The 142,999-nt window shown below is 43.6% G+C and overlaps 4 protein-coding genes across 9 annotated transcripts; 2 read left to right on the top strand and 2 right to left on the bottom strand.

The window, feature by feature from the left end:
• Window positions 1–19,152: 19,152 nt before the first annotated feature.
• On the bottom strand, window positions 19,153–49,250 carry SLC30A4 (solute carrier family 30 member 4). Of its 5 annotated transcripts, none has more exons than XM_079953409.1 (8): window positions 49,135–49,246; window positions 46,948–47,496; window positions 40,665–40,811; window positions 35,734–35,887; window positions 30,588–30,798; window positions 27,818–27,923; window positions 22,471–22,605; window positions 19,153–21,992 (listed from the first exon to the last, which is right to left on the bottom strand). In XM_079953409.1, exons 2-8 carry the CDS (start codon window positions 47,327–47,329, stop codon window positions 21,838–21,840), a joined length of 1,290 nt encoding a protein of 429 aa, XP_079809535.1. In that variant the 5' UTR covers window positions 47,330–47,496; window positions 49,135–49,246; the 3' UTR covers window positions 19,153–21,837. The 5 variants fall into 5 exon arrangements, with proteins under 5 accessions (XP_079809535.1, XP_079809538.1, XP_079809537.1 ...); XM_079953412.1 differs by lacking the exon at window positions 49,135–49,246 and adding an exon at window positions 48,964–49,081; XM_079953411.1 differs by lacking the exon at window positions 49,135–49,246 and adding an exon at window positions 48,508–48,905.
• Window positions 49,251–49,908: 658 nt separating this feature from the next.
• BLOC1S6 (biogenesis of lysosomal organelles complex 1 subunit 6) lies at window positions 49,909–60,274 on the top strand. The gene is made up of 6 exons (XM_079953484.1): window positions 49,909–49,968; window positions 53,426–53,636; window positions 55,465–55,609; window positions 55,809–55,896; window positions 57,370–57,456; window positions 59,552–60,274. The coding sequence occupies exons 1-6, from the start codon at window positions 49,921–49,923 to the stop codon at window positions 59,669–59,671; spliced, it is 699 nt and encodes a 232-aa protein (XP_079809610.1). The 5' UTR covers window positions 49,909–49,920; the 3' UTR covers window positions 59,672–60,274.
• A 3,571-nt stretch (window positions 60,275–63,845) lies between these two features.
• SQOR (sulfide quinone oxidoreductase) lies at window positions 63,846–94,747 on the top strand. Of its 2 annotated transcripts, none has more exons than XM_079953398.1 (10): window positions 63,846–64,006; window positions 74,456–74,707; window positions 77,643–77,813; window positions 78,902–78,955; window positions 82,550–82,744; window positions 84,346–84,555; window positions 86,634–86,817; window positions 89,028–89,095; window positions 92,236–92,414; window positions 94,570–94,747. In XM_079953398.1, exons 2-10 carry the CDS (start codon window positions 74,474–74,476, stop codon window positions 94,625–94,627), a joined length of 1,353 nt encoding a protein of 450 aa, XP_079809524.1. In that variant the 5' UTR covers window positions 63,846–64,006; window positions 74,456–74,473; the 3' UTR covers window positions 94,628–94,747. The 2 variants fall into 2 exon arrangements, with proteins under 2 accessions (XP_079809524.1, XP_079809525.1); XM_079953399.1 differs by lacking the exon at window positions 63,846–64,006 and adding an exon at window positions 64,399–64,459.
• Window positions 94,748–97,073: 2,326 nt separating this feature from the next.
• On the bottom strand, window positions 97,074–108,522 carry LOC307202997 (nicotinamide riboside kinase 2-like). The gene is made up of 8 exons (XM_079953518.1): window positions 108,268–108,522; window positions 104,667–104,757; window positions 102,288–102,333; window positions 101,949–102,129; window positions 99,819–99,890; window positions 99,529–99,635; window positions 97,586–97,668; window positions 97,074–97,281 (listed from the first exon to the last, which is right to left on the bottom strand). Exons 1-8 carry the CDS (start codon window positions 108,291–108,293, stop codon window positions 97,276–97,278), a joined length of 612 nt encoding a protein of 203 aa, XP_079809644.1. The 5' UTR covers window positions 108,294–108,522; the 3' UTR covers window positions 97,074–97,275.
• Window positions 108,523–142,999: the final 34,477 nt, after the last annotated feature.

Raw genomic sequence — 142,999 nt, forward strand, 5'->3', positions numbered from 1 at the left:
TTGGCACGCTTGACAGGCGGACACCCAGGCAGTGATGGCATCGTCCATATTAGGCCACCAGACGTAACACCGAGCCAACGCCTTCATTTTGACAATTCCCGGGTGGTCAACATGCAGAGCCTCCAGGACGCGCTGACGGAGTCCCTGGGGAATCACGACGCGGTCTCCCCACAGCAGACAGCTGCGATGAGCCGAGAGTTCATGTTGTCTGGTTGCGAAGGGCTGGAACTCCGATGCAAAAGGCCCTTGTGGCCACCCCCTCCACACCCAGTTGAGCACCCAGCTGATGGTGAGATCCTGGGCAGACGCGGAGGCCACAGTGGCAGCCGATACAGGCGCTGCCGGAAGATCCTCAATCAGGAGGAGCGATGAAGCTGGAGCTGGGTCTTCCACAAATGCTGGAAGAGGGCAACGGCTGAGGGCGTCGGCATGGCCCATCGATTTCCCCGGGCGATGGACGAGCCGGTAGTGGTAGGCAGCCAGGAAAACAGTCCATCACAGCATGCGTGGTGAGAGGACCGGTGGAGTTGGACGATCACCGGCGAGGAGGCCCAGGAGTGGCTTGTGGTCAGTGATGAGGTCAAAAGTCCTGCCATAGAGGTATTCATGGAACCTCTTCACTCCAGCCACAAGTGCCAGCGCCTCCTTGTCGAGCTGGCTGTAATTCCATTCCGTCGGAGATAGCGTCCTGGAAAAGTAGATGAGCGGTGCTTCTCTTCCGTCTGGAAAACGGTGACTAAGGACAGCGCCGATGCCAAAAGGTGAGGCATCGCAGGCAAGGACCAGCGGCCTGGATTCACTGTACTGTACCAGCACACGGTCCGATGAAAGGAGAGCCTTGACCGCGTTGAAGGCCGCCGTCTCCCGATGACCCCAGGCCCAAGGCGTCTTTGTGCTAAGGAGTCGGTGAAGAGGCTCAGCCACTGTGGCTTTGTGGGGCAGGAATATGTTATAAAAGTTCAGCAGCCCCAGGAACGCCTGCAACTCCGTCTTGTTCTTTGGGATGGGGGCCTGCTGGATAGCGCAGATCTTGGATGTGGTCGGGTGAAGGCCGGGTGAAGGCCGGAGGCGTCGATAAGATAGCCCAGGAACTCTACCTGTGGAACGCCGATCTGGCCTGGCCTCTTGGAACCTGGTCAGCACGGCACGGAGGCGCTCGAACAGCTGCTGGTGTGAGTCTGCAGACACCAAGACGTCATCAAAATATGGTACCACGCCCGGAAGCCCTTGCAGGAGACGCTCCATAAGGCTTTGGAAGATGCCAGGAGCCACACTCACCCCGAACTGCAACCGGCGGCAACGGAATGCCCCTCGGTGGGTGACGATCGTCTGGGCTTCAGCAGTGGCATCATCGACGGGCAGTTGTTGATAGGCTTGGGCAAGGTCCAGCTTAGTGAAAACCTTACCCTCACCCAGGGAATGCAGCAGGTGTTGGACAACAGGAATCGGATAAGCGTGCTGCTGAAGTGCCTTGTTGATCGTGCACTTGTAGTCAGCGCAAATTCTCACCGACCCGTCTGGCTTGGCGTGGTCAACCGGCTCCAAAACTCCTTGGGTGATCAGTTTGTCCAGTTGTTCGTCCACCTTAGCCTTGAGAGCAAAGGGAACCCGGCGTGGCTTTAGCTTGATGGGGGCGACTTGTGGATCAAGGCTAAAGGAGATGGGCGTACCTGTATATTGTCCCAAGGTGCCGTCAAAAACCTCGGCAAAGTCTTTGACCAGACCCTCAGTCTCTGCATTAGAGATGCAGTTGATGCCGGTGACTTCCAGGCCGAGGGCATCAAACCAGTCTACCCCTAGGAGGCTTGGCCGCTGACCTTCGACCACCACCAACCGGAGCAGGCCCGAAAAATCCTTGAAGGCGATCTGGAACCGGCCAACGCCTACCACGGGAATGTCGTTTCCCTGGTAGTCTCTCAGGTGTACGCGGTGAGAGTCGAGTTGCCTTTTGGACACTCTGGGTACCAGTCTTTTGATGGTGCTCCAAGACACGATGGACAGGGCAGACCCGGTGTCGATCTCCATGTCACATGGAGCTCCTTCAATGAGCACCGTGACGTTCAGCTTGCGTCGCGTAGGCGAGTCGGTTTGGCCAATCGTGGTTCCAGACGGGCAGCGGCAGTTGGTGAGAGCGAAACAACTTTCCTTGGCAGACTGGAGTGAAGACTTGGACTTGCGAGTCGATGAAGGGGGGTGTCAGACGGAGCCGATCGTCAGACCTTAGCGATGTGGCCCCTTCTGGAACACTTCCTACAGATAGCGTCTCTGAATCGACACTTGGCACGGGAATGGTTGCCTCCACAGCCGATGTTACCAAAAAGGAGCAATGCAGCAGCGAGCAGCAGCTTCGTCAGCTGCAGGTGGCTGGAAAGCCAAACAGGATGTTGACGTTTGTGACTGTTACCATGGGAAGAAAGGGGCAGTCCATTCACCGTACTGAGCACCAGATGTTAGCTCAGTGTGTCATCTGACCTGTACTGGGAGTACATGGGAGGAGTTTTATTCTCTCTGCTGTTGATGTAAAGAGAGTGCAGACACGTTTCTCTGTACTGCAGCAAAGGACAGAAATAAAAGCATGTAAATACATTCTGTCTGTCTCTTTCCCCTCCCTGGGGATAGCAGGGAGGAGAGTGAAGGAGTGGTGTGTTCTTCTCACGTCTGGGAAGGATCGCCGATTACAGACCTCGCCTGTTTTCCTGCCGGGAGTCGCAGGGGGAGGTCAACAAGGAATTCAGCCGGTGCCTGGAGAGTGGCACATTCCTCTGACCGAGGCAGGATTCCAACAGCCGGCACATCCCGGTTGGCCCTTGGACTTCTGTTGGAACTTCCTGCGCTCCCGCTTTGTCTGGTGCACGTCATCGTCTTCACTGGAGGATGCCTCATCACTGCTGGCCTCTTCGTGATGCACTGGAACTGGCTTCCTAGCAAGACGCGGGCTGCTGGACTTGCGGATCTCCTGGGCGGAGCGTTCAGCAGCTTCTGAGGCCACAGCCTCCTCAATGGCTTTCTGTAGCGTGAGGTCTGGCTTGGCGAGGAGACACCGTTGCAGATGGATGTCCCGGACCCCGCAGACGATTCGATCCATCAGGGCATCGTCTAAGTCTCGGAACTCGCAGTGCATTGCAGCCTGTCGCAGGGCAGTGGTGTAGTTGTTGATTGACTCCCCCTCTGCCTGGTTCCGGTGGTAAAACGCATGGCGGGCAGCAATCTTGGATGGCTTTGGCGCATAGTGGTTGCAGAGCTTCTCTTGGATCGTGTCCCATGGTGTTGCCTGGACTGCTTCAGGCGCAACCAATGCTCGGGCCGTCTCAAACACCTCAGGCCCACAGAGGCTGAGGAATAGGCCCCGCTTCCGTTCCTCTGATACTGCTGTCAGCTCGTTGGCTTGGAGGTAGCAGTCGAACCGAGCGAGGTAGGAGTCCCATGATTCAGAGGCTGGCGCAAACGGCAGTAGAGGCACAAGTGAAGCCATGATTCCGATGCCGGCGTGAAGGGCGATGGATGGAACACAGTGCTCTAGCCAGAACAGTCAGCTCTGAATTGGTTCTGTCCAGTGATTTCGCTCAGTGATTTCGCTCTGTAATTCAGCTCAGTGATTCAGCTCAGTTCAGAGGCTGGCCGCAACTGGCTGTGCTCTGATGTCCATCCATCCCACCTTCGTCACCAGTGTTAAGTTGTGGGTTGACATAGCAGACGACACAGCGATTTCTCCAAAGCAGCTCTTTATTTTGTAAGCTGGGATAGACCTGAGCCAAACAGCTCGGCCGGCCTGCTTTTATAGGCAGCCGGCTGTCAACATTGTAGCAACAACAACCCAGAGTTTCCCGCCTAAAATAACTGACGTGGACCTGAGTGAAAACTATCTACAGACCTGAGTGAAAACTATATACAGTATCCCCCTGCTGGCCCAGGGTGAAACTTCACTACATAACAGAAACTATGAATATAAAACAGATAGACAATGGTAAAAGATGCAGAAAAAGAATATATTTTATTCAAAAATGGAACCCATAGGAGGAGGGGGGGAGGTCCGAAGGTTTGATAGAACCTTTTTATTTTAATGTTTTGAAATGATTAAAGTTAAAATGTATAAAATTATGTAAAACCAATAAAAAATTATTGAAAAAATAGAACAGTAATACTAGCTTCAGATGCAGAAAGTCATTTTCAGACAGATCTATTACACTCTCTCAGCATTATAGTCCAGTCTCTGCTTTTTCTGCTACTTTGCTCCCCACCCTGTGGCGTTATCTGTACTTTAAAAAACAAATTAGAAAAAGATGAGTATTACGGCCAATTCTCAGAGCATATGGCTCTGAAAATATTGCATTATTTGCCTGATAAAAACAGACTCACAACAGCAAAAGAAGCCTGGGGAAAATTACAGACACAGTGAATTGGCAATTTTTGAATACACCTCATTTTTACAACTCAGCAATATTTAAATGATGAGCTATTAGACTATTGTGATAGGAATTTTGAGGTCTTAGATATATGGTAATGTTCATAACCGCACGTACATAGATCAGCACAGGAAGGCCAACCTGGAACCATTTTGATTCCTAAACCAGTGTGGGTTGTCAGCACCCGGGGCAAGGCAAGTAATTTGCGCCCCCTAACCCGTGGATTTGTGCCCCCTAACCCTAACCCCCAGATGTTGCGCCCGGTGCGGCCGGCCCCCCCTGCACCCCCCACGCTACGCCACTGTCCTAAACTGACCAAATCTTTTCTCTGCAAGGTCAAAATGGAAAAGCCTCCCCATTGTCTTTTCCTTCACAAATCGTGTCTTAAGGATATGTCTGTTTGAATAGGGTGTGAGCCTGTGACCTGGCCCAGGAACTAAGTATTTATCATTACAAAAGACTGGCCAGGCTACTCAGGAAATCCAATCAAGTAACCTGTCAGACAGGAGATAAACAAGGACAAGAGAAAAACAACATTTAAATTTCTGTGATGTATGTATGATGTTTCTGGGGGTGGTCTTGATCTACAGGGTGGCAATTTCAAAAGTCTTTATAAGGCATTGCACACCATTTTTCTGGGTCCTCCTCCTTTCCTGCGTGTGAGGGGAGCACCCTGTTGCAACAGATCAATAAAGATCAAGCTTACTAGCTGCTTTGCTTCTCAATATTCTCTGGTTGGCCTCTGTTATTTTCTCCTACCAATAGGAACCTATGTAAGGACTCTATATGGGCTCTTGGATACCCCATAAGGGAAAAGGGCAGTTTTTATTTACAACACTATAATAATAGTTACTGAAATGGAGAAATTTAGTTCAGTACACACTTGAAGCCAAATCTGTTAACTTTGCCCTTTCCGAAACACTATGTGAACCAAAACACAGCTTTCCTTTGAAATCCACTTTTCCAGATTTTGCAACACATCTCTCCAAACAATGTTCACAAAAATGCATATATTAGGGGGGGAGTGTGCATTAAAAAATGTAGATATTAGTGAAAATAACCTACAAGCAAAGAACAGGAAGGGTTTAGGGCAGAGAAGGAGTGCTGTTGTTCCAGTTCAATTCATGAAACAATGCAGGTTTGCCTTCTGCTTTCTAGTGGCATCTAGATTTTGACAAGAGAGTTTCTGGAAGCCTTGCAACATAGGTGGATCTGAAATTTGAGATGCCAAGATCTGCTACTGCTTGCAAACAAATAATAATAATAATCAAATTCTGAAGGCTATTATAATGTCAAATGTGGAAGAAGCCATATTTAACATGTCAAACCTACTCAAGTCGTTTAAGACTGAATGATATTTACTCCACACCCTGATCACAAGGAAAAGAAAACCACAACCCAAGTTTCACATGGTCAAGCCCAGTGCACAAATTGTGCAATTCGATTCTTGTGTGCAAGGTGTGTTTTTCCTGTAACTGCCTTGGATTTTTGCAGCGGGGTGAAATCCAGGGTTGCTCAACTTCTTGAACTTGAAACGAGGAAATGAGACAGAGGAAGGAAGCTACAGTTTTAGAGGTTCCTAGTCTGGTATTCAGATGCTGTTTCTGAACATGCTTTTCTGAACATCATATTTCTCTACACTTTTAAGAATTGGCAGTTCAGAACATAACATTAAAAGCACCTATGCCCGTCATACTATTGGTTTTCTGCAAAATCTTGGTGTTTTATTGACAAACCCTTAAGAACAGCCATATCAAGCGTAACTTTTAAAAGATCCAAAGGATTGACATGAAATACAAGGTTTAAAAAATAAAAAAATAAAAGCATAGATTAGAAATATCCAACCAGGGAAACACAGTCTCCTGGGTTTAAAAACCAAACCAGCCCTGCAGTGTGGGATAAAGCAGGAGCAAGGTTTCAGCCAGTGAAAAAAATAATCAATGTTTCAGCAGCTAAAATCAATCCTTTTCAGCCGACACACTTTCTGCAGCAAGCAAAGCTTTTCTTGTCCGGCATTCACTGTTATGTTGAGTGGTCTTTTCATGACAGACGTAGAGAAAACGTTTGTCAAACTCTTCCAAAAATACAACAACAAAAAACACAGTTGCTGGGTTTGTTTGCTTTTTGTTTAAAGGTGCTTATAGCTAAAACCAGGGCTTTTTTCTAAAAAAAATATATATTTAGACGTACTCATTTTCCTACTCATTTTGAAATACTGCCCCTCAATGAGGCCAAAGTTAGATTCGCAAAATGTTTGGGAGTAGGCGTCCTCCCCAGAAAAAAAGCACTGGCTAAAACATAGGGAAAGCCACATCATTTTTTTGGCTTCTCTGGCAATGGCCATCGGAAAAACAGGATGTGGGGCTCTGGCTCGTGGAACATGTAGTGAACCCAGCCCTGGCTCTCCTGGACACCCAGGTTCTGTCACTCTGACTCAGACATGAGGTGGATCTTCAGGACCAACTTGGCAGTGTCCTTGGGAAGCATCCTTTCCTTCCAAGGAGGCCAAGACGGAGCCATCCGACTATTGGTTGATCTAACCCAGTATTGACTATACCAGCTGGTTGTGGTTCTCCAAGGTTGTGGAGAAGGTTGATGTGAGCAATTGAACCTGGGACCTTACTGGGACCTGTAGGAATGTAATGGATAATAAAGGTAAAGGTACCCCTGACCATCAGGTCCAATCGCGGACGACTCTGGAGTTGTGCGCTCATCTCGCTCTATAGGCCGAGGGAGCCAGCATATTTGTCTGCAGACAGCTTCTGTGTCATGTGGCCAGCATGACAAAGCCGCTTCTGGCGAACCAGAGCAGCGCACGGAAACGCCATTTACCTTCCCGCTGGAGCAGTACTTATTTATCTACTTGCACTTTGATGTGCTTTCGAACTGCTAGGTTGGCAGGAGCAGGGACAGATCAATGGGAGCTCACCCCGGCGCAGGGATTCAAACCGCCGACCTTCTGATCGGCAAGCCCTAGACTCAGTGGTTTAGACCACAACGCCACCTGTGTCCCCTAATGGATAGTAGGGATGGATGGATATATTGAATAAGTATTATCTTTTCTTCACTCACACTAGTGAGTGATGTAGCAGAGCAGAGTCCCCTCAATATAGAAGGAAGCTAGTTTGCAGATTCGTTTGAATCTCTTTAGTTAAGTAATCCGATCTGGCTTGCCCATAGGGATTGTTCCTGGTGTCCCCTTTGATCCCCCTTAAAAGAATAGACACAAGAGTCTTTCCTTAAAAAGTAACAAGTAGTTTACCCACATTTCAGTTCACAATTTGATCCCTGAAAGGCAGGTTTACTTAGTAGTTACATAACAAACTGTGAGTTCATCTCACATGAAGATTGAGATCATGTGCAAAATTACATGGAGAGACCAAAATGGCTGCAGGAGAGCAGCATGGCAGCAAGAGAGCTACAAGCAAGAGATTAGCCAGAGAGAGATCAAGAGAGAGAAAATGGCTGTGTGACTCAGCTCTTTTATGGAGACAGCCAGGGCCATGCCCAGCTCCCAGGTGACATGCAGGGGGAGGAAGCTCCAGACCAGTGGAACAGGAAGTTACCCTGATTGGCTGTCCCCCTGCCTATGACCACTCTAGAAAAATAAGGAATGTTGCACTTGACTGCTCCAAGGGATTACATCCCACAATTCCTACTACTATGACTATTAATTTTTCATCCCACTTTTCCTCCAAAGATTTCAAGGTAGCATGTGTCGTTCTTTTCCCCCATTTTCTCCACACAACAACCCTGTGAGGTAGGTTAGGCTGTGAGATTGTGACCGGCCCCAAGTCACCCACTCATGGCTGAGTGGGGATTTGAATCTTGGTCTTCCATGTTCTAGCCCAGCACTCTGTTTTTATTTACTTTTTAGTTTTTTATTTATATCTTTCAAATTTATACAATTAGTTTTACAATCAATTTAACATTTCCAAATTTTGACTTCCTTCCCCCTCTTTCTGCTATTCCTTAAATTTATTTGTAATATCTTCTGCATATCCAAATTAACTTAAGTTGCTTATTTATTCATCTACTTTAAATACTCTTATAAAGCTGCAGGTTATTACAATAATCCTGCTAATGTGTTTATCTTTTTACAATTTATCTGTAAATATTCAATAAGCCATTTCCATTCTTTTATAAAAAGTTTATCTTGATTTCTTATTCTTCCGGTAACTTTCGCCATTTCCGGTAAGTTTGGCATGGGTCAGGCCACCAAGACCTCACATTTTGGCCTACCTGGAAATGCGGCATTTGCACCTCCCAACATTGTAGGGGGAAATTTGCAGGTGATTGGCGCCATTTTCAAGTGAATCGGACAATGTCATTATTTTGGCAACAATTGTGACCCATAGGTAAAGGCGCTGATGGCTCCTTTTTTGGTCTACCTGGAAACATGGGGTTTACACCTCCAAACATTCAGTGGCGTAGCGTGGGTTGTCAGCACCCGGGGCAAGGCAAGTAATTTGCGCCCCCTAACCCGTGGATTTGCGCCCCCTAACCCTAATCCCCAGATGTTGCGCCCGGTGCGGCCGGACCCCCCTGCACCCCCCACGCTACGCCACTGCAAACATTGCAGGGGGCAATTTGCCCTTACAACTTCTCACTCCACTTTCACAGTCTTGGAGAATCCTAGCAATCCGATGTTCCAAGCGGTCGATTGGGATCGATAGATCGATCCCTGGGTGACAGCAGTCGATCGCGGGCTCATTTACGTTCCGTGTTGATGATGTAGAAGGGATTTATCCGCCCCCGCCCCCTAGTGGTGCTTTTCATTTTTGCATGATCGCTAAAACAGAAGATGGAGCTTTAGCTGCCTTTTTTGTGTTCTGATGAGCGGTTTGCCCTACAGTCAACAACTTTGACTTGCCCCCCTGAAAAAAGGTTAACATTGACTCCCCCCCCCCCAAAATGGTAGCTCACTGGCAGTATTTTTTTCTGTAAGTAGATTGCAGTCCCTTGGGAGTTGGACGTCCCTGTTTGTGTTCAGGGTGAGAGAACAACACACAGCCATTGTCAGCAGAGCCGCCTCCTTGCAGGAGTAAGGAAGCCAAGGAGAAGCAGATGCCCTACAAGAGCATCTTGGATGAGATGGCTTTCAAAGAGGGTGAGACAATTGCATGGAGGAGAGGCCTATCCAAGACAACTATCCATGATCGCTGTGCTCAGCCTCCACAGATAAAACTGCGGTGCTCGAGCGCCAGCTATCCTGAGGGAAACTTCGGAGGGAACCAGCTACTAGATGGTTCGAACCTCTAATCATTCGCTTTACCAGATAAAACTGGGTGATAAGAAAAACCCTGCCAATTATAGACCCATTAGTTTGTTAGATGTAGCCTCTAAACTATATGCCAGGCTCCTTCTTGGGAGACTGGAAGAATGGGCAGATACAAATAAGGTGATATCTGAAGTCGAGGCAGGTTTCCAAAGAGGGAAATCCACATTGGACCAGTGCTTTGTGATGAACTTTCTGCTATGTAAATACATCCATAATTTGAAGCAAAAATTATATGTCGCTTTTATCGATCTAAAGTCAGCTTTCGATACGGTCCCAAGACAGGCATTGTGGCAAAAATTGGAAAAGACAAATATAGATCTCTGTCTGTTATTTCTCATCAAAACATTATATACTGACACATCAATACAAGTAAAGGTGGATCTGGCTGGCCATCTCACCACTAGAATTAAGACCATTACTGGAGTCAAACAGGAATGCCTTTTGGCACCATTCCTGTTTAATTTTTATATTAATGACATGGTTAAAGAACTGGAGGGCCTACAGTTTGCCCCTGTCACAATTCTCGACCAAAAACTCTCAGTATTAATGTATGCTGATGACCTAGTACTTTTATCTAGAACCCAGGTGGGCCTGAGATGGCTGCTTGCAAAATTAAGTTCAGCCTCCACAGTTGGAGGGAGCAATACTTCTGAAAAGCACTTCCTGGAAGTGTTGCAGGAATTTATGTATAGGTTGGGGAGGGGTTGCCCCTCCAGCAGATATCATGCACATGCAGCCCACTACCAAAATCAGCACAATCACTTTTGCGACTTTTGTGATTTGTCCCCACAAAACACTTCATCACAGTTTCTTCCTATCTATTCAAAGGGCCTTTGCTGCACGATACCAAATGTAACAATTCACTGGCTCACAGGGAAAACTTCAGAAATTCATATAGACATGTGAGCTCAGCTACTCAGCAGCCCCTCTGCCTGAGTGATAATTCCTGGCATCTTGATACCTGAGTGCCATACAGGTAGCCATTCCAGAAATAACAAACCCAGATGGGAAACAGATGATTTGTTACACTTGATGGGTGTTTGGTGGAGGGCAAGGAGAACCATGGGGCAGGGTCCAGGATGCTCAGATTTCTGCCACCGGACCTCCCCTTTCATGATGTAACCATGATGTATTAGTGATGTAGCTTGGGGGGGTGTAACATGGGGATTAGCAGCTAATAAAAGGTTTGGGGGCTCTTTTGTTCGGGGCTTCCATCTTGTTCCACCTTGTGGCAGGTGTGAGTCCTGTTGCAACAGTCTTCAATAAAGACAAAGCCTACTGCCTGCTGTTTTGCTCTGGTATTCCTGGCTGGTGCCCTTGTTTTTTTGTCCAAGGGAGCCCTCAGATTTCTCCGTTAACAGTAGCCACAGTCTGTGTCCATGAAATATGCCGTAGACCCCAAATCTATCATCTTCTTCTTTGGTGATCACTTGTAGCCGAGTAAGATTGTCTTCCATGAACACGGTCATAACAGTGAGCCCATAAGTGACTGTGGAGGCTAATTCTAGATCCACACGTCCTTCCACAGCAGGGACATAAATTTCCGGGTGGGAGTTGATCACGGTGAGGGTTTGCCAAGCATGCCTTTCTCTGAGCTTGTTTCTCCCTTTCGTCCTGAGTTCGAGCGTCTTCAAAGTCCATGACACCTTTGGTAAAGGCTGTTCCCCAACTGGATCCTATGCTGAATAGCTGCTCAGCCCAGCTTCAGGTCCCCCACCAAGTGCCCCCCACTCCAGAACCCACCGCTCTCAACCGACTCTCAACTGCCTCCCCTCTAGCATTCAAACTCCCTTTCCAAGCCTCCTCCAACCTTCTCTCACCACTAGAATCCCACTAAGAAACAATGCAAGGCCCCTGAGAGACTAAGTGGAAATGCAAGAGAACTCCCTTGCTTAGAGGTGTGAACAGAGATGGGAGATTTGCAAGGGGGCAGGATAACGGGGTGTGAGGCGACAGGAAAAGAGAGGCTTTGAGTAAGGGGTGCTGGGGAAGAGGAGGAGGAGAGTCTGGAATCCAACGTGGGAAGGCTAGCTGCCCTGCTTTAGGCTTGCAAGTCCCTCTTGCGATGTCCCTCTTGCAACGATTCTGTTGTAAGATCTGGACTCCCTCCATGCAAACTGAAGATGAAAACATGTGAATAAACCGTATTTCTTAAAGCTATGACAGTCTCTGCCACGTCTCAATTCTCTACATAGCTGTCAAGCGTCCCTTATTTGGCGGGACAGTCCCTTATCCCAGCGCCATGTCCCGCTGCTGTCCCTTATTGATGATGTCCCTTAAATAAGCTACTGAAGGTAATGGGGGCCCTTTCTATGTCCAGCACTGCTTTGTCAACAACAAATTGTTGCTTTTTTGTGTTGAATATATGCTATATGGTAATTTATGGACCTAATAGGTATCTAAAGCCATTTGCACGCAACAAAATATGTATTTTATCAAAGTAATTGTTGATCCCTTATTTTCGAGGCTGCTGGTCCCTTATTTTCAAATCTGTAAGTTGACAGCTATGATTCTCTAAAGGTGAGAGCCTGAAACCCCATGGGCTCGTGCCACCGCTCAGTAGAGAAAGGAGAGGCACCCAACTTTTGGAACAATATTTTATACACCCTGCTGCCTGAACTCATCCTGTTAGAAGCACTTGAGCTTTGCGTTTCTGGTTCCTAGGAAATCGGGGAAAGCAAGGTGCAGGTTCCTCATCCCTGTTGTAAAAAGCAGGTGTCTTCCCTCAAACGATCCTGGGAATTGTGGTTTGTTAGGAGATCTGGGAATTGTAGGTCTGTGTGAGGGAAGCACTTTAAATCATAGGATGGTAGAATTGCACAGTTGGGAGGGACCCCAAGGCGGTGGAGGAGGAAACCTCTCAGGCACCTGGGGTGGTGTGCCCAGGGGCAGGGCACGATGTGCCACGCGGCACGGCGCGGCGCCCATAGAGACTAGGGTTGGGGTATGTCAGAGCGCACCACAGCAATAGGGACGGGCAGAGGCGGAGCTAGCGGCAGCGCACATCCCAGGGGGGTGCGCCGGTGGTGGGGAGTGTCCCGGGGGGGCACCACCCGCAGCGATGTCACTCCCCCTCAGGGATGACACCTGGTGCGGACCGCCCCCACCTTGCTCTGCCTCTGCAACCAAGGGTCATCTGGTCCAACCCCTGCAATGCAGGAATCTCAGCTAAAGCATCCATGGCAGATGGCCATCCAACCTCTGCTGAAAAACCTCCAAAGAAGGAGAGTCTACCGCCTTCCGAGGGATTTCTTCCCACTGTCAAACAAATCTTACTGTCAGAAAGTTCTTCCTGGAGTTGCGTTGGAATCTCCTTTCTTGTAACTTGAAGCCATGGCTTCCGGTCCCAGCCGCTGGAGCTGGAGAAAACAAGCTTCCTCCCTCCTTCCCTGTGACGGCCCTTGAGATATTTACAGGGCTGCATGGTGTGGCTCTAATATCCATGTTCTGAGAGAGACAGCAAAACGTTTCTCTGTCCCCTTTCTTCACCCCATTCGGTACTGCAAGGGGTTGGTGCATCTGGTTCATGGGTAGGCAAATTAGGCCCAGGGGCCAAATGCGGCCCAATTGCCTTCTCAATCCGGCCTCAGTCCGGGAATCGTGTTTTTATATGAGTGTCCTTTTATTTAAAATGCATCTCTGGGTTATTTGCGGGGCATAGGAATTGGTTCAGGTTGTGTGTTTTTTCAAAATATAGTCCGGCCCCCCACAAGGTCTGAGGGAGTGTGGACCAGCCCATGGCTGAAAAAGTTTGCTGACCCCCTGATCTGGTTGGTAAGAAGATGGTCAGAGTTTGGAGCCCAGCCAGGGATGGCTGTGGGCAAGATCCTGGCATTGCCAGGGGTTGGACTACATGACCCTTGGGATCCCTTCCAACTCTACCATGCTATGATTCTATCAAGCAGCTAAAGGAAAGGGCCGGGGAGCAAGATGCAGAACAAGGAGAGACACAACCATATACCCCAACAGCACACTCTGGCCTGACCCACGGTGGCCTCATCCCAGCACACTTTGACTCCCCCCGATTTTATTTTTCTTAATTCAGCTGCCTGACAACCCAACAGCCTGGCCCCAGTTTGCCAGCTGATGTCACAAAGTGCAAGCAAGCCCTATATTGCCGTTATGTACTGAGTTGAATAGGATCCAAACTGCAGCAGTCTGATTGGTCCTAGAACAATAGGATCCAAATTGCAGCAGTCTGATTGGTCCTAGAACAATAGGATTCAGAATGCAGCAGTCTGATTGGTCCTAGAACAATGCAGCAGTATGATTGGTTGGCAGGAACCACCCAATCATGCTCCAGATATAAGTGAATCCACAACCTGATTGGCTTACAGTAGAATTCCAGAATTAGCCAATCATGTGCAGCCCATTGTGTAAATAATGTATATAAAGCAGATACTTTGAGGGGACTTTCATTCATTCCTCCTCACCACTATGAGCTGAATAAAGAGCATGAAAACACTTTGCGACTCTGAGTATATTTCAATTGCCCTGCAAGAATGATGCCTGTCAGATGATGATGAGAGACTTACTGAGACAAATCATGATGAGAAAGAACTGTGAAGGTAGAAGGAGCTCCGATGCCCAGAGGAGTGGCATATTATTATTATTATTATTATTATTATTATTATTATTATCACCTGTAAGTGGTGCATGTGGCTTGGGCTCCCTAGCTTGACTTGTCCGCAGCTGTTGCGAAACTTGGCAGGTCCTCAGCTGTGGTCCCCAGATGATATTTTCTGTTGTCAATACCTGGTTGGTGACAAGGTTGAACCGTATGGCCTTTCCATGCCTCTATTCTCTTAACTCTTAGGCTGTGTAGACATCACACCTTGAAGTCACGAGTTGTTCCATTCAATGTCAAACTACTTTCCTAAACATGTTCTAGATCATTTTCAAGAGAATTTCCCAAAGTTTCACGATCTTGCCACTGTGTGGGATGGGTTTGAACGGGAAGGAGAGTATACGTTAATTGAAATGTATCCCTCCAAATTCCCACAATTGTGAGCTGAACAGGGTTTTAAAAAGCCCTCCTTGACAGCAAAACTAAAAGCTTAGGGATTAGGCTGTGAAACCTTGTTTTGAGCAAGTCCAGCTATGAAGTCAGCTGCCTTCTGTGATGGAAAGGATTGTTGAGTCACCAAGTGTTTTTTTATCCCCTGCCAGCAAACAGTTACCTAGCAACAGCTTCTGATTGGCCAGAGTTCCAAGGGAGGCAGTTGGAGTGGAGTGAGAAACTGTGTGAGAGATTCATTTGGTCTGTGAGGGGGATTCTGTCAGGAGAGTTCGTTCCGACTAGAGATGGGAAGGCCTGGGGGAAAACTGGGAAAATGGGGGACGACTGTTCCCCCCCCAAAAAAAATTTTTCTGGGTTTTTTCCAGGCCTTCCCATCTCTAGTCGGACATACTCTAAGGTTCTGAATCGCAGAACACTGTTAAAATAGACAAGACACAGTCCCACACGTATTTTACACGAAAAAGGGTCCACAGAGGGAATACTCTGATAGGAAAGGGCAGTAGTGATTCCAAGGCCAAGGAGGATTTGGGGATCTGTAAGAAAACAGTCCAGTTGAAATCCTAAGTTCCTGAAGTGTGTGTGGAGAAGTCTGATCTATGAAAGAAAGTAACCTTAAGCCTGAACAGCATACAGCATACAGTACAGTGGTACCTCGGGTTGCATACGCTTCAGGTTACATACGCTTCAGGTTACAGACTCTGCTAACCCAGAAATTAGCAGTGGTACCTCGGGTTAAGAACTTTGCTTCAGAAATTAGCAGTGGTACCTCGGGTTAAGAACTTTGCTTCAGGATGAGAACAGAAATTGTGCTCCGGCGGTGCGGCGGCAGCAGGAGGCCCCATTAGCTAAAGTGGTGCTTCAGGTTAAGAACAGTTTCAGGTTAAGAACAGACCTCCAGAACGAATTAAATACTTTACTCGAGGTACCACTGTATCTGTTAATAATAAGCAACAGCAGTGTTTGTTACATTTCTGTGGAAGAAGAAGAACCAAAAACTCCTGGTTTTGTTGTTGTCATTTAGTCGTGTCCGACTCTTTGTGACCCCATGGACTCATGTCTTCCACTGCTTCCTGCAGTTTGGTCAATTAAAGTTTGCTTGCAAAACTTTTCGCAAAAGAAAAACCCACTGTGGCTCGTGATTCATTCTCCATTGAAAGATTTCACCTGAGGGAAAGGGAAACAGATAGAAGTTGTGGTATGTTAATTCCACGGGGAACCCATTCCCCACATGTGCCAGGAGGTTGTGGTGCCAACCTGAGCGAAACAGGGCTGGGCTGGAGTGGGGGAGCAGGTCCGTCTAGCCCCAGCCCCTTGACCCCCTCCTTCCGTGCCAGGGGTCAGGCCGTCGTGTGCCCAGGCAGGAGCAGCGAGCATTGGCAGCTAGTGGCGACGTGGGCATGGGCTGCATGGCAGGGGTGCTTGTTCTGCCCCCCTCTTTCCCTTGGCCAGCTGGCCAAGCACTCTCAGCAGTACTCAGGCTGTCCCCACAGTAGTCACGGTTTTTGTCAAAATTCTGACATCCTTCCATTCACTCTAAAACTGTGCCAAACACCTGCAAATTGCCCCCTGCAATGTTTGGTGGTGCAAACGCTGTGTTTCCAGGTAGGCAAAAAAATGACCCCTCAGCAACCTTACCCACGGGTCACGGTTATCACTAAAATTCAGGCGTCTTCCGATTCACTAGAAAACAGTGCCAAACACCTGCAAATTGCCCCCTACAACGTTTCGCGGTGCAAATGCTGTGTTTCCAAGGTAGACCAAAAAATGAGCCCTCAGCGCAGTGTGAAGAACGCCCTGTAATGTAGTTTTCAAAACAATTCACTTGCAAAGCAAGTTCAGTCCTGTTATCCAGCGATCAGCAATTCCTTGAGAAATCATTAACTTTCTCAAGGCTTTGCATTTTAGCTCTCCTATCAGAAAGAAAGCCAAGTCACCATTTCAGACGGTGTGTATTATCTTTCTTGAGGAACAGCAGAGGATTTCCTCTGGGTGGCACCAAACGTACAGAGAGGCAAAGAGGAATACTTTTGCCACCATTAAGTGACAATCGCACATTACAATAGCATCACACATTGTCGTCAGAGGCAGTATGCCTGTATAGAATTTTACAGATCACTTGGGAAGACAGGGGATCTAATACCTGTGTACTGGAAGAAGCAAAAATCACCAGTGTCAAAGCAGTGATTTTTCAACATCAACTTTTTTGGACTGGTCATGTTGTGTGGATGCCTGATTATCGTCTTCCGAAGCGACTACTCTATTCCAAACTTAAAAATGGAAAGCGTAATGATGGTGGAGAACAAAATAGCTTTAAAGACTCTCTCAAGGCAAATCTTTAAAAATGTAGTATAAACACCAACAACTGGGAAACACTGGCCGATGAGAGTTCCAGTTGGAGAACAGCCATTACCAAAGGTGTCATGGGCTTTGAAGACGCTCAAACTCAGAACGCAAGGGAGAAATGTGCTAAGAGGAAGGCACGCTTGGCAAACCCTCACCGTGATCAACTCCCGCCCGGAACCCTGTGTCCCCACCGTGGAAGGACGTGTGGATCCAGAACTGGCCTCCACAGTCACTTACGGACTCACTGTTAAAACCATGTTCATGGAAGACAATCTGACTCAACTACGAGGGATTGCCAAAGAAGAGGATATAACTAGTAGTTGGCAATTGCAAGTGGAGAGAGTGCTGTTGCTTACAGGTCATCTTGACAGGCCTATGACCTTATCAAGAAGGACTGTTCTTCTTGTTCTTTGAGGGGTGGTTTTGGCATGTTGAGCTTGCCATTGTACTGGCTTTTTCTGCCGTAAACAATGGAACAGGAAGGAGGAAGCTTTCTCAGCGATGTAAATTGCAATAATCTGTTGACCTTGGCTCCATGATAAGAGTACAGTGGTACCTCGGGTTAAGAACTTAATTCGTTCCGGAGGCCTGTTCTTAACCTGAAACTGTTCTTAACCTGAAGCACCACTTTAGCTAATGGGGCCTCCTGCTGCTGCCGTGCCACCAGAGCACGATTTCTGTTCTCATCCTGAAGCAAAGTTCTTAACCCGAGGTACTATTTCTGGGTTAGTGGAGTCTTTAACCTGAAGTGTCTGTAACCGGAAGCATATGTAACCCAGGGTACCACTGTATCCGTCTTGGGGGCAGAATATCTGAGGTTCAAATCCCCAGCATCTCTAGGTAGGGCTGGGAGAGACTATTAACAACATGGCCACAGACTGAAATCTGGGAGTCGTTGGCAGTCAGTATAGCCAATACAGTGGTACCTCGGTTCTCAAACGCCTTGGTTCCCAAATGCTGAAAACCCGGAAGTGTTCCGGTTTGTGAATGTTTTTCGGAAGCGAAATGTCCGATGCGGCTGTCAGCTATTGTTTCTGGGGCGCCTGCACCAATCAGAAGCTGAGCCTTGGTTTTCGAACATTTTGGAAATCAAACAGACTTCCAGAACGGATTAAGTTGGCCTTGCTCTGGAGGAACCCAAACTTCTATGCACTAGTGGCCAAAATTGTGGAAACCTTTCGGGGAAAGTGTATTTCCGAGGTTTGATGGCTCGTAACACCGGATTGGCTCTCCAAACACTCATGCTCATTGGCTACATTCAAATGAAGGAAAGCTTACCGCATATCAACCTGAGCAAGTTGTGCTTCCTTTTTCTGGTTATTTGGCTATAACTTTTGATAGAATACAGGTAACTGAACAAACATTGTTGCATTGCATTCTTCATTAAATTATCTTTTCATTGATATATAATATTATGGTATTACTCCAAAAAAAAGTGGTGTTATGAGCCATCAAGCTTCAGAAATACACTTTCCCCAAAAGTTTCCCACAATTGTGGCCACCAGTGTACGTACACACACTGCACTCTATGATTAAGCACAGGGCCTCACCTGTCCTTTGAATAAAATATAGAAATAATGTATTTTTTGCTCTATAAGATGCACCAGACCACAAGACGCACCTAGTTTTTGGAGGAGGAAAACAAGAAAAAAAATATTCTGAATCCCAGAAGCCAGAACAGCAAGAGGGATCGCATCCCTCTTGCTGTTCTGGCTTCTGGGATAGCTGCGCAGCCTGCATTCACTCCATAAGACGCACACACATTTCCCCTTACTTTTTAGGAGGGAAAAAGTGAGTAATATGGTACTGTACGTAGATTGAAAACAGCAGTTAACTCTAATTGCACAAATGCACACATACCACTGAGATAAAGAAACAGGGCTTATACTTCCAAGCGACGGTACGATACCTTTGGAATGCCCTCCCTATGGAGGTATGTCTGGCACTGACTCTACAACTGATTCGGTGCCAAGTCAAAACTTAACTCTATTTGCCCAGGCACTTTAAAGTCTGCTCTTGGCTAGGCAAGAAAAAAAATAAAATAAAAACCATCACTTATCTACTCATCTGCAATCCACAAAAGAGTAATAAGAATAACTCATAAGTGGGCAGTATAATAATCAATTTAATAAATCCACAGTAAAGCAACACATTTGTTTCATTAAACAAATATATAGTATATAATTACAATTAAAAAAAACTCCAAGTACAGTACAGATCTACCAAACCCCCAGTTTCTAATTAGGTATACTGTAAACCCCAGTTTAATGAAATATCCATTATGAATATCCATTTGTGTGCAAAAATACCTGACTTCCGAAAAGGTCATAAAGAAGGGATACACAAAAAGTTTCACAAACTGAGATATGGCTTTGTGTTTCTATTGTCGTGTATCAAAACAACAGGGTCCCAAATATGCCAGTTCTTCATTTCGATATCATTTAGTGCAGTTTGCTCATTCTAATACTGAAATTTTGTCTTGGGGTTGAGCAGAAGGGGGGAAAGTTGGCTAGTCCCAAGTGACATAAAATCCAGCAAATGGGCATATTTTTATCCATCAGTGTACCATCTCCTAAGATACTTGGAGAGAGTTTGCTTTTCAAGGAATCACTCGCTTTCTAGATCTTGTTGAACTCCAGATTCCATCAGTTTTAGCCAATTGTCAATGGGCACTAGAGTCCAATAAAATCTGAAGTCATCCTTCCTTTACATGAAGTATTTGAATAATAATTTAAAGTTAAATAACTACGCATATTGCTTTCATGAAGTATTAATTTTAAAAATCACCCTTCATGAGAAGATATTGGTTCTTAAAAACAATAACAAGTATCTCTTCTTTGAAGGAAAAAGAACAGATTTCAAACTATTATGCTCCAAACAGCAAAATAGCTATGCAATTAGTCAAAATATGCTGGCAATTGTTAACGTTGATACTTATTTCTGTTGTTTGTTGGGATTAAGTGGGCTTATTTTCTTTTTTTGGCTTCTTTAGCCCTATTTACAGGCGATACAAAAACTATGGTGGAAAATCAAATGTGGCAAGCTAAGCTTTAAAATATTGATTGCTTCGGTTTTCAGAGTTGAAGATCAAACCTTTCCAAGAGATTATACCATGTATTTGTTACAGCGCAATCTTATTCACACCGATAGATCTGTTTAGATGTAAAGAATCGGAAGTCAAATCCCTGGCATTTTTAAAATATAAATTTCTACACCACTAATTCTCATGGTATCTGGCTTTGGATTAGCTATGCTCCAGAAGAACCATCTCTTGTCTTGCAGTTCCTTCTACTGATTTCACCTTCTCTATACTCAAAAGTTTTAGGAAGAATCCAGTAATAATTTGGTGCCTGGAAAACAGTTCTGAAGGCCTGCAATTCAACACAGGTCAAAAAAATGGAACATTTTACTTTTAGACTGCTAGGAGAAGAACGACAACCAAAAAAATTATAGACAGTGGGCGTCCTTCTGTTTGACTAAAAGGCAGTACAGTTCACCAAATCACTAACATTTCACTGGCACACGTTAGCATACATTACCATGCAAAATCGATATTTATCGGGAGGAAATGCAAAGGTGAAATGGAAACCATATGCTCACAGTTGTAAGTTTTGGGGGCTGCAGTGTATCTGAAGCCTTCGTTCTCTTTATTTCCTGAATGTCTACAACTTTCACCAACACAGTACCCTCCAGATGGACCACAATTCTGTGCTGGCTGGGGATTATGGCAGCTGTACAACATCTGCAGGGCACAGAGTTGGTGCAGGCTATTCTACAGTACATCTACTGATTGGATCTCTGCTTTAAATGTGGTTTCTATAAGGCCCCCCTCTCTTGCAAGAGGCAAATCAATCACAAAAAGTCCCCTACGACATATTTATTCACTAGAATTAAGGTTCATGCTTAACCAAACAGCCTCTTGAAGCAGGTTAAAATGTTAGATATCCAAGATGATCGATAAGAATCGTCTCCAAGTAAATTATATATATTTGAAAAGAAATTTAAATATGCTTTTTCTATGGTAAAAGTCCTACGCCAAAAGATACGAGAGACAACTATTCTTTACAAACGTAGTGGGTCCAGCCCCAAAGTCTTCAGATAAACAACCGATAGCTTGTCCCAGGAAAAGACCTTTTCTGGTTTGGATCGTAGGTTAAAGCTAAAATTTCCAGGACTGGTTACTGCAAAAGCTATACTTCTCAATATGTATTCAAGTTTGAATGAAGAGAGACAACTTATAAAAAAATGTTCTGCTATACCTGCAGCATCGTTTTTGTTTTAGGCAAGGTAGTAAAAAAAACCATAGCTGTTGGAGAGAGATAAAATACGGTGTAACCAGTTCAGGGATCATTAACCTTTTTGATCACAGACATGATCAACCTTGGCAACTCTTTTTAAACTCAAGTAGTGAATTCTTGGCGCCCTTTAGGAAAGCAGGCAAGCACTGTTGGAAGTTAACAAATGGCAACGAGGAAGTGTGCTCTACGAGGTATCCGCCAACCACAACGTGATCTGTAAACAATTTGTTGGATATGTATAGATATTGGCATGAAAACCCTGGCCGAAAGGAACGGTGAGAGAAAGTTACAACTCGTTTTCACGGAAAGGGTAATTCTGACCCCGTTCCAAACCCTTCTTGTTGCAAGAGGATTGCCAATACTAGTCCAGCCCTAAGGGATTCCGTTCCGTTTGCAAATCTTGCATTTATTGCTTCGTGGTCTTTTGGCTGCAAAGGTTAAGAAGAATAAGGCAGCGAGTCCTCCCCAAAACAAAAAAAAAGCGTGGAAAAATTAGGCACTGGAATTCTGGCAGCTTGCGCACGGTTTGTTCTCTTCTCGCCGGTAACTCTGAAGCTGGATTGAACATTGATAGACTCCGAATGTGCTCAGCAACAACCGCCTGGCCTTCGACTGGATTTCCTCCCACTTTGATGAACTGCCAGGAACTGGAAAGCAAGGAAGACACAGTAAGTACCACCCAAACATGGGCAGAGCGATCGTATCGATGGGTCGGGGCGGGGAAGGAAAATGGCAGATATCTCCAAAGCACTTCTGGGCAGGGGGCTGTGGGAAGAGAGGCTACTTTCACATCACACATCTAAAGCACTGGGATGCCACCTTAAAGAGTATTGGCTTCCCCCAAGTAATTATGGGAGCTATAACATGCTGAGAGGGAAACTAGCTCTGCCAGGGGAATAATGGTCAATTGTCAAGGATGATGGCAACTGAAGTCCAGCAAGATTTAAATGACCCCAGATTCCCATCCCTGATCTAGAAACAGAACACAGGAAACAATAAATTAATTTATAGTTAACAAACCACGAATATGACCCCCCCAAAAAAAATTAATTTATTGAGTGAATTTAATCACATGATTCTGCTTCATTAACACAACCGTTAGCTCTGCCTGCTTCCCAGTTTTACCTAATTGCAAGTGGACTATGGCAATGGTTTTTCCAGCAGTCAATGACCAAATATTCAGGCTTTCCACTGAAAACACATCTTCAATTTTCATTAGCTCTTCTTTAATGCGATCCACGTTCAAATGCCTTGGAACTCCTACAAGGAGGACATGAGTTTTAGATGTTTAGAATTATTGTTTACAGTGGTACCTCGGGTTACATACTCTTCAGGTTACATACGCTTCAGGTAACAGACTCCGCTAACCCAGAAATAGTACCTCGGGTTAAGAACTTTGCTTCAGGATGAGAACAGAAATCGTGCTCCGGCGGCGCGGTGGCAGTGGGAGGCCCCATTAGCTAAAGTGGTGATTCAGGTTAAGAACAGATTCAGTTTAAGAACAGACCTCTGGAACGAATTAAGTACTTAACCCGAGGTACCACTGTATTATGTGATGCCATTATATTAAACTTGAGCAGAGTATTTAAAAAAGGATAAAAAGCAGCCATTTAGTCACATTGTGAAAGTGCCTCAAGGGAAAACACTCGTGAAGAATTTCTTCACCGCCTCTATTGCATCTGCAGAAAACAGCAGCAGGAGACTTTTTCAGGTGGTTCACAATTTAGCGGAACCACCTGCAATATCGGGGCCCAGTACGGGCCACATGTTCTCCTGCAATGATTTTGCAAAGTTTTTTGCAGATAAAATTGCTCAGATTCGGGAAGAAGTAGACTCCACCATGGGAGCAGGGCCGGGCCGGGAGAGTGCTAGAGTTTTGTCTAGTCAAGTTGAGTGGGATCAATTCCAATCTGTTACCTCCGAGGATGTGGACAGGCTGCTTGGACGAGTGAAACCAACCACCTGTCTCCTGGATCCTTGCCCATCCTGGCTTATAAAAGCTAGCCGGGAAGGACTGGGCGATGGGCTTCGTGGGGTGGTGAATGCTTCCCTCCGTGAGGGAGCCTTCCCAGACCCGCTGAAAGAGGCGGTTATTAAACCGCTTCTTAAAAAACCATCTTTAGATGCGGCCACGATGGCCAACTATCGCCCAGTCTCAAATCTTCCATTCTTGGGCAAGGTGATTGAGCGAGCGGTTGCTGAACAACTCCAGGCACGCCTGGAAGAAGCGGACCATTTGGATCCCTTCCAGTCGGGATTCAGGCCTCATCATGGGACTGAAACTGCCTTGGTCGCACTGGTTGATGATCTCTGGCGGGCTAGGGACAAAGGTGAGAGCTGTTTCCTAGTTCTGCTGGATCTCTCAGCGGCGTTTGATACCATCGACCGTAACATCCTTCTGGACTGTCTTGAGGGGCTGGGAGCTGGGGGCACTGTCATACAGTGGTTCCGCTCCTTCCTCCTGGGCCGTGTTCAGAAAGTGGTGGTGGGTAATGAGTGTTCAGACCCCTGGGCTCTCACTTGTGGGGTGCCTCAGGGTTCTGTCCTCCCCCCATGCTTTTCAACATTTACATGCAGCCGCTGGGAGAGATCATCAGGAGGTTTGGGCTGGGTGTTCATCAGTATGCGGATGATACCCAGCTCTACCTCTCTTTTAAATCAGAACCAGTGAAGGCGGTGAAGGTCCTGTGTGAGTGTCTGGAAGCGGTTGGAGGATGGATGGCGGCTAACAGATTGAGGTTGAATCCTGACAAGACAGAAGTACTGTTTTTGGGGGACAGGAGGCGGGCAGGTGTGGAGGATTCCCTGGTCCTGAATGGGGTAACTGTGCCCCTGAAGGACCAGGTGCGCAGCCTGGGAGTCATTTTGGACTCACAGCTGTCCATGGAGGCACAGGTCAAATCTGTGTCCAGGGCAGCTGTTTACCAGCTCCATCTGGTACGTAGGCTGAGACCCTATCTGCCTGTGGACTGTCTCGCCAGAGTGGTGCATGCTCTGGTTATCTCCCGCTTGGACTACTGCAATGCACTCTACGTGGGGCTACCTTTGAAGGTGACTCAGAAACTACAACTAATCCAGAATGCGGCAGCTAGACTGGTGACTGGGGGCGACCGCCGAGACCATATAACACTGGTCTTGAAAGACCTACATTGGCTCCCAGTACGTTTCCGAGCACAATTCAAAGTGTTGGTGCTGACCTTTAAAGCCCTAAACGGCCTCGGTCCAGTATACCTGAAGGAGTGTCTCCACCCCCATCGTTCTGCCCGGACGCTGAGGTCCAGTGCCGAGGCCCTTCTGGCGGTTCCCTCATTGTGAGAAGCAAAGCTACAGGGAACCAGGCAGAGGGCCTTCTCGGTAGTGGCGCCCGCCCTGTGGAACGTCCTTCCAGCAGATGTCAAAGCGATAAACAACTACCTGACATTCAGAAGACATCTTAAGGCAGCCCTGTTCAGGGAAGTTTTTAACGTGTGATATTTTACTGTATTTTTGGTTTCTATGGAAGCCGCCCAGAGTGGCTGGGGAGGCCCAGCCAGATGGGTGGGGTATAAATAATAAATTATTATTATTATTATTATTATTATTATTATTATTATTTCATCTCCTGCGTTTCTAGGAACTGAAATGTTATCAGTCACTTTGAAGTGATAACATTTATTCAGAAATAGTAGTGCACTGGTTCTCAACAATTTTGGGGAACCATTGACAAATTGGCCCAGTTTTCACTTAGCACTAAAGAAGCCACAGTAGCCCCTCCCATCCAGTGGCAAAGGCGCAACATTTTAGCATCATGTTCAAAAACTAAACTGTGGCTAATCTTAACTAAAGTTTGTTGAGGCAAGGCTCCTTCTACAATAATGTTATAAAGCGGGCTTTTCTCAACAAGCCCTGGAAGCTGTCCCAACTAAAGAAGAACGGCAACTTAAGCTGACAAAATATGCGCAGCTTGCAGACTTAACATATAGAATAAGAGAACAAGAAGAACATACCGTATTGGCTTGAATATAAGCCTCATTTTATTTTATTTTCCAAAATCCGACTGTGAAAAGTTAAAGTGCGGCTTAAATTCGCGACCTTACAAAAACTGGCTTTTACGATGTCGCTGCTAAAACAGACATACGGTAAAATGGAACGGGTGTGAGTGCCTGCGGAATTTCAAAGGTGCGTCTTATATTCGGGCCAATACGGTATGTTTAGAGAAGATTATGAATAGTTTATTGAATATATGGGGGGAAATTGTGTACACCTGAAAACACGGGCAGCATTAAGATAAATTCAACAGGGTAAATAAGTTTTGATGGATGCAAAAATGGAATACTGAATGGTATGGTTTTTGTAACATATGCAGAGATTTATGATATGCAAAATGAACCATGGAAAGAGAAGAAGGGAAGTCATTGATACTTTAAGGATGTTTAAATGAGTATTCTAAATTGTAAAACAGAAAAATTAATAAAGATTATTTTTTCAAAAAAGCCCTGAGAATTTGTTAAGTGCCCATCTTTTGTTTACAGGTATATTGCCTTGTTGAAACACTTATCAGGATGTGATTTCAATACCATGATATGGTGATTTATCACACAGCCCTACACCTGAGTAAACACAAGAAGGCAAATCTAGGATTGGGCTGAGACTGCAAAAGACCTGCATGAAGCTGTTAACATAAGATGAAAACAATTCATGGCAGCTGGCTAGGAATTTGATGGATGAGTTATTATAAATCTGCAGTATAAATGAGAACCACCATTCAATAAAGCAGAATGGGAGAGCCATTTGCATCATTTGGAATTGCCTTATTAGGGTTATAAGTCAACAACAGCTAGCACAGCTTCTGACACTGTTGGCTGATAACTGGTAACTTGTGGAATCTCCCAGAGAAACATGTGTTTCAGTTGACAGCATAACATCCAGCATAACGTCCTCTGGATGAAGTACACCCAGAGCTATTTTTCTTGAAAAAGAGGTGCCAGAACTCACCATGAACACCTCCCTCATTCTCTGAAATCGCTTTTATTTCATTTTACAAATACCAAGTTATAACAATACGAAATACATATTTATATACAGTAATACCTCGGGTTATGAACTTAATTCGTTCCAGAGGTCCATTCTTAACCCAAAATCGTTCTTAACCTGAGGTGCGCTTTCACTAATGGGGCCTCCCGTTGCCACTGCGCCACCGGTGCGCTTTTTCTGTTCCCATCCTGGGGCAAAGTTCGCAACCCAATGTAACTACTTCCAAGTTAGCGGAGTTTGTAACCCGAAGCGTTTGTAACCCGAGGTACCACTGTATAGAGATTTCTCTGAATCTCAAGACTTCCCACCATCCCCTACCGGGGTCCTATTGTCGACATTTTTCAACTGCATATTATTTTATAATCTATATTTTGTCTCCGTCCATATTGTCCATATTATTTGTTACCTTACAAGTGTTATTAAAATTCTGCTAATGTTTTCATCTGCTTATAGCGGTTTCCTAAATAAATTATAATTTTTCCCCATTCTTTCTTGAAGTTTTTGTCTTCTGGGTTCCTGTGCTTTCCAGTCAATTTTGCCATTTCGGCACAATCCAGCAGCTTAGTTTGCCATTTCTCTCTGGTAGGCAGTCTTTCATCTTTACACACCTCCCTCATTCTCTTAGCATGGCAATGGCACCCACCTGAGAGGTGCCAGAACTTAGTTCCACTGAGTTCTGGCTGGGGGGAAAAAGCCCTGAGCACAAATGAAATGATCAACGAAGATTTTGAGTAAATCTCAGATGCCCAGCTGAGATTCAGTGCGAAATCAGTGAAATGCATAAATCTTTCAAAACTATTGATCAAGATTTTGAAAGTTATTTAGAAAATAAAAGTACCGTATTTCTCGCTCTATAAGATGCACCCGACCATAGGACGCACCTTGTTTTAGAAGGGGAGAACAAGGGGAAAAAAATTCTCCCCCTCTCTGCTCAGCGCCGCTTCAGCGAAGCGGCAGAAGAAACGGAGCCCCTTCCATTTCTCCTCTCGCTTGGCTGAAGGGGCGCTGCGCAGCTCTCCCTCTCTGCTGATGCCAGGAGAGTCTTGCTCTCCTGGCTTCACTGAAAGGAACCTGAAGCCTGCGGAGTACAGTGGGAACTCGCACTGCGCTCTGAAGGCTTCAGGTAGCTATCCCTGAAGCCTGGAGAGTGAGAGGGGTCGTTGCGCACTGACCCCTCACTCTCCAGGCTTCAGCGAAAGCAACACGAAGCCTCTGGAGCGTGAAGGGAGTGCTCCCTCTGCGCATCGGAGGCTTCGCATTGCTATCGCTGAAGCCAAGGAGCCTGCATTTGCTCCATAGGACGCACACACATTTCACCTTAATTTTTGGAGGGGAAAAAGTGCATCCTATAGAGCGAAAAATACGGTAAGTAGTGCAGCCATTATTGCTTCCACTTGCACATTGCTTCTATCTGCTCTTGAAAAGGCAGCTCAAATATAGGAGTTCGATCAGTCATTACCTTCAAGTACAATTATTCCGGTGTCCCGGATGATCCGAAATGTTGTGAAAGCCACCAGGACTGAGAATACATATGTGCATATAGGGTCCGCAATCTTGTATTCTGGCTGAAACAAAAGAGGTTAAAGCCTGGTAAGATTACATCTGCATAAATAATTATAATATAATAATTTTTAATTTATATCCCACCTATCTGGCTGGGTTTCCCCAGCCACTCTGGGCGGCTTACAACATATAAAACACAACAAAACATCAAACATTAAAAAACAAATATCTGATAAAAGCAACAAACAAATCAATAAAGAACAACAGCAAATAAACAACAGTTTATAGTTATACCCAAACTAAAATAACCGTCAACCCCAACATTTAACCAACACCAACCCAACAAACATGAAACGGAGGAACCAAAATTAGAACCATTTAAAACATTTTAGTCAGTTGCCGCAACCCAAGCATTGTTCCAGCAATGTTCCAGTGCCCTCCCAGGAGCCTTTTAGCTATTCAGGATGAGTGTGGGCCCTGCTCCCCAGGCCAGGTGGAAATGGGCCTTGCAGCAGGGAGCAGATTAAGATGGCTTAATCTATTATTATTATTTATTTTTCAAATAAATAAATAAATAAATAAATAAATAAATAAATAAATCTGTATACTGCCCTTCATCCACAGATCTCAGGGCAGTTCACAACATAAAAATACAAAATAAATATATATATATATAAATAATTTAAAAATAAAATAATGAATGTGTGTGTGTGTGTGTGTGTATATATATATATATAATTTAATAATACAATATATAAATATAAAAATTTCCATATAAAGATAAGAGAGAGAGAATCTTTTTGATTAAGTGGCTTATAACTGTTTCTAAATAACATTTTAAAAATCTACGCTGGTTTTAAAATATAAATATGTATCGAGTACTACAATGCATAGAAAAGTAGGTTGACAATGATTCTACACATCAATTGTTTTGAGCATTCACAGGCTTCTCTTGGAAGAAGCTCCACTGAACTGGCCCAAAAGGAAAAAAGGCCTTGCCTCTCATCACTGCAGATGACATTCCTTGTGGTTCCCAAACAAAAAGGAGAGCTTTCCTTGCCTATTTCAGTAAGCAGGTATGGGGCAAAGCATTTTAAAGCTAGGCAAACTCTCAGAGCATTGCACCCAGAGGACATATATCATGCTAAGCCAAGAAAATGTAGCAGGGGGGCGGGGCGCTCAGCTCAGCTGTTTAGAGCGTGGTGCTGGGAACGCCAAGGTAGCAGGTTCGATTCCATTGCAGGGGGTTGGATTAGATGATCCGTGGGGTCCCTTCCAACTCTACAACTCTATGATTCTATATACAGAACAGAGAATCTGATATTTCGTGTGCCGCTAGGCTGATTTAAGCAAGGCAAGCTGTCCAAATTTGCCATATCCCATAGTTACAGGGAACGAGGCAGAGGGCCTTCTCGGTGGTGGCACCGCCCTGTGGAACGCCCTCCCATCAGATGCCAAGGAAATAAACAAATATCTGACTTTTAGAAGACATCTGAAGGCAGCCCTGTTTCGGGAAGTTTTTAATGTTTGATGTTTTGTTGTGTTTTTAGTATTCTGTTGGGAACTGCCCAGAGTGGATGGGGAAACCCAGCAAGATGGGTGGGGTATAAATATATTATTATTATTATTATTATTATTATTATTATTATTATTATTATTATTTATAGAATATTTATTAAAAGTTTTCAAAAATAATACAATGTAGAACAAAAAGAAAAAAACAACAAAAATACAAAAATACAAAAATAAAAACAACTAAAAACACATAGAATTTCCGTTACTTATTTTCTTTTAACTTATTTTCCAGACCTCCTCATACCTCCCTTTCTTGTATTCCAATTCAAATTGTTAGTTCAGCAAATCCTCACCATTAGTTTTTACTTATTTCTAAACCTTTCTTTTCATATCTCTTAAGCATTACAGCTGGAAACCACTTAATTTCTATCCAACATCATTCTAACATTCATTAATTTCACAATATTTCTGTAGGTAAAGGTAAATGTACCCCTGCCCGTACGGGCCAGTCTTGACAGACTCTGGGGTTGTGCGCCCATCTCACTTAAGAGGCCAGGGGCCAGCGCTGTCCGGAGACACTTCCGGGTCACGTGGCCAGCGTGACATCGCTGCTCTGGCGAGCCAGAGCCGCACACGGAAATGCCGTTTACCTTCCCGCTAGTAAGCGGTCCCTATTTATCTACTTGCACCCGGAGGTGCTTTCGAACTGCTAGGTTGGCAGGCGCTGGGACCGAGCAGCGGGAGCGCACCCCGCCGCAGGGATTCGAACCGCCGACCTTTCGATCGGCAAGCCCTAGGCGCTGAGGCTTTAACCCACAGCGCCACCTGCGTCCCAATATTTCTGTAAGTAGTCTTTAAATTTCTTCCAGTCTTCTTCCGCCGACTCTTTTCCCTGGTCTATTATTATTATTATTATTATTATTGACACACTCCCACTCCCCACTGCTAAAACTTAAATATTTAAAAATTAAATATCCCCAGCACCTAGCCCCCAGATCCTAATTTGTCCCACCCTGCAGTTCCTGGGAGGGATTGAAGCTCTACAATACGGTAATTTCCCCACCGAGCTAAGCAGAACTACAGTTCTGCATGCAAATCCCTGCACGCTGGGGGGAAAAGTTAAGAGCACATACAGGTTCCTGTGGAGTTCAAGCACTGGCCAGCCCAAGTTGAGAAATGTCTTTGTTTGCAAGTCTAAAGAAAAGCCCTACCTTGAAACGAATGATGTATGCAGCTACAAGAACGCCTATGCTTTGCACCAGGTCTCCCAGGGCATGCACAAAGGCGGCTCTCACTGCCAGGCTGCCGTGACCGTGACCGTGTCCAGGAGTTGTGGCAGAAGAGGAACTGGAGGGAGGAACAGGGGCAGGGGAATGCGAATGGGAGTGCAGGTGGCCAGACTGGTTCAGCAGAAAGCCCATGCTGAAAGGGAAAGGAGGAGGAAAGAAGTTGAGAACAAAGCAGAGATAAGGAGGAAGACCCCAAAAAACCCAACCCCAGATGTTAGCACGTTTCATTCTTTTCGTAAGCATAAGGAGAGCAAACCACAAATGCAAGCTGCTAGGACAGTGGTACCTCGGGTTATCGCTTCGGGTTACAAACGCTTCAGGTTACAGACTCTGCTAACCCGGAAGTAGTGCCTCGGGTTAAGGACTTTACCTCAGGATGAGAACAGAAATCGTGCGGCGGCAGCGGGAGGCCCCATTAGCTAAAGTGGTACCTCAAGTTAAGAAAGGATTCAGGTTAAGAACGGATCTCCAGAACAAATTAAGTTCTTAACCAGAGGTACCACTCTAAGGTAAAGGACCCCTGGACACATATATTAAAACCTTTTTGAAAATTCATTTTTGTCTTAAACGTTCAGGCTGCCTCAGAATGAACATGGTGTTCCATCACTAGCTATTACTGTAGATATATCCTTGATTGTTACTACAGGTAAAGGTAAAAAAGGTAAAGGATCCCTGGACGGTTAAGTCCAGTCAAAGGCGACTATGGACTCGCGGCGCTCATCTTGCTTTCAGGCCCAGGGAGCTGGCGTTTGTCCACAGACAGCTTTCCGGGTCATGTGGCCAGCAGGACTAAACCGCTTCTGGCGCAACGGAACACTGTTGCGGAATCCAGAGCGCATGTGTCAGGGGCTCAGGAGCAGAGGCACAGGGGAGAGAGGAAATGGAGAGCGAAGGGGAAGAATCTGAGGGCAGCGTAGGGGAGTATGAAAGTGGCCTGAGAGATTCCATGAGCTTCTCCAGCAAATCAGAAGATTCCCAGAGGGGGGCGCCGATGGCCAGGGCAAGGGGGGTCCCAGGGGGGGCAGACCAGAAGCAAGGGGCCAGCGGGGACTCCCAAAGCAGCAGCGGGAGATCAGGACCAGCTCCTCCACCAGAGCGTAGTGGGGGGGAAGAGTCCCATGTATCAGGGCCAGCTTCTCCTCCAGCAGGGAGAGAAGATGAGTCAGAGCTGGCCACGCCCCCATCGCAGAGTGAGGGAACGGAGGGGAAGTCAGGTCCAGCTAGCCTCTCCGAAGGGGGAAGCAGTGACAGGAGCAGTGTAACGGTCAGGAGGAAGGTTGCCGGTTGGGCGCGCGCGCCAAGTTCAAATGTACAGGCGCGCGGCACAGCAGAAAACCCGGATGGGGAACGAGGTCCTAAAGCCCGCCGGAGGGAGGGGGAAGACTCAGGGGACTCAGCGTCAGAAGAGTCTTGAAAGGGCAAGACCCCAGCCGACAGGCGGACCCAGGGGAGGAAAGAGCAAAGGAAGAGGTGGAGCAAGGCTAGAGTCTTAAACTGGTGTCTGGGGGGAGGAGATTCAGACGGAGCTTCAGCGGTCTAGAGTTTAAGACGTTTTGCTAGAAAATAAGACCCCAAGGTGGTTGTCACCTATGGAGGCTAAGGCTCTGAAAAAGTTCAATATGGAGGCCAAATGGCCGAAATATTGGGAGATATTAAAACAGGAAGGAAACACATGGAAATTGCAGAGCTTCGAGAAGCTAAAAGATAGAGTGCGAGATTGGCTACATTATTACCAAATTAGAGAGGCTTTTAACGTGGACAAGAAACTAGGTTTCCAGGTGGAAAAATCGAAACTAGAAACGGAATTGTTAGAACCTAAAACTAAGACATTGTCAAGAATGTATAACTTGCTGTTAAAATGGAATACTCAGGATGAAATGGTTAAATCAGCTATGATTAAGTGGGCACAAGACATTGGTTATAATATTATGTTTGCGGACTGGGAACGGTTATGGACCACTGGTATGAAATTTACGGCATGTAATGCCTTGAAATAAAATATTATGAAAATGATTTATAGGTGGTACATGACACCAGTCAAGCTTGCAAAGATATACCATTTGCCCGATAATAAATGTTGGAAATGTAAGGAAACTGAGAGAACATTCTTTCACCTCTGGTGGACATGCCCAAGGGTAAAGGCATTCTGGGAAATGATATATAATGAGTTGAAAAAGGTATTTAGGTATACCTTCTTGAAGAAACCAGAGGCCTTCCTTCTGGGCATTGTCGATCAGAAGGTGTTAAAGAAGGATAGAACTTTTTTTATGTACGCAACAACAGCAGCAAGAATATTCATCGCAAAGTATTGGAAGACACAAGATTTGCCCACTCTGGAAGAATGGCAGATGCAATTGATAGACTATATGGACCTAGCAGAAATGACTGGCAGAATCCGAGATACAGGAGAAGAACAAATAGAAGAAGAATGGAAGAAATTCAAAGATTATCGTCAAAAACATTGTAAACTGTATGAATGTTAATATGATGCAGGATATTGAGACAATGTGGCATTAGTGACAAAGCTGAAGGAATGTGCAAAGATGTTTCATTAGTAACAAATAAGAGAATCACAGTTTAGTTAACCTAAGGATGGAAGATAAAAAGATGGGTTAGCAGCAGGAATGGTTAACTTTAAAAGAAATTAAGACATATTAATCTGGTTAAAATAGGGGAAAAATCTGCTGAAACTAAATTGGAAATTTGAAAACAGAAAAGGGAGATGTGAGGAAGTCCGGAAAGAAAGCTACATGAAACCAAGAATTGAACCTTTTAATTTTGTTTGATTTTTGTTTTGTATTGTTTGTTTGTATTGTTGTTGTGATGTTTTGCTTTTTGTGTTACTATAAAATTTGTTGAAACTTTAATAAAAATTTATTAAAAAAAAAAAAAGACGTAGAGCTGCGCGCCGCGGCTTTGCAATCGAAACTGCACTTCAATAAAGACTTTTATATATAACAACGGACTGGCGTTGGTCCTTTGTGAGCTGGGACCTCGGGCAGCTCTGACAGCATGGAAACGCCATTTACCTTCCCACCACAGTGGTACCTATTTATCTACTTGCACTGGTGTGCCTTTGAACTGCTAGGTTGGCAGAAGCTGGGACACAGCAACGGGGCTCATCCCATCACAGGGATTCGAACCGCCGAACTTCCAATCGGCAAGCCCAAGAGCAGGCATAGGCAAACTCAGCCCTCCAGATGTTTTCAGACTACAACTCCCATCATCCCTAGCTAACAGGACCAGTAGTCAGGAATGATGGGAGTTGTAGTCCCAAAACATCTGGAGGGCCGAGTTTGCCTATGCCTGCACAAGAGGCTCAGTGGTTTAGACCACAGCGCCACCCAGTCAGTAAGGTGGCACAGATAGAGCACCGTCGTTCTCCTGGCTTCCCAACAAAGCGGGTTGCAGGTGGTTACCAAGAAGGGAGAGTTCTGACACACTTGCCTCTTGGAAAGACCCAGCAAGCGACCAGATAGTGAAGCCAGGAGAGCAATGGTGGTCGCACTCGCGCTGACTCATTGGCCAGCAGATCAAATCATCCCACCAAGAGAAAGGTTCGCCCTCTTCCTGATTTTGCACCGATCCTAAACTTCCAGTACCAGGAATTCTAAGCGTCCAGGCACATGGGGATGCTAGAACCTCGAAGCTGGCAATCGCATCCACTGCAGTGGTGAAATTAGGAGACTTCGCTAAAAACGAAAGGTAGAGGGAAAGCAGGCAAGAGCCAGCATACAAAATAAACCAGAGTACCGCGGCTCCCAAACAGGACTAAGAAGATTCCACAGAATCTCCAGGACTTCCCTCCTGCCCTTTGTGGGTCCTATTGTTAATCATTTCCTCCTGCATCTTTTATAACACAGCGGTACCTCTGGATGCGAACAGGATCCGTTCTGGAGGCCCGTTCGCATCCTGAAGCGAACGCAACCCGCATCTGCACGTATGCGGGTCACGATTAGCTGCTTCTGCACATGCGTGTGACATCATTTTGAGCATCTGCGCATGCACGAGCGGCGAAACCCAGGTTGCCACGGACCACAACCCAAAAATGCTCAACCTGAAGCAACTTTAACCCGAGGTATGACTGTAATCCAAATCTTTTAACATCTCCATTACCTTCAAAGTTCACCATATTATTCCAATCCTACTCACAATTTTAACTGTTTACAATGGTTTTTAAGATAGATTATACATTTTCCCCATTCCTTATTAAAATTTTGGTCTTCTTGATTTCTGATTGTTCCGGTCACTTTTGCCATTTCGGCATAGTCCATCAACTTGATCTGCCATTCTTCTCTGGTAGGGACTTTTTATTCTTTCCATCACTGGGTTAATAGCAATCACGTAGCCGTGGTTGCATACATAGATAAACCTTTCTGCTTCCTTGGGATTTTGGCACCTAAAATTTCCAAACTGGACTAATTCTAGCCTATTGACTACACCATAGTCGTGAGGCTAGTCAGCTTCATAGAAAGTCCATTCTGAAACCCTGGTGGTGGCAGGGGAACATTGAGGGCTGCTGAGGTTTTTTGAACCTCTCTTCTGAAATGAGTGACTTCTGGCTAAGGTTACCAGACATCCCTGTTTCCCGGGGACAGTCCCCGGATTTACAAATCAGTCCCCATACAAAATCCTATCATTCCTACTGAAGTTGAAAAGTGTCCCCGGATTCACTGAAAAAAATCTGGTAACCTTACTTCTGGCTCTTTCTGACAAATGAGATCCAGTTGGTACCCTTTTTGGCAATTGAAGAGGATTGACAGGAGATACCTGACAGACCAGCATAAAGAAATGGAGGGGCAAAGGAGCGAATTAAATGAATTTGGATATGCAGAAGATATTTTAAAAAGCAAAAAAATTAAGAAGCCGCAGAAAGAGGGGGAAGGAAGTCAAATTTTGAAATGATAAAGTGATTGTAAAACTAATGAAATGTTTAAACTTGAAAAGTATTAATAAAAACTTAAATAATAAAAAAAGAGAAACGGTGGGGAGGTTCTGGGACTTTCTTCACAGGAGTCCCTTGCTAAGAAGGCGGCGAACTTTCAACAGAAGGAAACGGAACACTTACATAAGGTTGACCGCTACCCCAATGGCTGCTGTAATCAGCATAATATCCCCATTGATTTCGTAGTCCATGTGGATGGTCCTTTGAACAGCTTCGTACAAGAGGAAAACCATGAGGATATAAATCAGCAAGACGCTGAACATGGCAGACAACACCTCTGGGAAAGAGAAAGAAAAACAGCAGCACTGTTACAAGAGCATCTGCACACAAACATCATGCAACGTTTAGCATTTCCACGGTACTTTTAATTACACTGAATCCAGGCTGGGTTAAGTAAATGTTAATAATGTACGTTTAAACATTTCTAATGTTTTTTAAACAAAGGCTTTTCTATTAGGAATTTTAGGTGCTGATATTCCAAAGGACTCCTGCCAACCTAGCAGCTCGAAAGCACACAGTACAAGTAGATAAATAGGTAAACGGGAAGGTAAACGGGAAGGTAAACGGCGTTTCCATGTGCTGCTCTGGTTCGCCAGAAGCGGCTTAGTCATGCTGGCCCCATGACCCGGAAGCTGTACGCCGGCTCCCTCGGCCAATAAAGCGAGATGAGCGCCGCAACCCCAGAGTCGTCCGCGACTGGACCTAATGGTCAGGGGTCCCTTTACCTTTTATTTCAAAGGAACAGAAAAGACTTTTTATGTACATGATGACAGCCGCACGGATATTACTAGCCCAGAGATGGAAAAAAGACAAAGTCCCTACCAGAGAAGAATGGCAAGTTAATCTGTTGGCAAAATTGACTGGAAAGCTCAGGGACCAAGAAGACCAAAATTTTCACAGAGTGGGAAAAATTAATAATTTTTCTTGGAGACCACTGTAAGCAGATGAAAACATTAGAAGGATTGCAAAAACACTTGTAATGTAGCGTATACTTCAACTTCCAAAACGTTCGGAAACCAAAGCACGGCTTCTGATTGGCTGCAGGAAACTCCTGCAGCCAATCGAAAGCCACCTTGGACGTTTGGCTTCTAAAAAAAGTTCAAAAACTGGAACATTCACTTCTGGGTTTCGATCGTTCAGGAGCCAAAACGTATGAGTACCAAGGCGTTCGACAACCAAGGTACAACTGTACTATGGAGATAATGGAACGACATAAAATATGGGCTACTGAATAATATGCAGTTGAAAAGGCTGACAAGAGGAACCATTGAGGGGAAGGTGGGAAATCCAGAGATTTGGAGGAATCTTTAAATATGTATGTGTATGGTTGTATATTATAATTTTATGCTTGTAAAATCAGATAAAAAATATTTCAAAAGAAAAAGGAAATAATAATGTGAGAAGAGGGTGATGGATCAGGCCGATACTCCAACTATTCCAGCATCATCTTCTCACAATGGCTGCGACCATATGCCTGGGGGAAACCAACAGATAAGCTATGGGAGAAATCCCATTTAAGCTTTTGAGGAATCTAAAGTTTCCCTGGAGCCCTCAGTTTGGAAAGTCCATGCCGTACAACATCACAAGCTCGTTTAATTAGCAAAAACTGCACCACAGATTAGCTGGCTGCAAGACAGCTACTCTGCAAAGCTGTCACAGGTTCTTTTTTAAAAAAAAACCACAACAATAATAGGCTCTCTTATTAGGAGAAACTGAACTCAAAATCTTTCAGCTGCTTCCCAGTCTTATGAGCCCAATATAAGCTATTTTCCCTACTATCTTAAAAACAACAACAACAACCAGGGTGACTTTGAGGACATGCATACATCAAAAATACAACAATACTGTATTTTTTAAATTTCTGATTTTGTTATACTGTTTTGCTGTTTGTATTTCTGTACACCACTTAAATACATTTTCAATACTGAGTGGTTTAGAAATTCTTTTAAATAAATAAAAATGAACAAATATTAAGCCAGTAATCCAAGCAGCTTTTCCAGGGAAAAGCCCTATTGAATACCTGGGAGTTACTTCCGAGTAATCATACATAGGACAGTGTGGTAAAACCATGTAATACAAGAGAAAAGAAACATTTATTAGGATAAAAGTAACTGATGCTGTCCTATAATAATGCCTGAGTGTTCCCAAAGCAATTTGTCTTCAATTTGGTTTTAATTATTTTTCTAAAGTTGTTGTAATGCCTAAACAAAACAAAAAGCAAAAAATGGAAAAAAAGAAAAGAAAGAAAACCATGTAATACATGCAAACAGAATGTAAAAGCAGCATAAAAATTGAAGAGTGGAACTATTAATGGGCCCTATGAGGAAAAAAATCTTTCCAAACTCTCCTTTTACTCCATCTAGGAGGAGGGTTAAATTTCATAACTGAGCCTGCCAAGCTTTTATTCCTAGATAGAGACATTTTCCTGCACACTGGGCTTACAGTATCAGCCCATCAATTCATTATAAAGCCATACTGTACTATACTGTATGGTAGCAAGTCTTCCTCCAGCTCAAGCGATAAGGAGTTTGGCAGCAACGAACCTTTTCTTTCAAGAGTTTTTAATTTTGTGGCATGAGTATCCTTATGACTGAAATATAACCCACCGGGGCCAGGAGTCGTTTTCAAAGGCATTTAAATACACCCCATTGCTTAGGGTTATTATGTGCATCTCCCATGGGGCCCCCATTACAATTTGGAACTAAAAGCAAAAAGCACGACTGAAAAAAAAATCTAATTATAGCTTTAAAGAAGAAGAAGAAGTAGTCACATGAACAGCGAATTAAATAATCTGATCAGAGACTAACCTAACACAGGCTTGAAGCAGAGCTGAGTCCGTGCATATTTTAATTGCAACACACTTTTATGTTTCGCAACTTTGCTTTCTAAGAGTTGATAAATGTTCTTGGAAACTTTTGATGCGTGCTGCCCTGGCTTTAGGAGATAAACTGTAATAGTTTCTAAAGACACTGAGGTCTAGCGCCAAGCACCTTCTGGCGGTTCCCTCGCTGCGAGAAGCCAAGTTACAGGGAACCAGGCAGAGGGCCTTCTCAGTAGTGGCACCTGCCCTGTGGAACGCCCTCCCACCAGATGTCAAAGAGAAAAATAACTACCAAACTTTTAGAAGACATCTAAAGGCAGCCCTTTTTAGCGAAGCTTTTAATGTTTAATAGGTATTGTATTTTAGTGTTTTGTTGGAAGCCACCCAGAGTGGCTGGGGAAACCCAGCCAGATAGGCAGGGTATAAATAAATTATTATTATTATTATTATTATTATTATTATTATTATCATCAACTTAACCACAATCCAATACACAGCTCCTCTGAAATCAATGGGCCTAATTCAGCATTTATTATTAAGAACGTTATATTGTTTGCTTGTTCATTCGTTACATTTATATCCCATTTTTTTTTCTTCCCAGTGGTGGCAGACTCGATTCTCCCCCTCCTCATCTAATCTCAACAACAACCCTGTGAAGTAGGCTAGGCTAAGAGGCAGTGACTGGTCCAAGGTGAGCTACATGGCCAAGCAGGGATTTGAACCCTGGTCTCTCAAGTCCTAATCTGACATTCTAACCAAGAAGCACAAAGCTACACATAATTATGGGCTTCCTACAGGTATTTGGTTGGTCACTGTGCGAACAGAACAATGCTGTAGCATGAGGAGGCCCCATGCGCAGATTTGTTAGCGGGCAGAAATCTGAAAATGGCTTCTCCATGCAAACCAGGAAGTGACCTCTCCGTACAACAGAACAGCTCTTCTTTTCTTATCTTTGTGGCTGTGATCTGCTGGGCGACGCAGATGCCATTAAACCACATCAGATGCTGCCCTAAACCACATCAGTCAAACCCTTCATCGACTGAGCGCAGAATTTTCAACACTGACTGGCAACAGCATTCCAGGATATCAGACAGGGTTTTCTCCCAGCCCTACTTAGTAAAAAAGGTAAAAAGTACAGGACCCCTGGACGGCTGAGTCCAGCCAAAGGAGACTATGAGGTTGTGGTGCTCATCTTGCTTTCAGGCCAAGGGATTCGGTGTTTGTCCACAGGCAGCTTTCCGGGTCTTGTGGCCAGCAGGACTAAACCGCTTCTGGCGCAACGGAACACTGTGACGGAATCCAGAGCGCATGGAAATGCCATTTACCTTCCCGCCACAGTGGTACCTACTTATCTACTTGCACTGGCATGCTTTCGAACTGCTAGGTTGGCAGGAGCTGGGCCAGAGCAATGGGCGTTCACTCTGTTGCGGGGATTCGAACCACTGACTTTCTGATCGACGAGCCCAAAGAGGCTCAGTTGTTTAAACTATAGCGCTACCCGCGTCCCCTACCTTGAGATGCTGAGGACTGAACCTGGGACCTTCTGCATGCAAAGCAAATTCTCTAACCACTGAGCTACAGGCCTTGACCTTGCCCTCTTTTTCACACACATGATGAAGGAGTTTCTGCCTATGGAACCTCACACTACAATAAGCCTGTCAGGGTCCTGATGCAAAGAACGTTTCTAGACGAACACCCAATATGTTTAGAACATATACAGGAAAGCAAAAAGAAGAAGGGCGGAATGCATGAACAGCCAAAAGTGTCTCCTTAATAAAGGAACAGGTAAAAGTGGGCTTTACTATTCCTCCTCGCCACCAATACCACCACCTCCTTTAAATTCATAAATCAACTTTTAAAAATACAGTGGTACCTTGGTTCTCGAACTTAAATCTGTTCCAGGAGTCCATTTGACTCCCAAAAACATTCCAAAACAAAGGCACAGTTTCCGATTGGCTGCAGGAGCTTCCTGCACTCATACGGAAGCTGCGTTGGACATTTGGCTTCCAAAACAATGTTCGCAAATGGGAACACTTACTTCCGGTTTTGCGGCATTCGGGAGCCGATTTGTTCGGCAACTAAGCCATTCGGGAACCAAGGTTTAACTGTAGCTCTCAAAGGCTATTAGCCCCTGATGAGCTCGCACAGTTTAGGGATACAGCTCTTACATATATTAGTACACACAGCTCTATTAGAATGACGACAATAATTTTTTAAAAAATAGATGACGTACCTAAGCGGTGAAATCCGAAGGTGAATTTTTTGGTCGGTGATTTTGCAGATAGCCACAAAGCAAGCAGGGTCAAAATAATGCCACTGAGGTCAGTTAACATATGAAGCGCATCTGTCATGATTGCTAGGCTGTTGGCAACGTATCCACCTTGACATGCAAATTTAAAAGGAAAATATATGTTAGGTCTATAATACTGAGGGGTCTGTGCTAGAGAGAAGTAAAACCAAGTGTACCCTCAAAAGGGAGCAGCCGCCAATCACACGCAAGCACATCATTTGCCATATCCACACATTACAATTTAAAATGTATATCAACAAACGAATAAATGCAGTTGCGCCGGGGTCGTAATAATTCTAGGCCATTACAGCATATGAAGCCCTTAGCAGAAAAAAACATCTCGTACAATGCACATACAGTGGTACCTCGGGTTACATACGCTTCAGGTTACATACGCTTCAGGTTACAGACTCCGCTAACCCAGAAATATTGCTTCAGGTTAAGCACTTTGCTTCAGGATGAGAACAGAAATCGTGCTCCGGCGGCGTGGCAGCAGCGGGAGGCCCCATTAGCTAAAGTGGTGCTTCAGGTTAAGAACAGTTTCAGGTTAAGTACGGACCTCCGGAACGAATTAAGTACTTAACCTGAGGTACCACTGTATATGAAACGTGGTTTATAGCCCTGGTGTAAATATGCTAGGGTGTGTTTTAAAGGACCTGTAGCAACAAGCACATACAAGTTAATAGAGTGGAACCTCGGTTTTCAAGCATCTCGGAAGCTGAACAATTCGGAACTCGAACACTGAAAACCTGGAAGTAACTGCTTCCGTTTTCGGACGCATTTTTGGAAATTGAACGGCTTCCACTGCATGTTTTTCCATTTTTCAATGGATTTTGCCGACCGCCCATTGATCCTTGGTTTTCAGAAGTCAAATGGTCTTCCGGAATGGATTACATTCAAAAACCGAGGTTCCACTCTATTAGGCAGCGAAACTACCCCACTTCCCCCCACAGCTCAGGGTAGGCAGGAGTCATGGGCGGGCAGCGCGCCGAATGTCACCCCCTTGGTGATGACCCCCACCACCACCACCTTGCTCCGCCCCGATTGGAATATGCCAAAATGGCAAAGTTGACCGGAAAGCTCGGGAACCAAGAAGACGAAAACTTTAACAAAGAATGGGGAAAATTCATAATTTGTCTTGGAGACCACTGTAAGCAGGTAAAAACATTAGCAGGATTGCAGCAACACTTGTAACGTAGCAAGTACTATGGAGAGAGTGGAGTTATATAAAACTCAGATTACTGGAAAAGATGCAGCAGAAAAGGTTTAATAAGAAGGACCCATGAAGGGGAGGTGGGAAGTCCAGAGATTCGGAGGAGTATGTAAATGTGGATGTGTGTGGATGTATTGTTATGATGTTATACTTCTAAAAACAAATAAAAACTATTTCAAAAAAAGAAGCACTACTCGCCGTGGTGGGACGCCACCACTGTAGCCTTGGAACTACACTGAAAAACAGACAGACCTTTTCCATGGCTTTTTTCCAGGAGCAACAATAATCACATGTACCGATCTATTGTGTGGGATTAATGTGCCTCTCCTGCCCCTGTGATTAGATGGCAGAACCTGGGCGTGGAGGAAGAATCTGGGCATATGCATAGTACCATGAAAATGAGGTACAGATCCTAAAATAAAGTTCCTCCTCCTCTAGGTCTTTAGCCCTGCTCTAAATAAGTGCTTGGGACGTGGGTGGCGTTGTGGGTTAAAGTACAGAGCCTAGGGCTTGCCGATCAGAAGGTCGGCGGTTCGAATCCCCGCACTGGGTGAGCTCCCGTTGCTTGGTCCCTGCTCCTGCCAACCTAGCAGTTTGAAAGCACGTCAAAGTACAAGTAGATAAATAGGTACCGTTCTGGCGGGAAGGTAAACGATGTTTCCGTGCGCTGCTCTGGTTTCGCCAGAAGCGGCTTAGTCATGCTGGCCACATGACCCGGAAGCTGTACACTGGCTCCCTCGGCCAATAAAGCGAGATGAGCGCCACAACCCCAGAGTCGGCCACAACTGGACCTAATGGTCAGGGTTCCCTTTACCTTTATCTTTAAATAAGTGCTTGGCTCACAAACTATTCTTCTTGTCCTCCCTTCCTCCACTAGGAAGTGCCTCTCTGCCCTGCCACTGCTGCCACCACTACCTCCCTGCTCCTGCCGCTGCCCGCTTTGCCACTACTGTGCACCCCGCCACCATCAGTGCCAATTTTGGGTGAGATCTTGCCCCCAATGGGCACGATGTTGCCCAAAAACAGTGCCAGCGGCAGAGGCACTTCTCTGTTGGTGGAAGCAGCAGAGTGAGGTGTGTCCGCAGCAACCCGATCACCATAGGAAAGTAAGAAAAAAGAAGTCTCCTTTATTGCCTCCTCTGTAGAAGAGATTTCAAAAAGGCCATGTTAAGATCCCGGTCAATAATGAGCCTGATGTCTGTCTCATTGCCGCCTTCAATGAGCCATGAAGGACAAAGGCCCATCTCATGGCTGGCTGATCACAAATCTTTGTGCAAGCAGCTTAGGAGGTTCAGAGCTGAAAACTGGTGCGGCGTGGGGGGAAATAGGCCGGGTGGCATTTTTTCTGTAGAGATTGAGAAGTCAGCCACTGCACCCAGGTATCCAAAAATATTATTTATGTATGCTACTACTGTGGCCCGTGTTTTGCTAGCCCCCAAATGGAAAATGAGCGAGGTCCCAGCCAAAGAAGAATGGCAACTTAAACTGATGGAATATGCACAGCTTGCAGATTTAACATACAGAATAAGAGAACAAGAAGAATATATGTTTACTGATTATTTGGGTGAAAATTGTGTTCATTTAAAAACACTGGTAGCATTAAGATAAATTCAGCAGTGTAAAGAAGTTAAACCACAGAGCCTCTTGGGCTTGCCGATCAGAAGGTCGGTGGTTGCGGCGGGGTGAGCTCCCGTTGCTCCGTTCCAGCTCCTGCCAACCTAGCAGTTCGAAAGCACGAAGTGCAAGTAGATAAATAGGTACCGCTCCGGCGGGAAGGTAAACAGCGTTTCCATGCGCTGCTCTGGTTCACCAGAAGCGGCTTAGTCATGCTGGCCACATGACCCGGAAGCTGTACTCCAGCTCCCTCGGCCAGTAAAGCGAGATGAGCGCTGCAACCCCAGAGTCGTCCGCGACTGGACCTAATGGTCAGGGTTCCCTTTACCTTTACTAGCAATGGATTACTGAATGGTTTAGTTCATGTAAAATATGCAGGGATGTATTGTATGCAAAATGAACCACGGAAAGAGAAGAAGGGGAGTCATTGATTTAAGGTTGTCTAAAGGAATATCTTGAAATGTAAATTAGAAAAACTAAATAAAAACTATTTTTTTAAAAAAAAAAACTGCATTTGCTTTGGTTAATGTGACTCTCTGAGGGTTTCCAGACTGTGGAGTCTCTCTTAATTTCTGCCACAGTGCAGTTCACAAAGACTCCTGTCCCACAAACCACCTCAAGAACAAGAGCTACGTCTCCGAAAAACTGCATTTCCAGTAAGTCCAAGGAAGCTGCAAGCGTCCAACCCAAGAGTTTTATTAACCGTATTTGCCCACACCAAGTATATGCCAAGTTATTTATGACACTGAACATCTAAACAGGAGACACTACCCACGCTGAAAGCACAACACAGGCCTTTGAAACCATATTCAAAACCACATCAACAAACTTTGGGTTGACTGGAGACGACACTCATTTGCCATCACTGACCAAATGGCAACTTTATACGGAGAACTTTATGCAACAAAACTTTTCACATGACTTTTAGAAACATGCAGAGAAAAGAAACATAGATCCAGTTGCTGGACTGCAGGGCAAAGGTGTTTTGTTTTTTTTTTAAAAAAAATCCAAACACTGCTTAAATAAGTCCTTGTTTTTTGGTAATTTATCTGAAAAGTTTCATTGCTTAGTTACTGATACCTAACAAGGCTGCTGCTAGCTGCGAGACCTCAGAATATCAGAATAATTAACCCAAGAGATATTAATCTGAACGGAAAGTCCAGGAATACAAATTATAGCAGGAAGAATATGTCCAAGTAATCACACCAACTGAAGGGATTGCTCCGTTGGTACAGCATGAGACTCTTAACCTCACAGGTCATGGGTTCGAATCCCACGTTGGGCAAAAAGATTCCTGCATTGCAAGGGGTTGGACTAGATGACTCTTGCGGTCCCTTCCAACTCTACGAACAAATTCTATGGATTATAATTTGCAGTTACTTAAGGCTTTTGTAGGGACGCAGGTGGTGTTGTGGGTTAAACCACATAACCTAGGACTTGCTGATCAGAAGGTCGGCGGTTCCAATCCCTGCGACGGGGTGAGCTCCCATTGCTCGGTCCCAGCTCCTGCCAACCCAGCAGTTCAAAAGCACATCCAAGTGCAAGTAGATAAATAGGTACCACTCTGGCAGGAAGGTAAACGGCATTTCCGTGCACTGCTCAGGTTTCACCAGAAGCGGCATAGTCATGCTGGCTCCCTTGGCCAATAAAGCAAGATGAGCGCTGCAACCCCAGAGTTGGCCATGACTGGACCTAATGGTCAGGGGTCCCTTTACCTTTAAGGCTTTTGTAATATCTGTACCTGCGAAAGTTCATGGTTGTGCATACTTTGAATGCCGTCGATATGAATGGGGTTTAAGAATGCCTATGTATGCTAGATTATGGCCGGTAATTTGATGATTTGATGAATTTGTTTTTTCCAAATGAAAAAATCTAACCATGTGATTTTATTCTGGGCTTTAAATCTTGACATGTATTTATGCACGCATTACACAAACAAACACTTATAATGGTCACGGTTGGCATAAATCCAACTGGAGTGGGTGGAACATTCAACATAAGAAGTAGCTAGTGGGGAAAACATTGTGGTTTTGAAACAAAAACAAAAGCACATGGTTCAGAATAACCGCACAATTTTAGACAGGATGAATGTCAGATAAAGAGCTTGAACTCTGCATGCAACAAATACAATGGTCACAATCCATTATGATCATCCCAGTTAAAACAATGGAATGGGACTAAGCTAAGGCCCATTGATTTTCACAGAATTTAGCTGCAACTAACTTTTTCAGAAATGTCTCCATCAGAGGGATAGTTTCCGTGTAAATTCTACACAGTTCAAGAGAAAGCCTCAAGGCTGTTACTTCTGGGCATGTGACATACAGCTAACAGATCACAGAATCATAGAAGTGTACAATTGGAAGGGGCCACAAGAATCATCCAGTCTAACCCCTGCAATGCAGGAAGCTTTCATGACCCTGGAATTCGGAGTCTCACACACTACCGACCGAGCTACGTAGTGTCCCATTATTATTATTGTTGTTGTTGTTTATTGAATTTATATACTGCCCTATACCCAAGGGTCACAGAGTGGTTCACAGAATAAAATCAAGATATAAAACCACAAAATACCTAATAAAAATAAAAACAGCAACCTAATTACCCCCCGTCCCCCAAAACCCCACATTTTAAAAGGGCATAGGATGTAAATCAGATGTAACAAAGGCCAGGTTAAAGAGGAAGGTTTTTGCCTGGCACCTAAAGGTGTATAATGAAGGTGCCAGGCGAACTTCCCTGGTCAGAGCATTCCACAGACGGGGAGCCAGTGCAGAGAAGGCCCCGTTCTCATGTTGCCACCCTCTGAACCTCTCGAGGAGGTTAAAAAGAGAGAGAGAAAGAAAGAAAGAAAGAGGGTTTTATTATTATTATTATTACGACTACTACAGTGGTACCTCGGGTTAAGAACTTAATTCGCTCTGGAGGTCCGCTCTTAACCTGAAACTGTTCTTAACCTGAGGTACCACTTTAGCTAACAGGGCCTCCCGCCGCCGCCGTGCGATTTCTGTTCTCATCCTGAAGCAAAGTTCTTAATCCGAGGTACTATTTCTGGGTTAGCGGAGTCTGTAACCTGAAATGTCTATAACCCGATGTATCACTGTACTACTAAACTTCCTTTATCCCTTTCAGAAAAGCATGACCAACAGGAAGATGAAATCTCCACTTTGCAAATGGAGACATACTATTCCGGAGAATCGATGAATGTAACAGTAATTTGCAAAGGTGGCAATGCCCTTTTACACCCGCACATTGCTTTTACTTACTCAAGATGCCCTCTGAGCTTGCCGCCTCTTCATGATGAGCTATGTCACCCGCTGGTCCCACAGAGTAAATAATTAAAAGACTGTCCCCGAAGGCACAGCGAAGCAATTGAAAGATCTCCTGAGATCAAGGCATTCTTACCTATCAGCTCCCCTGTCATAAAGAGGAGATAGAGGATGGCTGCTAGAACCAGCCGCCTCTTCACCTTCTTCTGCTTCAAGAGTTCCCTTTGCTTGTTGCAATTGTTACAAGGTTCTGCACCGGGTCCGGTCTGCGCATTCCGCAGAGCAATGTCTCTGTCCAGCAAGGACTCGTCGTCGGAGTGGGGGCCCAGGTGGGCCCCGTTGGCCGAAGCGTCCGCTGCATCCTCCGAAACCACCACCCGCAGCTTGTTGAACCTGGGGAAGTCCTCCTCGCCAACTTCGTCCGAGAAGTCAAAGGCACTGCAGTCGTTCAGGAACAAGGGGTCATTGTTCTTCCTCAGCACAGACTTGAGGCTGTTCCAGATGCTGGAATGAGCCATGGTAAGGGTTGCCGGCCGGCACCACAGCCAGAGGCCGGCCCAATCGGCCCTTTTCTCCTTAGGCAACTTCCCCTCGCAGGCCAGAGGGCGGCTTCATTTTGCTATTCACCCGGATCATCTCTCACCTGGGTGGAGCCAGATGCGCCGAGTTCACCAAGAGATCAAAACTGCAACACGGGAAAAGAAGAGGGCAGGTTAGGAACTGAGGTAAACTTCTGCCCGTTGATATTGTGCCAAGATTGCAATAAGCTGCCCGGCCTGATGGGTTACAAAGTCTAAGGAGGTGTAGCCCAGTTTCCTCATACTCATCCCATGCCTCTCCCATCTGTCTAATCCCTTTAATTGTAAGCGCCTCGAGGCAGGGAACTGCTTCCATTAACAATTATGCCAAAAAAGTGCCATGGATGTTGGTGGCACCCTGTGACTCATCAGATCAGGATGTTATAGGGAAGGAAATGTTTCTAAGAAGCAGCTGGGGAAAGGGTTCGAGGAGCACTGGTGACCTATTTATTATTATTACAGTGGTACCTCGGGTTATGTACTTAATACGTTCCGGAGGTCCGTACTTAACCTGAAACTGTTCTTAAAACCTGAAGCACCACTTTAGCTAATGGGGCCTCCTGCTGCCGCTGCGCCGCCAGAGCACAATTTCTGTTCTCATCCTGAAGCAAAGTTCTTAACCTGAGGTAATATTTCTGGGTTAGCAGAGTCTGTAACCTGAACCGTATGTAACCCGAGGTACCACTGTATTAATTTCATTTCTATACCATTTTGCATTTTAAAGAAAAATCTCAAAGCGCTTTACAGCGTATTAAAATATCAATGAAACAATCCAAAATCAAACACTTCTGAAAAAAGTCAAATATAAAGTATACAGTCAAAGCAACATAATCAACAGGATTATTACCCCCTCCCTCATCCACCCCCGGGATCCCCCATAGAAAAGCAGAGAGTGGCGACCCTGCAACTGACAGAGGGAAGCGCAATCCCTATCCCTCCCTGCGCGGAACAAAAACAATAGCGCGCAGTGGGACAGCTGGCGTGCCTCGGGGACAATGGCATGTTTCCTACCGCCAGGGAAAACCGCAGCCGCTATCCCGATGCGGAGCGGGGACATCGCGGCGCGTCTGCACAGGAACAGGGTCCCTAACAGCAGCGCGTAGGGACGCGCGGTCTACCTGCCCCCCGTGCAGAAGACGCCCTGCGCTTTGCGCGCGATCCAGCGCTTCAGGATACGGCCCTCGAATCGGAGAGAATAGATTCCTGCGCTCTTCTCCCCCACCGGCAGCCAACTGAGCAGAGCCAGCTTGCAAGGGGATTAGCAAAAAAAGAGGGTGTGGGCTTCTGGGGAAGAATATGCATGCCTGAATATTCATCCAAGCAGCCTCGCCTCCCCCTGGAAAGGGAAGCATTCTCCGCCGATCGCGCCACCCCCCCCCTTCACCTCCCAAAACAGGGGGGGGAAACCCAAAAACCAGCCAGTCCAGAGGCGCACAGCTTCCGAGAGGCCTTTGTAAAATCAATTTTTTGCTTTAGATTTCCCCATGGCGGATCTGTAAGCCGCTGTCCCAGCGTCCGGGTCCCGGGTGCTGCGCCCAGGTGCTCCCCTTGCCCCCCAGCAATTCGTCCCCGACCATTTTTTATTTGCCGTTTTCTTTGGGAGGCTGGGTGATCGGTTACAGAAAGGCGAGACGCGTTCTCACGATGCGGGTCCGGGGATCCCGGAGTTACAGCAAGAAAAAAAAAGAGAGAAAAGCGGGGGTTGCAATGCACATACACACGCGCACGCACGCACGCAAACGCACCGCTTTTCCGAGACGAAGAAAAGCCAGCTGCCGTTTCACGTGCCTGGATTCTCTTGACACCCATCTGAGCTCCGAATCTCAACCGCTGCAGCAACGGCGCCGAGGATTCGAAAGGGTTAAGCGTGCACATGGAGTCGGAGCGCGGGGCAGGCTGGGAATTGTAGGCAGTTATAGAAGGGGAGTTGTTGCATGATCTCCTGCGCAATAAATAAGCCTTAAAGCAAATGCACGCATGCAGGTTGCTTTGTTGCTTTCCTGTCTGCATTCTGTTGTTTGTTTGTTTTTGTTTGTTTGCTGTAACCCTGCAAGGGTTGTACAAGCTCATCTCCCCCAATTTTTCATCCTCACAATAACCCTAAGAGGTAGGTCAAGCTGAGTGACTAGTGATACATCCCTGCATATTTTACGTGAACTAGACCATTCAGTGATCTATTGTTATACCCATCAAAACTTATATACACTTGAAATTATCCTAATGCTACCAGCATTTTTAAATGCACACAATTTTCACACATATATTCAGTAAACATTTTCCAGTCTTCTCTAAATGTATGATCTTCTTATTCTATATCAGGCACATCCAACTCCCAAGAGACTGCGGTCTACTCACAGTCTAAAAAGTTGTTGAGCTTTTTTAAGGGGAGGGTTGACCAAAGTTGTTGAGCTTCTTGTTCTCTTATTCTATATCAGGCACGTCCAACTCCCAAGAGACTGCGATCTACTCACAGTCTAAAAAGTTGTTGAGCTTTGTGTGTGTGTGTGTGTACTTCAACCTGGGACACCCCCATGATCAACTGTTGGACATGCCTGTTCTATACGTTAAAACTGCAAAATGTGTGTATTCCATCCATTTCAGTTGCCATTCTTCTTTGGTTGGGACCTCACTCGTTTTCCATTTGGGCTGCATAGTAGCATACATAAATAGTCTTTGTTGACAACTGGGAATTTCCCTCTGAATTATCCCCAACCAGAAGGACTCTGAGGTTTTTTGGAAATGTGCTTTTAAACATCTATATACTTTACTCTCACTGAAATCAATGGGGCTTGGAGGTAAATCTTGCCTTATATTAATTATAGTTCTTACAAGATACGTCAATTGGCATTCTGCACTGACAGTACAACTTGCTAGACCATCACCAAGAAACCTCGATTGTGCTCTATGCTTCTTCTCACCAAATGTTTAACAAAACTGTTAATAATTTCTCATGAGAAGCAAGGACACTACCCTACGCAAATGGAAAATGTGCTGTTCTTTGTAGAGCACAAAAAAGTCACATTGTACATAACCAGCAGCTTTATCTTTCAACTACAAAAAACTAGAATAGCAAAATGCTTGCAGTGGTCATTTGGTCATTAGCAGAAGTGCAAATTTTACAATGCTTTTAAGAAGATTGGACAAAGCAATACTCTGCAATGAAAAAGTGCTGACATAACAGTACAAAATCCTCTCCGTAGATACCTTTTAAATTGCTCACAGCGTGATTAACAGCAGTCATTCTGGCTTGCATCTGGATTCTTTGCTTTGCTAAATGCTGTGGCTTCCTGGGCTTAGCAAAGTGTTACCACCTTCTTATGGGCAGACATTCTGCACCTTCAAGAGCTATATATTAGGCAGAAAATCAACAGGTGATGCCTGTTTATATCTCGCCTTTCCTGCAGAACTCAAAACAGTAAACAAGCTCTCCAATCTTGGCACTGAGCAAATCTGCTTATATTCAAACAAGTTTGTTGCTTCCCTTCCCTTTTCAGCCCATCCTTATGCTAAAGGGAAAAAGGGGCTCCTGTATCTTTTAAAGTTGTGCAGAAGATTATTAACAGCTTTAGGTAGGTGGAGAAAAGCTGCAGCTGCAGCTAGTGTAAAATCTAGGAGCCAAATTAATAGCTAGGGTCAGAGCATCACCTTGTAGCACACCTGTTCTGGCCCAACTGCTCTGACAGCTTATACATTTCTGAGCACAATTCAAGAAGTTCTGGTTTTAATTCATAAAGACTTATGTGTGAGTGTCAGGAGGTGGTTGGAGGATGGATGGCAACTAACAGATTGAGTTTAAATCCTGACAAGACAGAAGTACTGTTTTGGGGGGACTGGGCGAGTGAGTGTGGGGGAATCCCTGGTCCTGAATGGGGTAACTGTGCCCCTGAAGGACCAGGTGTGCAGCTGTCCATGGAGGTGCAGGTCAATTCTGTGTCCAGGGCGGCTGTCTACCAGATCCATCTGGTACACAGGCTGAGACCCTACCTGCTTGCAGACTGTCTTGCCAGAGTGGTGCATGCTCTAGTCTAGTTAAATCTCCCACTTGGACTACTGCAATGCTCTCTACTTGGGGCTAGCTTTGAAGGTGACCCGGAACCTACAACAAATCCAGAATGTGGCAGCCAGACTGGTGACTGGGAGCGGCTGCCAAGACCATATAACACTTACCCAAGGCGGTTTAGTTGAGTAATCACATCTAATTCAATGAGCATTACTCCCTAGTAGAGCAAAGCAACTGGGAAGTTAAGTCCTACTGCACTAAGTGGAACCAATTTCCAAGTAAACATGCACAGGATTTGGCTGCTAACCTTGTAAATTTAAGAGCAGCAAAAGAAAAAAAATGTTTTGGAAATGTTTTAATTTGTTTTAATTAAGGTTTAACATTCCTGGTTTACTTCATTTTGATTTCTATTTTTGCTGAATTAACACTCTGACCTCCTCCACCCTCTGGACAATACATTCTTTAATCTCTGAAGGCTGTGAAACGGTCTGTTTTTAGCTGTTTGAAAGGTTGCACGTTTCACTTATTAACTTACTCAATTTCTGCATTCCATGGAGGCAAGGCCAGAAAATATTTGACAACTAATTCCCTTTTCACAATATACAGAAGTGTGGTAAACAGATTAATATGCAGATTGGTGTAACTGATTCCAATCCAAAACCAATCAATGTCAGGAGAGGGTGGGGCTTTGTTTAAATACATAATCATCATCACCATTCTTATTATTTACATTATTTAAAGCTTGCTCTTCATTAAACGTTTTCAATCCTAGAGCAAGAGATATGGGCGCTTCTGTTTTTGTCAGGCTACTAACTCTTTCTGAAGAAATATGGGATTACCAGCTTTTGGAGCAATCATTGAAGCCTATTGGAGTCATCTAATGCACAGTCAGGGGATAATGTTTATACTTTGAATAACTTGCCTTGCTGGTTTGTGCATATTAAGCTGCTCTTTGGATTATGGTTTAAAATGATGAAGGGCAACCCCTTATAACAGATAAATCAATTAAAATTCAGGATAAACCAGTTTATCCTGCAGCTGTGCCCAGGAAGGTGATTCTCCCACTAGTAACAGCAAGCAGAAAGCCCCCAGAGGGTTTCAAGGTTTGTCACCCAAAAGCTTTGGATCAGCTTCATACAAAGCTCTGCAAATCCCCTAAGGGACCCTAAAATTGGCATAGTGAAAAATTGCACAGCAACATTCCCCATACCTACTGCCTTGGCTGGCACAAAGCAATAGAGCTGCCATGTTGCTCTTTCTCCCTGACATCATTTAGGATTGCTCTGAAAAAACTGGATGGCAGTTTTGAGGAAATGTGATCAAAAGTCAACTGCTCAGCATGTGACATAACTTGTGGAAATAATGGATAATTATAAACTAGATATTATTCAATATGCAGTTAATACAGAGATGTAGAGGACCCATGTTGGGGTGGAGGGAAGTCTCAATACTTCATTATACAACTGTACTTCATTTCCAACACTTTAGGATTGCTTTTGTGTATATTCTGGATGGAGAAGGATAACCGTGATGTATTTTGAAAAACCAGTAAAGATTAAACTTGGAGCAAAAGTCAACTGCTCATGGTTCCCCTTAGAGTTACCATGAATAGTTATCTTTTTAATTGGCAGCTTCAGCTTTTACTGTGAGGTGGCTCCTAGTTTGCCCCATAAAATTTATCTGTGGCTATTTCCACACACACATCCCAGCTATATACTCTGGTCGCCTGGTTTTGTTTTGTTGCCTTCTTCTCTACTTGTGGAATACTATGGTGCTGTTTCTGTTTTATCTTTTTCTCTCTTTCATTTACGTCTCACCATGTTTAGCGCACTTATTATTATTGTTATTATTATTTATTTGTACCCTGCCCATCTGGCTGGGTCTCCCCTGTCACTCTGGGCGGCTTCCAGCAAAAATTAAAAATACATTAAAATTATGTACTTTCTGAACTTTCAATAAAGATTTAAAAAAAACACACAACAACAACATTGCTGTTCGCCTCTATCCTTTTATTTTCTTATCTCTATGGTTCTCAGGCGCCCGTCTTCCTTCCTACGTCGAGGCTGGCTGCCTTTTTGACCGGAAGGCCTACTTCAACTTCTGGCTTTGGCGGGGCCTGGCGTTGCCTTGGCTTCCCCTCGGAAATAAGTATCTTGTCTGTCTGTTTCGCGAGGGAGGAAGCGATGAGTCTGGCGGACCCGCTGGACGTGAAGGCGGCTCTGCAGGCCCGAAACGACCCTGCTTTGGGTATGTTGGCTTCGGCGGCAGGGGCTGCCGTTGCGGGGGGTTGGGCTAGATGACCGCCGGAGGTCCCCTCGCGGGACCCTCCAAGTCGGGACGGATTTGATCGTCTCGCTCTTGGTCCGTTTGGGAAGACATCTAGTCCGCTCCCAGGTCCCAGAGCTGCGGATCGTGCGGCAGGAGCCGTCCAGGACCGCAGCAAAAAACGACTCGCTTCCACCAAACGTCGTGAAATGTATATTAAGCCCGTAATAAAATACCACGGGGTTGCATCCTGCTCGGAGTAGACCTGTTGAAAACTTCCATAGTTCCAGTTACAGATAGGTAGCCGTGTTGGTCTGCCATAGTCAAAACAAAATAAAAAAATCTGAAGAAGTGTGCATGCACACGAAAGCTCATACCAAGTACTAACCTAGTTGGTCTTTAAGGTGCTACTGGAAGAAAAAAAATTTATTTTGTTTTGACTGTTGAAAACTGTGGGACATGGCTGGGAAATCCAGCCAGAAGGGCGGGGGATAAATAATGAAATGATGATGATGATTATTAGCCAGATGAGCGGGTATAAATATCATCATCATCATCATCAATAATTGTATTTTATTATTGGTTAACTCGGGTCTAATTAATCTCGACAGGTCTGTGCTTCAGTATAACTGTTTGTTGGGATGCAGCCGCTCAGTTCTTGAAAGATGCCACTGGGTTTTGGGGGTTTTGTTCCAAAGGATGTGTTTGTTTGTTTGTTTGCTGCATTGCAATGACATCTTTTAGATATGGCAAAAGAATAAGAGAACTGCTAGAAAGCTAGTGGAAAACTCCATGTGTCGAGTCCTTATTGCTTCACTTCAATGTGACATAGGGTTTTTTATGTCCATGTTTCCATGTACTCAACTACTCAAATTAGGAAAAGAGCAAAAAAATGACTCTGCTGTAACCAAGGCCAATTGGGTTTAATTATTGTTGTTGTTGTTGTTGTTTATACCCCGCCCATCTGGCTGGATTTCCCCAGCCACTCCGGGCAGCTCCCAACAGAATATTAAAAACACGACAAAATATCAAACATTAAAAATTTCGCAAACAGGGCTGCTGTCAGATAGTTGTTTATTTCCTTGACATCCACAGGGCAGGCGCCACCACCGAGAAGGCCCTCTACCTGGTTCCCTGTAACCTCACTTACCGCAGGGAGGGAACCGCCAGAAAGCCCTCAGAGCTGGACTTCAGTGTCCGGGCTGAACGATGGGGGTGGAGACGCTTGAGGGCCAAAATGGGTTACCCAACTTGGTTGCAGATAATAAAAAGCATGCTTTAAAAGGTTCTGTTTACCTTTGTTTGTTTTGTAAAAGTGTATGTGCCTCTTGATTGGTTTGGTTTGGTTTGGTTTGGTTTGTTTGTTTGTTTTTAAGACTCAAAAGCAGTTTACAAAAGGTGAAACAATAAAATAAAAGTCACAACTGTACTTTAGCAAGTGGCAAAAAGAGTACGGTGCGACTTCACTGGAAAACTGCCAAAAATTGAAGAGATGGGTGGGTGAATTTGCAGGCTGAAGATTAAGAGGTGAGCTTTCTCACCTTGGATAAACGTGGAAAATAAGGCGGCCTTTATTTATGCATGTTGTTCAGATCACCCAGTAATGTTCTCTGGGTGACCCACAGCATAAAATCATTTTTGCAGGGATCTTGCATTACTCTGCTCTTTAGTGTTTAGGGTTTTTAAGTGCTTGTTATTTGGTTGTATTTTGTATGCTTATTCATTGGGGTTTTTAATTTTGCATTTACATAATTAATATTTGTGTGCACACATATACACATTTGATAAAAATGTATGACATCTGTTACAGATTCTAACGATAATTCTCCCGATGAAGGATTAATAGAAGACTTCACTGTTATAGACAAGAAAGCTGTGGAGCAGCTAACAGAAGGGCTGATTTCACATTATTTACCTGATCTACAACGATCAAAACTATCCTTAAAAGAGCTAACGTATGTAAACAACCAAAATGCACATGTTTCTTTTTATTTCTTTCAAATGCTAAATACTGTAGATTGTGTGTAAGGAAAGAATAAGTCTCCTTTTATATTTGACTCTTCTGGCAGTCAGCATTTGCCCTTCACTAAATTCTGTAACTGAATATGTGATTTTATTGTGAAATATGTGTAAACTATTGCGTTCTTCTTTCAGACAGAACCAAGAAGTACTACTAGAAACTCTGCAGCAAGAAATCTCAAAGTTTAAAGAATGTAATTCTGTCCTTGATATCAATGTGCTGGTAAGTGTGTTCTGTCAGATAACTGTTTGCTTTTTCCTCAGTTTTAAAGGTCGCGTTTGTACAAAAACACTACAGATGGAATCTTGTATTTTGAGAAAATCTATATTAAATGAGGAAACCTAAACACAGGATAACTAACCACAACCAGGGAAATTTAGCATCTCATTCTAAAGTTTCATATCTTGCATATTTGTATTCACAATTGTCTCTCCTTTGTCCTTTGCACACGTAACATGGGAGTACAGTGGTAACTTGGTTCTCAAACTTAGTCCGTTCCGGACGTCTGTTCCAAAACCAAAGCGTTCCAAAACCAAGGTGCGCTTTCCCATAGAAAGTAATGCAAAATAGATGAATCTGTTCCAGACTTCTAAAAACAACCATGTTAAACAGCAATTTAACATGAATTTTACTATCTAATGACACCATTGATCCATAAAATAAAAGCAATAATCAATGCACTGTACTATAAAATAAATAAGACAGTACTGTAGATTATAAAAATTAAAATTATTTTTTTTTCTTACCTGCATTGATGATAGTCATTGTTTGGATGGGGGGCTTTTATCCATTTCCGCAGTCACACAATCATTCAGTAGCTGAACTGGGTTCCACACAGTCACAAAAACAAAAGAACCGAAAAAGCCTCAAAAACAAAAACGCAAAATAAATAGCAGAAACAAAAATGCCAGCCAAGCTTAGCCCGTTCCGGAAGTCTGTTTGATTTCTGAAATGTTGAAAAACCAATCCACAGCTTCTGATTGGTGCAGGCGCCCTGGAAACAATAGCCGACAGCCGCATTGGACGTTCGGCTTCCGAAAAACGTTCGAGAACCTGAACACTTACTACCGGGTTTTCGGCAGTGCCAGTGTGGTGTAGTGGTTAAGAGCAGTGGACTCGTAATCTGGGGAACCGGGTTCGCATCTCCGCTCCTCCACATGCAGCTGCTGGGTGACCTTGGGCCAGTCACACTTCTTTGAAGTCTCTCAGCCCCACTCACCTCACAGAGTGTTTGTTGTGGGGGAGGAAGGGAAAGGAGAATGTTAGCCGCTTTGAGACTCCTTTGGGTAGTGATAAAGCGGGATATCAACTCCAAACTCTTCTTCGGCAATTGGGAACCATGGTGTTTGAGAACCGAGGTACCACTGTACTCCCCATCACACACTGTGAGACTTACTTTTGAGCAAACATACATAAATGAGAGTGCAGGTCAGTCTTCAGGAGTAGCTCTTGATGTGGTACTACCTTTTAAAATAGATGGATTTTTAGCACATTCTAGCATCGTACATCCCAATCATTATGCAGGTTTACGTGGAAGTAACTCTCACTGAGAAGGTGGAACTTAACTTCCAAGTATGTACGCATTGTATTACAACTTTTCACTTATTTCAGTAACTTCAGGCCATTACGTGAGTTGCTGATTTTGAAGTTATATGTTCTACTCAATTCTTGCTTTTTTGTTGTCGCTCTCTCAAGTTTTCAGAAGCAAAGTACTATCACAACAAGTTGGTAAACATTAGGAAAGAGATGCTACTGCTGCATGAGAAAACATCAAAGTTGAAAGTGAGTTTTGTTTCACTTTGACTAACGAAGGTTAAAGAGTACTGCTTATTTCTTTGTTCTTTGAGGTCTTGCAGATCAAGTTTGATCTTCATGCTCTGCTTTTGCCTTATATTTTCATTGGGAACTAGCATTTTCTTAAATTTCCAGTTTTTGAAGTAGTTATCTTTCTAATGAAAAGTTTGTGTACAGCAGAATCCCTAGTACCATTAATGCTACCATAAGGAGAATTCATCAGGCTACCGGAGAGTAGTTACCATAATATTATGATAGTGCAGTCTTGTTAGTATGTTTGGGCTGCAATCATCTATACTTAGTGAGACTTACTTCTTAATATACATAATATCCAATTGTACATCTCAGATTTAGGTCTCTAATGAATGAAGGTGACAGTCCTATGCTTGCTTACTAGCAAGCAAGCACCACTTAACAAAACAGAACTTCCCTACAAGTAAGCATACATGGACTGTATTAAAATTAACTATAGATTCTACCTAATGATGAATTTATCTTTTATTCATACATAAGATAAATATTCAGTCTATATATTGGCTACTCATAAGAGTAGTTTCAATTGCTGTACAGGTATGAGTGTATGTAAATATGAATACAGAATCTATTAACAGGTTTTTTAATAGAATTATTTGAATTGTTTGTGTGTGTTGCACGTAATTTTTCCTTAGACCAACAGCACTCCCTGTAATAGCAAATTCAGGTAGTGAGGACTGGTAGAAAAAGAATAAAAGCAAGGCTGCTGGAAAATAAAAAGAAGGTACTTGTGATGGGATGATGAGCTGCTTGTGCGTAAAGCTTAGTCCCTCAGAGTCTGGCCTGGTTATCAAAGCTCTGTCTATAGCGGAGCCCCTTAAACATGACTCCCTCAATCGCTGGCAGAATCCGACAGTGGGCGTTTGCGGAAACACTTCCAGCATAGAAGCTCCTTAACGGAAACGCGCCTTCGACATTCTCGGCGCAACAATTTCCGGCGAGGGGTGGGTGTCCCTATAGGAGGTCCTGAAACTTCCCCACTGTTTTCGCTGGAAGTCTCTCTGAGCCATCCCTCCGATTCACTTTCCCTTGGAGCTCCTTCTCTCCCCCTGCTGGTTCCCTCCTCTGCTGCCGAGTCTCTCCTAACCTCCGTGAGCCCTTCCACCGCCCGCCCTTCCGATGGCAGTTCCCTGACAGTACTGTCATTCCTTGGATCTCGAATGAACGCCTTGGCTCCTGAACAAATCGGCTCCCAAACAATCAAAACCCAGAAGTGAGTGTTCCAGTTTTCAAACGATTTTCGGAAGCCGAACGTCCAGCACAGCTTCCAGTTGGCTGCAGGAGCTTCCTGCAGCCAATCAAAAGCCGTGTTTTGGTTTCCGAATGTTTTGGAAGTCGAATAGACTTCTGGAACGGATTCCGTTCGTCTTCCAAGGTGCGACTGTATTGTCATCAGCCTCTTTGGGAGGGACCTGTGAGGTTGTGGACGGACTAAGTATCAACTTAGGAAGCATTCCACACACCCCTAAAAAATCCTGCTGTTGTCTGGGCACACTGAATAGCCATGGAATCCAGTATTGAGTGTCAATTGGAAAAGCAAGTGGGAAAAATGTGTGAGTGGGGCAGAGAACAGGATACTATGCTTAGAGGAAATGGCTGGCTAAAATCCTGAACAGAAACCCTTCTCTTAGGTCGGATCCACTGTGACATTATGTTGCAAATCCCACTTGGTGTTTTTTTTTGAGGGGGGGTGGAGTTCTCTGAAAAACATCAGGAGAAATACAGTGGTACCTCGGGTTAAGAACTTAATTTGTTCTGGAAGTCTGTTCTTAACCTGAAACTTCTTAACCTGAGGTACTACTTCAGCTAATGGGGCCTCCTGCTGCCGCCATGCCACTGCCACACGATTTCTGTTCTCATCCTGAAGCAAAGTTCTTAACCCAAGGTACTATTTCTGGGTTAGCGGAGTCTGTAACCTGAAGCATCTGTGACCTGAAGTATCTGTAACCCGAGGTACCACTGTAACAACTGGATATCGTTACTGCTGTGCTGTCAAATCTAATTCTGCAGCTTCAGGAAAGTCACATTCTTTTCTGGCTTTTCGTTTCAGAGAAGAGCTCTCAAACTCCAGCAAAAGAGGCAGAAAGAAGAACTGGAACGAGAGCAGCAACGGGAAAAAGAGCTCGAAAGAGAGAAACAGTTAACCGCCAAACCTGCTAAAAGAACATGAAAGCCGAACATGTATTGGCTTGTCGAACTAATTACACTATTGTCTGGACTTGGTGGGGGAGGCCCATGTACGCACCTCATGAACCTGATGTTCTTCCTTGCCAAGAAGTCTATTAGTTCAGTATTAGCGTTTCCAGGTTGCTATTTCCTAATCAGGAAAGCAGGGAGCTTACCAGCAGCTCAAGATGCCTTTTCGATTAACGCTATACAGCTTAACGTTGCTGCGTCAGCCTTTTTCTTACTTCCCACAAATAGAATATTGCATTCTTTAACAACATCTTAGATGTCTTAGGTTGGTGCATCCTTGTCCCATGTACGAATGTTTTGTTGATAGCTGACCTCTACCTCATTAACTATAGGCTTAATCTTTAAGTCTGGTTTACAATTCTTGGCTCGTTGATTCTCCCTTTCCTGTTGCCGTGTACAAAATAAGCATGGCAGCTGTAGACCGACTAGGAATGAGAAGCCCGCATGACAACCTTGTCCGTTTTATTTCAACTCGGAGAACAATAGGCACTGCTGGCGAAGTGAGGCTTTTAGATTCAATTATGTCGTCTTCCGATCATGTCAGAATTAAAGTGTGTCTGTAAAAACCCACAGCAAATGAGTGCTCTTGCATAACACTGTTTTCAGTGGTGGCAGTAGTGAAGTTTACATGGCAAAACTCTTGGCTCTGCATACGCTGCAGGTTCCTGCTGAAATCGCAAAATGTGGATGATACAGGGCCCTCCAGATGTGGTAATACTACAATTCCCATAAGCCCTAATCAGCACAACACAAATAACAGTCAGGGATGGTGGGAGTTCTAGTCTAGCAACATCTCGATGGCCAAAAGTTCCCCATCCCTTCCATATTTAAACTCCCATGTTTAGAGGGTTGGAGGGTTAGGGCAGGCACCCCTAACCTTCGGCCCTCCAGATGTTTTGGACTACAATTCCCATCATCCCGACCACTGGTCCCGCTACCTAGGTATCATGGGAGTTGTAGGCGAAAACATCTGGAGGATGCCTGGGTTAGGGTGATGTTTGGAGAACTAGGGGTGGGGTTAAGGGTGAGGGAGAGGGCTAGAGGGTTAGAAAGGATTAGAAACATCTATGGAGCCCCTTGAAAGTTCTTGCAGATTATAACCATTGGTTCCAGCTTTCCTGGTGGTGCTCTGTAGCAAGTGGTTTTAGAATTGTGGTTCAATATGCATTGCAATATGGGACGCAGGTGGCGCTGTGGGTTAAAGCCTCAGCGCCTAGGGCTTGCCGATCGAAAGGTCGGCGGTTCGAATCCCTGCGGCGGGGTGCGCTCCCGCTGCTCGGTCCCAGCGCCTGCCAACCTAGCAGTTCGAAAGCACCTCCGGGTGCAAGTAGATAAATAGGGACCACTTACCAGCGGGAAGGTAAACGGCGTTTCCGTGTGCGGCTCTGGCTCTGGCTCTGGCTCTGGCCAGAGCAGCGATGTCACGCTGGCCACGTGACCCGGAAGTGTCTCCGGACAGCGCTGGCCCCTGGCCTCTTAAGTGAGATGGGCGCACAACCCCAGAGTCTGTCAAGACTGGCCCGTACGGGCAGGGGTACCTTTACCTTTACCTTTATGCATTGCAATGACATCTTCTAGAAATGGCAAAAGAATAGGATGACATCTGAACCGCTAGAAAGTTAGTGGAAAACTCTCTGTGTTGAGTCCTTACTGCATCACTTCAGTTTCACATATATATATATATATATTATGTCCATATTTCTATGCCCTCAACTACTCAAATTATGGAAAGATTAAAAAATGACTCTGCTGTAACTAAGGCCGATTGGATTTCAAACAATCTTGGGGGCCAAAGTGGGTTACCCGACTTGGTTGCAGATAATAAAAAACATACTTTAAAAATTAATTTAATTGCGTACTTCTCAGGAAAAATACCTGATAGATGCTGTGGTTTCCACTTATTTCTAAAAGATATATATATATATATAATTCTAAAGTCCAGGAGGGTTTTAATGTTTTTGTTTTGGGACAGAATATGTCCTGTTAAAACACCTTATTTGTAATCAAATGTAAATGAAATTAGATTGCAGATCTATATATATATATAGCTTAATTAATTCCAATAAAATGAAAAAAAAATTAAAGACACAATATGAAAAAAATAAAGAATTCAACCAACTCCAGTATATCAAATTTCTTTGTCTTTAACTTTTTAAAAAACTTTTTATTATTATTATGCCTATTATTTCACTTCCCTCTCCTTTTGGGGGAAGAGTGTGTTCCATCCTTTTCTATAAGAGCGAACAAGCAAACCTTTCATCAGACTTGTGAAATGATACATTTTCAAACATTCTGAAAGGAAACTTGCAGGAACTTGTGCTAGAGTTATCACATGCTCAGTGGTTTACACCTATCTCCGTATTGTCCACACTGACTGGCAGCAGCCTGCCAAGGTTTCAGAAAGAACATCCCCCGCCCCCTGCAAATGGCAGGAGCTGCAGGCATGGGAATATTCTTGGTACACAGATGCCCAGGGAGATGCTGCTGTAGCAAGACTGATATGTTATCACTGCCTAACACTATGTGAGCCTTGAGCAGGTTGGCCAGACAAACATGTTGAGTTTACGGATTAATTTAGCGCTGGTACCCCTGAGCTTAAAAGATCAAGAAGCCCTGAGCATGCAAATAATGACAACAAGCTTCTGCACTGCAAGGCACCTACGGAAGTGTGGAAGATCATGAATCCTGCGTTTGAGAGTGATTCTGCTGTGCCAGTGCCACTAGAGACAGTTTAGGGCAGCGCACTGGGTGCCACACTGCAGGGGGCGCCAAAACAATGCTACAGAACAGAGCGTGACAGGTGGGGGGCTCCAAATTTTACCTTCGCACAGTGTGGTCTAAACCACCGAGCCTCTTGGGCTTGCTGATCAGAATTTCGGCGGTTCGAATCTGCTCGACGATGGTGAGCTCCTGTTGCTCTGTCCCAGCTCCTGCCAACCTAGCAGTTTGAAAGCACGCTGGTGCAAGTAGATAAATAGGTACCGCTGCAGCGGGAAGGTAAATGGCGTTTCCGTGCGCTCTGGTTTCCGTCACAGTGTTCCGTTCCACCAGAAGCAGTTTAGTCCTGCTGGCCACATGACCCAGAAAGCTGTCTGTGGACAAACGCCGGCTCCCTCGGCCTGAAAGCGAGATGAGCGTCGCAACCCCATAGTTGCCTTTGACTGGACTTAACCGTCCAGGGGTCCTTTTGCCCTTGTTTTTTTTTACCTTTGCCACTGAAATTGGAGAGCTCAAAAGTCCTGCTCTGGGTGCAGCAAGGCTGCATTCTTTTCTGGGCAAAAGCCACTAGCTTGACTCAGAAATAAAATTGGAGTGCACCTCCAGGGGTGAATTCAACCCACTGGAGAATCAGAGTCCCTGCTGTGGTTGCAGAGACTGGTAACTCCTAACTCCTAACTGCTGCCTCCCATGGGCGTAGCCGGGGGGGGGGCAGGGAGGGCAGCTGCCCCCCCAAATCAAGTAAATCATTACACAATGCTCTTATTTATTTATCTGTTTATTTTATACTTTTCAATTTTATACATTTCACTAATTCTACACATTTCACTGATTTTACCATCATTTTGACATTTCAAAAGTTGACTTCCTTCCCCCTCCTTCTGCGGTTCCTTAAATTTATTTTTAATATCTTCTGCATATCCAAATTAACTTAGTTTGCTCATGTATTCATCTCCTGTAAATATATAGTCTTATAAAACTGCAGGTTATTGCAATAATCCTGCCAATGTTTTCATCTGCTTAGAATTTATCTGTAAACATTCAACAAACCATTTCCATTCATATATATATATATATATATATTCGTGTGTGTGTGTGTGTGTGTGTGTGTGTGTGTGTGTGTGTGTGTGTTATATCTTGATTTCTTATTCTTCCGGTCTTCCTTGGCCACACGGGGTCCCTTCCAACTCCACGATTCTACGCGAACTCTGTTAATTCCAATGGGCCTACTCTTGAGTAAAACTGAGTCGGGTGCAACCCATTGCCAGCCAATAAAAGAGGGTGCGTGTGTTTACAGATAACTCCATGCAGTCCAGAGTCTAAAACCGCCTAAGCGCACCGGCGTTTCTGGAGCGCCCAGAATTTATTGCGCAGGGAAACCTCATGCCGGGGCGCAAGGTTGATCCGGAGAGGGAGCGGCGTTTGTTTGCCTTCAGCCCCGGCCTCCGCCCGGCCCCTCCGGGCTCTTCCCTCTGATAGGCGAAAGAGCAGCTCTTGCGCAACAGGCAGGCGGAGGCTGCGCAGCCATCGGCCATCAGCTCTGAAATTAAGGAGAGCAGAACTGGGAGATCGGTTTTTCTCCCTCTGGTCGGTGAGTTTCCTTTCCTGAAGGTTGCCTGCTTCTTTCTTTCTTTCTTCCTTCCTTCCTTCCTTCCTTCCTTCCTTCCTTCCTTTCTTTCTTTCTTTCTTTCTTTCTTTCTTTCTTCTTGCAGCGTTCCTTTTTCCCTTCTGCGCTTTTAACAGCTGCGCCAGGTGGAAATTCAACCGGTGAAGCTCCGCCCGTCGCCAGATCTCTTTTTTCCGCCAGCAAAACTCCACCGGGGGAGTTTGAGGGGCTTGGAGGGAAATAAGGAGCCTCAGGGCAAGAGGATTTTCGGCTTGGGGTCAGAGGTGGGGGGGACTGGGGCTCCCATCAAGCCCAGGCAGCAGGGCCACTGGTCAGGGATGATGGGAGTTCAGCCACAACAGGAATAACTGGCTTCCTTCCTGACAAATGGGACAGAAGAGAGTGTTTCTGAGCAGGTGGAGATTTGGCTGCAGCCCAGTAAGCTACTACGTGGTGTTCACAGAGTAAAATAAAATCATATTCAATTTTATGAGATTTTGTTGGTTAATAGTTAATGAGAGCAATATTTCTCATGTATGGGGGGGCGGGTTCCTTTCATTTTTGTTTTATTTCGGGGATGTGTGTATTTGACACAGCGAGGCTCCATGTTAGGAGAAGCTTTCTTTCCTGGGTGACTGGAAAGGGTTGTGACTTCTAAGAGGCCACATTTACCTGCAGTTTCACATCATTTGATATCTATTATTAGTATTGGTATTGGTATTAGTACAGTGGTACCTCGGGTTAAGAACTTAATTCCTTCCAAAGGTCCGTTCTTAACCTGAAGCACCACTTTAGCTAATTAGGCCTCCTGCTGCTGCTGCGCCGTCGGAGCACAATTTCTGTTCTCATCCTGAAGCAAAGTTCTCAACCCGAGGTACTATTTCTGGGTTAGCGGAATCTGTAACCTGAAGCGTATGTAACCTGGAGCATCTGTAACCCGAGGTACCACTGTATTTGGGAAAAGAAAAAGGCTGCAGAGTCAACCCTACACAAATCCAGAGTGGAGTCCCTAAGACAGGTGGATGCTGCTTTGTACGCCAGTGTGGTGTAGTGGTTAAGAGCGGTGGACTCGTAATCTGGTGAACCAGGTTCGCTTCCCTGCTCCTCCACATGCAGCTGCTGGGTGACTTTGGGCTAGTCACACTTCTCTCAGCCTCACTCACCTCACAGAGTGTTTGTTGTGGGGGAGGAAGGGAAAGGAGAATGTTAGCTCCTTTAGTGATAAAGCAGGATATCAAATCCAAACTACTCCTCCTCCTCCTCCTCCTCTTCTTCTTCTTCTTCTTCTTCTTCTTCTTCTTCTTCTTCTTCTTCTGGCAACTCCTTCAGCCAAGCTGGTACCAAACATATTGCTCTGTTTTCCTTTGAACCACATCAGTGACGCTGAGGGGGGGATCTTACTGTCTGGGCAGCCCAGGATCTCCACACACTGCCCAAGCTTGCGCCCCGGGGAGGTCAGTTTGGGGCTCCCTACACCTACACAGCGGTTTGACTTCGCCCCTGGAGCAGCGCTCTGTTGTCTTTCGAGACCGACGGATGCCAACAAGATTGGTTTTTAGATTTGCAAAGTGCTTACTGGCCTCAAGCAGTATACAGTGGTACCTCTGGATATGCACACCTCTGGTTGCATATCCTTCAGAATGTGAACACGGCAAACCCGGAAGTATTTTTCCGGCTTTTGCCCCGTGCGCATGCGCAGAAGGGCTCTACTGCGCCGTGCACATGCGCAGAACAGGCACCTCCGGTTGCGAATTCCTTGGGATCCAACTGGAGCTCCGGAACGGATCACGCGTGCAACCAAAGGTACCACTGTACAAATAAATACAGAAATATTTACAGAAGCAAAGTTCTTAACCTGAGGTAATATTTCTGGGTTAGTGGAGTCTGTAACCTCAAGCGTATGTAACCTGAAGCGTATGTAACCTGAGGTACCACTGTAATGGGGAAGGCTGTGCTGCTTGAATTGCTGCCTTTACTACCCTTTTTTAAAAAATAATAATATAGCATTCCTTTCAGAAAGTGGTGATAACCCTAGAAGTCAGTGTCTATTGGCCTTTACAGTCAAATTGCATTGCACACCTTTCGAAAGAGCTGTAGCTTAGTGGCAGAGCATGTGCTTTGTATACGGAAGGTTCTGGGTTCAATTCCTGGCATCTCTTGTGAAAAGGATAAAGTGGCAGGTGATAGGATTGTTGCTGCCAGTCCGAGTAGGCACTGCTGGGCTTGATGGAGCCTGGTGCAAGGCACTTCCTCTGTAAGGAAATGTGTACAGGACTGCAGCTGAATGGTTTATTGAAACCCCAGGGTGTGGCATGGATGCTAAATAAACAAACTTAGGACCGTTGGCCTTGGATAATCAAATATAAGCTTACATCAACTTCTGTTCTGCCCTTCCCTGCGGCAGGAAAAGCTTTTCTTGTGCAAGAAAAGGGCAGATAGGCAGCTTTTAGGAAAGGGGTGGGGGAACCTCAGCGCCCCGTGCCACTAGCCTCTATGGGTAAGACGCACCTGCATATTTTGTTATGTGCAAATGGCTTTAGATACCTCCTAGGTCCATAAACTAGGGGCGCGGGTGGCGCTGTGGGTTAAACCACAGAGCCTAGGACTTGCCGATCAGAAGGTCGGCAGTTCGAATCCCTGCAATGGGGTGAGCTCCCATTGCTTGGTCCCTGCTCCTGCCAACCTAGCAGTTCGAAAGCATGTCAAAGTGCAAGTAGATAAATAGGTACCGCTCCGGCGGGAAGGTAAACGGCACTTCCGTGTGCTGCTCTGGTTCGCCAGAAGCGGCTTAGTCATGCTGGCCACATGACCCGGAAGCTGGCTCCCTCGGCCAATAAAGCGAGATGAGCGCCGCAACCCCAGAGTCGGCCACAACTGGACCTAATGGTCAGGGATACCTTTACCTTTACCTGTGTCCATAAAATACCACATAGCATATATTCAACACAAAAAACAGCGACAATTTGTTGTTGACAAAGGACAGCTGGACATATAAAGGGCCTCATCAAACCTAAATCCGGCCCTGACCATGATCAACTCCCGCCCGAAACCTACGTCCCCACTGTCGAAGGATGTGTGGATCCAGAATTGGCCTCCACAGTCACTTACAGACTCACAGTTAAAACTGTGTTTATGGAAGACAATCTTACTCGGCTACGAGTGATCGCCAAAGAAGTAGATGTAAGTTCAGGCTCGATGGCCTGGGTCTGCACTAAGAGGCAGCCGAGATGGTCCCCAATCCCTGCTAAATAGCTCCAGCCCCGAACAGGAGTCAACTTCAGCTCTGTATTGCTCAGTAGTAAATTGCAGCCTTTTGCTTACTTGGCATTGAGCTGGGCTGTATGTAGCATAAACAAAACCTTGGAGGACAACATCTCTGCTTTACATCAAGCATTCTCGCTGTCCAGAAGACGCTTTTATATGTGTGTTTACCTGACCTCTGGCTGCTGTCTCTGCAGCCATAATTCTTCCAAACTAAACATATCACCGTTATGGTCTGTAGGGGTGGGATGAAATAGAAGGCCAAGTTTTCCTGATTTCCACCATCTGTCTGCTATCACAGTGTTTCCCAACCTTTGGTTTCCAGATGTTTTTGGACTACAACTCCCATCATCCCTAGCTAGCAAGACCAGTGGTCAGGGATGATGGGAATTGTAGTCCAAAAACAGCTGGAGACCAAAGGTTGGGAAACACTGTGCTATCGCATGTTGTGCTGTAGTGCAGAGCATAGGTTCTCCCTCACTCCAGTTTCACGCTGAGAAAAGGTGTTGTTGTTGTTGTTGTTTAGTCGTTTAGTCGTGTCCGACTCTTCGTGACCCCATGGACCAGAGCACGCCAGGCACTCCTGTCTTCCACTGCCTCCCGCAGTTTGGTCAGACTCATGTTTGTAGCTTCAAGAACACTGTCCAACCATCTCATCCTCTGTCGTCCCCTTCTCCTTGTGCCCTCCATCTTTCCCAACGTCAGGGTTTTTTCCAAGGAGTCTTCTCTTCTCATGAGGTGGCCAAAGTATTAGAGCCTCAGCTTCAGGATCTGTACTTCCAGTGAGCACTCAGGGCTGATTTCCTTAAGAATGGATAGGTTTGATCTTCTTGCAGTCCATGGGACTCTCAAGAGTCTCCTCCAGCACCATACTTCAAAAGTATCAATTCTTCGGCGATCAGCCTTCTTGATGGTCCAGCTCTCACTTCCATACATCACTACTGGGAAATCCATAGCTTTTACTATATGGACCTTTGTTGGCAAGGTGATGTCTCTGCTTTTTAAGATGCTGTCTAGGTTTGTCATTGCTTTTCTCCCAAGAAGCAGGCATCTTTTAATTTCGTGGCTGCTGTCACCATCAGTGATCATGGAGCCCAAGAAAGTAAAATCTCTCACTGCTTCCATTTCTTTCCCTTCTGTTTGCCAGGAGGTGATGGGACTAGTGGCCATGATCTTCGTTTTTTTTGATGTTAAGCTTCAGACCATATTTTGTGCTCTCCTCTTTCACCCTCATTAAAAGGTTCTTTAATTCCTCCTCACTTTCTGCCATCAAGGTTGTGTCATCTGCATATCTGAGGTTGTTGATATTTCTTCTGGCCATCTTAATTCCGGCTAGGGATTCATCCAGCCCAGCCTTTCGCATGATGAATTCTGCATATAAGTTAAATAAGCAGGGAGACAATATACAGCCTTGTCATACTCCTTTCCCAATTTTGAACCAATCAGTTGTTCCATATCCACCTGCTGGATTTTTGTCAAAAAGCAGCCAAGTAATTTTGGCATAACATTGGGACATCAGCTCCGCGCAAGGCATGACGTATAGGAGCAACAACTGGTAAAAGATAGCCGTAATATTTTACAAGGACAGGAAGAAACAATATGGACAGAATAAATGTCACACACAGGAAGAACAAGGATACAATATGAGATCTTCACTTGTAGACTTATAAACCATTTAATGTGTCACCACGAAAAGAAGTTATAAATATTGCAGCTGTTGTATAAGGGATTACAGTGGTGCCTCGCAAGACGAAATTAATTCGTTCCGCGAGTTGCTTCGTCTTGCGATTTTTTCATCTTGCGGAGCGCGGATTCCCCGGGTATTAACGGCTTTAAGAAAAAGGAAGCAAACCCGCAAGACATTTTCGTCTCGCGAAGCAAGCCCATAGGGAAATTCGTCTTGCGAAGCAACTCAAGAAACGAAAAACCCTTTCGTCTTGCGTGTTTTTCGTCTAGCGAGGCATTTGTCTTGCGGGGCACCACTGTACTATGATGACTGGAATGTAATTGAGATCAATAAGATTTTGGAACACAGAAATAAAGTAAATTGTCAAACCGTAAATTCTAGGATGCTGGGTGGCACCTAAATTATATAATTTGGTGTTTGAATGATTGATATTAGGAACTGTATTATAATTTAATTTAAAAAAATTCTTTCCAGTAGCACCTTAGAGACCAGCTAAGTTTGTTCTTGGTACGAGCTCTCATGTGCATGCACACAAAAACTCATACCAAGAACAAACTTAGTTGGTCTCTAAGGTGCTACTGGAAGGAATTTTTTTATTATTTTGTTTCGACTACGGCAGACCAGCATGGCTACCTACCTGTAACATGTATTATAATTTGACATTGATATAATGAGGCTATGATTGGATTATTGTAATTGAAAACTAATAAAAATTATTACCAAAAAAAAGCAGCCAAGTAGAATAAGTCCGTTCAAGTTTCTAGTCCACAAGATGCTGCTGGCAGTGGACACCATTTTGCACTCTATAAAATCCAGGTGGGCATCAGATGTTTTCTCTGTTGCAATACTCTTGGGACAGCTGTTCTTGGGTCTACTGAACTGTTGCACACAGAGGACTGTGGGGATTATATTGCGTGCTTTGCACCACTTTTTTACAATTTGAAGGAAGCTGCTGTTTAATCATTAAGCCACAGAGCCTGGTGGAGAAGGAAACTTGCAGTCATCCCCTTTTCACTGAGCACGAGTTTGATGGCAAGAGCTTTATTTACAGGGCAATGATGGAGATATGGAGCATATGCTGTTGGGTTATACGTTTATGCTTTCACTGCCAAAAGGGGAGAAAGGATTGTGCTTTTATTGCTGTCTAACTATAAAACTAGGGACGCAGGTGGCGCTGTGGGTTAAAGCCTCAGCGCCTAGGGCTTGCCGATCGAAAGGTCGGCGGTTCGAATCCCTGCGGTGGGGTGCGCTCCCGCTGCTCGGTCCCAGCGCCTGCCAACCTAGCAGTTCGAAAGCACCTCCGGGTGCAAGTAGATAAATAGGGACCGCTTACCAGCGGGAAGGTAAACGGCGTTTCCGTGTGCGGCTCTGGCTCGCCAGAGCAGCGATGTCACGCTGGCCACGTGACCCGGAAGTGTCTCCGGACAGCGCTGGCCCCTGGCCTCTTAAGTGAGATGGGCGCACAACCCCAGAGTCTGTCAAGACTGGCCCGTACGGGCAGGGGTACCTTTACCTTTACCTTTATTGCATATTTTCCCACAGTCCATATTTTAAGTCACTCTATTTTGTCCATAGTATTTGCTACATTAAAAGTGTTATTGCAATCCTACTAATGTTTTCATCCAAGATAAATTATAATTTTTTCCAATTCTTTTTGAAGTTTTGGTCTTCATGGTTCCTGAGCTCTCCGGTCAGTTTCGCCATTTCGGTGTAGTCCAATAGTTTAATTTGCCATTCTTCTCTGGTAGGGACTTTATGTTCTTTCCATCTCTGGGCTAGTATCATCCGTGTGGCTGTTGTCACATACATAAAAAGTCTTTTCTTCTCCTTTGGAATATCAGCACCTACAATTCCTAATAGAAAAGCCTCTGGTTGTTGTTTTTTAAAATAAAAGTTAGTTTAGACATTAATTTCAACTCATTATATATCATTTCCCAGAATGCTTTTTTTAACCTTACACTTCCACCACATATGGTAAAAGGTGCCTTCTTTTCTTTACATATCCAGCAGATATTTGTACCTGTCTTATATTTTTGCTAGTTTACTAGGTGTCAAATACCATCTGCACATCATTTTCATTTCTTTCACTGTACAGCACGCCGAAAAATGTAAGTCAGTTTTCCATAACCTTTCCCAATCTGAAAATTGGATCCCTCGCCCAGCCCCAACCCTGGTTTAAATGCATAGATTTTCTGCCATTCCATTAAGTTTGGCTCATTAGTGCTGCTAAAGTTGTTTATTTTGCGGCTTATCCAGAATTGATCCGAACTAATGGCCTCTTAAACATCGCACTGGGTTTTTCCAGCAAAAACAACACAATCTACTTCCTTCATCCGATACGACTAATGAAGCTGACTGCAGTCCACAAAAGCTTTAGGCATAATAAATTTGGGGAGCCTTTAAGGTGCCACAAGACTCTTGTTTTAGCCACCAGATAGTCTCTTTGCCCCCAACGTTTAAGGGATTAAATTCAGGGGTGTGGATGCGAGGTGGCAAAAGATCTATCAGCCTGCTTTGCAAAACTTGGGATGGGAAAGGAGAAGGAAATGGTCGAAAGAGCTGAGTCATTTGTCCCAAGTACAACATGAGCGCTCCGTGTATATCAAATATAGCAGCCTTGCGAAATTTCACTGAACGTCATCCACTTTCCCCAACTTCCTCCTGTCAGAAGTCAAGGGAAAATAGAATAATAGGGAGCAACTCCCCGGGAGGAAAAGTTTCGACATTTGGGACTTTTTAGTTTAGAAAAAGATGAGTAAAGGAGGGGGAGTGCAACAGAAGTGTATAAAATTATGTTCACATGTGGGGATGGAAATACGTACATTTGGGGGGTGGGGAGGGTGTTTAAGGAGATAACATACATCACTGGGTTAAAGCTGACCAAAAGTCCAGAGGTAGCATTATGGGTGGCGCTGTGGGTTAAACCACAGAGACTAGGACTTGCCCATCAGAAGGTCGGCGGTTCGAATCCCCGCGACGGGGTGAGCTCCCGTTGCTCGGTCCCTGCTCCTGCCATCCTAGCAGTTCGAAAGCATGTCAAAGTGCAAGTAGATAAATAGGTACCGCTCCGGCGGGAAGGTAAACAGCGTTTCCGTGCGCTGCTCTGGTTCACCAGAAGCTGCTTAGTCATGCTGCCCACATGACCTGGAAGCTGTACGCCGGCTCCCTCGGTCAGTAAAGCGAGATGAGCGCCGCAACCCCAGAGTCGGTCACGACTGGACCTAATGGTCAGGGGTCCCTTTACCTTTACCTTAGCATTATTATCAATTTATGATGGGGTGGATGGTTCGCAGGCTAGGAAGGACCTGCTTACAAATTTATTGGCAGCTGCACAAATTATTATAGCTAGGAAGTGGAAGGGGGAAGCAGAATACAAAATGGAAGAATGGTATAAAGAGGTGTGGGATATAGCTATTAACGATAAATTAACATGTGCCATTAAGGTAAGACAGGGAAGATGCAGGAGAAATGATTTTGAGGAGAATTTGTAGAATTCACCAGGATTTAGGTGATGGTGGGGGAAGCATCGCTGCTTAAAGGGGTATGATGCTGCTTTAAATGTGTAGTGCTTTCTGGTACCAGAGAAGAATGGCAAACTAAGCTGTTGGACTACGTTGAAATTGCAAAACTGACCGGAAGGCTCAGAAGCCAAGAAGACAAAAACTTCAAGAGAGAATGGGGGGAAATATATCATTTATTTAGGAGACCACTGTAAGCAGATGAAAACATTAGCAGGATTTTAATAACACAGGTAACATAACAAATAATATGGACACATACAAAATATAGATTATAAAATAATACACAGTTGAAAATGTTGACAATGGGTCCCATGGAGGGGAAGGCAGGAAGTCTGGAGCTTCAGGGAAATCTCTAAATATGGATATGTATTTGGTGTTGCTATAACTCTACACTTGTAAAATCAAATAAAAATTATTTCAAAAATAAAAAAATGTGTAGTGCTTACTCTGAAAGAATCCTGGGAAATGTAGTTCACCCTTCATAGTGTTAGAATGCCCAATCCGCTTAACTACACTTCCCAGGATGCTGTGGGGGGAAGCCGTGACTCTTAAAGTGCTACAAGGATTCTTTAAAGCAGCCTTTCTCAACCTGTGGGTCCCCAGATGTTGTTGAACTACAACTCCCATCACCCCTAACTAGCAAGGCCAGAGTTTAGGGATAATGGGAGTTGTAGTCCAACAACATCTGGGAACCCACAGGTTGAGAACCACTGCTTTAAAGGGACACTGTGGATGTGACCTTTGACACGGCACCTGAGTATTCCAGGTTATCAACATCTGTTTGTATAGTGTCTTCGGGCAGCTCGCACTCATGGCTCTACCCACAGAACCTGTGATAGGAGCGGTACCTGTCAGGCTTCAGGGAATTGGCTTCCCTGCAACGCGCTCTACGTGGGGCTACCTTTGAAGGCGACCCGGAAACTGCAGTTAATCCAGAATGCGGCAGCTAGACTGGTGACTGGGAGTGGCCGCCAGGACCACATAACACCGGTCCTGAGAGATCTGCATTGGCTCCCAGTACGTTTCCGAGCACAATTCAAAGTGTTGGTGCTGACCTTTAAAGCCCTAAATGGCCTTGGTCCAGTATACATGAAGGAGCGTCTCCACCCCCATCGTTCTGCCCGGACACTGAGATCCAGCGCCAAGGGCCTTCTGGCGGTTCCCTCACTGCGAGAGGCCAAGTTGCAGGGAACCAGGCAGAGGGCCTTCTCGGTAGTGGCGCCCACCCTGTGGAACACCCCCCCTTTAGATGTGAAGGTAATAAGCCCTTTGCTAAATAATGATAATTGATAATTGATAATTGATAATTGATAATTGATAATTGATAATTGATAATTGATACTAGCCACTTTGGGTGGCTTCCAACAAAATATTAAAATACAATGGTCTGTTAAAAATTAAAAGCTTCCCTAAACAGGGCTGCCTTCAGATGTCTTCTAAAAGTCTGGTAGTTGTTTTTCTCTTTGACATCTGGTAGGAGGGTGTTCCACAGGGTGGGTGCCACTACTGAGAAGGCCCTCTGCCTGGTTCCCTGTAACTTGGCTTCTCGCAGCGAGGGAACCGCCAGGAGGCCATTGGCGCTGGACCTCAGTGTCCGGGCTGAACGATGGGGGTGGAGATGCTCCTTCAGGTATACTGGACCAAGGCCATTTAGGGCTTTAAAGGTCAGCACCAACACTTCGAATTGTGCTCGGAAACGTACTGGGAGCCAGTGTAGGTCTTTCAAGACTGGTGTTGAAAGTGGTGCTTCAGGTTAAGAACAGTTTCAGGTTAAGAACGGACCTCTGGAACGAATTAAATACTTAACCCGAGGTACCACTGTACTGTCTTCCTGCTCCTGGGAAGATTCAGGATCAGGATCAAGAGGAATGCAGCCCTCCTCAGCACGATCCCTGACGGTACCCAAACAGTAACGTAAACCAACGTTCCTTTTCACCGCTCACATCTCTCCTTATCGCTTCGCAGATTTGAGGCTGGCCCAAGATGGCAACAGTTGGATTCATGTCTTCGTGTGCCGGTGTGCGTCCCATGGCGCCTTTGATGAGGCAGGCAGTTCAGAAAATGAGATCGTCCCAGTTCCACACCACAGCCAGGTCTGCTTCGAAGGATTACTACGAGGTGCTTGTGTTAGGAGGAGGCACTGGCGGAGTCTCCATGAGTGCACGGATGAAGCGAAAAGTCGGAGCTGGCAATGTGGCAGTTGTTGAGCCCAGTGAGGTAAAAATGTGGCTCTCCCTTTTCTCCTCCTGCCTCCATCCCAGTGGGCAGCAAGTTCCTAATATTAATAGTTACCTCCCATGCATCGCATTCCTCTCCCACAGTTATTCCGAACAGAATAATCTTGAGAAGTTCTCTCTCACGGCTGAGCAGGGGTGGGATGTATATAAATTTGCTAAATAAAACCAATGTGCATAATTTCAATTAGGTGGTGCTGGGTCTGCTGGGACGCGGGTGGCGCTGTGGGTTAAACCACTGAGCCTGAGGCTTGCCGATCAGAAGGTCGGCGGTTTGAATCCCCGCGACGGGGTGAGCTTCCGTTGCTTGGTCCCTGCTCCTGCCAAGCTAGTGGTTCGAAAGCACGTCAAAGTGCAAGTAGATAAATAGGTACCACTCCGGCGGGGAGGTAAATGGCATTTCTGTGTGCTGCTTTGGTTCGCCAGAAGTGGCTTAGTCATGCTTAGCCACATGACCTGGAAGCTGTACGCCAGCTCCCTTGGCCAATAAAGCGAGATGAGCGTGCAACCCCAGAGTCGGTCACAACTGGACCTAATGGTCAGGGGTCCCTTTACCTTTACCCTTTAGGTCTGCTGGGGGAGAAATTTACTGTTCGAAGTTTGTAAGCCTCGTTTAAATTAAAAGAAGAACACTATAATTTATTTAGGAGACCACTGTAAGCAGATGAGAACATTAGCAGGATTCTAATAACACTTGTAGTGTAACAAATACGATGGACAATATGGAGAGATATAAAATATAGACAATGAAATGTTGACAATAGGACCCATACCTGGGATGGGGGGGGGGGAGTCTCGAGATTCAGAGAAATCTCTATATATGGATATGTATTTGGTATTGCTTTTTACTTTTCATTTGTAAAATCAAATAAAAATGATTTAAAATTTTTAAAGAACAACACCATGGCAGGACTTTATGCAAGCAATCAGAGAGAGTCACCCTCAGATCATTTTTGCCTGAGACAAGATGTTCTCCTGTTAAACAGGGTAGGATTGAATGCTGCTCACCCACGTATAAATTGTCTCAGTTTTGGCCTTCATTTTTGATACTTAGGGGGCTGCAACATTCCTGTCTTTTTGCATTGCATCTAGAACAACAAATGCTGGAAAGATCACTCACCGGGCGGGGTGCTCTTCTAATCTAGAAATAGAACATCCAGGACTTGGGCTGAGTTTACGCATTTTGAAATATTAAAATTTGTCGCCAGGTGGTGAACATAATCTGCAGCTGCCCTATATGGAGTCGGAGCACACATTCAGCTGTAGGCTAGGGAGAAGGGAGACATTTGATTCAGTACACTTTTAAAGACAAATCATTGCAACTTGCACCATGTGAGAACCAAAACGCAGCAATCCATCAGAATTTGCAGTTCTCTGAATTTTGCTCTGCTGTTCTCCAGCCATCTATTGTGTACAAAACTACATACAGTGGTACCTCAGGTTACATACGCTTCAGGTTATATACGCTTCAGGTTACAGACTCCGCTAAGCCAGAAATAGTACCTCGGCTTAAGAACTTTGCTTCAGGATGAGAACAGAAATCGTGCTCCTGCGGTGCAGCGGCAGCGGGAGGCCCCATTAGCTAAAGTGGTGCTTCAGGTTAAGAACAGTTTCAGGTTAAGAACGGACCTCCGGAACGAATTAAGTACTTAACCCGAGGTACCACTGTACATTAGAATAAAGCATGTATAAAAATGCCCATACAGTGGACGTTTGGGTTGCAAACGTGATCCATGTAAGAAGCAGGTTCACAACCCGCAGCGCCGTGTCTGTGCACATGCGGGTTGCGATTCGGCACTTCTGTGCATGCACAAAGCACGATTTAGCACTTATGCACAAGCACCGAAACCCAGAAGTAACCTGTTCTGGTACTTCCAGGTTCATCGTGGTGCGCAACTCGAAATCACGCAACCCAAAGTGTCTGTAACCCGAGGTATGACTGTATTAGTGAAAATAACATGAGGGGAAATTGCTTTTCAAAAATCTGTAATGGGCAAAATTGCATACAAGTGTATATCTTAGGATAAATTCACATTGAATACTGCTGAATTTTTATAAGGACCTAAGAAAGATAATTCGCAGTGTAGAAATGTGGAAAAATGAGAAATAGAGAGAAACAAAAATTGACAGATTTCTGCATTCCTACTGTAACCCTGTATTGTTTATTCTGAGCTGTGGGCTGCTAAAGACAGGTGTTCACTAGCCCCCATACTAAAGATTATTAATTGGAGATGTTACAATTTAAGGACTGAGGTACAGATTCTCCTTTCTTATCACACCTGCTTAACTGACTTTTGAAAGAAGTCCCTCCAGTGCTCAGGCTATGTGGCTTCTGCTCCTGTTTTTCAGAAGCACTATTTTATTTTTTATTTCTTTTCTTATAATTTTTATTAGTTTTTTTAACATATCATTTTCAACAGTAATTAAACATACTTTTACATCTTATTAAATTTTTTGACTTCCATCAATCCTGTCTGAAAATTTTCCAGTCTAATTTCTCAGTATCCATTTCTTATCTTCCCTATTACATTTCAAACTCATAACCAATATCTCTATCTTTTTCTACTTTGTAACACTTGTATATTTCTCCTTACAAAACTTCTTGTAGTCCTACTAGCATCATTTGTTGATTACAGTTGCTCTTCAAATAATTCAGATACTTCTTCCAATCTTCTGTAAATCTCTGGTCCCGCAGGTTTCGAATCCTTCCTGTCATTTTGCCCAATTCTGCATAGTCCATTAATTTCGTCTGCCATTCTTCTTACATCGGAATTTCTTCTTGTTTCCATTTCTGGGCTAACAACACCCTTATCGCAGTTGTTGCATATAAAAACAATTTAACACCATGCCTATTAATGTCCTGACCTATAATACCAAGTAAAAATGCTTCTGGTTTTTTAAAAAATGTATATTTTCAGAAGCACTATTATCAGCCACTCTGGACTTTGGTCGGGGCGGGAGCAAAACCACTGGCACCCTGTTCCCGTCCAACGGCAAGTGTGATTCCTTCCGGTGTAAAGTGGATCCAATCCAGAGTTCAGAAGCTGGATCCAGACAAGAACTGTGTCCACCTGGAGAACAACCAAAAGGTAAGCTCTCAGCTGCCTCTTCATTTAATCCTCGTTACTACAAAAACTGAAGCTCTGTACTTTAAGGAAACATGTCACCTTGATGGAGAACATTGGAAACTTGGGCTAGAGACAAGCAGTTGCATCCAATATTAGCCCTGCTCACAGTAGACTCATTGAAACGGATGAACATCACAAATTAATTTGGAGATGCTATTTGACACCAGTCAGATTAAATCAAATAAACAAGGAATATTCGGTGTTATGTTGGAGGGGATGCCAGGAAACAGGGAATTGTGTACACATGTGGTGGAGGTGTAAAGATGTACAATTATTTTTGGTAAAGGATGTTTAAGGAGATAACAGAAACCACTGGGTTAAAGCTGACCAAAAGTCCAGAGGTAGCATTATTATCGATTTACGATGGGGTGGAAGGTTCGCAGGCTAGGAAGGTCCTGCTCACAAATTATTGACAGCTGAACAAATTATTATAGCTAGGAAGTGGAAGGGGGAAGCAGAATATAAAATGGAAGAATGGTATAAAGAGGTGTGGGATATAGCTATTAACGATAAATTAACATGTGCCATTAAGGTAAGACGGGGAAGATGCAGGAGAAATGATTTTGAGGATAATTTGTAGAATTTATACTATTAAAAGGGAAAGGAATCAAACCATCGCAAGAGGTGTAGAAATTTTGGGAGGTTGCTTAGTTACAATGGAATGGTCTCGGGGGTGGGGTGCACATTTCATTCTTATTTATTTATGATTATTACTTTGTCACAAAGAAAAAGTAAAAGAAAGAAACTGATGAACATGGCTAACTTAGATCCATTTATTTCAATGGACCTGCTCTGAACAGGAGTTGGATACAACCCATTGCTTCCAGACGGAGTGTCATAGGAGATTCTACAATCACCTTGTGTGATTGTTTTGAAGCTGCAATACTATACATACATTGACCTGGGAGCAAGTCCCATTCAACTTAATAAGGCTTACATGTGAGTAGACATCTATAGGGTTAATGGTCAATGAAGCTCGTGAAAAGACAGCTTTGTAGCATAGATTGGCAAGGATGCTCAATGTAATGAATGACTTTCTTATATTACAGATATCTTACAAGTATTTGATCATCGCCCTTGGACTCCAGCTACATTTTGAAAAGGTATTTTTTTATTTTAAAAAAGTCTCTGTTGGTAAAAACTCTGGTGTGAAGCAGGATACAAAGAGTTACTTTGGGCATCATTTTACTGCCCATTCTGCATTTGTCTTATGCAGTGCCGCTTCTGTTCTGCTGCAATCTTGCCGCAAATTGCATTATTCAACATAATAATAATAATAATAATAATAATAATAATAATAATATATTATTTATACCCAGCCCATCTGGCTGGGCTTCCCCAGCCACTCTGGGCGGCTTCCCAAAAAATATTAAAATACTTAATACATCAAACATTAAAAGCTTCCCTAAACAGGGCTGCCTTCAGGTGTCTTCTAAAAATCTGGTAGTTGTTCTCTTTGACATCTGGTGGGAGGGTGTTCCACAGGGAGGGCGCCACTACCAAGAAGGTCCTCTGCCTGGTTCCCTGTAACTTGGCTTCTCGCAGTGAGCCATCTGCTGTGGTGAAATGACAGCTTATGTAACGTTTGCAAGTGGTCCCAAAATTGTCTTTTTGTTAATATTATTATTATTATTAATAATAATAATAATAATAATAATTCATTCCCCGCCCATCTGGCTGGGTTTCCCCAACCACTCTGGGCGTCTGCCAACAGAATATTAATAATAAAAATAAAAAAACGATAATCTGTGGCAGTTATAGTCCAAAACATCAACAGTCCACCAGGTTGGTGAAACCTGCTGCTGCCCAGTACCCACTTACCAGAGTGTAAGCCCCACTGAAATTCATTCCGGTGCCCGGAAAATTCACTTTCTGATTCTGGAGAGTCAAATTGCCTTAAAAGATGGCCGGACTTTCCCTGCTGGCTGGATTCTAAATGTTTTTGCTGGAAAAACTAACACCACTGAAAAATCATGTTTTGGTTTTTCCTTGAGACATTATATTGTTTCCCAAAACTGGCCGGGGGGGGGGGGGGGGGTGGACAAAAAATTCATCCCCAGAAGGCATTTCAGTCCTGAAAACGTTGCAGTTATTTGCATGCAGGTTTGGGGCCAGTGTGTATTTAGAACACCGTGTTTTTCCATGTAAAACTCGCCCCCGTGTATAAGACTACCCCTATTTTGGGGGATTCCAAATTAAGAAAATGGGGCAGGGGGTTCCCAGATTTTTTGAGCTTTTTTTGGGGGGGGGTTGCCATAAATCGCTCACCCGCCTGACCAATGCTGACAATCGCATGCATCGCCAAAGCCACAAATCGCCTGACCGTTCGCCGCAAGCAGCCGCCAATCACCCACCCAATTGCCGCAGTGGCTGAAACCAATCGCCCAACCTCACTCTGCACTATCCGTGTATAAGACGACCCCCAATTTTTAACATTATTTTATAATAGAAAAACATCATCTTATACACCATAGTGGATTCCATAGTTTTCCGTGTATAAGATGATGTTTTTCTATTATAAAATAATGTTAAAAATTGGGGGTCGTCTTATACACGGAAAACTATGGTATCCACAATCCAACACAGAGTTTAATGCACTTTGAATACCACCGATTTCAATGGTTTTAAGTGTACTAGAATCTGTGATGGGCTGGGGCCAGGATGTTCAGGATCTGGGTGCTGTGAGGAAACTATTTTTTAATTGGGAGTGTGTGCATGCAAACTGTTTATTCCAGATGGTGATCATGACAAGACAAGTTGCATGTGCAGTGGTACCTTGGGTTAAGTACTTAATTCGTTCTGGAGGTCCGTTCTTAACCTAAAACTGTTCTTAACCTGAAGCACCACCTTAGCTAATGGGGCCTCCTCCTGCTGCCGCGCCGCCGGAGCATGATTTCTGTTCTTGTCCTGAAGCAAAGTTCTTAACCTGAAGCACTATTTCTGGGTTAGCGAAGTCTGTAATCTGAAGCGTATGTAACCTGAAGCGCATGTAACCCGAGGTACCACTGTATTTCCTGAAGGCTAAAAGAGAAGGCCTACAGGGGCCCTCTGGTGGTCTGTCTTAAGAAGTTGAATATATCCGAAGGTCTAGCACTCGCTTCATGCATGGGATCAGTGTGAGAATGAATGAGCTTTGCTTCAAATCGGAGAATACTCGCAGTTCATGTTAGTATATGACAGTTAATGGTGGAATTTTGGACATGTTTAGAAGTACATCCAGAATCGAATTTCATTTCCCTCATCAACAATACAACCTCTTTTATTTAAAAATTAGAAACAAGTCAGTTGCTCTCTGTTTCAGACTGCTCATGTTACGTGGAGGAAGGCTTCTTTATCTTACGCATGTGCAGGTTTTTAAAAATCTTTATTGAAAGTTCAAAAAGTACATGACTATATGGGCACCAAACATGGTGAGACACAAACAAAAAAGAGAAAAGGAAAAAGAGAAACAGAACCCATGAGGAGGGAAAACAAGGGGGGGGGGGACGCCCAAAATTGTATATTTTACGAGGTTGCTATTGTACTTCACCAGATCTTAACCTATTACAGTATTTGTAAGAACAGATTCCAAATATCATTGAATTTGTCCATGGCAAGTATGCAAGTTATTCATATGTTGCAAGTTTGTATAAGTCTTCAATCCAATCGTAGAAGGGAGCCGCATTTTTATTTTCCCAGTTCATCAGGATCAGTCTTTTTGCTGTGGTAAGGGCACCGAGAGTCCACCCATGTTGTCCTTTTGTAAGGTTCCATGTGCTGGGTATATAATTCAAGAGGATACTTTGCTCTGTACATGTAAGGTTGTTCCATTCAGTTCTGTTGATGGTTTCAGTTACCTTCTGCCAAAAATCTATCAAAATAGGACAGTGAAAAAACATGTTTTAGAGAAGCAGTATTCCTATTGCATCTCCAACGCATGTGCAGTTTTTACCAAATTATGACTCCATAGCCTTCCATACATTCAGGAAGGCATCAGTAATTTGAGGAACGGTTAATATCCGAGACAGAAGCCTGTGACCCTCCAGATGTTATTGGACTGCAAATCCTATTGTCTCTAGTTAAAAGATGCCCAACGCCCCAATGCATGGTGGGAGTTGTAGTTTAGCAACATCTAGAGAGCCGCAGGTTACTCATTGCTTGCCTATACCAACTAGGAGACACCATGTGACATATCACACAATAATATGCCTTGTTTATGCGAAGACTTGATCTGAATATTTTACCAGTTATAGTGGTACCTTGGTTTATGAACTTAATCCGTTCCGGAAGTCTGTTCTTAAACCAAAGCGTTCTTAAACCAAGGCGTACTTTCTCATAGCAACGGGGGGCTCAATTTACAAATGGAACACACTCAACAGGAAGTGAAACGTGTTCTTATTCCAAGACAAAGTTCACAAACCAAAACACCTCCTTCCGGGTTTGCAGCGATCTTAATCCAAGTCGTTCATAAACTAAGCTGTTCTCCAACCAAGGTACCACTGTACTGAATCAAGATAAACGCTGATGTAATAGCTCTGATCATGATCTCGGTCCCAAGAAAATCTATAGGAATTGCGTTACTATGTTACTGAGGTTGGCACTTTCCTCCCATACTCAATGGCTTCAATAACGCAGCTGGAAAGAAGCCACTCTCAATTTGCATTTCCCACGCACCTGGCACAATTAAATATTACTCAGCTAATTTTGTTTTGTTGTAGATCAAGGGCTTGCCCGAAGCTTTCAGCACTCCTAAAATAGGTTCCAATTATTCCGTTCACACCGTGGAGAAAACTTGGAAGGCTCTGCAAGATTTCCAGGGAGGAAATGCCATATTCACCTTTCCAAACACACCCGTGAAATGTGCCGGAGCGCCACAAAAGATCATGTACTTGTCAGAGGCGTACATGAGAAAGGTATGCGCTGTCTGTTATTGGAAGCTGAGCAGACTCGATAGATCTGCGTTGTGGCTTGAGCAGATGGCAAGATCTTTGCAATGCAAAAGGGCCAGAGCTTCATCTGCACAGATATTACGCTCTTTTAAACTGCTGGGACTCTCAGCCTCTGTTCACAAAAACTTTTTAGCTATTAGGGTGGACTTCTCTCTCGTCTCCTGAGAAAGATGGAGGCAGGGAGGCTGTCCCTTGATTATGTTATAAGAAAAAAATGGCTCCCTTTCCCTTATGGGGTATTCCAAAGCCCATATAGAGTCCTTAAGTGGGTTCCCTATCGGTAGGAGGAAATAACAGAGGCCAACCAGAGTATATTGAGAAGCAAAGCAGCTAGTAAGCCTGATCTTTATTCAAGGAACTGTTGCAGCAGGGTCCCCACTAACCACACAGAGGAGGGAGGCGGACCCTTAACAATGGTGCACAAGCCCTTATATAGACCTTTGAAATTGCCCACCCTGTAGCCCAAGACCACCCCCCAAAACATCATATATACATCACAGAGGGAGGCAGAAATTTGAGTGTTGCTTCTCTCCTGTCTGCCAAGATACCTGATAATGCCCTACTTGGTTGCATTATCTGGGTTGCCTGGCCATTCCTTTGGGATGGTAAATACTTAGTTCCTGAATCTCTTACACATATTGATAGTGTGCTCAGCTTAACAGCCTTAAATGGCCTCGGTCCTGTATACCTGAAGGAGCATCTCCATCCCCATTGTTCAGCCTGGACACCGAGGTCCAGCTCCCAGGGCCTTCTGGCGGTTCCCTCATTGCGAGAAGCCAAGTTACAGGGAACCAGACAGAGGGCCTTCTCGGTAGTGGCACCCACCCTGTGAAATGCCCTCCCTTCAGATGTGAAGAAAATAAGCAGCTATCTTATCTTTAAGAGACATCTGAAGGCAGCCCTGTTTAGGGAAGTTTTTAATGCTGTATTGTTTTTAACACTTGATTGGAAGCCGCCCAGAGTGGCTGAGGAAACTCAGCCAGATGGGCGGGGTATTAATTATTATTATTATTATTATTATTATTATTATTATTATTATTATTAACAGATACTTGCCAAACTGTATTTGAAAAGGGAGGGTTAAGCCCCTACAGTCAAAAGACCATTGGAAAGCTTTTTCCCATTTCCATCCTCCTTGCAGAGAAATATTTAAGGTCAATTTGGGAGATTCAAAATGGCTTCAGGATTGTTTTCCTGTACTGTTTCAGACAGGTGGTTGATATACTTATGTATGTGTTTGCCTGTACATTTATTTTATATTTTAGACCTTAGAATTCTTATAACAATTACGTTGATTCATTAATCACATTTTTTCCAGCTGTGTCTGCATATATTTGCAAAGGACTAAAGCAATTGTTTTGAAGAAAAACGTGCACTTTGCTTTATAGATGGTGTGTGCGCAATAATGTGATGGTGAATTCTACCCTTTCCCAAAAAAAGTTGTACTAAATTATGTTGGATTTTTTGGGTGGGTGTTGTAAAAAATAGCATTCTGTCTCCTGCTTCTGGTTTGACACTCATAACTATGGTTTTGAACCTTTACTTTTGAATTATCCTCTTGGTAGACTGGGAAACGACCGAAAGCCAAAATAATCTTCAATACTGCCCTTGGAGTGATTTTTGGTGTTCAGAAGTATGCCGATGTTCTGCTAGAGATTATCAAATCGAGGGACATTACAGTCAACTACAAATACAACCTTGTTGAAGTTCGAGCTGATAAACAGGAAGCGGTCTTTGAGAACTTGGACAAAAGTGGGGAGACGGAGGTCTATCAGGTCAGCAAAATGAGATTTTTTCAGATGCATCTATGTACAAAGCGAATTATTGTGAGTATTGTGATTTTCCTGTTTGTGACCTGGATTGGCTTCCTGTTTGTTAGAAAAGGCAGGAAATAGTAAATCAAAATGTTGATCAAAGTATGTGATGTGAGAAGGTGAAAATGGTTGATACAGTGAAGAAGTGGGGGGAAAACTTTATAAGGACATTATCTTAATACTACTACTAATAATAATTGCAACAACAACAAATATTATTCATTCCCCACCCATCTGGTCAGATTCCCCAGCCACTCTGGGTAGCTCCCAACAGAATATTAAAAACACGACAATCATCTCTAGGAATTCCTTTTTTCTTTTTCTTTTTTGAAGTAATTTTTATTGATATGACAAAATAAATCACACAATTAATCTTTTTTTAAAAAACCATCTTAAACTAAAACAAGATTCCTCTGAATCCTGAGATTTCCCTCCTCACCTCCACAGGTCCTTTATGTATCTTAATCCACCGCAAATTAATATTTCCTTCAAATTACGGTCCTCCAAAATATCCAAAGGGACGCAGGTGGCGCTGTGGGTTAAAGCCTCAGCGCCTAGGGCTTGCCGATCGAAAGGTCAGCGGTTCGAATCCCTGCGGCGGGGTGCGCTCCCGCTGCTCGGTCCCAGCGCCTGCCAACCTAGCAGTTCGAAAGCACCTCTGGGTGCAAGTAGATAAATAGGGACCGCTTACCAGCGGGAAGGTAAACGGCGTTTCCGTGTGCGGCTCTGGCTCTGGCTCTGGCTCTGGCCAGAGCAGCGATGTCACGCTGGCCACGTGACCCGGAAGTGTCTCCGGACAGCGCTGGCCCCTGGCCTCTTAAGTGAGATGGGCGCACAACCCCAGAGTCTGTCAAGACTGGCCCGTACGGGCAGGGGTACCTTTACCTTTACCTTTAAAATATCCAAAGTCTTTATAACACTGCAAGAGTTATTCAAAGCCTGCCAAAGAGTTCAAGCGTTTCCAGTGTTCTTTTAAATAGGATCTATATTTGTCCCATTCTCTGTTGAAGTTTTGATCCGCCTGATTTCTGATTTTCAAAGTCAATCTACTCCAATATTTTCATCTGCCAGTCCGCTTTTGTCGGCATCTTATTCCCTTTCCGTCTCTGGGCAAGCAACATCCTTGCAGCTGTAGTTGCGTAAATGCATCTTAGCCAGGGAAAATTCTCTCTCTCTCATGCTAATCTATAGTATCAGATATTGAAACTGAAATACTTTATTGTCACTTGTATACTGTGAGATTACACAAGCACCCCCACTCAGTTCTCTTAGTCTTAATTCCCTTCTCAATTCTTAATTCCCTTTACTGACGCACACCCACCAAACCCGAAAGTCAGTTGCCCTGTTATTATCTTTTCATTCAGCAGCCTAACAGCCTTCTATATCTTCTGCCTGAGGACAGGAGATCAAGAAAGTGCCGGCCAGGGTGTGAATCATCCCTGAGAATTTTCCTCACTCTCCTGAGGCAACGTTCTTCCGCGATGCCATCCAGTGGATTCACTGGACAGCCCATAATATCTTGTGCTGTATAATATACAGTTGTGCTTGAACTCAGGGCCGCATTTAGATTTGATGAGGCCCTAAGCTACTGAAGGTAATGAGGTCCTTTATATGTCGAGCTGTCCTTTGACAAACAACAAATTGTCACTGTTCTTTGTGTTGAATATATGCTATGTGGTGATTTATGGAACTAATAGGTATCTTAAGCCATTTGCACATGTTGTCATGCAACTAGTCCATGCAGAATGTAGGCACCCTATATATAGAAATGAGCAAACCAGTGATATTTTAGGGAGCAGGCTAGCAGACAGGGCCCATTACTTACATCATAGGAGCCTACACAACACAAAACACTGTTGCTGTATGAAGGTTTTATTTTATTTGTTTTTTATCTTATATTTTGGAAATGTACATCCGGTGGTTTTTTTCCTTTAAATTTTTTGGGGGACCCCAAGAGAGTGGGGCCCTGAGCTATAGCTTGTTTAGCTTATACGTAAATCCGGCACTGCTTGAACTCTTTTCTCTTTCGCTGGATGCAGTACGAAATGCTTCATGTCACACCCCCCATGGGACCCCAAGACGTACTTCTGAACAGTCCAGTTTCAGATGCAGGGGGCTGGGTCGATGTAGACAAGGAGACATTGCAACACAAGAAATACCCAAATGTGTTTGGGATCGGAGACTGCACTAACCTCCCCACTTCAAAGACGGCTGCAGCTGTAGGTAAGAGTGGCTTTTGCAATTAACTGATTCAATGTTAATTCAATGTTAGGGACGCGGGTGGAACTGTGGTCTAAACCACTGAGCCTAGGACTTGCCGATCAGAAGGTCGGCGGTTCGAATCCCCACGACGGGGTGAGCTCCCGTTGCTCAGTCCCAGCTCCTGCCAACCTAGCAGTTCAAAAGCACATCAAGGTTGAATGTTAAGAAGGATGCTAGATCATAAATAACTGCCCACCACTGAATTAGATCTGATTTTGATGATAAGTGAGATTAAGGAAAATATAATTTTTTTGGAGAATTGCTAGATTTTATTTAAATGAGCGGAGATAAGATTGTAAACAAGTGGGTAATTTGCTTGAAAAATTTTTTTTTAGTAATGATGTAAGTGGGAGCGGGAGATGTGAGGGAGTCCAAAGAAGCGACGAAATTATGTTATGATATAAGTAATGTTGTTTAATATTTATGCATTTGTATTCAAAAAACCTTAATAAATATGTAATAAAAAACAAAAAACCAAAGTGCAAGTAGACAAATAGGTACAGTGGTACCTCTGGTTGCGAACAGGATCCGTTCCGGAGGCCTGTTCACAACATGAAAAGTGTGGGTTGCGATTCGCCGCTTCTGCGCATGACGTCATTTTGCGTTTCTGCGCAAGCGGCGAAACCCGGAAGTAACCCTTTCCGATACTTCCGGGTCACTGCAGAACATAACCTGAAATAACGAAACATGAAGCGGACATAACATGAGGTATGACTATACTGCTCCGGCTGGAAGGTAAACGGTGTTTCTGTGCACTGCTCTGGTTCGCCAGAAGCGGCTTAGTCATGTTGGCCACATGATCCAGAAGCTGTCTGCAGACAAATGCCGGCTCCCTCAGCCAGTAAAGCGAGATGAGCACTGCAACCCCAGAGTCGTTCGCGACTGGACTTAACTGTCAGGAGTCCTTTACCTTTTTTTTATTCAGTGTTAACATAAATATTGCATTTAATTCTTATTTGATGTAGCCTTTTTTGCTCTCCTTGCAGACCCTTTTGATATCTGAAGAAAAGCAGTATACAAATACCTGAAATAAATATTAATAAATGTTTGCTGCAAAACTGGCCTTAAACATTGAGTCTTAAGCTTCCTATACTGAAATAATCCTTTTATGGATCTGATGTCTGAAACATCAGAAGTAGGGTTTTTTAAAAAAAGTTTATTTGACTGACCAAGGGTGCATCTACACCCAGGGGAAAAACGCTATTAAAATTAAATCATTATAACAAAAGGGGGAAAAAGCTATGGAAAAATCACACAGAAATTCTTTTGCTCTCTGGCACCATCTGGTGTTGCATGTTCATAATGCATTCAAAATACTGTTTTTTGACTGATGTAGCTGAGTTAGATTAGATTTAGTCCCTGAGCCTGAGGTCTCCCATACTTGTTCTACTCCAGCCCAATTTTTTCAAGGCCTCAGATATCAGGCTTTCCAGCCTTTGTATCTGAAACTCCAGTTTTGTTAAACTGGAGATACCAGGGATTAGATCTCAGACCAATTCAGTCAGCTAGCCCTGGGGATTATCTAATTGATATTTTTTTTATTGTTATTCATGTTTTTACACTGTATTTTATGCTGCTTTTATAATTGTTTTAAAAGTGTTTTAAATTTGTTGTTAGCTGCTCTGAGCCCAGTTTTTGAACCAGGAAGGGTGGGGTATAAATAAAATTTTATTATTATTATTATTATTATTATTATTATTATTATTATTTCTTCTTCAGGTCTTCTCTGCTCTGCTCCTGAGCTACACAACTGCTCTCTCTAGTCTGCCCTATTATAAGCAAGCATTGGTCTTTAGTTAGTCATGCCTTAGAACAAATTAATAGGACTTATTTACAACTAATTTTAGCTAGACCAGGGTCCATCTATTTTATCAGTGACTAAATTATGGTACAAATTAGTGGATATTCTAACAGAGGAAGCTGTGTTGGTCCGTTTGGAAATTGAGACAGAAAAAGAAATTGCAACACAGCAGCAATTAGAAACTTTGGCAATTAAGTGGTCTATGAATAGCTTAAATAATAATAAATAAAAACAATAAGAGGAATGCACAGAGAAATGTTTCAAGGGGTAGCACTTAAAAATAGAATTTTATTTTTAGACTCTAGTGTTCCTATTTTGGGAAGAAAAACGTTGCGGCACTAATGTAAACAAACCATTATCTCTTCTGTAGCTGGCCAGTCTGGTGTGCTTGATAAAACCATTTCTTGCGTAATGAAGGGCAAGCCTCCAGCTAAAAAGGTAAGCTGGTTAATTCAATTAATTGGTCATTAAGTCAGTAGTATTATCACTTCGAATCAAGAATTATGTTTTTAATAACGATCCCATGGGTAATGACTTAAGTTTTGTAACATATTTTGAGGCAGTATTCTTTAACTTATTAAAGATCGGAAAGGTTCTCTCCCAAATTAAAAACGCCTTGTTCACAGGTCGTCCTCAAGCATTGTGTGGGCAGGGATATTTAAGTTGCATTTTTTTAAAAAAAAAATGATGCAAAAAGTTGTTCCTACAGTTGTCAGGGACAGACTGTCACCAGCGCATAACCCCAGTGTTCTAAAGTTTGCGCTAGCTTTATTTCAAAAAGTAAAAACCAGGACACCCCAAAAGTTGTTGAGGTTTCTAAAGGAAGCCCCCGAAATCTGACTTTTTCAGCAAAAGCTACAAGAATTTTTGAGGCATTTTGGGTATGATTTAACCCCCATTGCCAATTTTCAATGATATTTCCCCGATTTATGAAAAATAATCTAAAACGCCATTTTCAGAGGTGAATTCCAGGACATGTCCTGAAAAATCAGGACGTAGGGCAGCCCCACTCTTAATAATGTGGGTCCAGAATATTTTAAGGACCACCTAATCCCTTATATCCCTGCCCTATCACAGAGTTCTTTGGTGAAGGCACAGCTAATATCTACCAGGATCTGTACAATGAATATTGTGGGCCCAATATTTTGGAGTTCCCTTCCAATTCAGATCAGATTGAACTTTCAGTGCCAACTGAATACTTTTTTTAAAAAAATCCAGCAAGCAATTTAATTATAGCTTGATTTTATATTTTCAAATTATTATATTTTTATCTTTGTAAACCAGTTAAGAGACTATTGGGAGATAAGTGGTAGATAAATGGTTTTAAGAAAATCTCTCTCTCTCCATATATCTGGCCACACAAGTACTGGCAAATGTTATTTCCTAGTAATATGATGTGAGGAGCCCCCAATTAGGAGCATTAAATTAATCCATTTAATTAAAACAATGTTCCGTTCTTCTGCTCCTCTGCTATCATGGCCCAACTGCATTTGGTAAACACCACTCCAGATATTTATTTATTTTTACCGGCAATACAAGAACAGATATAACTTGTGTCTATGCTTTTCATAGGTTGGATTTTCTTGCATTTTCTGGAAAAAAATACCATCCCAACAATTTTATGATATGCTAAACACTTGCAAATTTATTTATGGTTTTTTCTGCAATGTTCATTTTTTAATACTGCTAACATACAACAGCAGGCAAGAGAACTTCCAAATTGCCATTATATCCCTGCTTTTGGACATAAGCCAAGTCAGTAGAAAAAGACAAAACATCGTAATGAGAACTTGGTACTGGGGAGGTATACTGTCTCTCTCTCTCTCTTTGAATCTTTATTTTAAATTTTTATTTTATTTTGACAAATTAATAGTAATAAATAAATAAGAATAAAAATGTGCACCCCACTACCGAGACCATTCCATTGTAACTAAGCAACCTCCACAAATTTCAACACCTCTTGCGATGGTTTGACCCCTTTCCGTTTTAACAGTACAAATTCTACAAACAACTTCCATATCTCCTCAAATCAATCAATCAATCAAATCCGTTTATTGTGAGGACCATGCCTGTGCACAAAAATCAACACTAAAATCAGTAGTTAAAAATATTAAAATTCATTACATACTATGCCAACAAAACCTTCTTCCCACAAAGTAGAAAAGGAGGGAAAACGAACAGCGAGTTAAACAGACGATGAAGGGGTCTTTACATTGTTATTCATAAATCTTTCCCTGGCTTTCATGGCCTTCATCACAAAGACCGCTACCACATGGGTAATGCGTGGGTTTGCATCAACTAACAAAAATTTTACTCTATCTCCTCAAAATCATTTCTTCTGCATCTTCCCCGTCTTACCTTAATGGCACATGTTAATTTATCATTAATAGCTATATCCCACACCTCTTTGTACCATTCTTCCTTTTTATATTCTGCTTGCCCCTTCAACTTCCTCGCTATAATAATTAGTGCAGCTGCCAATAAATTTGTGAGCAGGACCTTCATAGCCTGTGAAGCTTCCACCCCATCGTAAATTGATAATAATGCTACCTCTGGACTTTTGGTCAGCTTTAACCCAGTGGTTTCTGTTATCTCCTTAAACACCCTTTGCCCCCCAAAATTGTACATATATACACCCCCACCATATGTGAACATAATTCCTCGTTTCCTGGCATCCCCTCCAACATAACACCGAATACAGCGGTACCTCAGGTTACAGATGCTTTAGGTTACATACTCCGCTAACCCAGAAATATTACTTTGCTTCAGGATGAGAACAGAAATTCACGCGGCGGTAGCGGGGCAGCAGCAGGAGGCCCCATTAGCTAAAGTGGTGCTTCAGGTTAAGAACAGTTTCAGGTTAAGAATGGACCTTCGGAACAAATTAAATACTTAACCCGAGGTACCACTGTATTCCTTGTTTATTTGATTTAATCTGACTACATTAAGTACCATCTCCAAACTAATTTTTAATAATTTATTTACCATGTTGTATGAAAGAGGTAAAGAGATAGAATTACACAAAGGTTATTAGTCGTACCTTGGTTTTCGAACAGCCTAGGTCTTGAACGTTTTGGCTCCCGAACACCGCAAACCCAGAAGTGAGTGTTCCGGTTTTCAAACGTTCTCTTGGAAGCCGAACGTCCGATGGGGCTTCTGCGGCTTTTGATTGGCTGCAGCAGCTTCTTTGGTTTTTGAACGTTTTGGAAGTCGGAGTTTTAGACCGGATTCCGTTTGACTTCCAAGGTACGACTGTATTTTGCATAAGCCAGGCATGTCCAAAGTCCGTTTTGGGGGCCTAATATGGCCCGACGGGCGGTTTAATCCTGGGGTGAAATCCAAAAAAAGCTCAACTTCAACCCTTAAAAGAGGTTAACAACTTTGGTCGGCCCTCACAGCCCTTCACCTCATCAAATATGGCCCTCTTTGAAAAAAGTTTGGACACCACTTAGTCATAAGCAGACTGGAGGGATCCTTCTGGGGTGGGGAACCTGAGAAATTATTTTGCAAAATTCAGGTGAAGGTTTTTTGTGTGTGTGTTCCATTATGTAAAATGTACACCACAAAATCTTTTGTAGTATGATGGATACACATCCTGCCCCCTGGTAACCAACTACAACCGCGCGATCCTGGCAGAATTTGATTACAGTGCGCAGCCTTTAGAAACATTTCCCTTTGACCAGAGTAAGGAGCGGCTGACAAGTTTTCACATGAAAGCTGATCTCATGCCTTTCCTTTACTGGCATGGGCTATTGAAGTAAGTATTCCTTGTGTATATGTGCCAAACTAACTTGCATGGGTTTTGGAAAAACCAACCAACGCAAAATGCAAGGGCATTTTTTGCGGCACAGGTTTGTGGAATGCGGCAAACCAACTGTACATTTCTTAACTGCACAGGTAGGTTTTCGTTTGAACGGTGAATGTCTAAAAAAAAAAGCCATTTGGACCGTCATAGAGAAAATTTAACATCTTATATTGGGAGGGGGGGGAATTAAAGATGCAGTTAGGTGTTTCAAAGACGCTTTTATAGAGGGAAGTTCTATATGTGCTATCAGTTTAATGCCGAAGTACACAAAACAAGCAAAAGGGATGCGGGTGGCGCTGTGGGTTAAACCATAGAGCCTAGGACTTGCCGATCAGAAGGTCGGCGGTTCGAATCCCCGCGACGGGGTGAGCTCCCGTTGCTTGGTCCCTGCTCCTGCCAAGCTAGCAGTTCAAAAGCACGCCAGTGCAAGTAGATAAATAGGTACCACTCCAGTGGGAAGGTAAACGGCATTTCCGTGCGCTGCTCTGGTTCGGCAGAAGCGGCTTAGTCATGACCCGGAAGTTGTTTGCGGACAATTGCTGGCTCCCTCAGCCAATAACGCGAGATGAGCGCCGCAACCTCAGAGTCATCCACGACTGGACCTAATGGTCAGGGGTCCCTTTACCTTTACTTTACACCAAACAAGCACTTTAAATTAAAAAAAATCTGCCGTTCCAAATGGATTGACGCAGCTTTCGACTTACGTAGCTGCAGAGAGGGAAATTTGACTTGCCAAGTTCATTTTTCAGAGGGATAGCTTTAACTGCAGTCCTAACGCCTGGGTTGGCTATAGTGAGGCTTGACACAACCATCACCCCAATTTAGGGTCATAAGAGTCTGCTGGATCACACCAGTGCCCTCATCTTGTCCAAAATCTGGACAACTTGCCGCCCATTGCAAGCCCACAAGCAGAACCACTTCCTAGAAGCTGCCATTTCCAGCAGTTAAGTATTCAGATCCTCCATCAATTTGTTTTATCCTCTTTGAAAGAAATCCAAGTTGGAGGCCGTCAAGGCAGGGGAGCAGGGAAGAATGGCCCTTTACTGAGCCATCTCTCAGGCTGGTGCAGCAAAGATGCCCAGATCAGGCCCATTGCTGTCAAAGGACAGCAACTCTCATGCCAGCCCCAGAACACCCCAATTTCAGGGGCTTCTGCCTGCCTGTTTGGGTGGGTACACCCAAGGGCACTCCCTGACAGTGGAGCTCAACTGTTGACAGAACCAGGCAGAACTGAGCAGAGAGACAGCTGCACTCTATCCAAAACTCCTTCTGCACTGCGATTCAGGGGTTTGGATTGCTCTGTTACAGTTCAGCAGCTTGTAGCTCCATTTGACTTGCAATTATTATTGGGGTAAACTGTACTTTTAATACAGTTTAGGGAAGCTTTTAATGTTTGATGCATTACTGTATTTTAATATTTTGTTGGAAGCCGCCCAGAGTGGCTGGGGAAGCCCAGCCAGATGGGTGGGGTATAAATAATTATTGTTTGTTGTTGTTGTTGTTGTTATTATACAGTAAACTCTACAGTAAACAAAGTTATACATAGTTGTACCTTGTTCAACTTCCAAAACCTTCGGAAACCAAAGCACGGCTTCTGATTGGCTGCAGGCAGCTCCTGCAGCCAATTGGAAGCTGCTTTGGATGTTTGCAAACCGGAACTCTCACTTCCGGGTTTGCAGCAGTTGGGAGGCAAAACGTCAGATTACCAAGGTGTTCGGAATCCAAGGTACAACTGTATTTCATTTCATTGTCCTAAAGAAATGAAGCGTTTTTGGTAGGTAATGTGTATTTAAAAACAAACAAACACACTCACACACGTATTGTATTGTCCCCCCATTTTTTTAAAAAAATACACCAATTTTTCCCTTGGTTTCCAAATTTTACATCTCAGATTAAACATGAACTATATGAACAAGTCATCACTGCAGCAAATAGCAACCATTTCAATTTATATTTTGTCATGCCAGTTACATAACTTATGCAAATATGAGAAGGGAATCTTGATTGTAAGGAAAGCACCAACATTAAAAGGTTTTTTTTTGGTGAATATGATGGAAGCTTGAAGTGGTCTTTATCCCAGTTCTAACCCTTGAAAAAATTATTCTAGGGGATACTGGGGAGGTCCAGCTCCGATACGAAAGCTGCTACACCTAGGGTTGAAGTAGCCGCCAGTCCTTTTGTACCTGCTACGAACCACAAAAGTACGACCACAGCTTGAAAAGGTATACAGCAAGATATAGAAACAGATGTCCTGTGCAGTATATCAATAAAAGTTTCTGAGCAGACTAGAGCTTCAGACTCATAATACTTGGATTTTATGTATTATTTTTTAAAGCAAATAAACTTGGTACTTTTCAATGTCTTTATAGGTCCCGAATCTACATTTTAAAGAAAACTTTATCCAGCTAGTAAATGCACCATCCAGCATAGTGTAGCAACAGCTGCATTTTTAGCTGTTGACTTTCTATTTTGAGTCTACCCATGAGATAATATACTGAGTTGTGTTAGTTTATATATGTGTTCTCTTCCCAGCTTTAACAGCTGGTGTAGTGGCTAACTGTTGACCTTGAATGATCCCAGTTCAAGAAGTGTTACAAGTCTGTAATACAGATAATGGTCTACCTTACAAATCTGTCAGAAGGGCTACAGGGAAAATTCAGAAAGCGTTCTATAAAATGTCGTGTCATTACAATTGTACCAACTCCTTATCAGCAAGTGTCTCCTTACATAGAACTTATCTTTGTAACAAATATGGAACATTCTGCCCTTGTTCAATGAAAACCAGGCTTTATTTGTGGCCTTTTCTATCAGTACTGCCAATATCTGCATTGTTAAACGTATTGTATCACACTGCTGAAGTCAATATTCCCTAGATAGCAGCCAAGTAAGTGGGAACTGTCTCAACTGCCTGTTTCCTGTGATTTGTCAGCAATTGCAGAATTTTCTTCTGTTGGGGAGGAGTCATGGCTCAGTAGGATTGATCCTATGTTTTGTAGGCAGTGTCCCAGGCACAATCGCTAATTCAAAGAATGAGATGGGTGGTGTAAAGCACCTTTTTTGCCTGAAAAGCAGCTGCCAGTAGGCAATACTAAGCTAGAGAAGCAGCTTTGGGGTGACCAGGAGCACATTTGCCAGCCAGGAGCGCATTTGCTGTTTGCTAGCTGCACCCATTTCCTTGAGATGCCCGACTTGATCAGTGACACACACTTTAATTACAGCATGTTACAATAATCTAAACAAGATACATGCACAGCTGCCTTTGAAAAGTGCTCGGAAACTTCAACAGGTTCAAATGATTGCAGCCAGATTGTTGCCTAGGGCTGGTTATAGGGCGCATACGACTCCCTTGTTAATAATTAACAATTTCATTATTTGTATGCTGCCGATCTGACTGGGTTGCCCCAGCCACTCTGGGTGGCTCCCAACAAAATACTAAACACGCAATAAAACATCATTAAAAACTTCCCTCAACAGAACTGCCTTCAGATGTCTTCTAAAAGTCACAATACCGTATTTTTCGCTCTATAGGACACACTGGACCATACCAGACCATAGGACGCACCTTGTTTTAGAGGGGGAGAACAAGAAAAAATAAATTCTCCCCCTCTCTGCTCAGCGCCCCTTCAGCGAAGCGGCAGCAGGAACGGAGCCCCTTCCATTTCTCCTCCTGCTTGGCTGAAGGAGCGCTGCGCAGCTCTCCCCCTCTGCTGAAGCCTGCGGAGAGCAGCAGGAATTCGCGCTGCACTCCGAAGGCTTCAGGCAGCTATCCCTGAAGACTGGAGAGAGGGGTCAGTGCGTACCGACCCCTCTCGCTCTCCAGGCTTCAGCGAAAGCAACGTGAAGCCTCCGGAGCACGGAGGGAGCACTCCCTCTGCGCTTCAGAGGCTTCGCATTGCTATCGCTGAAGCCAAGGAGCCTGCATTCGCTCCATAGGACGCACACACATTTCCCCTTAATTTTTGGAGGGGGAAAAGTGCATTCTCTAGAGCAAAAAATACGGTAGTTGTTTGATATCTGATGAGAGGGCATTCCACAATTGCTCCACTAGCTACCTGTCTTTCCAGGTGCAATTCAAAGTGCTGGTTAACCTTATTAAGCCCCTTATGGCTTAGATCCAAACTATCTGAAAGACCGTTTTCCCTCATGTGAACCTGCCTGGGTTTTGAACTCTTCAGGAGAGTTCATTCCCAGATTTTGGAACTCCCTCCCTAGAGAAGCTAGACTGCTTTCCCTCTTTGTTGTCCTCCTGCTGGCATGAAGACTTTTGTGTTCCAACAGGCTTTTGGGAACTGACTGCTTTTAATGAAAGGGCTGGTGCTGTGCTGTTTCTATTGTAATTATATGCATGGTTTTAACAGATTATAGCTTTAATTATATCAGTGTTTAATTGTTCTTTAATAATTGTTTATTATTTTAGTGGTTCTTATTTTTAGCTGTAAGCCACATTGAGAAAAAGGTGGGTTATAAATAATAATAGACAAGGCAGTCTGACCAGGTATTAGGAAGCATCCTATACTATTGACAATATAATTTGCACAATACAACCTCTAGGATTCCTATGCAAATATAGATTAGCGTTAATAAAAAAAGCACAAAATAAATCTCAAAATCTTTGAAGGTGGTAAATGCTTTTTAATCAAGGCCACATTTTAGAGACTTATGTCAGCAAGAAAAATGTATTTATTAACAGCAAAGGGGAAAAAATCTTCATAGAAGTTGGAACTTTACTGCCAAGCCAGGCATATGTAGGAGAGAAAAAAATAAGTTACTGAACAAGTGTCTTCTACTTCACAAGAATCCTCCAACCACTTGTCTATCTCTGTAAAAAATAAAAAAAATTACATAAACACATTTTCCAAAAGAGGTAATTATATGCTTATAACAGCTATATGACATGGGATATAGCCTTTATATAATTGCAATCATCTGAAAAAAATCAATGTTTGAGAGATTTCTCACCATCAAGTACCTGTTAGCAAACCTAGCGGGTAGCCCAAATTAAAATACAGAGCACTGATGCACATGCACACAGATATACTTTTTTGGAACGTAATGAGAGTTAATCATCTTACATGGAACAATCTGCCACACATTTTGCCCCCCTACTTAAGAACAATTCCTACCAGCAGTTCTTCTAAGCTGTTCTGAATGTGTTCATAGACTTCATTAAAGAGCTCCTCTCTTGATTTTCTTCCATCCAACTGAACTGAAATATAAAACACCACCATTTGAAGAAGGAAGCAAGCAAGCTGAAATAAGCCAGTTATTTTAAGTATTGCTATTTCTGTGTATGCCGGGTGCACAGATCTGCATATGTAATGCATTTTTAAATCTGGCCAACAAGAGTTAGGGGGAGTAGGAAAGAAGTTGTTTAAGATTCACAAAGATCTTCCTGAAGAAATGCAGTTTCATTTTCATGAATATATACTGGATTATTCAAAGTTTTCAGACCATTTACAGGCCTGATTCAGATGTAACAAAATACTGGTTTGCTGTTACAATGTTTCTGATCCTAGCGACAAACCATGGCAATTCAGCAAACAGGAAATAAAGGAGAGTTCAAAGTACAGTTTGTTAACAAGCTAGGACAGTGGTTTTCAACCAGTGTGCCGTGGCACTCTGTGGTGCCTTGAATGATGGTTGGGTTGCCATGGGCAACCCTGGCCTCTGCCTCTCTTTCCTTCCCTCCTCTGATGCCCTCAACACATCTCTGCCTCCCAAAGGCCTGCACAGCTGTTTGTTGAGCTCCCCAAGCAAATGGTGCCTCTGGGGATGGCCAAGGGTTGCTTCCCAGGCACCTGTGGGGCAGTATGAGGCACCTCTCTTTGGGGCAAGGTGGGCAGCTCAGAGATCAGGGGCAGCAGCTGCCCAGAGGACTCCCAATGAGAGGGGAGAAGAGAGGAGGCTGAGGGAACCCTCCACAAAGGAGGGGTGAGGGGCTGCCAGCTCTGCAGGCAAGGGGTGACATAACTGGGCTCCTGAGCCCCACAGGGGTACAACAGAAAGAATGTAGTTGGGTCAAGGGAGCTGTGGACCCCAAAAGGCTGAAAACCTCTGAGCTAGGATACTGATTACAGATTATGTGCCTGCAATGAGTAAAATTGTCCCCAGACAACTAAGCAGGCCCATCCAAACCAACTACTCTTTTAGCCCTCCAGATATTGCTGAACTATAACTCTCTTCAGCCCCATCAAGAGAGATGGGAGTTGTAGTTTAGCAACATCTGGAGGGCCAAAGGTGTCCTAGCCCAAAGACAGATGTGTGACCTTTGAGTACACTATATCCCTCCCGTTTTTAACAACAACAACAATCTTTATGACGGTCCAGAGACCCAACAAATCGTTTCAAAGCAATACACCATCATACAGCCTACGTCCAGGTCAAACAAGCATTTTGTTCAGAATACAGGGATCATTGGTTCTTGCAACCACCAATAAAAACCACCGTTTTTAACTTGAAAACTTGTTCTGAATCTTGGGGCAGAAAGTTTAGTCTCCATGTGGCATGGAAGCATCCTTTGCAGCCCCAGCCATTTGAAACTGTGTAAAGGAGACAATCTGGGCTGCTAGAAAAGGACTACTTTGAAGTGAAGGATGGGCAGATACAGTGGTACCTCGGGTTACATAAGCTTCAGGTTACAGACTCCGCTAACCCAGAAATAGTACCTCGGGTTAAGAACATTGCTTCAGGATGAGATCAGAAATCGGGCTCCGGCGGCGCAGCGCCAGCAGGAGGCCCCATTAGCTAAAGTGGTGCTTCAGGTTAAGAACAGTTTCAGGTTAAGAACAGACCTCCGGAACGAATTAAGTACTTAACCCGAGGTACCACTGTACACAGATGTTATCAATTCAACACTGCCCTACTCAAACAGTCATATACTGAAAGTCAATTCATTATGAAGAGTTATTTAATGAGCAACAGTTGCAGCTTGAGCAAATCGATCATTTCAATAACACTAATATTTCACACTGGTAAAATCACTGTGGGAACATTGCCTTATTGTAACACCTACTTCACAGAATACAATCATCTTTAAAACTGACCCCATGTCCCAATTTAAACTTACCCACATCAACATTAAGGTCTTCCATTAGCATCTTATGCTTGACATACATGGGCCAGACGTGACCATCAAACAAACCCGGTGGATCAGGTACAGTGTAATTCCTTGAACTAAATATTTGGGGAGGTGGGAGAAAAACACACCATAAGTTTCAGCTTGAATGTGATTACTATCGAGCAAATTAGGAGTCCTTTGCTCATGTAAACCCCATTTACTTATTCAGTCACCTCAACATGACTTTTCAGATTATCAAACAACCTGTGCTTTTTGTAGGGTGTGTGTGTTTGGCTTACCTTCTCCTCCTCTTGCATTCTTCATAGGGAATAGAAAGAAAATACCGGTAGTCAAATACATCAATCAAGGGCCTAAAAAGAAAAGAAAAGGTGACCTGGGTGGTTTTTTTAATACAACAAAACAAAGGAAAACCCCTCATGAATAATACCAAATGGTCTAGCGTCCTTTATCCAACAATGGGCATCAACACAATAGTTACATCCAGCAACCAGGACATTGCCTCTTACGTGGCTCATAGCTAAGAACTATTGACAGGCATATTCCCCATGAATTGTCTAATCCCCTATTAAAGCCATTTAAGCTGCAACCATGTTCTGCAGCAGTGAATGTACTACATTAAGCTCCTGTGAAAGAATATTTTCTTTTCTGTCCCGAATGGTCTGCTCATCAAATTCATTATGTGAAATCCATAACCATGAATAATATGTCATGCCCTCTCCTGCACTGGTTGTTATAAACTGAAAAGCCCACATGCTCTGCCTTTCAACCCTTTGATATTTTAAATTTCCTTTTTTTACACCTTTACAGCTCTACCATACTTTTATTAAAGACTGAGCAACCAGAAGTATACACAATACAGTGACTCTCAACTTACCCTGGGGGGTTATGTTCAGAGGATAGCACCTATACCCAACAGCGCATATAATCAAAACTCGCTAGGATTAACGGCAGTTAGGATTGCCAGGCTTTTCCCTGTATACCTGCCTCCTCTTCTAATTATTTTTTAAACTGCCAAGCGCATAAAACTGAATGCTCAAAAGTTAAATGCTTGTAAGTTGCGAATTACCTGTACTCTGAATGTGGTCACATTAAATTTCCATCAGGGCAACAATGTGTCATTTTACTTTTGATTCCTAGCAGGGACCTTTATTTTCAAGGCTGCCACAAAGAGGCTTGATGATTTGATATTACTACACACTATAACAAAAGATCTTTCCTGAAGAGTCGGTGCCAGTTCATATCCTTGCAGCATGCATGTGAATGTTATTGCCACAATGTGCATCATTTTACATTTATTACCATTGAAACCCATTTGCCATTTTGTTGCCTGTTCACTCAACTTGGACAAGTCCTTGAGTGAACTGGACTTCAATTGGTGGGTCCGTTTGACTTCCAAAACGTTCGGAAACCAAGCCGCAGCTTCCAATTGGCCGCAGGAAGCTCTTGCAGCCAATTAGAAGCTGCATCAAACGTTCAGATTCCATAGAACGTTCACAAACTGGAACACTCACTTCCGGGCTGGCGGCGTTTGGGAGCCAAAATGTTTGACTCGCAAGGTGTTCGGGATCCAAGGTACAACTGTACAATATATGATTAAAAAAATTAAGAAATGCATGTTTGGGTTAAAAGTGGGTGTGGGTCTGAAAAAGGTTGAAGAGACCTGCTTTAGAGTTCTCTGTAATCAGCTTGGATTTTCACAGTCTCAGACATTTTGGTGTCACATTCACAATTTTAACTATCTCACAGCTCACCCGGATAGTTAAGAATAGATTAAATAGTACTAGTCCCAATACGTATCCTTGGCAGACAGCACAACGTAACTCTCTGTTCTTGCTGTTTTCTGCTCTTGAACTCAGATGACCCATAAAAGAACTGGTAATTCTACCCCATGATCATTAAGTTCACTCAGGAGATTTTGGTGAGGGAGATGATCCAAAGCTGTTTGGAAGTCCAAGTCCCTTACTATAGGGCTGGCTCATATTCAAGCTGCAACCAGGAATATAAATTTTAAAAATGCTTGCTAAGATTTGAGTTTCCTCATTGAAAATATGCCAACCTAGTCCTTCATTTCTGCTATTCTGCCCTGGTCAGCCCCACCAAAAGGTCATCACATTTTGAAAGAACTGCCCATCAGAACAGCAATTATCTATCACGCACCAGAACAAGTAATGGTTATGTTATCACAGTCTGCTGTTATGTGCCCATACAATCAAAAATAATCACACAACACTCATTTCATTATCAAAGACCTGCCAAGCAGCTGCTAGCAGTTATGTGATTAGATACAGACGGCTGGAACAGCTTTAGGAATATTAAGTTTTACTTACAAACAGAAGGGATCATTGAAATGTCATGACTCTATAAAGTAATCACCTAGTTAGAGCTCATTAACCGTGTGCTTCAGTTACCTGTAAGTATAAAGCAAGAATCCTTCCACGATAAGAATATGGATGGTATCATTCTCCTCTGAATCCTCTATTGCTCTAGTATCTAGTGTGTTAATGCCATGAGATCGTTCAAACTTAATTGGGTTTTTCTTCCAAGCGTTGATGGTACTCATCATGGCATCCATGTCCAAAGCACTAATAACTAAGACAAAAAAGGCAGTAAGATTCATTAGATTCAAGAAAAACACATGTTATCAAAGTTATGAATTCCAAGGGACTCTACCAACTCATGCCCTATTGTGCCGTTCTAGGACTAGAATTTTTATTTTTAGTAATTGCATGGATATAAACAGAACTTACCATCATACTGTTTAAATCCATCTTCAACCTTTATCTCATCCTGGGGCTGAAACAGAATAAGAACTGTCTACAGAACTGCTGACAAATTCAACATCCATTTTAAGAGGAGCATGATGGGTAAAAGAGCCCGTTGAAACAGATTTCTAGTAATTCACTGCCCTTAAAAATGTATTACAGCTGCACCTTCAATAAATTTAAGTAGTGCAGATCTAAAAGGCAGAAACAAGACACTTCACCCTTTATCTAATCACTACCACAAGCACACCTAACCTACTTTCAAAAACAGAAATGTCATCCAGAGGCCACACCAGAGGTCTTATCCACTGACTGCAGAACAACTCACAGGCATCAACCCTCCTCCCAAAGTAAATTGATATGGCAAAACAAAAACAAGGCCAAGAGGACAAGTTGGAGAAAACAAATGTTGCTGGATATGGAGCAGTTTCACTAAGAGTGGGATGATTCTATACTCCTAGGATCAAAGTTACCAACTGAATGGTCAATGCCGGAGGTAGGGAAAAGAGAAAGAAGGGGAGGAATTTGCACACAGTGTGGGGGAAAAGGACTAGGTGGGCTAAATATGTCCAATATTACATCTGTTTAAAGTAGAGGTAATTAGATACAACTATAGGAGACCTGCATATTTGAAACCAAATTTCTCTTAATAGTTAGTGTATCTAATTTTTACAGCAAAAAGAGGTGGTGTGCCAGCCCTCCATCTCTCCCTCCAGGTGTGTGCTTCTCAGCTAAGTTCCAATACTAGACATGAGCTAAGCTGTAGGATTAAGAAAGGCTATGGGGAAGTAAACAATGGACACAGGGCCCTCACTCACCATCACATTCAGCTATTAGAAGTGAATACCTTGTCCCCCATTTTAAATGTATTGATCTGCTGCTGATGCTATCTAGAGTCTTATTGTAAAATTAAGAATTCAGCGCCAAGGTGAACATTGTGTGCTAAAAGCAGCCAACATTTGCAATTAGGTACGGTAACACCAGCAAACCAACATGTTTCTGCATATTTTATCATGTTAGTCGTGATAAAAACAAGCTATGCTCATCACCGAAGCCCCACTCACGAACCTCTGCAAATAGCAGGTTATTTTCTAACACATCTGCAAAACTCTCCTCAGTTATAACAGCTAGAAATCTGCCTCACCAAGGTGTGGCCAGTACAAAAATCCATTTTAGCAGGACCATTTGTATTCTAGCATTTGCAAGATAACCTCCCTACCCTGCCCTTCAAAACATTACTATGGCTGTGGGACAAAAGGGGGAAATACCACTTTTATAAGAGATGAGCAACTTCAATAGGCATTACTTACACAAATGAGTCATAAGGTTAATAACTGGTGCCTAAGATTGCTTTTTACATCCTTCTTTTTTCTTTGTGAGTCACCTATTTTAGATTGAAGCTGGCGGGGCTGGGACCGTCTTACTACTTGATTTCGTGAAGCTACTTTTGGAGCCTTCTTGACTAAGAAGTAGAGTTAAAAGTACTTTAAATAAATAACGCTGGTTTTAACAGCTTACTGGGCAACATATGATCGACTAGTATTAACTTCTGCATACAGTGGCCATTATTCAGCACACACAGAGGTAGTCAGATGGCTGCCCTAGGTCACAACAGCAGTTCTGCCCATGTTATGTGGAAGTTCAGTTGTGTCTATGCACAGGTAACGGCACAACAGAAATTTCTCAATTATTTCTCATGTACCGGTAGATACAGTGGTACCTCGGGTTACAGGTGCTTCAGGTTACGTGATTTTGGGTTGCGCACTGCATCAAACCCAAAGTACAGGAACGGGTTACTTCCGGGTTTCGGCGTTCGCGCAGAACCACTAAATTGCGCATAAGCGCTGAATCGCAACCCGCACATGCACAGATGCGGCGCTGTGGGTTGCGAACGTGCCTCCCACATGGATCATGTTCGCAACCCCAGGTTCCACTGTAGTGACAGAAATACACAATTATGGATATTAGATACTAAAACATCCTTTGTGGTTTACTTGCTGCAGCAGAAACTCTGCAGCATTCTATTAATGTTGTGGGACTGTATGGGAGATTCCAGCTATCGCTCCTTCCACAGACATCTCAGACAGAAATAGGATGTATTTTGGACTCGGCATTCAGAACACTGGGTGCTGATGGCCCTAGCACTGCCACACAGTACAACCCTCATCTTAAGAATTCAACCCATTTCCCAAAGCCACCTTATATAGAAAGGGTCATGTGAAGTACCCCTTACAGACAGCAAGTCTGTAATAAGTAGTCTACTTACAACAGATGCAGGTTGCAGGATTTCTTGTATTCAAAACAGGAGGTGATGCAACGAAAGTGGGGATCGTAAAAGGGTATACAAACTGAATTCTGCCTCACCTTAAAGAAGTCGTCTTGGTGCACAACACTGCAATTAGGGAGTGCCTGCATAAGTTTGTTGGTCAGGGTGGTCTTCCCACCATTGGTGATCCTGAAATAAGAATGTGGGAGGAAGAATGGAAGATGAAAGGTGTGAATTAAATTAGAAAACATGCAGACTCCAAACACATCTGTGGGAATCAAGAAACATCTCTGTGTGGGAAAACGTTACTAGGAGATGAGTGAACCAAAGACATAAAGAAGGGGAAATATGAAACTAGCTGCAAGAAAAGACAGCTGTACTTCCTGATTCTGCTTATAGTGGCTGCAAACTATGTCCTGACTACCGCCCATAAGCTTCCTTCCCCCCCCCCTCTCTCTCACACACAGTGTCTACCATTTTAAAACATCCCCAGTAAGAACAAAAACTTAAGACTCAAAGGCGTAGCCATGTCAGCTTACTGCAGCTAAACAGCAAGGCACCATTTATTGTAGCTTTGGAGACACACAATTTGCTTAGTCAGATGCATTAATTCCTTGTTTTATCACCTGCTTTTATTCATAGACAAGCCAAAGTAAAGTACTAGTTAAAGGTTTTAGGGCAGCCCAACCAGCCGTAAAGTTCATAGGATAACTATCACACCCTTTCAGCCTAGCTCACAGAGTTGTCAATGCAAAGTAGAACCACGTTTGTGCATGGGGAGAACCACGTGCACCATTCGGCACTCAAGAGTTCTGATGGCGCAAATCACAGTCCCATCTAGGCCAGCATCCAGTCGCCCACAGTGGCCAACCAGATACCTATGGGTAGCCCACAAGCAGGACATAAGGACAATAGTCCTCTCCCATTGTTGTTCTCCCAAATCTGGTATTCAGTGCTATGCTGCTTCTGTTCCTGGGGGTAGCAGGCATAGGAGCCACTGTTAACTTAATCTTCTGTGAAGCTGTCTTAAGCCCTTTCCTTGAAGAAAGAAAGGGCAAGATAAAAATATAATTTTAAAAAAGCTGTGCTATCGTCGTCATCATCAGCAGCAGCGTGGGTTCTTAAGCAGCCTCCCCAACCAAACACAGAATCTAGCTTCTGACCACCCAACTAGTTTTAACGCACACATTTATTAAACAATCAATACCATACAATGCAAGATCTCCATAAAAATCAAATAACAGAAATCACTGGGTTAAAGCTGACTGAAAGCCCAGAGGTAGCATTACAGTGGTACCTCGCAAGACGAATGCCTCGCAAGACGAAAAACTTGCAAAACAAAAGAGTTTTTCGTTTTTTTAGTTGCTTCGCAAGACGGATTTCCCTATGGGCTTGCTTCGCAAGACGAAAACGTCTTGCAAGTTTGTTTCCTTTGTCTTGCAAGTTTGTTTCCTTTTTCTTAAAACCGTGCATTCACTTCGAGGAGCAACTCATAGCACGCGTTGTGGTAGCCTTTTTTGAGGTTTTTGAAGACTTTGGTATTTTTGAAGCTTTTCCAAAGTCCGTGCTTCGCAAGACGAAAAAATCGCAAGACGAAAAAACTCACGGAACGAATTAATTTCGTCTTGCGAGGCACCACTGTAAGTGTGGGATATAGCTATTAATGATAAATTAATATGAGCCATTAAGGTAAGAAGGGGAGATATGCAGGAGAAATTATTCTGAGGAGATATGGAGTGTGTTTGTAGAATTTCCATTTGTTAAAATGGAAAGGGGTCAAGCCATTGCAAGAGATGTTGAAATTATTCTGAGGAGATATGGAGGGTGTTTGTAGAATTTGTACTGTTAAAAAGGAAAGGGGTCAAGCCATGGCAAGAGGTGTTGAAATTTTGGGAGTTTGCATAGTTAAAATGGAATGGTCTTAGTGGTGGGGTGCACATTTTTATTCTTATTTATGATTATTAATTTGTCAAAATAAAAAGAATAAAAAAGTATAAAATTATTTTTTTCAAAAAAAGAGAGAAAATGAAACAGTTCCATGAGGCCAGCAACCAGCCCCGCCTCACACTTTTAACATCCTACACCATAACCTCAACAGCTGCTGCGGCACAGAATGGAAACGAAGCATGTGGAAGCAAGTCTCCTGCTGCAACGGCTGCCAGATCTTGCACATGGGCAGAAGGCCATCCCTGGAGGAGGGTGTGTGCGGCTAGAAAACCATAGGCGGGGGGGGGGGGGGGCATTCATCCAGCACAAGCAGCAGCCGCAACAACTGCAGCGGACTCAGCTCCTCTCTAGGTTCCCCTGCATCACTTTCCCTACCGGAAACAATGCTCAGCTCCACTTGCCCTGCAACTGTGGAGACCTGGAGGGGGAAGGTGCCCTCTAAGCCAACTGCTACTCTAATAATAATAATAATAATAATAATAATAATAATAGAAACAACAACAGGGAGGGAAGCCTAATAATAATAGAAACAACAACAGGGAGGGAAGCCTAGCCTGGATTCTCCAAATAAGCGCCTGTGCAATTCGCCACTTTGTTCTGGCTCTTTCCCTCCCATCTCTCCACCTTCCCCTTTTGCCCTTGGCGCGCCTTTTCTGCCAACCTGATGGCATCGCAAGCCCCTCCCCGAAAAGCTGTTTTAAAGGCCGCCTTAGTTTTCAAAAAAAGTGTTTCACAATTATAACATTTTATATTATTTTATGTAACCCACTGCTGCTTGTTTTTAAATCAGCCAGTTATGTAAACGAAATTTATTTGTTGGGGTCAATCATAATACAAACGAGAGCAAGCATGGAATAAGTTAAAAAATAAAAATTCAGCCCCCTCTTCTTTCTCTCCCCAATCCCCTAGAAACAAAAGTTCAAAACTGAACCGCTCTGGGAGAAACAAGCCATCTGAATAGAGGAGATAATTAATAATAATAATAATAGCAGCAGCATGGCGAATGTATGTCGATCCAAAGCCATGCGCCCCTGTCCCCTCTTGATAAAAACAGTAATAATTATAACAAAGTAATAAATATAATAAAACAAAAACAAATGAAAAAAATTAAAATAGCAGCAGCATGGCGAATATATGTCGGTCCAAAGCCATGAGCCCCCATCCCCACTTGATAGTAATAGTAATAATTATAATAAAAATAAAAGCAAGTGAAAATAAAATAAAAATAGCAGCAGCAGCATGGCGAATATATGTCGGGCCAAAGCCATGAGCCCTCGTCCCCACTTGATAGTAATAGTAATAATTATAATAAAAATAAAAATAAAAGCAAGTGAAAATAAAATAGAGCAGCAGCAGCATGGCGAATATATGTCGGTCCAAAGCCATGAGCCCCCGTCCCCACTTGATAGTAATAATTATAATAAAGTAATAATTATAATAAAAATAAGAGCAAGTGAATATAAAATAAAATGAGCAGCAGCAGCAGCATGGCGAATATATGTCGGTCCAAAGCCATGAGCCCTCGTCCCCGCTTGATACAATTATTACTTTATTATAAGTACTACTAATAAAACTAAAATAAAAGCAAGTGAAAATAAAATAAAAAGAGCACTAGCAGCAGCAGCAGCATGGCGAATATATGTCGGTCCAGAGCCATGCGCCCCCGCGCGCCCCCCCCCCGCCCGCCCGCTCGGCTCCCGCGCGCGCCTTCCTGGCTCGCGCCCGCGCCCCACGCGCCAAAATTCTCCTCACCCGCCAATGCCGACGATGACTTTCATGCTGGTGATGCTGCTGCTGCTGCGCGCGAGGCCCGGAGGCGTCGGCGGCGTCGGCTTCCCTCACAGTCGGTCCCTTCCGAAGCTAGAGGAGGAGGAGGAGGACAGAGAAGGGGGAAGAGAGGAACCACGAGCGTCAGCTCCCGAGGGGCGCCATTATCTCCGGGAAACGGCGGCAAGAGCGAGAGCCGTCCGCGCCGCGGCGAAGCGCTCGCCGAAAAGAAGAGCCAGCTAACGGCTGCGCGCGCCTCTCGCCTCTCCGCCGAGGCGACGCGAGCGCTCATTGGGCGGGAAGGGGCGCCGCAGCCAACCAACGGGCCCGGAGCGCCGGCGGAATGTCCGCGCTGTCCAACCCGAGGGCAGAAACGAAGGCGGGTTCGATTCCCATTGGCCAATCGCTGGCTGGCCCTCGGTCCCCGCCCCCCGGCAACCCCGGACACGCCCTCCCCTCGCGCAACCTTGCAATGACTCTTCGCCCAGCGCACGTTTTCCTTTTCTTTACAGCTTCCGGGGAAGGTGGAGGCAACAGATTTGGGTGGGTGAGGTTATTGGCAGCACCAAGCGGTGTTTGTTTTTATTTTATTTTTCACTGAGGAGGATAGATGGAACCATGAACGGTAGCTTATAATCAGTGCTTATTTCTAAAAAAATGTTTAGGGGTACAGTACCATAGCTGTTTAGGGGTACAGTACCATAGGGACGCAGGTGGCGCTGTGGGTAAAAGCCTCAGCGCCTAGGACTTGCTGATCGAAAGGTCGGCGGTTCGAATCCCTGCGGCGGGGTGCGCTCCCGCTGCTCAGCTGTCAAGGGGACGCAGGTGGCGCTGTGGGTTAAAGCCTCAGCGCCTAGGACTTGCCGATCGAAAGGTCGGCGGTTCGAATCCCTGCGGCGGGGTGCACTCCCGCTGCTCGGTCCCAGCGCCTGCCAACCTAGCAGTTCGAAAGCACCTCCGGGTGCAAGTAGATAAATAGGGACCGCTTACCAGCGGGAAGGTAAACGGCGTTTCCGTGTGCGGCTCTGGCTCTGGCTCTGGCCAGAGCAGCGATGTCACGCTGGCCACGTGACCCGGAAGTGTCTCTGGACAGCGCTGGCCCCTGGCCTCTTAAGTGAGATGGGCGCACAACCCCAGAGTCTGTAAAGACTAGCCCATACGGGCAGGGGTACCTTTACCTTTACCTTTACCATAGCTGTCAACTTACAGATTTGAAAATAAGGGACCAGCAGCCTCGAAAATAAGGGATCAGCAGCCAAAATAAGCATAGCTGTCAACTTACAGATTTGAAAATAAGGGACCAGCAGCCTTGAAAATGGGGACGCAGGTGGCGCTGGGGGTAAAACCTCAGCGCCTAGGACTTGCCGATCGCATGGTCGGCGGTTCGAATCCCTGCGGTGGGGTGCGCTCCTGTCGTTCAGTCCCAGCGCCTGCCAACCTAGCAGTTCGAAAGCACCCCCGGGTGCAAGTAGATAAATAGGAACCGCTTACCAGCGGGAAGGTAAACGGCGTTCCATGTGCTGCGCTGGCTCACCAGATGCAGCTTGTCACGCTGGCCACGTGACCCGGAAGTGTCTGCAGACAGCGCTGGCTCCCGGCCTATAGAGTGAGATGAGCGCACAACCCTAGAGTCTGGCAAGACTAGCCTGTACGGGCAGGGGTACCTTTACCTTTATCTAGCCTTGAAAATAAGGGACCAGCAGCCGAAATAAGGGACCTACAGCCTCACCTGTTCCAGGCACTCCACTCTTCCTGTCCTCCTGCAGTCTGGTCAAACTCATGCTGGGTAACTTCGAGAACACTGTCCAACCAACTTTGTAACCAGAGGTTCAACTGAATAGAATCTGAATCACATGCACCACAAGGCCTATGCAGCCTCAACTTAAGATGGCTCCCCGGCCTGGCTTTGCACTGCAAAGTTTGCAGCAGCACGTGCAAAAAAATGGCGTCCAGCATTCAAAAACCCCCTCAGCTTCCATTAACTAGCCACACTCAAGGCATGCATGCTCCAACCCCCAGTTATTCTTAGACTTCTTATTGGGTGAGCAACACAGCCAAGCAACACAGTTGGAGCCTCCCTCCTCCCTGGCCGGCAGGGAGAGAGGGAGAGGAGCTGCTTCCTTTGAAATTTAAGGGACATCATTTAAGGGACATCCATCAATAAGGGACAGCAGCGGGACATGGCGCTGGAATAAGGGACTGTCCCTTCAAATAAGGGACACTTGACAGCTATGAAATAAGGGATTTTAGTCAACCAGCTGAAATACGAAGTTGTTGTTTTTTTAATTCTTTTTATTGAGTTTCTCTTAAAAACAAAAACAAAAGAAAAAAAACAAATCTACAAATCCAAAAGAAATATCCATACATAGCACAAAGATAACATCCATTACAGTTCTTTGTCTTCTTCCTTGAATCTTTATATCTTTAAATATTTAAACCTTTTCTCTACACACCCATTGACCTCCTTCCCTCCCGATTTTGGGCTTCTTAATAAAAATTCTTTCTTTTTTCTGCAGCTATTAATCGTTACTGGTTTTCGCGTCGTAAGACTTATATCAAACCTGCTATAGTTTTTAAGTCTCTAGTTTCCTTCAATGTATACCATAAATTTATTCCAGTCACTAATAAACTTTGTATTTTTTTGGTTTCTGATTTTTTGTGTCATTTTTGCTAAATCAACATATTCATATAATTTTGTTTGCCAATCTCTGATCGTTGGGGTATTTGGGCTTTTCCAATTTTGTGCAATTAATATTCTAGCGGCGGCTGTGGCATATTGGAATAATGTCTTATCTTCTTTTTTGATTTCATCCCCAATTATTCCTAGTAAGAAGGCCTCTGGTCTTTTAGGAAAGGTATATTTAAATATTTTTTTTAACTCATTATAAATAAGTTCCCAGAACTTCTTCATTATTTCGCAGGTCCACCACATATGGTAGAAATTGCCTTCTTTGATTTTACACTTCCAGCAAGCCTTATTTCCTGTTTTGTACATTTTCCCTAGTTTTGCCGGTGTGATGTACCACCTATACATCATTTTTTCCAAATTTTCTCTGAGTAAGACACATGCCGTGAATTTCATTCCACTAGTCCATAATTTCAACCACTTATCATATTCTATATTGTATCCCAGTCCATTGACCATTTTGTCATGACCTCCTTTATTTCTTCATCTTTAGTGTCCCAATCTAATAATATGTTATACATTTTAGATAATAACTTGGATTTACCTTCAATTATTTCTATCTGGAATTTAGATTTTTTTCTCGTTTATCCCTACTTTTTTGTCTTCCTTCCATACTGCGTTTATTTGATGAAATTGCAGCCAGCCTGTTAGTTTGTCTTTCAACTCCTCATATGTTCTCAGTTTCCATCCACTCTCTGATCTTATCAGTAGGTCTTCATATGTCAGTCTTTCTCCTTCCATATTTGCTTTTTTGGTTGTTAAAATATCGATTGGGGATAACCACCAGGGTGTTTTCCATTCCAGAAGTTTTTTATTTTTCTCCCAAACTTCATATAGTGGCCCTCTAATAGTGTGGTTTGAAAAACCTTTATGTACCTTTTCTTTATTTAGCCACAAATAGGCATGCCAACCGAACCTGTTGTTGAAGCCTTCTAAGTCTAACAGATCTGTGTCTTCCAAATTTATCCAATCTCTGATCCAGCAGAGGCAGGAAGCCTCAAAGTATAACTTCAGATTATGTACCGAGAATCCCCCTCTTTCTTTCCGATCTGTAAGTAATTTGAATCTAATTCTCGGTCTTTTCCCTTGCCATATAAATTTCGAGAGAATTTTTTGCCAATCTTTAAACATTGAGGAACCTCTAATCACTGGGATGTTTTGGAACAAAAATATCATTATTGGGAGTATGTTCATTTTTATTGCCGCCATCCTTCCCGCCCACGAAAGTTTTACTCTGTTCCACGTATCTAGATCTTTTTTAATCTCCTTCCATGTTGTGTAATAATTATCCTGAATTAGATTTATGTTTTTTGTGGTTAGCCAAATTCCCAAATATTTTATTTTTTTTAGCCACCTTGATTCCATTCTGTATCTCCAGTTTTTCTCTTTCATCTTTTCCCAAATTTTTAGTCAACATTTTTGTCTTTAATTTGTTTAATTTAAAACCGGATAGTTTGCCATATTCTTCTAATAACTCCAAGGCCTTACTAACGCTTTTCTGCGGTTCTTCTAGGGATAGCATCAGATCATCTGCATATGCTTTTAGTTTGTATTCCTTCGTTCCAACTTTGATCCCTCGAATCTCTGGTGTTGCTCTTATCTTGTTCGTTATTACCTCTAATGCCATAATGAATAAAAGCGGGGATAGAGGGCATCCCTGTCTTGTTCCTTTTTCAATTTTGAATGAATTTGTTAGATTATTGTTTATAATCAGTTTAGCAGATTGGTTCGAATAAATCGATTTTATTCCTTCCATAAATTCGCCCTCTAGCCCTGCTTTCTCCATACTTTTTAATAAGAATGACCATGAGACATTGTCGAATGCCTTCTCTGCATCGATGAAAATCAGCGCCGCAGGTACCTCATTCTTACACTCCAGATAGTCAATGATGTTTATGATATGCCTTACATTGTCGTTGAGTAACCTATTTGGGAGGAATCCTGCTTGATCTTTATGTATTAAATTTACTAGGCATTTTTTGAGTCTGTTTGCCATCACCTCTGCGAAAATTTTATAATCGTTGTTTAATAGTGATATAGGTCTATAGTTTTTGATATTTAATTTATCCGTGTCCGGTTTAGGGATCATCGTAATGTGGGCCTCTTTCCATGTCTCTGGTATCCTACCTCCTCTTAATATATTGTTCATGATTTACACTCCTGTTTATCAATTACCAAGCTGTAATATAGGGGGTTCAGGATTTAAAGCAAAAACAAACAAACAAACAAAAAACCAATAAGTGAAGATTATTATTTAATATCTATTTTAAAGCCTTTGTGTTTTATTTCATCTTCTCTCTTCTCCCCTCCTTCCCCCTTATGTTTCGGTATTAAGGATTAAGGCTTCGAAGTATTTCACTCTTTGTAACCACTCTGTTCAGTTCTTTCTCTTATCTTTTAAAGCTCTCCCCAGAAAGAATACAAAGTCTCTAAAGGTCTTCTTCATTACTTTTATATTATTTAGTTTCCTTTGCCTCGCTTACAAGTTACTAAGGACTTTCACTTTTCTGTTTCTACAGCGGGTGACTAATCACTTCCTTTCTTCACTCTTACGGCTATATATCCTGCGCCATTTTCACTCCGAAAAACGGGTCGGCTCCTCAATTAAATCCTTTTACATCCAGAGTTCACTTAGTGTATAATCCAAATTTTTAGCCAATAATTATTCCAAAAACACTAAGGGTTCTGTTCTTAAAGTTACGGAGGTTTGTCACTTTTCCAGTGGGAGCTAGAGGCATCGCAAGATGGGGTCCGCAGAGCTTACCATTCGTGTTTCTCAGTCCCGTCGCTCTCGAGTCCTTTTAAAAAAAAACAACCCGAAAAAACGTCGGAACTACTCCAACGCTGCTGGACAGCTTGTCCCTCAAGGGTGCCCCCCTTGAGATTTTGGGGGTCGCAGTGCCCTTGCGTTGCCCCCAAGCCCCTGTGAGGCTCGGAAAAGCCCTTCAGCAGCTTCTCCGTGCTCCCTGCTGCTTGCGATCCAAACCGGAAGCTGAAATACAAAGTTAAAAGGGACGAGATAATTTGGGAGAGCAGCGCCGGTTTTTAGCCCTTCACTTCCAGAGGTTGCTGTTCAAGACACCAGCTGATGAAACACTGCAATTAAATAACTACAAGCAGCAACCACTTTTTGCGCAAAACAATGTCCAAGCTACGAAGATGCTGCTGCAGTTCTGTATCTTTTCTCTCATGCTCCATCTGCAGCTCTTAGTTCCATCAGGCGGGGCGGGGGGGGGGGGGAACCCCTCGAAGTAAACCCGCAGATCAGACCATCTGTGCTAGTCTACCACTACAAATCTATGGGAGAAGCGCTTGCAGTCCTTCCTCCGCTTTCCCCCTCTATGGTTAGCCCTTGGAACACCTGCCCGCGCCTCCTCCTCCTCTCTCTGAACTGCTTTCTCAATGGTTGCCCGCGCTCTCCTCTCAAGGCTCCTCAGCAACTCATAGGCCATGCCAGGCTGCCCATCTCATCTGGGTCCTTCGGCAGCACAGCCGCAGTACGGCCTAGCGGGAGCGGCGATGGGCAGAGGGGAGGCCCCAGGCAGAGACGCTCAGTTCGGAGGCTGCGAGGAGGATGGCGGCGGAAGGGCCTGAGGCTCCTTCCAGTCCCGGCGGGGAAGGGCTCCCGGGGGTCAAGGCTGGTGAGAGGAGGCCAGAGGGGGGCGGGCCAGGCAGCCAAGCAACACAGTTGGAGCCTCCCTCCTCCCTGGCCGGCAGGGAGGGAGGGAGAGGAGCTGCTTCCTTTGAAACCCGGGAAATTTAAGGGACATCATCAATAAGGGACAGCAGAGGGAAACAGCACTGGGATAAGGGAGTTTCCCGCCAAATAAGGGACGGTTGACAGCTATGTACAGTACTCTCATTTTGACTCAATAAAATCATAATTTTGTAGTTCAAATCGGGGAAAACAAACACAGTAAAAGGACATTGGGGGTAGCAATAGAACTGACAATTCACCATGCTAGAGAAGAACCTAATTTTTTTTTAAAAAAATAGTTTCTTCTCCCGTTAGATTCACAAAATGTTTATGGTACCCCCAGAAATAAAGAGCACTGCTTATAATAAGATTTATCTTGTAGGCTCATTCGATCATATGTGGTAGGTTTTATTTTATTTATTTTATTTATTGAATTTATATGCTGCCCTATACCCGGAGAGACATCACCTTGCCAACAAAGGTCCATATAGTTAAAGCTATGGTTTTCCCACTAGTGATGTATGGAAGTGAGAGCTGGACCATAAAGAAGGCTGATCGCCGTAGAATTGATGCTTTTGAATTATGGTGCTGGAGGAGACTCTTGAGAGTCCCATGGACTGCAAGAAGATCAAACCTCTCCATTCTTAAGGAAATCAGCCCTGAGTGCTCACTGGAAGGACAGATCCTGAAGCTGAGGCTCCAATACTTTGGCCACCTCATGAGAAGAGAAGACTCCCTGGAAAAGACTCTGATGTTGGGAAAGATGGAGGGCACAAGGAGAAGGGGACAACAGAGGATGAGATGGTTGGACAGTGTCATAGAAGCTACCAGCATGAGTTTGACCAAACTGTGGGAGGCAGTGGAAGACAGGAGGGCCTGGTGTGCTCTGGTCCATGGGGTCACGAAGAGTTGGACACGACTAAACAACTAAACAACAACAACAATACCCGGAGGTCTCAGGGCAGTTCACAGAAAAGATCACAATGTATAAAATCAAAATAAAAACAATAACCCAAAAAAGAGCCACATTTTTCAATATCAATCAGGTCAGCCAAAGGCCTGGTTAAAAAGGAATTGTTTTTGCCTGGCGCCTAAAGGTGTATAATTAAGGCACCAGGCGAACTTCCCTGGGGAGAGCATTCCACAGATGGAATTAAAAGGATTTTGGAAATTTCAAAAATGATAAAAACAGGCGTTCATATAAGAATTGCACAGTGTCTCAAACGCTAACAAACGACCCCAGCAATCCTATATACACTTACTTGGTTTAAGTCTCGATGTGGTCAGTGCAGCTGACTTAGGATGAGCGTATTGCCAAGCAGCAATACGCTTACCTGGGAGTAAGTCCTATGGAACTCATTGGACTTACTGTACTTTCGAGTAGACGTTGTGTAGGATTGCACTCTTAAAAGGGCGTAACAGTTTTGTGGACTAGCGTTTTTCAGATGCCACAAGATGGTTCATTGCTTTTGCTGCCACAGACTAACATGTCCATAGCTACAGAAATTATAACAGATGTCTGCAGATTCAAAACTGGTGTTGCTGTCTGTATCTACTGGATATTACCGTGTATATATCTTGCTTCATAAAGAGCAGGCCCCGTTTTTACTTGGTCAGTTTGTATGGAAACAGTGAAAAGGCAGAAATCCAGTGACTAATGTGAGACCCCCTATTCCTCATGAATGTGATTTTGGTAGCGATTACAAGAGATCGTCGTCATCAAAACACCAGTCTATATTTCTCCCTCTTTCCGCCTATGGAGCTCTAACAATTCTACATGAAGCAGTGACTGTAGACAGGCATTACTTTGTCTTATTTTATGCTCTGCCTGACTTTTAGTGACATTAGGCTGCTTGCTTCTAATTGGAATTCCTTGTTGAAGAACTCCTGTCACGTTATTATCTGCAGGTCTGGAGCCCGCATTGATGGACACCAAGGTTCAAAGAACAGCTTGACCTGTTGGATTTTGACCTGTCATATAGCTGTTACATATTTATTAATTTTATTTTTACTTAAATTCTTTTTTATTAAATTTCTGTTAAAAGAAACAATCCTCATACACACATATAATCTACCTCACCATGAAATGCTGCGATGCAAACCCAGATGTGGACTGTTTAATTGTGATGAGTTTATTCCTTTCACAGGTCATCATCTTGAGTGGTGATGGGAACAGAAATAGTCCCTATATATTCCTCATGAACAGAAATTTGGACCTCTTGTAGTACCTTGCAAGACTGGGGGCATGTTGCAACTATGCAAGCTTGAAAACACTAATTTATATTGGTGCTCAAAATAATTATAGATATCTCAGTGACTGCTATCGTGTAGGTTCAAAACCTTAATGAAAAATATGAAGGCACAATTAAGTCCACAAACCCATGCATGTTTACCTGGGATTACATACAACTGAATTCACTTATACTGTACAGTACTTACCATAAAAAGGTAAAGGTACCCCTGCCCGTACGGGCCAGTCTTGACAGACTTTGGGGTTGTGCGCCCATCTCACTTAAGAGGCCAGGGGCCAGCGCTGTCCGGAGACACTTCCGGGTCACGTGGCCAGCGTGACATCGCTGCTCTGGCCAGAGCCAGAGCCGCACACGGAAACGCCGTTTACCTTCCCGCTGGTAAGCGGTCCCTATTTATCTACTTGCACCCGGAGGTGCTTTCGAACTGCTAGGTTGGCAGGCGCTGGGACCGAGCAGCGGGAGCGCACCCCGCCGCAGGGATTCGAACCGCCGACCTTTTGATCAGCAAGTCCTAGGCGCTGAGGCTTTAACCCACAGCGCCACCTGCGTCCCATACACATACTTCCAAGTAAATATGCCTCAGCAAATGAGCCCTAACAGGAGAAGTCTATGTGAGAAGGGCTCCACCCAGAGGAAAACGAAACAGAATGCAGTGGTGATAAACCAGAGGAAATACAGGTGATAATTTTTGTGCCTTTATAAGAACCATATACCATATTTTAACATTCATTTTAGGAAAACTACAGTATTTAGAGGAGTGGCTGGTTTAGAAGACTTGGCTGTTTGTTTGTTCCTAAATGTTGTTCCTTGCTTTGTAGCACCTCACATTTATTTATTTATTGGGCTAAGTAAAAATGGATTTGGTAAAATATGCTGTCTGTCTAAAATACAGCTGATAGCTTTTACTCAAGAGCTTGCATAAAATCAACTCTATTTGGTATTGAATGATAAAGCAAAATATCCTCATATACTATAGACTCTGGCTATTCCTTGTTCAGAAGCTGCTTTTGTGTTATAACTTCTGAGGTAGTCTAATGAAATATCTTACAGGAGTTAACAGTTTATACCCCTGTAAACTTCTTTATCTAAGACCTTTCTGGTGACACAGTATTGCAAGATCAGCAAAAGCTTCTGAAATTTTAGAAGAATGACTCTCTCCCTGTTCTTGTAAAGCTAACTGTGGCAGGAACTACCTTCATGTTAAAACATGTATTCCTACTACAGTGGTACCTCGGGTTACAAACGCTTCAGGTTACAGACTCCGCTAACCCAGGAATAGTACCTCGGGTTAAGAACTTTGCTTCAGGATGAGAACAGAAATTGTGCTCCGGCAGCAGGAGGCCCCATTAGCTAAAGTGGTGCTTCAGGTTAAGAACAGTTTCAGGTTAAGAACAGACCTCCGGAATGAATTAAGTACAGGTACCACTGTATATAGGGACACAGGTGGCGCTGTGGGTTAAAGCCTCAGCGCCTAGGGCTTGCCGATCGAAAGGTCGGCGGTTTGAATCCCTGCGGCGGGGTGCGCTCCCGCTGCTCGGTCCCAGCGCCTGCCAACCTAGCAGTTCGAAAGCACCTCCGGGTGCAAGTAGATAAATAGGGACCGCTTACCAGCGGGAAGGTAAACGGCGTTTCCGTGTGCGGCTCTGGCTCGCCAGAGCAGCGATGTCACGCTGGCCACGTGACCCGGAAGTGTCTCCGGACAGCGCTGGCCCCTGGCCTCTTAAGTGAGATGGGCGCACAACCCCAGAGTCTGGCAAGACTGGCCCGTACGGGCAGGGGTACCTTTACCTTTACCTTTTACCACTGTATATAAACTCAACATTTTATGCCTAGGCAACACCACAATCCCTACAGCAGCCCTATTCTTTTAGTACTGTTGAATGGCACAGCAAGATGCATAGAGGTATGGAGAAGAGTAAAGTTGCTTGATAGAATTTCAGATATTTTAAACAAAACCAGGAATATATTTTCCATTTAGACAACTGGATAGGAAACAACCTGACCATGTATTCTAACCATGCAGTCCTAATCATGCCTACTTAGAATTAAGTCCTATTGAATTAAGTGGAGCTTTCTTCCAGGTAAGTGCATTTAGGATTGCAGTCCTAGGTAGGTTGCTAAAAGCTTGAAGTAAACAGTGTGTTGATTTTTCAGTAGCATGGTGCTTAGCGATGACAAGCTTAACACATTGCTTTTAATATCTCACTCTTGAGGCCACTGAGTGCTACAATGACAGAGTTCCGGGTTTGTTTTAATTGTTGCATTGGTAACCAGCTCAAAGTGGTGAGTTGACCCGTGAATTAAGTTCCTGCTGTTTCCCTTCAGTAATACAATGTCTTTAATTTACAGAAGATCTTGTGATCCTGGAATAATAAAATAAAACAAATCCAGAAAGCGTTGTCAGCATCTGTATGATAAGCACAAGCAGAACTGGGGGAATAATTATTAAAGCTTGCTTAGTGACATTAAAAATATATATATTTAGGAAATTGACTTTCGCAGGAATTGTACAGAACAGCACATGAAAGTTTTCATTATGAGGAAATGGAAAGTGAAATGGAAAGCCTAGTTAAATAGTGGATATTAATTATAGGTGGATTATAAACAATATCAACTTGAGAAGCAAAGTGGGGTGTAATGTTTAGAATGGCTAACAACTATGACTTTCCCAGTTTTATAAATCCAAACCATTTTTTGAATGAGACGTGCTTTTCTTCCTCATGGTACTCCAAAGAAGAAGCCTCCAAGACTTGACCGAAACATGATAGGAGAACCAAAGAACTCTGTACCCATTACCCACTTTGGAACAAAAGAGATGGCTAGTGCCCTTCCATCAGTAAGTATGTGCTTTAATATGTCTTAATAACTGGATTATCTAATATTGGTATGGTAATTTATTACTTCTTGAAGATCTCAGTTGGCTCACAGTTTGGACTGCAGTCGTCTGCATATCAACCTGTGAGTAAATCCCAGTGAAAACAGTGAGGCGTGCTTCTGGGTAAACATGCATATAATGGAAGGCATGGCTGTTGCAAAAAAGAATCTTTAGTATTATTGAGTAAAGTGTATAACTTAAAATTCTTTGCTTGTTTAAATGTCAAGCATACAGCAGGTCCATATTTTTATGTAGAAGCTAATGAATGTACACAAAGTACAGTGGTACCTCAGGTCAAGTACTTAATTTGTTCTGGAGGTCCGTTCTTAACCTGAAACTGTTCTTAACCTGAAGCACCACTTTAGCTAATGGGGCCTCCCGCTGCCGCTGCGCCGCCGGAGCACGATTTCTGTTCTCATCCTGAAGTAAAGTTCTCAACCCGAGGTAATATTTCTGGGTTAGCGGAGTCTGTAACCTGAAGCGTATGTAACCTGAAGCGTATGTAACCCAAGGTACCACTGTAGTGGCATTATTGTATTTTTGAAGACATATTAGGACGACCATGGGCGTAGGCAGGATTTGTTAGAGGGCAGAACATCAGTTAAGTATTTTTATTGATTTACTTGCTCTAGGGCAGAGGCAAGCAGGAATTAGGATTTACTTGCTCTAGCGGGGCTACACCAATGAGGGCAATCCCTTTATTGGACCAACCAAGATTTCAAACAAAACAATGTGCAAATTTTTGAATTCACCAGAATTTATCAGGCTAGATCAGGGGTCAGCAAACTTTTTCAGCAGAGGGCCGGTCCACTGTCCCTCAGAACTTGTGGGGGGCCAGACTAAATTTTGAAGGGGGGAAATGAATGAATTCCTATGTCCCACAAATAACCCAGAGATCCATTTTAAATAAGAGGACACATTCTACTCATGTAAAAACAGACTGATTCCCGGACCGTCTGCGGGCCAGATTTAGAAGGCGATTGGGCCAGATCCGGCCCCCGGGCCTTAGTTTGCCTACCCATGGGCTAGATGGTTGAAAACACAATGGGGGGGGGGAGAGAAAACTTTTCAAGCAATCTGAGAGGAGGTATCAGACATTCAAATCAGGTCCTTTCAAGTACAGGTTTGTTGTACCCAGGTCTTTTGGAAGAACACATAATAGTTGATCCTGTCTGGAAACCTAGCAACCATCTGTTAACTGCATTCTGCATCCATAGGTGAAACGTAGCCGACTTTAGTAGAATTGATCTCCACCTCTGGCTATATATGAACTATTTACACCTGTTACGTATCAAAGAAACCTGTGTGTTCTGCCTGAAAATAGAAGCAGAATGGAGTTAGTTTTTAAGATGTGCAGACATGAAGACTCAAATCATTGTTTTCTTTTCCCCATGAGAGTTGGGTGCAACCTGAAACCTGCAATACACCTGTGGACATCTTATCTGAATGTCGACACTACCTTCCACACTTTAGACTATTGTCAGATGCTGACAAGGATAGTAGCTTGGATAGTATTTTTTCTCCTGCATTTTTTGTTTTGTTTTACCATCTAGCCAGATGAAATCTTAGGAAACTTAAGTTTGTATGCAATTTCATGAATTACGGTTAGTCAAATAAAGGTATTGCCCTAATGTATTTTGGAATTTATTCCATTAATGATACTTAAGCCAGGCTTTCTGCATTGGGAGTTAGTTTTAATGCAGTACTTTGACACAATCTTGTGCATGGTTACACATTTCTCAGAAGCCAAACTGACCTCAGTTGCACATATTATCAGGTGTGTATTGGATTGCAACCTTAATAACAATGTCCAGTCAGGGAAGTATAGTGAATGCAAGAATTATGGACTGATACAGTTATACTTCTTCTAGGCCGGGCAAATTCAGGAACAAATGAATTCCAAAGGAGGCAACAACAACAATAATTCTTCAACTGCAAAGGTGTAAGATGTCTGAATGAGAGAATGAAATGCCAATTTGGGGATGTGATGCTTTGAAAGCCGCTGGCTGTAAGGCAGAGAACTGACCAATGTTATTTTATACATTGTTATATTTAGACTACTAATCTGCTGGTAAGGCTGTGAAATGCTAAATTTAATGCCAACTCTTGTTTCTGTCGAAGCCTGTTCATGCTGGAGACTGAATCTTGATAAGATAAAGCATCATGACCACAATTTGTTGTCTAAAAGCAGTATTTAAGATGGTAGCTACATTTTAACGAACAACTCCACTAAAGATGCCTCAGGTTTTGTAGTTCTGCTGGGGGATGGGAGAAACTAGGTTACACTGCTTTAAATTTAGAAAATTGCAGAGTGATTCACAAACTTTGCCTCCCATAAAATAAAAACCTTCCAGTAAGAATCATGCACAGGGAAACATGTCTAACTCTGATTTCAGGCATGAATCGCTTGGTCTTGGTGTCCCTGATCTTTGGAAATCCTGCTTGAGGAGACACATGTCGCTATATTAAGCATTCAGTATATTAAATACTATAGAATTTATTCTGGGCTGTGAAATTCTACAAACAATATTGCCTGTGTTTCTGAACAGATATTGTGGAGGCTGATCTCACTAAAGGCTATTTTGTTTTTTGCTAATATGCTCCTTGTCACAGAGAATGGGAGTGTAGTATGATCCTATGCCTTGAATAATAATCAGGCACTGGCAAAAAGTTTATTTTAAATAGCTTTTTTTCACCACGACTTAGGGATTTTTTCAAAAAAATCTTTTTCTGCCCGTTAAGTTGTCGAGGGCTGATTTCTTGTCCTGTGATAAAAAGCCTTCTGTTTCGACCGCCAAACCTCTCAGCAGAGCATTTGCAACTGTTTGGCACCATTTTTGAGTGAATTGCCGAAAGTCAGATTTTTGATGAAATTGTGACGCCGGGGCTTAGGGATTTTTTCAAAAAAATCTTTTTCTGCCCGTTAAGTTGTCGAGGGCTGATTTCTTGTCCTGTGATAAATAGCCTTCTGTTTTGACCGCCAAACCTTTCAGAGGAGCATTTGCAACCGTTTGGCACCATTTTTGAGTGTATTGCCGAAAGTCAGATTTTTGATGAAATTTTGACCCCGGGGCTTAGGGATTTTTTCAGAAAAATATTTTTCTGCCGGTTAAGTTGTCAAGGGCTGATTTCTTTTCCTGTGAAAAAAAGCCTTCTGTTTCGACCGCCAAACCTTTCAGGGGAGCAATTGCAACCGTTTGGCACCATTTTTGAGTGAATTGCCGAAAGTCAGATTTTTGATAAAATTGTGACCCCGGGGCTTAGGGATTTTTTCCCAAAAAATATTTTTCTTCCGGTTAAGTTGTCGAGGGCTGATTTCTTTTCCTGTGATTAAAAGCCTTCTGTTTCGACCGCCAAACCTTTCAGGGGACCAATTGCAACCGTTTGGCACAATTTTTGAGTGAATTGCCGAAAGTCAGTTTTTTGAAGAAATTGTGACCCCGGAGCTTAGGGATTTTTTCAAAAAAATATTTTTCTTCCGGTTAAGTTGTCGAGGGCTGATTTCTTCTCCTGTGATAAAAAGCCTTCTGTTTCGACCGCCAAACATTTCAGGGGAGCAGTTGCAACCGTTTGTCACAATTTTTGAGTGAATTGCCGAAAGTCAGTTTTTTGAAGAAATTGTGACCCCGGGGCTTAGGAATTTTTTCAAAAAAATCTTTTTCTGCCGGTTAAGTTGTCGAGGGCTGATTTCTTGTCCTGTGATTAAAAGCCTTCTGTTTCGACCGCCAAATATATCAGGTGAGCATTTTCAAACGTTTGGCACCATTTTTGAGTGAATTGCCGAAAGTCAGATTTTTGAAGAAATTGTGACCCCGGGGCTTAGGGATTTTTTAAAAAAATCTTTTTCTTCCGGTTAAGTTGTCGAGGGCTGATTTCTTGTCCTGTCATTAAAAGCCTTCTGTTTGGACCGCCAAAACTTTCAGAGGAGCATTTGCAACCGTTTGGCACCATTTTTGAGTGAATTGCCGAAAGTCAGATTTTTGATGAAATTGTGACCCAGGGGCTTAGGGATTTTTTCAAAAAAATATTTTGCTTCCGTTTAAGTTGTGGAGGGCTGATTTCTTGCCCTGTGATAAAAAGCCTTCTGTTTCGACCGCCAAACCTCTCAGGTGAGCATTTTCAACCGTTTCGCACCATTTTTGAGTGAATTGCCGAAAGTCAGATTTTTGATGAAATTGTGACCCCGGGGCTTAGGGATTTTTTCAAAAAAATCTTTTCTGCCGGTTAAGTTGTCGAGGGCTGATTTCTTTTCCTGTGATTGAAAGCCTTCTGCTTCGACCGCCAAACCATTCAGGGGAGCAATTGGAAACATTTAGCACCATTTTTTAGTGAATTGCCAAAAGTCCAATTTTTGATGAAATTGTGACGCCGGGGCTTAGGAATTTTTTCAAAAAAATCTTTTCCTGCCGGTTAAGTTGTCGAGGGCTGATTTCTATTCCTGTGATAAAAAGGCTTCTGTTTGGACCGCCAAAACTTTCAGGGGAGCAATTGCAACCGTTTGCAACCATTTTTGAGTGTATTGCCGAAAGTCAGATTTTTGATGAAATTGTGACCCCGGGGCTTAAGAATTTTTTCAGAAAAATATTTTTCTGCCGGTTAAGTTGTCGAGGGCTGATTTCTTTTCCTGTGATTAAAAGCCTTCTGTTTCGACCGCCAAACCTCTCAGGGGAGTATTTGCAAACGTTTGGCACCATTTTTGAGTGAATTGCCGAAAGTCAGATTTTTGATGAAATTGTGACCCCGGGGCGTAGGGACTTTTTCAAAAAAATCTTTTCTGCCGGTTAAGTTGTCGAGGTCTGATTTCTTGTCCTGTGATTGAAAGCCTTCTGCTTCGACCGCCAAACCATTAAGGGGAGCAATTGCAACCATTTAGCACCATTTTTGAGTGAATTTCCAAAAGTCCAATTTTTAATGAAATTGTGACCCCGGGGCTTAGGGATTTTTTCAAAAAAATCTTTTTCTGCCGGTTAAGTTGTCGAAGGCTGATTTCTTTTCCTGTGATTAAAAGCCTTCTGTTTGGACCGCCAAACCGTTCAGGGGAGCATTTGCAACTGTTTGGCACCATTTTTGAGTGAGTTGCCGAAAGTCAGATTTTTGAAGAAATTTTGACCCCGGGGCTTAGGGATTTTTTCAAAAAAATTTTTTTCTTCCGGTTAAGTTGTCGAGGGCTGATTTCTTGTCCTGTGATAAAAAGCCTTCTGTATTGACCGCCAAAACTTTCAGAGGAGCATTTGCAATCGTTTGGCACCATTTTTGAGTGTATTGCCGAAAATCAGATTTTTAATGAAACTGTGACCCCGGGGCTTAGGGATTTTTTCAAAAAAAATTTTTTCTGCCGGTTAAGTTGTTGAGGGCTGATTTCTTTTCCTGTGATTAAAAGCCTTCTGCTTCGACCGCCAAACCATTCAGGGGAGCAATTGCAACCATTTAGCACCATTTTTGAGTGAATTGCCAAAAGTCCAATTTGTGATGAAATTGTGACCCCAGGGCTTAGGGATTTTTTCAAAAAAATCTTTTTCTGCCGGTTAAGTTGTCGAGGGCTGATTTCTTTTCCTGTGATAAAAATCCTTCTGTTTCTACCGCCAAACCTTTTAGGGGAGCATTTGCAACCGTTTGGCACCATTTTTGAGTGTATTGCCGAAAATCAGATTTTTGAAGAAATTGTGACCCCGGGCCTTAGGGATTTTTTTAAAAAATATTTTTCTGCCGGTTAAGTTGTCGAGGGCTGATTTCTTGTCCTGTGATGAAAAACCTTCTGTTTCGACCGCCAAAACTTTCAGGGGAGCAATTGCCACCGTTTGGCACCATTTTTGAGTGTATTGCCGAAAGTCAGATTTTTGATGAAATTGTGACGCCGGGGCGTAGGGATTTTTTCAAAAAAAACTTTTTCTGCCAGTTAAGTTGTTGAGGGCTGATTTCGTGTCCTGTGATAAAAAGCCTTCTGTATCGACCGCCAAACCTTTCAGGGGAGCATTTGCATCCGTTTGGCATCATCTTTGAGTGAATTGCCGAAAGTCAGATTTTTGATGAAATTGTGACCCCGGGGCTTAGGGATTTTTTCAAAAAAATCTTTTTCTGCCGTTTAAGTTATCGAGGGCTGATTTCTTTTCCTGTGATTAAAAGCCTTCTCTTTCGACCGCCAAACCTCTCAGGGGAGCATTTGCAAACGTTTGGCACCATTTTTGAGTGAATTGCCGAAAGTCAGATTTTTGATGAAATTGTGACCCCGGGGCTTAGGGATTTTTTCAAGAAATCTTTTTCTGCCGGTTAAGTTGTCAAGGGCTTTTTTCTTGTCCTGTGATAAAAAGCCTTCTGTTTCGACCGCCAAACCTTTCAGGGGAGCAATTGCAACCCTTCGTCACCATTTTTGAGTGAATTGCCGAAAGTCAGATTTCTGAAGAAATTTTGACCCCGGGGCTTAGGGATTTTTTCAAAAAAATCATTTTCTGCCGGTTAAGTTGTCGAGGGCTGATTGCTTTTCCTGTGTTTAAAAGCCTTCTGTTTCGACCGCCAAACCTCTCAGGGGAGCATTTGCAACCGTTTGGCACCATTTTTGAGTGAATTGCTGAAAGTCAGTTTTTTGAAGAAATTGTGACCCCGGGGTTTAGGGTTTTTTTCCAAAAAATCTTTCTCTGCTGGTTAAGTTGTCGAGGGCTGATTTCTATTCCTGTGATAAAAGCCTTTTGTATCGACCGCCAAACCGTTCAGGGGAGCATTTGCAACTGTTTGGCACCATTTTTGAGTTTATTGCCAAAAGTCAGATTTTTGATGAAATTGTGACCCCGGGGCTTAGGGATTTTTTCAAAAAATCTTTTTCTGCCGGTTAAGTTGTCGAGGGCTGATTTCTTGTCCTGTGATAAAAAGCCTTCTGTTTCAACCGCCAAACCTTTCAGGGGAGCAATTGCAACCGTTTCGCACCATTTTTGAGTGTGTTCCCGAAAGTCAGTTTTTGATGAAATTGTGACTCCGGGGCTTAGGGATTTTTTCAAAAAAATCTTTTTCTGCCGGTCAAGTTGTCGAGGGCTGATTTCTATTCCTGTGATAAAAAGCCCTTTGTTTGGACCGCCAAACCTCTCAGCAGAGCATTTGCAACCGTTTGGCACCATTTTTGAGTGAATTGCCTAAAGTCAGATTTTTGATGAAATTGTGACCCCGGGGCTTAGGGATTTCTTCAAAAAAATATTTTTCTGCCGGTTAAGTTGTCGAGGGCTGATTTCTTGTCCTGTGATAAAAAGCCTTCTGTTTCGACCGCCAAACCTTTCAGGGGAGCAATTGCAACCCTTTGTCACCATTTTTGAGTGAATTACCGAAAGTCAGATTTTTGATGAAATTGTGACCCCGGGGCTTAGGGATTTTTTCAAAAAAATCTTTTTCTGCCGTTTAAGTTATCGAGGGCTGATTTCTTTTCCTGTGATTAAAAGCCTTCTCTTTCGACCGCCAAACCTCTCAGGGGAGCATTTGCAAACGTTTGGCACCATTTTTGAGTGAATTGCCGAAAGTCAGATTTTTGATGAAATTGTGACCCCGGGGCTTAGGGATTTTTTGAAGAAATCTTTTTCTGCCGGTTAAGTTGTCAAGGGCTTTTTTCTTGTCCTGTGATAAAAAGCCTTCTGTTTCGACCGCCAAACCTTTCAGGGGAGCAATTGCAACCCTTCGTCACCATTTTTGAGTGAATTGCCGAAAGTCAGATTTCTGAAGAAATTTTGACCCCGGGGCTTAGGGATTTTTTCAAAAAAATCATTTTCTGCCGGTTAAGTTGTCGAGGGCTGATTGCTTTTCCTGTGTTTAAAAGCCTTCTGTTTCGACCGCCAAACCTCTCAGGGGAGCATTTGCAACCGTTTGGCACCATTTTTGAGTGAATTGCCGAAAGTCAGATTTTTGATAAAATTGTGACCCCGGGGCTTAGGGATTTTTTCAAAAAAATCTTTTTCTGCCCGTTAAGTTGTCGAGGGCTGATTTCTTGTCCTGTGATAAATAGCCTTCTGTTTTGACCGCCAAACCTTTCAGGGGAGCATTTGCAACCGTTTGGCACCATTTTTGAGTGTATTGCCGAAAGTCAGATTTTTGATGAAATTGTGAATCCGGGGCTTAGGGATTTTTTCAAAAAAATCTTTTTCTTCCGGTTAAGTTGTCGAGGGCTGATTTCTTTTCCTGTGATAAAAAGCCTTCTGTTTCGACCGCCAAACCTTTCAGGGGAGCAATTGCAACCGTTTGGCACCATTTTTGAGTGAATTGCCGAAAGTCAGATTTTTGATAGAATTGTGACCCCGGGGCTTAGGGATTTTTTCAAAAAAATCTTTTTCTGCCGGTTAACTTGTTGAGGGCTGATTTCTATTCCTGTGATAAAAAGCCTTCTGTTTCTACCGCCAAAGCTTTTAGGGGAGCATTTGCAACCGTTTGGCACCATTTTTGATTGAATTGCCGAAAGTCAGATTTTTGATGAAATTGTGACCCCGGCGGTTTAGGGATTTTTTCAGAAAAATATTTTTTGCCGGTTAAGTTGTCCATGGCTGATTTCTTGTCCTGTGATTAAAAGCCTTCTGTTTCGACCGCCAAACCATTGAGGGGAGCATTTGCAACCGTTTGGCACCATTTTTGAGTGTATTGCTGAAAATCAGATTTTTTATGAAATTGTGACCCCGGGGGCTTAGGGATTTTTTCAAAAAAATCTTTTTCTGCCGGTTAAGTTGTCGAGGGCTGATTTCTATTCCTGTGATAAAAAGCCTTCTGTTTCGACCGCCAAACATTTCAGGGGAGCAATTGCAACCGTTTGGCACAATTTTTGAGTGAATTGCCGAAAGTCAGTTTTTTGAAGAAATTGTGACCCCGGAGCTTAGGGATTTTTTCAAAAAAATATTTTTCTTCCGGTTAAGTTGTCGAGGGCTGATTTCTTCTCCTGTGATAAAAAGCCTTCTGTTTCGACCGCCAAACATTTCAGGGGAGCAATTGCAACCGTTTGGCACAATTTTTGAGTGAATTGCCGAAAGTCAGTTTTTTGAAGAAATTGTGACCCCGGGGCTTAGGAATTTTTTCAAAAAAATCTTTTTCTGCCGGTTAAGTTGTCGAGGGCTGATTTCTTGTCCTGTGATTAAAAGCCTTCTGTTTCGACCGCCAAAACTTTCAGAGGAGCATTTGCAACCGTTTGGCACCATTTTTGAGTGAATCGCCGAAAGTCAGATTTTTGATGAAATTGTGACCCCGGGGCTTAGGAATTTTTTCAAAAAAATCTTTTCCTGCCGGTTAAGTAGTCGAGGGCTGATTTCTTGTCCTGTGATTAAAAGCCTTCTGTTTCGACCGCCAAATACCTCAGGTGAGCATTTTCAAACGTTTGGCACCATTTTTGAGTGAGTTGCCGAAAGTCAGATTTTTGATAAAATTGTGACCCCGGGGCTTAGGGATTTTTTCAAAAAAATCTTTTTCTGCCGGGTAAGTTGTCGAGGGCTGATTTCTTGTCCTGTGATTAAAAGCCTTCTGTTTCGACCGCCAAACCTTTCAGGGGAGCAATTGCAACCGTTTGGCACCATTTTTGAGTGAATTGCCGAAAGTCAGATTTTTGATAAAATTGTGACCCCGGGGCTTAGGGATTTTTTCAAAAAAATCTTTTTCTGCCCGTTAAGTTGTCGAGGGCTGATTTCTTGTCCTGTGATAAATAGCCTTCTGTTTTGACCGCCAAACCTTTCAGGGGAGCATTTGCAACCGTTTGGCACCATTTTTGAGTGAATTGCCGAAAGTCAGATTTTTGAAGAAATTGTGACCCCGGGGCTTAGGGATTTTTTTAAAAAATATTTTTCTTCCGGTTAAGTTGTTGAGGGCTGATTTCTTGTCCTGTGATTAAAAGCCTTCTGTTTGGACCGCCAAAACTTTCAGAGGAGCATTTGCAACCGTTTGGCACCATTTTTGAGTGTATTGCCGAAAGTCAGATTTTTGATGAAATTGTGAATCCGGGGCTTAGGGATTTTTTCAAAAAAATCTTTTTCTTCCGGTTAAGTTGTCGAGGGCTGATTTCTTTTCCTGTGATAAAAAGCCTTCTGTTTCGACCGCCAAACCTTTCAGGGGAGCAATTACAACCGTTTGGCACCATTTTTGAGTGAATTGCCGAAAGTCAGATTTTTGATAGAATTGTGACCCCGGGGCTTAGGGATTTTTTCAAAAAAATCTTTTTCTGCCGGTTAGCTTGTTGAGGGCTGATTTCTATTCCTGTGATAAAAAGCCTTCTGTTTCTACCGCCAAAGCTTTTAGGGGAGCATTTGCAACCGTTTGGCACCATTTTTGATTGAATTGCCGAAAGTCAGATTTTTGATGAAATTGTGACCCCGGCGGTTTAGGGATTTTTTCAGAAAAATATTTTTTGCCGGTTAAGTTGTCCATGGCTGATTTCTTGTCCTGTGATTAAAAGCCTTCTGTTTCGACCGCCAAACCATTGAGGGGAGCATTTGCAACCGTTTGGCACCATTTTTGAGTGTATTGCTGAAAATCAGATTTTTTATGAAATTGTGACCCCGGGGGCTTAGGGATTTTTTCAAAAAAATCTTTTTCTGCCGGTTAAGTTGTCGAGGGCTGATTTCTATTCCTGTGATAAAAAGCCTTCTGTTTCGACCGCCAAACATTTCAGGGGAGCAATTGCAACCGTTTGGCACAATTTTTGAGTGAATTGCCGAAAGTCAGTTTTTTGAAGAAATTGTGACCCCGGGGCTTAGGAATTTTTTCAAAAAAATCTTTTTCTTCCGGTTAAGTTGTTGAGGGCTGATTTCTTGTCCTGTGATTAAAAGCCTTCTCTTTCGACCGCCAAACCTTTCAGGGGAGCATTTGCAACCGTTTGGCACCATCTTTGAGTGAATTGCCGAAAGTCAGATTTTTGATGAAATTGTGACCCCGGGGCTTAGGGATTTTTTCAAAAAAATCTTTTTCTGCTGTTTAAGTTGTCGAGGGCTGATTTCTTTTCCTGTGATTAAAAGCCTTCTCTTTCGACCGCCAAACCTTTCAGGGGAGCAATTGCAACCGTTTGGCACCATCTTTGAGTGAATTGCCGAAAGTCAGATTTTTGATGAAATTGTGACCCCGGGGCTTAGGGATTTTTTCAAGAAATCTTTTTCTGCCGGTTAAGTTGTCGAGGGCTGATTTCTTGTCCTGTGATTAAAAGCCTTCTCTTTCGACCGCCAAACCTTTCAGGGGAGCATTTGCAACCGTTTCGCAACAACTTTGAGTGAATTGCCGAAAGTCAGATTTTTGATGAAATTGTGACCCCGGGGCTTAGGGATTTTTTCAAGAAATCTTTTTCTGCCGGTTAAGTTGTTGAGGGCTGATTTCTTGTCCTCTGAGAAATAGCCTTCTGTTTCGACCGCCAAACCTCTCAGGGGAGTATTTGCAAACGTTTAGCACCGTTTTTGAGTGAATTGCCGAAAGTCAGATTTTTGATGAAATTGTGACCCCGGGGCTTAGGGACTTTTTCAAAAAAATATTTTTCTGCCGTTTAAGTTGTCGAGGGCTGATTTCTTTTCCTGTGATTGAAAGCCTTCTGCTTCGACCGCCAAACCATTCAGGGGAGCAATTGCAACCATTTAGCACCATTTTTGAGTGAATTGCCAAAAGTCCAATTTTTGATGAAATTGTGACCCTGGGGCTTAGGGATTTTTTCAAAAAAATCTTTTCTGCCGGTTAAGTTGTCGAGGTCTGATTTCTTGTCCTGTGATTGAAAGCCTTCTGCTTCGACCGCCAAACCATTCAGGGGAGCAATTGCAACCCTTTTCCAATATTTTAGAGTGAATTGCAGAAAGTCAGATTTTTAAAGAAATTGTGACCCCGGGGCTTAGGGATTTTTTCAAAAAAATCTTTTCTGCCGGTTAAGTTGTCGAGGTCTGATTTCTTGTCCTGTGATTGAAAGCCTTCTGCTTCGACCGCCAAACCATTCAGGGGAGCAATTGCAACCATTTAGCACCATTTTTGAGTGAATTTCCAAAAGTCCAATTTTTAATGAAATTGTGACCCCGGGGCTTAGGGATTTTTTCAAAAAAATCTTTTTCTGCCGGTTAAGTTGTCGAGGGCTGATTTCTTTTCCTGTGATTAAAAGCCTTCTGTTTGGACCGCCAAACCTTTCAGGGGAGCTATTGCAACCCTTTGTCACAATTTTTGAGTGAATTGCCGAAAGTCAGATTTTTGAAGAAATTTTGACCCCGGGGTTTAGGGATTTTTTCAAAAAAATCTTTTCTGCCGGTAAAGTTGTTGAGGGCTGATTTCTTGTCCTGTGATTAAAAGCCTTCTGCTTCGACCGCCAAACCATTCAGGGGAGCAATTGAAACCATTTAGCACCATTTTTGAGTGAATTGCCAAAAGTCCAATTTTTGATGAAATTGTGACCCCGGGGCTTAGGGATTTTTTCAAAAAAATCTTTTCTGCCGGTTAAGTTGTCGAGGTCTGATTTCTTGTCCTGTGATTGAAAGCCTTCTGCTTCGACCGCCAAACCATTCAGGGGAGTAATTGCAACCATTTAGCACCATTTTTGAGTGAATTTCCAAAAGTCCAATTTTTAATGAAATTGTGACCCCGGGGCTTAGGGATTTTTTCAAAAAAATCTTTTTCTGCCGGTTAAGTTGTCGAGGGCTGATTTCTTTTCCTGTGATTAAAAGCCTTCTGTTTGGACCGCCAAACCTTTCAGGGGAGCTATTGCAACCCTTTGTCACCATTTTTGAGTGAATTGCCGAAAGTCAGATTTTTGAAGAAATTGTGACCCCGGGGCTTAGGGATTTTTTCAAAAAAATTTTTTTCTGCCGGTTAAGTTGTCGAGGGCTGATTTCTTTTCCTGTGATAAAAATCCTTCTGTTTCTACCGCCAAACCTTTTAGGGGAGCATTTGCAACCGTTTGGCACCATTTTTGAGTGTATTTCCGAAAGTCAGATTTCTAAAGAAATTGTGACCCCGGGGTTTAGGGATTTTTTCAAAAAAATATTTTCTGCCGGTTAAGTTGTTGAGGGCTGATTTCTTGTCCTGTGATTGAAAGCCTTCTGTTTCGACCGCCAAACCTTGCAGGGGAGCAATTGCAACCGTTTGGCACCATTTTTGAGTGAATTGCCAAAAGTCAGATTTTTGATGAAATTGTGACCCCGGGGCTTAGGGATTTTTTCAAAAAAATCTTTTTCTGCCGGTTAAGTTGTTGAGGGCTGATTTCTTGTCCTGTGATTGAAAGCCTTCTGTTTCGACCGCCAAACCTTGCAGGGGAGCAATTGCAACTGTTTGGCACCATTTTTGAGTGAATTGCCGAAAGTCAGATTTTTTATGAAATTGTGACCCCGGGGCTTAGGGATTTTTTCAAAAAAATTTTTTTCTTCCGGTTAAGTTGTCGAGGTCTGATTTCTTCTCCTGTGATAAAAAGCCCTCTGTTTGGACCGCCAAAACTTTCAGGGGAGCAATTGCAACCGTTTGGCACCACTTTTGAGTGAGTTGCCGAAAGTCAGATTTTTGATGAAATTGTGACCCCGGGGCTTAGGGATTTTTTCAAAAAAATATTTTTCTGCCAGTTTAGTTGTTGAGGGCTGATTGCTTGTCCTGTGATTGAAAGCCTTCTGTTTCGACCGCCAAACCATTCAGGGGAGCAATTGGCACCGTTTGGCACCAGTTTTGAGTGAGTTGCCAAAAATCAGATTTTTGATGAAATTGTGACCCCGGGGCTTAGGGATTTTTTCAAAAAAATCTTTTTCTGCCGGTTAAGTTGTCCACGGCTGATTTCTTGTCCTGTGATTGAAAGCCTTCTGTTTCGACCGCCAAACCTCTCAGGGGAGCATTTGCAAACGTTTGGCACCATTTTTGAGTGAATTGCCGAAAGTCAGATTTTTGATGAAATTGTGACCCCGGGGCTTAGGGATTTTTTCAAAAAAATCTTTTTCTGCCGGTTAAGTTGTCGAGGGCTGATTTCTTGTCCTGTGATAAAAAGCCTTCTGTTTTGACCGCCAAACCTCTCAGGGGAGCATTTGCAAAGGTTTGGCACCATTTTTGAGTGAATTGCCGAAAGTCAGATTTTTGATGAAATTGTGACCCCGGGGCTTAGGGATTTTTTCAAAAAAATCTTTTTCTGCCGTTTAAGTTGTCGAGGGCTGATTTCTTTTCCTTTGATTAAAAGCCTTCTCTTTCGACCGCCAAACCTTTCAGGGGAGCATTTGCAACCGTTTTGCACCATCTTTGAGTGAATTGCCGAAAGTCAGATTTTTGATGAAATTGTGACCCCGGGGCTTAGGGATTTTTTCAAGAAATCTTTTTCTGCCGGTTAAGTTGTCGAGGGCTGATTTCTTTTCCTGTGATTAAAAGCCTTCTCTTTCGACCGCCAAACCTTTCAGGGGAGCATTTGCAACCGTTTGGCACCATCTTTGAGTGAATTGCCGAAAGTCAGATTTTTGATGAAATTGTGACCCTGGGGCTTAGGGATTTTTTCAAGAAATCTTTTTCTGCCGGTTAAGTTGTCGAGGTCTGATTTCTTGTCCTCTGATAAATAGCCTTCTGTTTCGACCGCCAAACCTCTCAGGGGAGTATTTGCAAACGTTTGGCACCATTTTTGAGTGAATTGCCGAAAGTCAGATTTTTGATGAAATTGTGACCCCGGGGCTTAGGGACTTTTTCAAAAAAATCTTTTTCTGCCGTTTAAGTTGTCGAGGGCTGATTTCTTTTCCTGTGATTGAAAGCCTTCTGTTTTGACCGCCAAACCTTTCAGGGGAGCAATTGCAACCCTTTTTCAATATTTTAGAGTGAATTGCAGAAAGTCAGATTTTTAAAGAAATTGTGACCCCGGGGCTTAGGGATTTTTTCAAAAAAATCTTTTCTGCCGGTTAAGTTGTCGAGGTCTGATTTCTTGTCCTGTGATTGAAAGCCTTCTGCTTCGACCGCCAAACCATTCAGGGGAGCAATTGCAACCATTTAGCACCATTTTTGAGTGAATTTCCAAAAGTCCAATTTTTAATGAAATTGTGACCCCGGGGCTTAGGGATTTTTTCAAAAAAATCTTTTTCTGCCGGTTAAGTTGTCGAGGGCTGATTTCTTTTCCTGTGATTAAAAGCCTTCTGTTTGGACCGCCAAACCTTTCAGGGGAGCTATTGCAACCCTTTGTCACCATTTTTGAGTGAATTGCCGAAAGTCAGATTTTTGAAGAAATTTTGACCCCGGGGTTTAGGGATTTTTTCAAAAAAATCTTTTCTGCCGGTAAAGTTGTTGAGGGCTGATTTCTTGTCCTGTGATTAAAAGCCTTCTGCTTCGACCGCCAAACCATTCAGGGGAGCAATTGAAACCATTTAGCACCATTTTTGAGTGAATTGCCAAAAGTCCAATTTTTGATGAAATTGTGACCCCGGGGCTTAGGGATTTTTTCAAAAAAATTTTTTTCTGCCGGTTAAGTTGTCGAGGGCTGATTTCTTTTCCTGTGATAAAAATCCTTCTGTTTCTACCGCCAAACCTTTTAGGGGAGCATTTGCAACCGTTTGGCACCATTTTTGAGTGTATTTCCGAAAGTCAGATTTCTAAAGAAATTGTGACCCCGGGGTTTAGGGATTTTTTCAAAAAAATCTTTTCTGCCGGTTAAGTTGTTGAGGGCTGATTTCTTGTCCTGTGATTAAAAGCCTTCTCTTTCGACCGCCAAACCTTTCAGGGGAGCATTTGCAACCGTTTGGCACCATCTTTGAGTGAATTGCCGAAAGTCAGATTTTTGATGAAATTGTGACCCCGGGGCTTAGGGATTTTTTCAAAAAAATCTTTTTCTGCCGTTTAAGTTGTCGAGGGCTGATTTCTTTTCCTGTGATTAAAAGCCTTCTCTTTCGACCGCCAAACCTTTCAGGGGAGCAATTGCAACCGTTTGGCACCATTTTTGAGTGAATTGCCGAAAGTCAGATTTTTGATAAAATTGTGACCCCGGGGCTTAGGGATTTTTTCAAAAAAATCTTTTTCTTCCGGTTAAGTTGTCGAGAGCTGATTTCTATTCCTGTGATAAAAAGCCACCTGTATTGACCGCCAAAATTTTCAGAGGAGCATTTGCAACCGTTTGGCACCATTTTTGAGTGAATTGCCGAAAGTCAGTTTTTTGATGAAATTGTGACCCCGGGGCTTAGGGATTTTTTCAAAATAATCTTTTTCTGCCGGTTAAGTTGTCGAGGGCTGATTTCTTTTCCTGTGATTAAAATCCTTCTGTTTCGACCGCCAAACATCTCAGGGGAGGATTTGCAAGCGTTTGGCACCATTTTTGAGTGAATTGCCGAAAGTCAGATTTTTGATGAAATTGTGACCCCGGGGCTTAGGGATTTTTTCAAAAAAATATTTTGCTTCCGTTTAAGTTGTGGAGGGCTAATTTCGTGTCCTGTGATAAAAAGCCTTCTGTTTCAACTGCCAAACCTTTTAGGGGAGCATTTGCAACCGTTTGGCACCATTTTTGAGTGTATTGCCGAAAGTCAGTTTTTTGAAGAAATTGTGACCCCGGGGTTTAGGAATTTTTGCAAAAAAATCTTTTTCTGCCGGTTAAGTTGTCGAGGGCTGATTTCTATTCCTGTGATAAAAAGCCTTCTGTATCGACCGCCAAACATTTCAGGAGAGCATTTGCAACCGTTTGGCACCATCTCTGAGTGAATTGCCGAAAGTCAGATTTTTGATGAAATTGTGACCCCGGGGCTTAGGGATTTTTTCAAAAAAATCTTTTTCTGCCGTTTAAGTTGTCGAGGGCTGATTTCTTTTCCTTTGATTAAAAGCCTTCTCTTTCGACCGCCACACCTTTCAGGGGAGCATTTGCAACCGTTTGGCACCATCTTTGAGTGAATTGCCGAAAGTCAGATTTTTGATGAAATTGTGACCCCGGGGCTTAGGGATTTTTTCAAGAAATCTTTTTCTGCCGGTTAAGTTGTCGAGGGCTGATTTCTTGTCCTGTGATTAAAAGCCTTCTCTTTCGACCGCCAAACCTTTCAGGGGAGCATTTGCAACCGTTTCGCAACAACTTTGAGTGAATTGCCGAAAGTCAGATTTTTGATGAAATTGTGACCCCGGGGCTTAGGGATTTTTTCAAGAAATCTTTTTCTGCCGGTTAAGTTGTTGAGGGCTGATTTCTTGTCCTCTGAGAAATAGCCTTCTGTTTCGACCGCCAAACCTCTCAGGGGAGTATTTGCAAACGTTTAGCACCGTTTTTGAGTGAATTGCCGAAAGTCAGATTTTTGATGAAATTGTGACCCCGGGGCTTAGGGACTTTTTCAAAAAAATATTTTTCTGCCGTTTAAGTTGTCGAGGTCTGATTTCTTGTCCTGTGATTGAAAGCCTTCTGCTTCGACCGCCAAACCATTCAGGGGAGCAATTGCAACCCTTTTCCAATATTTTAGAGTGAATTGCAGAAAGTCAGATTTTTAAAGAAATTGTGACCCCGGGGCTTAGGGATTTTTTCAAAAAAATCTTTTCTGCCGGTTAAGTTGTCGAGGTCTGATTTCTTGTCCTGTGATTGAAAGCCTTCTGCTTCGACTGCCAAACCATTCAGGGGAGCAATTGCAACCATTTAGCACCATTTTTGAGTGAATTTCCAAAAGTCCAATTTTTAATGAAATTGTGACCCCGGGGCTTAGGGATTTTTTCAAAAAAATCTTTTTCTGCCGGTTAAGTTGTCGAGGGCTGATTTCTTTTCTTGTGATTAAAAGCCTTCTGTTTGGACCGCCAAACCTTTCAGGGGAGCTATTGCAACCCTTTGTCACAATTTTTGAGTGAATTGCCGAAAGTCAGATTTTTGAAGAAATTTTGACCCCGGGGTTTAGGGATTTTTTCAAAAAAATCTTTTCTGCCGGTAAAGTTGTTGAGGGCTGATTTCTTGTCCTGTGATTAAAAGCCTTCTGCTTCGACCGCCAAACCATTCAGGGGAGCAATTGAAACCATTTAGCACCATTTTTGAGTGAATTGCCAAAAGTCCAATTTTTGATGAAATTGTGACCCCGGGGCTTAGGGATTTTTTCAAAAAAATCTTTTCTGCCGGTTAAGTTGTCGAGGTCTGATTTCTTGTCCTGTGATTGAAAGCCTTCTGCTTCGACCGCCAAACCATTCAGGGGAGTAATTGCAACCATTTAGCACCATTTTTGAGTGAATTTCCAAAAGTCCAATTTTTAATGAAATTGTGACCCCGGGGCTTAGGGATTTTTTCAAAAAAATCTTTTTCTGCCGGTTAAGTTGTCGAGGGCTGATTTCTTTTCCTGTGATTAAAAGCCTTCTGTTTCGACCACCAAACCTTTCAGGGGAGCTATTGCAACCCTTTGTCACCATTTTTGAGTGAATTGCCGAAAGTCAGATTTTTGAAGAAATTGTGACCCCGGGGCTTAGGGATTTTTTCAAAAAAAAATTTTTCTGCCGGTTAAGTTGTCGAGGGCTGATTTCTTTTCCTGTGATAAAAATCCTTCTGTTTCTACCGCCAAACCTTTTAGGGGAGCATTTGCAACCGTTTGGCACCATTTTTGAGTGTATTTCCGAAAGTCAGATTTCTAAAGAAATTGTGACCCCGGGGCTTAGGGATTTTTTCAAAAAAAATTTTTTCTGCCGGTTAAGTTGTCGAGGGCTGATTTCTTTTCCTGTGATAAAAATCCTTCTGTTTCTACCGCCAAACCTTTTAGGGGAGCATTTGCAACCGTTTGGCACCATTTTTGAGTGTATTTCCGAAAGTCAGATTTCTAAAGAAATTGTGACCCCGGGGTTTAGGGATTTTTTCAAAAAAATCTTTTCTGCCGGTTAAGTTGTTGAGGGCTGATTTCTTGTCCTGTGATTGAAAGCCTTCTGTTTCGACCGCCAAACCTTGCAGGGGAGCAATTGCAACCGTTTGGCACCATTTTTGAGTGAATTGCCAAAAGTCAGATTTTTGATGAAATTGTGACCCCGGGGCTTAGGGATTTTTTCAAAAAAATCTTTTTCTGCCGGTTAAGTTGTTGAGGGCTGATTTCTTGTCCTGTGATTGAAAGCCTTCTGTTTCGACCGCCAAACCTTGCAGGGGAGCAATTGCAACCGTTTGGCACCATTTTTGAGTGAATTGCCGAAAGTCAGATTTTTTATGAAATTGTGACCCCGGGGCTTAGGGATTTTTTCAAAAAAATTTTTTTCTTCCGGTTAAGTTGTCGAGGTCTGATTTCTTCTCCTGTGATAAAAAGCCCTCTGTTTGGACCGCCAAAACTTTCAGGGGAGCAATTGCAACCGTTTGGCACCACTTTTGAGTGAGTTGCCGAAAGTCAGATTTTTGATGAAATTGTGACCCCGGGGCTTAGGGATTTTTTCAAAAAAATATTTTTCTGCCAGTTTAGTTGTTGAGGGCTGATTGCTTGTCCTGTGATTGAAAGCCTTCTGTTTCGACCGCCAAACCATTCAGGGGAGCAATTGGCACCGTTTGGCACCAGTTTTGAGTGAGTTGCCAAAAATCAGATTTTTGATGAAATTGTGACCCCGGGGCTTAGGGATTTTTTCAAAAAAATCTTTTTCTGCCGGTTAAGTTGTCCACGGCTGATTTCTTGTCCTGTGATTGAAAGCCTTCTGTTTCGACCGCCAAACCTCTCAGGGGAGCATTTGCAAACGTTTGGCACCATTTTTGAGTGAATTGCCGAAAGTCAGATTTTTGATGAAATTGTGACCCCGGGGCTTAGGGATTTTTTCAAAAAAATCTTTTTCTGCCGGTTAAGTTGTCGAGGGCTGATTTCTTGTCCTGTGATAAAAAGCCTTCTGTTTTGACCGCCAAACCTCTCAGGGGAGCATTTGCAAAGGTTTGGCACCATTTTTGAGTGAATTGCCGAAAGTCAGATTTTTGATGAAATTGTGACCCCGGGGCTTAGGGATTTTTTCAAAAAAATCTTTTTCTGCCGTTTAAGTTGTCGAGGGCTGATTTCTTTTCCTTTGATTAAAAGCCTTCTCTTTCGACCGCCAAACCTTTCAGGGGAGCATTTGCAACCGTTTTGCACCATCTTTGAGTGAATTGCCGAAAGTCAGATTTTTGATGAAATTGTGACCCCGGGGCTTAGGGATTTTTTCAAGAAATCTTTTTCTGCCGGTTAAGTTGTCGAGGGCTGATTTCTTTTCCTGTGATTAAAAGCCTTCTCTTTCGACCGCCAAACCTTTCAGGGGAGCATTTGCAACCGTTTGGCACCATCTTTGAGTGAATTGCCGAAAGTCAGATTTTTGATGAAATTGTGACCCTGGGGCTTAGGGATTTTTTCAAGAAATCTTTTTCTGCCGGTTAAGTTGTCGAGGTCTGATTTCTTGTCCTCTGATAAATAGCCTTCTGTTTCGACCGCCAAACCTCTCAGGGGAGTATTTGCAAACGTTTGGCACCATTTTTGAGTGAATTGCCGAAAGTCAGATTTTTGATGAAATTGTGACCCCGGGGCTTAGGGACTTTTTCAAAAAAATCTTTTTCTGCCGTTTAAGTTGTCGAGGGCTGATTTCTTTTCCTGTGATTGAAAGCCTTCTGTTTTGACCGCCAAACCTTTCAGGGGAGCAATTGCAACCCTTTTTCAATATTTTAGAGTGAATTGCAGAAAGTCAGATTTTTAAAGAAATTGTGACCCCGGGGCTTAGGGATTTTTTCAAAAAAATCTTTTCTGCCGGTTAAGTTGTCGAGGTCTGATTTCTTGTCCTGTGATTGAAAGCCTTCTGCTTCGACCGCCAAACCATTCAGGGGAGCAATTGCAACCATTTAGCACCATTTTTGAGTGAATTTCCAAAAGTCCAATTTTTAATGAAATTGTGACCCCGGGGCTTAGGGATTTTTTCAAAAAAATCTTTTTCTGCCGGTTAAGTTGTCGAGGGCTGATTTCTTTTCCTGTGATTAAAAGCCTTCTGTTTGGACCGCCAAACCTTTCAGGGGAGCTATTGCAACCCTTTGTCACCATTTTTGAGTGAATTGCCGAAAGTCAGATTTTTGAAGAAATTTTGACCCCGGGGTTTAGGGATTTTTTCAAAAAAATCTTTTCTGCCGGTAAAGTTGTTGAGGGCTGATTTCTTGTCCTGTGATTAAAAGCCTTCTGCTTCGACCGCCAAACCATTCAGGGGAGCAATTGAAACCATTTAGCACCATTTTTGAGTGAATTGCCAAAAGTCCAATTTTTGATGAAATTGTGACCCCGGGGCTTAGGGATTTTTTCAAAAAAAATTTTTTCTGCCGGTTAAGTTGTCGAGGGCTGATTTCTTTTCCTGTGATAAAAATCCTTCTGTTTCTACCGCCAAACCTTTTAGGGGAGCATTTGCAACCGTTTGGCACCATTTTTGAGTGTATTTCCGAAAGTCAGATTTCTAAAGAAATTGTGACCCCGGGGTTTAGGGATTTTTTCAAAAAAATCTTTTCTGCCGGTTAAGTTGTTGAGGGCTGATTTCTTGTCCTGTGATTGAAAGCCTTCTTTTTCGACCGCCAAACCTTGCAGGGGAGCAATTGCAACCGTTTGGCACCATTTTTGAGTGAATTGCCAAAAGTCAGATTTTTGATGAAATTGTGACCCCGGGGCTTAGGGATTTTTTCAAAAAAATCTTTTTCTGCCGGTTAAGTTGTTGAGGGCTGATTTCTTGTCCTGTGATTGAAAGCCTTCTGTTTCGACCGCCAAACCTTGCAGGGGAGCAATTGCAACCGTTTGGCACCATTTTTGAGTGAATTGCCGAAAGTCAGATTTTTTATGAAATTGTGACCCCGGGGCTTAGGGATTTTTTCAAAAAATTTTTTTTCTTCCGGTTAAGTTGTCGAGGTCTGATTTCTTCTCCTGTGATAAAAAGCCTTCTGTTTTGACCGCCAAACCTCTCAGGGGAGCATTTGCAAAGGTTTGGCACCATTTTTGAGTGAATTGCCAAAAATCAGATTTTTAATGAAATTGTGACCCCGGGGCTTAGGGATTTTTTCAAAAAAATCTTTTTCTGCCGGTTAAGTTGTTGAGGGCTGATTTCTTGTCCTGTGATTGAAAGCCTTCTGTTTCGACCGCCAAACCTTGCAGGGGAGCAATTGCAACCGTTTGGCACCATTTTTGAGTGAATTGCCGAAAGTCAGATTTTTTATGAAATTGTGACCCCGGGGCTTAGGGATTTTTTCAAAAAAAATTTTTTCTTCCCGTTAAGTTGTCGAGGTCTGATTTCTTCTCCTGTGATAAAAAGCCCTCTGTTTGGACCGCCAAAACTTTCAGGGGAGGAATTGCAACCGTTTGGCACCACTTTTGAGTGAGTTGCCGAAAGTCAGATTTTTGATGAAATTGTGACCCCGGGGCTTAGGGATTTTTTCAAAAAAATATTTTTCTGCCGGTTAAGTTGTTGAGGGCTGATTGCTTGTCCTGTGATTGAAAGCCTTCTGTTTCGACCGCCAAACCTTTCAGGGGAGCAATTGGCACCGTTTGGCACCAGTTTTGAGTGAGTTGCCAAAAGTCAGATTTTTGATGAAATTGTGACCCCGGGGCTTAGGGATTTTTTCAAAAAAATCTTTTTCTGCCGGTTAAGTTGTCCACGGCTGATTTCTTGTCCTGTGATAAAAAGCCTTCTGTTTCGACCGCCAAACCTCTCAAGGGAGCATTTGCAAACGTTTGGCACCATTTTTGAGTGAATTGCCGAAAGTCAGATTTTTGATGAAATTGTGACCCCGGGGCTTAGGGATTTTTTCAAAAAAATCTTTTTCTGCCGGTTAAGTTGTCGAGGGCTGATTTCTTGTCCTGTGATAAAAAGCCTTCTGTTTTGACCGCCAAACCTCTCAGGGGAGCATTTGCAAAGGTTTGGCACCATTTTTGAGTGAATTGCCGAAAGTCAGATTTTTGATGAAATTGTGACCCCGGGGCTTAGGGATTTTTTCAAAAAAATCTTTTTCTGCCGGTTAAGTTGTCGAGGGCTGATTTCTTTTCCTTTGATTAAAAGCCTTCTCTTTCGACCGCCAAACCTTTCAGGGGAGCATTTGCAACCGTTTGGCACCATCTTTGAGTGAATTGCCGAAAGTCAGATTTTTGATGAAATTGTGACCCCGGGGCTTAGGGATTTTTTCAAGAAATCTTTTTCTGCCGGTTAAGTTGTCGAGGGCTGATTTCTTTTCCTGTGATTAAAAGCCTTCTCTTTCGACCGCCAAACCTTTCAGGGGAGCATTTGCAACCGTTTGGCACCATCTTTGAGTGAATTGCCGAAAGTCAGATTTTTGATGAAATTGTGACCCTGGGGCTTAGGGATTTTTTCAAGAAATCTTTTTCTGCCGGTTAAGTTGTCGAGGTCTGATTTCTTGTCCTCTGATAAATAGC

The sequence above is a fragment of the Podarcis cretensis genome, assembly GCF_951804945.1.
Source record: "Podarcis cretensis genome assembly, chromosome: 14".
Lineage (NCBI taxonomy): Eukaryota > Metazoa > Chordata > Lepidosauria > Squamata > Lacertidae > Podarcis > Podarcis cretensis.

Coding starts and splice junctions, on each gene's coding strand:
- SLC30A4 (XM_079953409.1), bottom strand. CDS start 47,329: ATGGCTCATTCCAGCATCTGGAACAGCCTCAAGTCTGTGCTGAGGAAG. Junction 35,888..40,664: donor CTTCGGATTTCACCGCTTAG/GTACGTCATCTA, acceptor TCTCTTTCCCAG/AGGTGTTGTCTGCCATGTTC. Junction 30,799..35,733: donor GGGGTAGCGGTCAACCTTAT/GTAAGTGTTCCG, acceptor TTTCCCTTTCAG/CATGGGCTTTCTGCTGAACC.
- BLOC1S6 (XM_079953484.1), top strand. CDS start 49,921: ATGATCAACTGTTGGACATGCCTGTTCTATACGTTAAAACTGCAAAAT. Junction 49,969..53,425: donor ATACGTTAAAACTGCAAAAT/GTGTGTATTCCA, acceptor TATGGTTCTCAG/GCGCCCGTCTTCCTTCCTAC. Junction 55,897..57,369: donor TCCTTGATATCAATGTGCTG/GTAAGTGTGTTC, acceptor CGCTCTCTCAAG/TTTTCAGAAGCAAAGTACTA.
- SQOR (XM_079953398.1), top strand. CDS start 74,474: ATGGCAACAGTTGGATTCATGTCTTCGTGTGCCGGTGTGCGTCCCATG. Junction 74,708..77,642: donor CAGTTGTTGAGCCCAGTGAG/GTAAAAATGTGG, acceptor GTATATTTTCAG/AAGCACTATTATCAGCCACT. Junction 86,818..89,027: donor AAAGACGGCTGCAGCTGTAG/GTAAGAGTGGCT, acceptor TCTCTTCTGTAG/CTGGCCAGTCTGGTGTGCTT.
- LOC307202997 (XM_079953518.1), bottom strand. CDS start 108,293: ATGAAAGTCATCGTCGGCATTGGCGG. Junction 104,758..108,267: donor GTCATCGTCGGCATTGGCGG/GTGAGGAGAATT, acceptor TTCTTATTTCAG/GATCACCAATGGTGGGAAGA. Junction 97,669..99,528: donor AGACCTTAATGTTGATGTGG/GTAAGTTTAAAT, acceptor TTTATATTTCAG/TTCAGTTGGATGGAAGAAAA.